Raw genomic sequence first — 144,179 nt, 5'->3', positions numbered from 1 at the left:
CAACGCAGAGTTTGGCTGCAAGCACTGCTTGGCGCATTAATCCACGTGCCACGGTTTCATCCAGGAATCCTCCTTTGCTCATGGCGAATCTGACCAAGGTCTCACACGGATGTGGATACTCCATTGTAAGGACGTACTGTTCCGGCTCATCAAACTAATCTAACATCTGTACGATGTGGGAGCTTTTCGGAGAGGTGCACATCTGCAGATTCACAGCCACTTCCGCAAGCAGAGGTTTGGTGGACCCTGGCTGGAGAAAGATCAGCTTTCACTTTTATATGGAAACAGCAGAGTCTACAAGTCTGAGAACACTTCTATTTGGCCAATTAACTGATTACATGGCTCGCAAAATCGCTAGTTAAATCCTTTCCGAGTTTGAAGTTTTGCGAGCCCTGTATTATCAGCATGGCCATTTTTCAAAATTGGTTTATTTCTAGATTTTCAATGTGGTCACAGACTTCTGGACCCAAATGAGTGTTAAACAAATTGCGTATTGATGGATGCAAGTCTTGCCAACTTACCAATTCAATAAACTTGTTGCAGGTGTTCTTAGGTAGAAATTTGATGGCAACCTGCAAAAAGACCTGATCAAAATCTGCAAAGATCGATGTGTTACATGTCCAAACATCATTTTGTGGTTAAAGCAAGAGTAGATTACCTTCTGGCCATCAAATCTACGCGTCCCTTCATGCACGATGCCAAAGCCTCCCCTTCCAATCTCTCTTTTCGCTTCGTAAAAGGAGGAAATTGATCCTGAAAAAAACAACATGCAAAAAGATTGGCTTATGTTTCCTACATAAGAACTAGACCAATCAGAATTAGACGAATGCCAGTAGCATGAAAATGTACTAACTAGGCAGAAGTGTGAGTTAATGACAGCAGACTCACCTGTAGCTGGACAAAAACCATATCCATCAAGGGCATCTGGGACGGGTTTTGGCTCAGGATCGGCCAGACCCATGTCAGGTGTCAGTTCAAGACTGGATAAACTGGAAACAGACGTTTCCTCACGACTGGATGGTCCCAGGACAGACAACTCTGAAACAAGATCGGATGAACCCGAGTCAAGCGTTGACTGTGAATCGAGGCTGACTGAACTGGACTGGGAATCATCTGGACCCAGACTGGATGGGCCTGAGACAGGGGACAGCTCAGGAATGTCCGGATAAGGGTCAGCTGTCCACTCATAATAAGATGGACCTGGATCAGCTGACAGCCAAGAGAGGACGGACACATGTGGCTGGAGATCTGCTGGATCCCAGTGAGCCATTGGGTTAATGCCGCATAGATCTGGAAATGGAAATGGAAAAGTGTTATGCAGTAAAACGGATTATGCTGTGTTCACACCGAACGAGCGACTGATTTCCATGTTAAGTCAATGTGAAGATGTGTTGACGTGCGTCTGGAGGTCCTGCGGCGCGATTTCATTTCATTCCTGCGTCTTGCTCAAGTGATTTTATTGGGTGGTTTTTGTTTCGCCTCATTCTGTCCAACAAAATACAACGTTATTAAACGTAGACGTATTTTACACCAATATCAGAACCCAGAAAGAACTACAACACACCGAACAAACGTTCTGAGGGCGGCGTAGCAAAGACTCTAGAGCTCCACTTTGTCGTCTACGATCGATTCGATACCATTTTGCTACTGTGTAACGTTAATAACTTTCTGCGGCCAGCGTTTCTGGAAATGAACATAGACCTAACTGACCTTTTTTAGACCTAACTGAATTAAATTTAAGACCTCGGATGAAAATCTAGCCATTTTTAAGACTTTTTAAGACCCCGCGGGAACCCTGATAACTGCAGTTGCAGATTTTGAACAGAGATGGCGACAAAGTGGAAAAACTACGGACTGCAGCTTTAATGAATGCAAGCTAATATAATTTAACCCAAGAAAAGTTTAAACTAGTGTCAAAAATGCTAAGTTATTTTTCGTTATATGCAGGGCTTAAAAACTGAAAAAAATATCAATCGGTTCACTCCGAGCAGAATCGATATTATAGTGTTTCCGTTTTTGCGTTCCTCATTAAACATTAATGTTCCGAAAACGGCTTGATTTGAAAAAATCCCGGTTAATAACGTTATTTTAATTTAGCCTATACTTTAAACAAATATGTATAAATAGACTTATTTTCACTCAATAATAATATAACGCATGGTAATTAAACTTGAATATTTATTTTATAACATTTTTAAAACCACAACAGAAATACATGCATTAATTACAAAGCATAAACAGCGGACCTGTTTTAATGGAGCGTTAGACAATCGAAAGTGGTCCTCTTATGCCTAATTATTTTCAGAAGAGTGATAACATTCTTTGTACATAACTTTTTTCAACACGACTTGTTTTAAAAAATGCATGAATAAAGAATAAATAAACTGGATAACCATTAATGCACCGTCAACTGGTATTTTCAAAGCAAACACTGCGCAACACGTCCTTGCATCACAATCAAATTCAGTCAGCTAATAAAGCTTGATCATTTAATGCAATATAATATACCATTTAATACAAAGCATCAACCGTCTATATAGAAAACATTGACCTGTCCTGTATTGGCAATCTGAAAGACTATAGGAAAAATGTTTGATAGATGCTATAGCCTAACGTTACTTGGATAGGCTTAAACGGAATCCATAAACTAGCCTAAAGGTCCTTTCACACTGGACGCGATTTTGACGCGCGAATAATTCGCGCGATGGTTTTATTTTTTGATCAGCTGTTTGTGTAATGAGAGCTTTCACACCGAACGCGAATGTGCTGCGGCGAAAAAACAATGTTTATTTTTTTCGTTTCGATGTCGATTTTTTTTAACACTCGCAGCGACAGAAAAGGCTTAAACCAATCACATACAAGGAAACAAAGGTGACGAAATGTCCAGTTGATGTCACTAGCCATTCAATCAACATTAACCTTTGCCAGGTATGGCATTTCTCACGAGATTACAGCTGTAGTTGTGTTTACAGCTGTACAGATGCAGCTGAGTTTGCCCACTATAGGCTACAGATATTATAATCAATACATTGATTTTTTTTTTTATCTAATTGCGTCCGTGACTATGGAAAGTGAATGTGTTTCCGTCAGTACGACTGTGGCACTTAAATGTTTACATTGTGACTCAACTGGAAACACAGCAGCTCCGGATCGAGCCGTTCCTTTAGAGTGTGTGTGTGTGTGTCTCGTCAGATGCGCTGATACCGTCTCTGTCTGGAGGAGCTCCTCAAATTGTCCCACGGACATTTGAAAGTAAGTGCAGAACCGGCCATGATAAAATTTGAGCTCCGGTAGAAGATTAGCATACTCCCCTTCAGACTCTGTTCTTTAAGACTGGGTGCACCCAAAGCCTTCTTCTCTGTCTTTTAAAGAAAATTAAAAGCTCGTCTCCACTGAATGATTACCTGTCCGTGTTTCTCAGCTGTCGGCGCGAATGTTTTGGAATGTTGGAGCTCCGAAACATCGCAAACTCGCGTCGCGGCTGGTGTGAATGCTTTTGATGCGAACTATTCGCACACGAAATATTCGCTTTTTCCGCTTCGCTTTTTTGGTAACACGTCCGGTGTGAAAGGGCCTTAAATCAGTCTATTTGAGCTTAAAGTCCGTACTGCTTATTTAAACGTATGAAAAGAATGTCCTTCAATACCTGCGCTTTCATTGTAGACCTCAGTGGGGAAAGAAATGTACTTGAGGCATGAAAATGCGCGCTCACACTGACGGTATATTCATAGATGACTGGTGCGCGGGCATTTCACTCACGCTTGATCCGTCAACGTCACATGCTGTACTACTCAATTCATGATTGGTCACTGCCAAATTAAAATATTAAAGAGAACGATAAAATAACGTTATTAACCGGTTAATGGTCATTTCAAATTAACGTTTCTGTTCAGAACGATTCAAATTGATTTTGATTTCGTTTTCGTTTTTGTTCCTCTTAAAATTTCGTTCGTTTCCGGTTTTCGTTTCGTTCCTTGAACCGGTTCGGAGCCCTGCTTATATGTACAGTCGGCTATATACATATGAACTGATACTGAATCAACATCGAAATCGATACTGAACTGAATCGATACTGATACTGAATCAACATCGAAATCGATATTTGTGCCAATCTAATTCTAATCTGTGGGAAACACTGCAAAGACTCACCAACAGCTGGCCCTAAACCAGATGGACCTGGGATCCCAGAATGCAGTGCGGATGGACCCGGGACAGGGGGCGGCTCTGGATCAGTCTGATCTGCTGGATCCTGGAGAGCCATCGGCTCGTCTGCAAGTGGATCTGGGGTCACTTTGTTGCCCTTTAGAAAGCGGCGGACAGAACGCTTTACAGCCCTCCATCTTCGGTGGAATAGCTCACAGATGGCTTTCATCCTCCTCTTTTTCTTTCCTAAAGAAAGATAAAAACATTACCACAAGATTATAGGCGAGACAACTGGTAAAGAGGAACAAATGAAGCTTAATCATCTGAAAAAGCATAAATGCTTAATAATTAGGCACGAATGTGAAATGGCAGTAGAATAATAATGACCAAAGAAAGCAGTGATTCTGGGCCACAGAATCAACATCGGCCGCCACATATTGCGCGTCGTTATTCATTAACTTTTTTAACGTTATTTAAAACACGCAGCATATCCGTTCATTTCCTTTCCCTGCTCTCCCTCCATCTCTGTCACTCATGCGTCTCTCTCTCTCTCTCTCACACACACACACACACAACATTTATAAAGGGCATTTTTCCATAATCATATTAAATATAGGATATGCTTCAGCTTTCCTTTTATTTATTCAGTACATTTGGTCTATAAATTAAATTAGAATAAGACACTATAGGCTGTTACCAATCAAATTAAATTATTTACACTAAAAAATTACAACTGCATTAAATAATGTTATGAGATTATTTTAAATATTTTTGAATATACAAATAAGAAATGTTGGAAAGATGAAACTAAACCACCAGTAGGTGGCGGCAGGTGACCGTCTGAATGAGCGAGTCATTGAGTCGATTCAGTGAGCCATATTTCATATTTAAAGGTGCAGTGTGTGAATTTTAGCGCGAACACTAAACAGTCGTGAGAAGTGTTCGAGTTCGGCGTAGAGCTCTCCGGTACGAGCGGCACATCTCTCGTGATTTAATTTAGTTTTTATATGAAATGTGTTTATAGACTAAATACCATAAAGCCATTCTAGATATAGAAACAATATTTTAATTGAAGAGCGTGCGCTACAAACAGCACAAAACGCAGCTCACGTCACTAAATGTGTAACGTTACGTGTTCAATTCAAGCGTGCCGCACCGGTGTTGAAAACTGAAGTGTCTCGATCGCCCCCTGGTGGCTTGTCCCAGTACAGCTCATAAGCCCCACCACTCCGTGGATTCTAATGGACGTCAGACAATTGTTGGCTGTTTTTATCCCGCTGATTTCATTTCAATTGTTCATTCTTTAAATAAGTTTAGTTTTAGTTATTTGATGCTATATAAATGGGTGTGGCGTCATCATGATTGACAGCTGTGAGTGAAGTCACTGAAGGAACTAACAGACTGCGCAGACTCCGGTCTATATTAGGGACCATATTTTGTTATGGTCAATGGTTCAATCGGCGCACGCTGGAGTCTATATATCATTTCATATTAAAGCATATTAAAGCACAAAAGAAACTTGAGTGCAATGTCGTAGTTATGTCGTCAATTCAGTCATGAATTACCAAAAAGGCGATTAAAGTCGCCTCAAAACTGTATTTGTTGTGTCACATTTAAGAACAAAACAAAGAGGAAATCAATATTTTTCAAATTTTAAGGATTAATCTATATTTAATTTATAATTTAGTGTTTTAATAACTTTAATACATTTCTGTATATTTCCAAGGCCATGGGTAAATATTACCTTTATTATAAAGGGTTTTTGTGAAGATTGTTTTAAGTTTACTTAAAAATAATAACTTTTAATTTAAGTCTAATAAATATTAAAATTGATATCTCTATTATACTGTAATGTTGAATGTCTATAATTAACAGTTTCATAGCAGAAGTCATAAGAAGATTCCATAAATACTACAAATATACTTTCTTTATGTTGTTTATACATTAATTTGGAGATTCAATGTAAAGTCTTTGCAATATAAAAGAATATTTAAATGTTCAGAAAACAATTAGTTAATTTTTTTTATCGATTTACAGGAATAATAATAATATATATACGTATGTTAGTCCATATCATTAATAACTATTAACATTAAAAAAGATAGGACAGTACAGACAGACAGACATTAAAAATCTGGACTGTTGGTGTGTCTTCTCCATGAATAGGGTTGCTGCACTGAGGACACATAATATGTGCCACAGGTGCAGATTTAAGTTTATTGTCTGGATACAGGCACAATATCTGTGCCTGTTCAAATGGTAATATCTGGTCATGATTTAAAAAACTGGCCACTACTTTAAAAAATAAAAGCAGATGTTCCTATTATATATTTTACACAGGTTGATGCTTCACAGAAATGAACATTAGCACAACAGGCTACTAGATGAAAAAGTCGAAACTTACAACTTACCATTTGTATTCAGTGCTGTAGCGATGCTTCTCCTCACTGAATCCTTTTTCCTGATGTCTTTGTGGAATTCTGGGATTTATCGTAGAGAATTAAATGCTTTTGGACTTCCACAATCAGCTTCTCGTCGTCCATGTTCGATGGTTAATATTCATGACGTGCGAAACTTCCATCCAATGAGATCTGTGTGGGCGGATCTTTCAACCGCGACGTCGCAGAAATAGAAACCGTTTCTAAAATAGAATCATTGAGTGTCGCTGTCGCGGCTGGTTAAAAACTCTAATTAACATGGAAAAGATACCTTTTATCACATGTTAGGACACGGTGTAATGGACGCCAGACAATTGTTGGCTCTTTTTATCACGCTGGTTTCATTTCAAGTGTTCGTTCTTTAAATAAGTTTAGTTTTAGTTATTTGATGCTATATAAACGGGGGTGTGGCGTCATCATGATTGACCGCTGTGAGTGAAGTCACTGATGCACTAACAGACATTTTGGGGATTTTCAGGAGGAGATTAACACTTTAGCTTTAATTTCTACAGTTCGGCATCATGAGTTGTTCTGCATCTGTGAGAGTGTGGGCGGGGTTTTGATATCGCGGCTCTACTTCCTGCTCTCGACTGCACAGACTCCGGTCCCGAATCTGCACAAGATGTCAGCTCCATATTCAGACGTTGGCGGCTTCACTTTTCTTCAGTGGAAGGCAGTGAAGGGACCATATTTTGTTACGTCTATGGTTCAATCGGCGCGCTGGAGTCTATATATCATTTCATATTAAAGCACAAAAGAAACCCGAGTGCAATGTCGTAGTTATGTCGTCAATTCAGTCATGAATTACTGAAAAGGCGATTAAAGTCGCCTCAAAACTGTATTTGTTGTTCAATTCAATTCAAATGTATTTGTATTGCGCTTCTCACAATACACATTGTTTCAAAACCGCTTTACAGAAAGTGCATTTCATAAATGTACATTGAAAAATGTTAGAAAGAGAATGTTAAAGATAAATGTTAGAAAAAGTTAATCAATCATGTATTAATTTAGGCCATAACAACGCTGGCGTCGAGTCCTCTCATCACAGGTGTTGGGGCATCTGAAGTCTCCATGAGAGGCTGGATACAAACTGGAGCTGACGAACTAGTTACCTCAGGACTAGTGTCCCGAGATAACAACAGAAAAGCAGATGGGAAATAATTAGCATAGCTGCTGTTCAGAATATTAATGCTTTTGATCCGATTTAACTGTAGTATAAAAGGTAATTATAATGTGAATGCTTGGCTAAAGAGATGCGTCTTTAATCTAGTTTTAAACTGGGACAGCGAGTCTGAACCTCGAACAATATCAGGAAGACTATTCCAGAGTTTAGGAGCTAAATGTGAAAATGCCCTCCGTCCTTTAGTGGACTTAGATATCCTAGGAATGACCAGAAGCCTCGAGTTTAGTGACCTTAAAGAGCGCGATGGATTGTAGGGCGATAGAAGATCCGTTAAATACACTGGAGCTAAACCATTTAGGGCTTTATAGGTCAGTAGCAATACTTCGTAATTGATACAGAACTTAACAGGTAACCAGTGTAGAGATGATAAAATTGGTGTTATATGATCATATTTTCTTGACCTAGTAAGAACTCTAGCAGCTGCGTTTTGGACTAACTGGAGTTTGTTTATTGATGATGCAGGACAACCAGCTAATAAAGCATTACAGTAATCTAGTCTCGAGGTCATGAATGCATGAACTAACTTTTCTGCATCCGAAATAGATAGCATGTTACGTAGCTTAGCAATGTTTCTAAGGTGGAAAAATGCCGTTCTTGTAACATATGAAATATGATTTTTGAAAAACAAGTTGCGGTCGAATATAACACCCAGGTCTTTTACTGTAGTGGATAAAGTGACAGGACATCCTTCCAAGTTAAAGTTGTATTGTGAGAGGTTTTGTGGGCAGTTTTTTGGACCAATAAGTAATACCTCCGTTTTATCTGAATTTAATAGCAGAAAATTACACGTCATTCAGTATTTAATATCTTCAACACACGCTGTCAGTTTAGATAATTTAGCGTTTTCATCTGGTCGTGATGAAATATATAATTGAGTGTCATCAGCATAACAGTGGAAATTAATTCCATGTTTTCTTATAATATTACCAAGTGGCAGCATATATATTGAGAATAGCAGAGGGCCTAACACGGATCCTTGCGGCACCCCATAGTCTACTGACGTTATCTTTGATTTTTCCCCATTTAGACAGACAAAATGGTAGCGGTCTGATAAGTACTATTTAAACCAGTTTAATGCCTGTGCATGAACACCAGTGTAATTTTGAAGTTGATCTAATGGTGCGTTCACACCGGACGCGATTCGCGCGAGTGATTTACATGTTAAGTCAATGCAGAGACGCGAAATGGCATTCTGCGGCTCGATTCGCGCGATTGAGGCGGCGCGAAGGATGCGAATTGAGCGTTTTGAACATGCGATTCGCGCGAATCGCTCAAGTTGAAAAATCTGAACTTTGGCGGAAATTCGCGCCGCGTTAACCAATCACGAGCTTGCTCTAGTAGTGACGCATTTACAAGCGGAGGCAGAAATCCGATCAACAATGGAGGACAAAATTATCGTGGCCGTGTGTGGATACCCGGAGCTAGGGCTGCTCGATTATGGAAAAAATCATAATCACTATTATTTTGGTCAATATTGAAATCACGATTATGTAACACGATTATTTCACATGACTTTGGGAATGTGTTGCATTTATTAAAAAGACACCTTTCAACAATTCAATTGAAATTGTAACATTTGTTGTACTTTTTGAACTATTAAAATAAATAATATAACATATATTCAAATCAAAGTATAAAAGTATTCAAGTAAAAATGATAATCACAAATAAATAAGATCAACAATATGGTTCGGCTAGATATGCTTTTCAGGTTTTTCAGGTACGTCTAACATTAGTTTTCAGGTACAGAAATGTATCAAATGTAAAATAACATTGCATATTTGAGTGCATAAATTAAAGATTAATCCTATTAAACTTACAAAAGCTATTCAATCAAGGCAGTGAGTGATATCCTTGTCTTTTGTAAAGGCTACTGCCCCTTTAAGACCTAATGCTCGGATATGCGTCGTCTTGGTCATAAAACGACTGGTCATATTCGAACATATGGCAGCACTCGCATGCATTGAACAAAGTTTACAAAGAGAGAATTATTTGAAAAATATGAAGGAAAAAAAAGGACGTTTACACGGCACCCCTGCTCTCGTCAGTTTTTGTTTCTTTATTAGATTGTCATAGGTCACTCTGTGTTTAATTTTCAAGTGGTTAAACAAATTCGTGGTGTTCGTGTTCCCTTGCGTTGCAGCCACTACCATGTAGCAAATCTTGCACGTAGCATGTTTCTGCTCGTCGTCTGATTCCTCGAAGCCAAACTGTTCCCAGACAACGGAGTTGGTTTTGCCTTTTTTGCTCACCAAACGCTGCTGTAACTGCCCTCCTTCTGCCATCTTTACTCGCACCGAGTTTTCAATTCCAGCGGATGATATGCACATGAGTCACGAGACTCACGAACTGAGAGAGATTGTGGCTTCGGGAGGGGCGGATGTGCGCGTGCGCGTTTCATTCAGAACGCAAGACAAAATAAGAGTGTTCTTGCAAAACTGAACATGGCAAAATAATCGTTTTTTCTCGATTGTACTATTTTGGTGATCGTTGGGAGCCGAAATCGAAATCGAAATTCAATTAATTGCACAGCCCTACCCGGAGCTGTACGATACGTCCTCCTATCATTACAGGAACAGGAATAAAAATATATATTTTATATAAGGAACAAAGGTTTTGTGGTGTTATTTTGTGCACAACATAGTAAATCATAATGTATAGTTGTTACATAAATATTATTTCTATGTTTAGACAAGAATACGTATGGCAAACATTTGACATTAATTCTAATTATATCCTATTGCAAATACACTCACAGTAGTATAGTAAAAATGAGTTATTTGTTATTGGAACAGTGGTTGTGGTGTAGTGTAATGAGAATGCAGCAACGAGACAGGTATGCTTTTTGGAGGCTGGCTCCATTTATCATTTGAAAACGAACAACAAACTGATGGGTGATTTACAAGATAAAAGAAAAAAGATAACAATATTTACAAGAGAGGTTGAAAAGATGTGATTTAAAATATAGAACAAAAGAAAAAAGAAATATGTACACAACTATTCAGTCGGTTGCCATGCGACTGCTCCCTCGGCTGAAAAGTGAGCCATGAAGCTGTCCCTGACCCGGATGGCCTCTCTGGCAGAATAGTTTGCGGCAACCCGACCAAGACTCTGCAGCGAGTCCTCCTGACCTTGCACCCCCCCACTCACAGCAGGTGCCTCAGCAGATCGCCGCATGAAATTGTGGAGGACGCACGTCGCCTTCACACAGCGCTCCACATCATCAGGCTGAACCTCTATGAGGCGACGATACATCCTCCACTGAGAGGACAGGATCCTGAAGGCGTTCTCCACCACCAGCCGGGCTCTGGAGAGACGGTAGTTAAAAACCTGTTTCTCTCGGGGAAGGGTGCGCCCAGGGAATGGCCTCATGAGGTTTTTCCTGAGGGGAAAGGCCTCATCTGCCACAAAGACATGGGGCTGGGGTCCTCTGTGGTCCGCTCCTGGAAGAGGATGGTCAGGTGGCAGATGGAGGGTTGCCACCACGGAGTGCCTGGCCAAAGGCTGAGTTGGCCAGAGTTCCACCATCACTCGTCCGCCCATATCCCCCGACATCAATGACCCTGAAACAGTACTTTGAGTCCACAACTGCAAGGAGAACTAAAGAAAAAGTTCCCTTGTAGTTGTGGAACTGGGAGCCGGTGTTGGGGGGGGCCTTGATGAGGACGTGCTTGCCGTCCAGTGCTCCACAGCAGAGGGGGAAGTTCCACCTCTCCTCGAAGCCCTCTGCGATTGACCTCCATTCATCCTTGGAGGGCACAGCCATGAACTCGTCCACCAAGCAGTCCCAGATTGCAGTCACCACATCTGGGACAACCTGGCAGACAGTGGAGACACCAACGCGGAAGCTGCTGGCAATGGTCCGGAAGGAGTCTCCAGTGGCAAGATATCAGAGAGAGAGAAAAAAAATAAAAAAAAAATAAACATTGTTATAAATGAAAATTGCAATTCCATATTAGCAAATATAAATGTATAATACTGGTACAGTACTGGTGTTTTTGAGGGGGTTTTTTACAGTTAAACAAGCTTGATAAATGCCCTTAACTTTGCATTTGCTCTGATTTGCTTGCTACATTGCAAAATCAAACTATTATTCAATATTATAATATAGCAATTACCTGCATAATTCAAAACACACTTTGACTGTTGTATTTCAACATTTCAAAATGTAATAAAATGTCTAACTTCAATAACCATGGAAAAAATACTATAGTATAGTATAGTAAAATTACTCTAGTAAATACTATAGTGTTTTTGAACCATACTATAGTAAAGATACTACCGTATATTGTAGTATATTATAGTATTTACTACACTTTGGTAAATTTACTGTAGTATATTTACTAAAGTACGGTTCAAAAACACTAGTATTTACTAGAGTAATTTTACTATCATATACTATAGTATTTTTTCATAATAATCATAATAATGAAACACCAATTTTCATTAAAGTGCTATATTGAGAACTGTGTGTTCAGAATATATGAGAGACTATATAGTCTGTTCTTTAACATATAACATGTATAACTATATGTTCTCATCAGAATATTAAATGATTTACTGACCGGAGACAGATGGACAGGCGCTCTGCAGGTGGAATGCAGCGCCTGTAGTTGGTATCCTGGAGGGAAATCCTCTCACCGACACGGGACAACAGGTCATCAAACTGGGACCGGCTCAGTCGGAAGTACTGCTGAAAGCGGCCGTCATCCAGGCGCAGCTCCTGGAGGAGTTGATGAAACTCACCGAGCTGGGTGCGCTTCTGGATGATCTGATGGACCCAGACACGGTGCCGAACGAGTCTACGGGCCTCTCTACGCCGCTTTTCAGCCCTCCATAGCAAATAAAGCGCAGCTACCCTCTCAACAAAATCTATGTCAGCCATTTCACAATGAGAAAAAAGGGCCAGTGCCAGCGGCAAATGTGAGAAGGACTGGTGGAACGCCGCTGATCGCCTGGATCTCACAACTCCGAAAACACCAGATAAAATGTTCAAATAGGCACTCTTTTTATAAATATAAATTAAAATAGACGAGCTGGCTGGCAGAAGCCCCTCCCATGACGCAAATTCGCGTCTGTGGTGTAGTGAATGTCACACGCGAATTAAGCAAGTAAACTCAAAATGTTCAAGCGTCCGGTGTGAACGCCACATAAGGAGGATCAACAGTTAATAAATGCAGTGGTTCGCTGAATGTTTGTGAAGGATTTCTAAATGGCTATTAATCATAAATGTGAAAAGTACAATTGTTTGTGTGTTAATAGTTAAGTCAGATTGTGTTTGTCTGTAATTGTCATTAAAATTGAGCTCACACCACATTTTATGAAATATCAATGCAGATTTTCAAGAGGTGGTTTCCTGGACAGGGTTTCAATTATGCCAAGAGTAGGCCTTAATCTAGAATAGTTAATTGTGGGTTAAAAAATTGTCTGGAACAAAGATTAAGCACAGATTACAAACACCTGGACTATGAGTCCTGAACTAAAATAAACTGGATTCATTTACAGTTTTATCTAATTGCTTACACACAATTTCTGAAAATATGGCTCCATTTCTTGTAACTACACACAAAACACACAACATGCAAAACATCAGACATCTCTTGCAAAAGCAACACTTTGTGCAAAACTATTTTAACTCTTCCAAAAATGTTGATTTTGCGTATAACTACACACAAATATGCACAACTGAGGAAATTTACAGTTGAACTGAACTGAATCAACACTTAAGTTGACACTATATTGGCTTGTTAGAGCCGCTTTACAGCAGAATTTGTTTTGAATTTGTTACTGAAGCTGCTATGAAACAATATATATTGTAGCTTGTATGCATATTCTTTCTTTCTCAAACCTGAGTTTTGATTTCTAAGTGACCAATTTATGTATAAGTGTTTTCACACATGATTTAAATGGCAATGAAAAAAACAGGTTTTGTTAGTTTTGAATGACGTAACTAATGTAGAGAACTGTTTAGAGTTTAGCAAAAAGTTTGTTTTTCAATTGCAAACTGAGTGTAAAGCATATAATGTGCTTGTAGTTTTGCAGACTTGGTCTGAAGATTCGGTACATGAGTGAATGGTTTCAGTGAGTGAGCCTCAAGTCACACTTTTAGTGTCTAAGCAATTTGAAAAAACTGTAAAACAAACTGTGACAGAGGTCGCCTATGGAATGAACCAAGAAAATCTTAAAATTGCATGGGACAGAGAAGCATAAATGGCAGCAAAAAAGACTGCCATAAAAAACCCAAAAGACAATTATTTTAATGCAAAAAAAAATAAATAAAAAGAATGCACACATCAGTTTTGTACTAAAAGAAATGACTGAAAATCTGTTTGTTAGTAATCTGTACTTAATCTGTGTTTCTGAAAGCCATTTTTAAAAACACAATTAAGCAGATTAAGGCCTACTCCTGTCTTAATTTAAACCCTGTCTGGGAAACTGCCCCCAAAGGTTTCACAAAGTTATTCTTGGCTCTATAACGTATGGCTTCCTAAAGACACGTTTATGGGTAAATAAAATATTAATAATATAAATATCAAAACATATTTTAAATATAATGAAGTCATTTTATTATAGCACTCATCAGCCTGCAGCAGCCAATATGATGTTCCTGGAAACAAAACAGAGACAGATCAGAATAAACAAACTGTACAACCAACTAAACACCAAATTACAAAAACATTATTATGTGAAAGTGAATATTAGAAATTATATATAGCCTAACTTTAAAAAACAAACATTAACCCATATAGATAAATTATAATAATTGTATAATATTGAGCATTTACTTAATATACATTGTAACATTAGGCTACTTTACTCTAGCACAGTAGTCAGTTAAGCAATTAATTAATATTTTATATTAATATGTATGTAGCCTAGGCTACATCTAAAGGTAAGTCTGCTTTTAAAAAAAAAAAAAAATTACACTTTGACATGTGCGCGTTAAGAAACACGTTCAAATTTGTCGTCTTAACATGGTAAAACTGTGCGTCTTTATACGTACTAAAGTAACGCGACGACAACTGACGCCTTAACACGACCAGAATGTGCGTGTCTACACATACAAAAGAAACACGTAAAAAATTGCCTCGTTGACACGGACAAAGAGTGCGTGTTGACACGGTCAAAAGTCATGCGTTTCGTATTAAGATATTTGGCCCCGGTCGCGTTCCATACTTTGATGACACATGCAGCCTTCAAATGCGACCTCTGGAGGACGCAGCCTGGTCATGTGACGTCACAGGCGGACAGCGTTTATAACGCTGCGCGAGTTCAGTTCGGCGGTTATCAGTTGGTGTTCAGTGTCAGTCACGAAAAGTGTTTTACACACACACAGTTTACAATTACAACAATACAGAGTCCTGTGAATCCCGTAGAGATGTGGATCAGCATCGCCGACCTGTTGGTGAAGGTGTTGGCTCTGACTCTGTGACAGTGACATAGCAATGCATGAATCCACACTAGATGAATGCAGCCGATGTGAATACATATACATTTTCTGTGCCAATTCTGCAGGTTTATATTGGTGAAGCAGTTGATCACCGTGAACACCTTCGTCTGTCCTATCCGTCCATCATGTCCCTCATTGCTGCTCTTCTCTACGGGGAATCATCATATGGAGGTAAGATTAAAAGAAAATGTAATCGAACATTGTGTGATTACATGACGTCAACAAGTGCGGAATTTCCTTGTACGCCGACCTTCAACGCGCTTTGCTTGGCTTTAGGGTTCACGGTCGAGCGGTAGAAGCAGGCGCTGAGTAAAACTGCCTCAAATGTCTTTGTGCTGTTGGCTATCGGCGCATAAGTGCACATCAAGTGAACAACATGATCACGTATAGCTAGTTTATCAATGGAGCATGCAATGTGTAACGTACTGCTCCGAGACAGAGGTTGAGAATCCAAATGCAGCTTTATTCAGAGGGTAATCCACACTTGTAGTCAACAATAAGCAAAAGGTCATACACAGGCAAGCAGTCCACACAGGTAAACAAGGCAGGAGAGACAGGCAAAAGGGTAATCCGAGAGACAGGCAAAAGGGTAATCCGAGAGACAGGCAAAAGGGTAATCCGGGAGACAGGCAAGAAATCCAAAAACAAGAGACAAGAGACATGAAACCAGGGAAACGCTCAGAAATGCAGTAGTAACACAAAACAAGACTTGGCAATGACTGACAGAATGAACAGGCTTATATAGGGTGAGCTAACTAGGTAATGGGGTGCAGGTGGATGTAATCAATGGGTGTTGAAGAGTCCGGGCAAAGGATTATGGGTGATGTAGTCCTTGATGGAGTGACAGTCTGGAGTGGAGTGCCCTCAGGTGGTTCTCATGGGCACTCACACAGGACGAATTGTGACACAATGTATGGTGTGTGTGTGTAAATACATTTGTTTAGCTGACCACTATAAGTTTAATATTATTATTGTTTTTAGTAATTTACACAAGCCGTTAAGCAAATATATACAGTTACAGTACTTAGCACATAAAGACGTCCTGCTGAAGTCGTTGTTGCTGCTGCTGGATCAGATTCTGGATCATATATGTATGGTTGAATCTGATTGATAGCCATGGTTTATTTAAGATAATGATTTTTCCACGTTTTCTGAGGATGTCACAGCTCTCAGACGCTCAACGCAATAGCTGCGCGCCCTCGTGATTCTTTAGCTCCGCCCACACGACACGCCTCCAGCCGCATTTATTCGGAAAGACTTTTCGGAGATGAAGGATGCAGTACTACTCTATAGGTACTCAAGATTGACATGAGATTGACAGTGATACCCCCCAGTCAAATAACAGGGCACAAAAAATATATTTCATGTTTTAGATCAAATATAATAATGTGTACGCTCATGAATTCAATGTATAAGTAAAACATGTTTAGAAATGACAATGCAATTTTTATTGCATTATTACTATGATTTAATAGAGATTTTAAATAAATGTAATAAAATATATTTTTATAAATGTATATACATTTTTTAAAGATACATTTATTCTGTTTTGATCCAGTTGTGTAGTTATATACAGTTATGCCCTTCTCAATCCAAGCTGTTTAGTTTACCAGTCCCAGCACTGATGAAAAGATTAAATCAATCAGGTCTTGCTCTGTCTTGATCAATATTGTTTGCAAGAGCATTTGTTCTGGTTCAGTTTGACTTTCATGAGAGAGGACCAAGCCTGGACTTCATGATTAAAGTATTATGTTTAATGTTTCCCGCCTTCTTCTTTCCTGATCTTTAAACATTGCTGCCGTTTGCCTGAGGCCGGAGCTTGCTGCCGTCCACCATGATGGGGAGCACTCGCTGCCAGCTGTCCGAACCCAGAGACAGCTATTGCTGGTTACCACGTTTGCATGTGTTGTGCAGCCTTCGCTAGAGAGATATGCTGTCGGCTGAAACGGACAACCTTCTCTTGCTCCTGAATCCTCTTCCTCTTCTCTTCCAGAAACTGGGCATGTTTCTGACGCACATGCTGGACTTCCTGTTCCTGCTTTGCCCTCTGTAAGGTGAGCGTTTCCTCCATATCCGCCATTTCATGCTGATGACGCAGAAGCGTGTCTGTCCTCCGAGACTCCAGGAAGTCGTATCTGTAACCTTTGGCTACTTCACGGTCAGTGCGGTGTTCGGCCACCTTCTCTGCAAGGTTTCCCTGCACTCTGGCCTTGTCAGATGAATGATGGGCTCTTTCAGTGACTTTAAAGGGGGTGAGGCTGAAGTTGTCATGGCCATGACCAGTGTTAAGCTCAGATGGCCCATGGTTGCTGTCCTCTTTCTCGGACTGCTCAGCCTTGCGTTGGACAGCACGGATGGCGTATTCAACTAAAGGCGTTGTCTTCCTCTGAGCGGGTGGGTGTGGACACAGTCCTGCATAAAACATCACATTTATTTCATGTTAATATGGTTCTTATGTTAACGTACGTTTACTTCATATTCAAGTGATATGTGTTTGAATTCAATTGTAGCAAACCGGTTTGAGATTGCTGGACTAGCTCACCTCTGCCAATGACAGGAGGAAGCTGGACAGACTGCGGGCGGCTGGAGATCGGGGCCTTTTCTCTGACAGTAATGGTGTTCCGGCGAGCCAGCTCCTGTTGACGATAAATAAGTAAGGGTTAATCCACGGCTAGCTATGCATTAAACTATTTTAGTTTATACCGCTTATACCATGGTCATTCACCAGCATTGACAACTTAAAGCGGTTATTGATGTTTGCGACGCAATATTTGACCGGAAGGGGAACATTTATGTTTATTTTCATCAGGTATGGCTCGTTATATCTAGCATTCTATCCGCTTTGAATCAGACACACAGAAAATTGTGTTCTGTGGGGGTAAATCTGCATTTTTTGGCTGGGTTCCCCTGCTACAAATCACATTCCCAAGGCTAAATATCACTTTATTGGGGTTGCTTCAACCCCCAGGACATGAAAAACAGCGGCAATAGTGTTAAGGGCATCTCAATATGCGGGAAAAGCGCAGGCTTGGCAACACTGAAAACAAGTTTCTTTGCTCTTGAATGTGTGTGTGCACGCAGTGACGAGTGTGTGTGTGCTTCAATGGAAACAGCACATTAATATAAAACCGTGATAAAACTGACTTGAAAGTGCCTGTGCATTAAACGGTTTTATTGCACACCTTCCAGCCAATCAGTGTCTAGTATTCAGACAGACCATGGTATGATAAGAAAACACATAAATACTATGATTTACATATGCATGTAGGCTAAATATTAATTATTTGATAGGCACATTGATGGTCTTCTTACCCTCCTCTGAGGTTGTGGTTGTGTCTTCAGTCTTGGCATGTCTGTGACACACACACTCAGAGCAGGACTGACACATGTCAGGGGCACGAGCTTGCAGAATCTACTGCTGTACATTTTCTGATGCAATGCTACGCTGATCCAAAATCCTACAACCAAGTAAAATTGTTGATCTGAAACCGTACACAGATCAGAAAGCTGTGCAATTCAACGCTCTGGAAATGAACACAGATCAAGACGAATGTAAAAGTTCACAGTGAGCAATGAAAATGCAGGTTGATGCTGATAGGAGACCGTATACTGACACTGAAGTGCATCTGCGAAGGCAATGAGTCAAAGTGAGAAGAACACAGAGGCTCTGGAACCTCCAGTGCTGTGATGTCACCAATAGAATGCATTCCGATGACGTCACACAGCAAACAGCACTTCAGTGCAAGTGAAAGGATTATTGTTTTGATTTAAAAAAAAAAATCTTATAAGTAGTGTAAGCATTGTTTCCAACGTTGATTTGTGCACATTTTATGAAGATATCGATTTAAACTCTTGATAACGAAATACTGCTATTAAAATAGGCTTTATATACTTTTTGTCTACACGAGCTATACACTTACCGTCAGAAGACCTCTAACGTTATTGATCACCCGTGTCTGGGCTTTAGACATCTAATTTATTTTTGACAGCCGATATGCGACAACATGAAGTGCTGTATACATGTTGCTTCTAAGGCAAAAAGCCCAATAACCATATTTTTGCAAACAACTTGGGCATCATTTGTTCAGTGTGCCCAGAAATGGGTTAACCTCAACACTGCTGAGAGTTTAATAGCTGAAAAAGCCATAGCAACATTTAACTTAACAGAAACCTGGAGAGACCAAGATATGCCACTTAATGTGGGCTTCCGTAGGGAATGCTACATGCTCTTCACCAGTTAAGATCACATTGCAAGAACATGTAGGAGAGAAAAGGCAGCCAAAGATACTGCATCAAATCCATCCATTCAACTAATTCTCTATTAAGATAATTGTGTACTGGTGCATCATGTAGGCTATATATGTGTGTATTGTAGTTAGTTTAAAAATGTATGTTAAATAAACCTCTCACTAGCAGTGAATCTTAATTACACAATGTGATTTTTAATTAATATATATTTTTGAAAACTTTGTATCTTAAAATTTGTATTGAAAAACTGGACTTTAACAAGGGCAAAAAGCATAGATTCAAAATAAGATTACAGGAATAGTGTAAAGTTGACAATAAATTGAACACAAAAGTCATTGTTTTTTTTTAGGAATGTTTTATTTGAAACAAAGACGTTGCATGGTATTCATCCAAATCTAATCAGTGAGATTACTAGATTAAAAGTAACCACCTTTGATAAACACATTTTTTGTCCCCTTTGTTCTGTCCCCTACCTGGTGTCCCATAACCATGTAGATAAAGAATAAATGTCTAATTGTGAACACTGTGCTACATTCAGAGAAATGGGCACAGCTTTCACTGTACCACCAGAGTGCTACGAGGCAGTGGAAGCATTCACATGCAAGCTCTATGATCAGATATATAACAGATGTCAACAAGGCAAGGTGGCAAATGTTCAAATCAGGGAAATGTTCAAATCATGTTCAAAAAGTTCAAATCATATTCCTCCAGATAAGGACTCCCTTCACCTTCACATTCAGCGAGCAAACTACCAGGCTGCTATAGAGCTCCAGAGGTTGACGTCACGCAGCCTAAACTCCGCCATTTTGGCAGGCAATCAGGGGAGCGCTAGAGCGGCTGTTGCATTGGCATCTATAACATCATTTAAAACCATACTGTTTAAACCTTACTATTTCAACATGATGGACAGCTGATGTGCGCCAGGACACCAGAACAGGTGGAGGAAAGCAAAGGGAAAATAATTTTATCGTAATAAGTTGTTGAAATGCTTTGAATTTCAGTGTATTCTTCATTCTTAACTACTTTTGCCTCACGTACCTAATGATAAAAAGAAGTTCCCAATAAATACGATACTTAATCATGAATAACATAAGTGCTTTTATATATAAATAACATTCAGAAACTGTAGGCTATTTGAAACGAAATTAAGGATCATTAAATAAATACTGATACAAAAAATACGAAATGACATGGATTGATTATGACTGATTTTATTTGACATGCTCAACACGGACCTATAGAACAGATGCACACAGAGGCGTTTGGACGGGTTCGTGTTAACCGCATATAATATTAATCCATTCACATGTTTTCTCTCTTAAAATGTAAGCGCATGTAGGCCTATATGTCAGCATTATCATATATGTGTAAAGAATTGAAGGGTGCGTCTCAATCAGCTCTAGTTCAGTAGTCAGGCACTGATCAGGACACAAGTCAATGGGCTGACTCCCTGATCAGTGCCCTGACTACTGAACTAGAGCTGATTGAGACACACCAGAAGTCTGTAATGTAAAACAAGAGCGTATTGATGCAGTTCTGCCTGCTATTATTCTATCAGTTAATGTTACTCCTGATCGGAGGCTTCCAGAAATATTTAGTTTATATGTAGATTTAGGCTTCAACTAAGTTTAATGGTGCAACGCAAAAATATTTAGGAGTGCATAAGTTGTAACTTAGTGCCCGTTTACGTCCAAACTAGGCTAGTTGTAACTTGCAACAGGTGTCAGAACCTAGAAACAGAAAAAATAACTAATTAGTACTGTAAGAACAAGCGATACCAAGAATTCCAATGTTACTCAGGGATGGACAAAAAATACATCAAAATGTATTTTGAAATAAGATACAAAATACTCAAGCTGTAAAGGTAAATAAACAGTATTTTGTATTTTAAAAATACTAAAATATGTTTCCAAAGCAACATTTAGTCATAATTGACAGCTCTTCACTGCTTAAAAAGACGTTACAAATCTGCTTTGAGAAGCACTGTATCATAATGGGGATCAGGGACGTCACTAGGACTGGAAGACAGGGGGGGCTTAGCCTCCAGGGTATTTGTAACTTGCGTTTGCAAAATCTTTGCACTCACATCTAGAGCTATGAGTTACTAAGCAATGACTTAAAAGCTGTCTGTCTGCTCATGTAAATGTATGATAAAGTAATAGCATACTATTCCTCTCTATATAAGATAAGTTGTCCACAGAATGCTATTTAATTACACAGAACTGCATGTATTCAACCTATTTTTGAGCTAAAATATAAATATACAGCTAAACCTAAATTGAGCTAAACCTATAGGCTACAAATACCACAGCTGTACAATTTTCACATACTAAATTTACCCTATACAATAGCATAATGACATAACATTATTTAATATTTTAATCACAGCTTCTATAGTGTTTTTACATCGACAACACAAGTGCATTTTACCTCAAACTTGCGACTAGTTAACTTTCTAAAGTAGCAATCGCTTCTCGGGTCGACATTAACACACTGACAAAATTATATTCTGAATTAAAAATATTTTTATACCACTTTTTAATGTGTGATTGTGTAAAGGTGTTCACGAGATACCAACCTTTCGCGAACTTGCTTTCAACGTCGAACACTCGTTTTCATGAAGGCGGTGTGTGTGTGTGTGTGCGCGCGCGCGTGTATGTATGAGAGAGAGAGCGTGAGGGAACGGAAATGCATCTGAACGTTATTTGCTCTATGAAAGACATTGATAAAAACGAAAACTAAGTACATTTAATCTATTTTATTTTAGTTTTGCCAAACACACATTACAGATTTGGTTAGTTGTCGTTTTTTTGTAATGCCTCGTTTTTATTTTTATTTCAGTTAACGACAACCCATCTAGTTTTCGTTAATTTTCGTTAACGGTTATAACCTTGGTAACGACGAGACGAGATGAATCCTCCAGGCAGTTTTGCAGTAGCGCGTCCGGTCTGCAACGCTCTGAAAGCGGCCACAGTTCACACCAATGCAACGAGACGCGGTGCATCATCTTGATAGCACAACGACTCTTTGTTAGGCTACTTCTGTCCAACTTCCGACTTTTCTGCAATTTTTTTGTAGCTGGATATATATCATTTGTTGTGTCTAAATATGAATGAGGATACGGTTATTGATAAATCAAATTGTTATTGTTGTTCTTATTATCATTTAGGGGGGCTTAGGAACATTTTGGGGTAGCTTCAGCCCCCCTAAAATAGGCCTAACGACGTCCCTGATGGGGATTATTTTAGCAAACTATAGATGACTGTAGCCATGTCAAAAAACATACACCACATTTTTTGTTATCCAATCAAAGAGAGCGACAAAAATCTTCAATGCCTGTGTAATCGAATAAATGAGAATTGGTGGTGATTGACAGCTGTGAGCACCTATCAGTGAGGAGCGTCTCCTATTTAAGAGCTGGTTGGCCATAGCTTGTGATGCAGCTCAGAGCAGAGGGCGGAAGGGCAACACTGGGCTGTGACTGGTTCGTTGATGGAAGGAAGTAGCGTTGTATCCGGAAGTGATTTGGATATGGAAGATGAAGCGTGTGGCGTGGAAGGTAGAGGTGGGAGGAATTTGAATTGGTTTGTGGTGGAAAAAAGGAAAAGGAAGAAGAAAAAGAGTTGGAGTGAGATTTCGGGAACAGATAGTGATAAGGAGCAGCATACAACAAAAACAAGGGAGGAAGAATATAAGGTATTGTTGAAGTTTGTGTCTGAAGATGTTGGTATAATCAATCCATTGAAAATTACCAAAGCTATTAGGGAATCGATTGGACAGACTGAACTGACACAACTGAAGATGCATTTTAGATTTGATTTGTCTATTGACCAATTTAGGATCGTTTGTGTTGGATGAAACACAAAATAACAAGTCCGCTATCAAAGTATACACATTAACCTTTTGATATATATTTACTTTTTATCACATAAATGACAGATCTAACATTAAATCTTGTTTGGATGTTACAGGGACTGATGAACACACACACAGCCTCATCCAGTGGAGAGTGGCTAATGAAGCCCTCTTCACTGGAAAGAGAAATGCTGCAATAAAAGGCTTCGAGTAAGTATACCATAGAAAATAATTGAATTTATTTCAGCATTATTTCTTGAGTTATTACAGCACTTTTTGATTCTTGATCTCTCATCACTTGTTGCAGAGCTTTTGTGGTGGAGCAGGGCAAAGTAGCGGCCACATTTGTAAAAAAAAAAAAAAAAAAAATTGGTAAAACCTAAAACAGAAATATAAAGTATAATGTTTTTGTTACTACTAATGCAACATTTAATGACTATTGAAATTGTGTAATTAAAATGAGTGACTTTGTATTGTGTTTGAACCTTTCTGCAGGATCTGAAATGTCCACAGACAGGGGTGAGCACTGAGGATGGGGAGCCCACAGCAGCTCCTGGAAGTGCTACAGTGCCATGGATGAGGCAATTGGGGCAGACCCTCCATGACTCCTCCTGCCCTGATTGCCTCATCTGGCCCGGATGTTGCTGTGGCCTCTTCATCCTCGGTGGAATAAAGGCCCCTGGCTCAGAAACGATAATAAAAGAAAATGCATGCATATATAGAGGAAAGAATATTTATTGACACTTTCCACCTTATAAAACAAAAAAAAACACAAAAAAGCTATAATAAAAATAACACAATGCTTTGCGTAAAAGTATTAACCTGTTAAATGTGTTACAGGTAGTCGTGCTCATGGAGAGCTGGAACACAAATGTTAGGAGCAGATACAGCAGCAGCCAGATTGTCCCGCACATGTTCTCCTGATCTTGTTTCGGGGTTCTGGGCTTCTGAGGGGGCATCATCATTATTCTCCCCAACCTCTGGCTCAACGATGTCCCCATTCTGAAGAGCAATATTGTGGAGAACAGCGCAGCATGCAATGACCTCTGGCACGAAGGTAGGGCTCACTTAGTGCTTGTTGTTAAAGCGAGCCTGTACAGGGTTCTGCACAGGCTCTCTGTACGGGGTGATGAGGCAGATGGGTGCACTCAGGCAAGGATAGCCACCATCCCCAAGGATGCACTTGCCTGCTGGGGATAAAGGATGCCAGTGTAGACTGGGCTGTTCCTCAGCACCCTGGCATCGTGCACAGACCCAGGATATCCCACAAAGATGTCGATAAATTTCCCCTGATGGTCAGTGATGGCCTGGAGCTGGATGGAGTAAAACAGCTTCCTGTTCAGGTAACATTGGGCGGTAGTTGCTGGTGGTTTAACACAGATATGACAGCCGTCAATTGCGCCAACTGCTGAATTGAAAGCTGGTGACCCAAAACCTGGGCAAAACCTTCTCCTACCGCCACCAGGTCATCTCCGGTTGGGAATGCAATCACCCTCAAAATTCCGACGATTGCTTTGCTCACTCTGTGCACAAAGTCATGCACAGAGGACTTGTGGATATCAAAGGTCCGAGACACCACCCTGAAGGATGCTGCATGACCAAGCCAGAAGAGGAACACCAGCAATGTCCCTTTCCCACCCATGGTCGGAATCCAGCCTAATTGCAGCAGTTAGGAACATGATGGACTGGCGAGAAAGACGGAGGTCATCACGGAGGTCAACTGCCTCATCGAAATACAGCTGCAGGATTGGCAGAGCTTGGTTGAGGTGGCAGTAAGACGATGTGGGGGTCGCCATCTGTTGATGTGTACATAGTTTCTTAGAACTGTACATTTGTGCAGTGCAAGTTGATTCATCTTATGTTTAATTAATACTTTTATATAAATGTATTTATTCATTGGAATGTTTTCTTTTATTATTATTTTCATTTTATTCATATTTTTTGTCAGCAAAACAAAAGTCATCTTTATTCATCTTTTCTAGAAAACATTTTTATTTAACTTATACATTTACTCACATTGACTATAGTTGAATATTACAAATTCAATAAATTACCATGATGACATATCTGTCTGTGTAATTATTGTTTAAAACATATATATATATATATATATATATATATATATATATATATATATATATATATATATATATATATATATATTACAATTAAGTATATTATTGTGCCCCCCCCCCCTTACACACACACACACACACACACACACACACACACACACACACACACATATATAATATATATATACACATATACATACACATAGATAGATAGATAGATAGATAGATAGATAGATAGATAGATAGATAGATAGATAGATAGATAGATAGATAGATAGATAGATAGATAGATAGATAGATAGATAGATACTTTTTACTTACATTTTCTGAATATAAAATCAACAAACGTCTCCAAAGGCATGCTTTTCGAGCAGCAGCTCTAAGCCTCCTTTGTGCTGACATTTGGAATGATAGATTAAACATGATAGATGAAAACGTGGTGATCAATTCAGCAGGTAAGTCTCTCATGTAATTTATGCAGGTGTTTGCGCGAATCTAGCTTGGCCTCTTTAAATCTTTGCGCTTGTGATAACGTCGTAGGTCACATGATAACGTCAACATGGCGCATAAAGTGCGGATCGCATTCATACTTAACGGGATCAGGCTATAGAGTTAAGTAAGTACTTATTTAAATTGAGTACCTACTCAAGAGAGTATGCGGTTTCGAACGCAGCCTAATGCTGTGAAGATCCGACTTCCATTTGTTATTACGGCACATTAAATTAGGAAAAATAATTCAGAAATAGCCTTTTATAATTACTTGTGACATTAAACCCAAAATCTACTTATGTATTGAAATCCATTCATTTTTGACACTTAATTATACTATATAACATTATCTAACAAAATCTGTGTTTTGCATAAAGCAAAGCATGAAATGTGACTGATCAGCTTTACATTTGTTGTCTATAAGAGATTATTTCTCATCCCCAAAAGCGTTCTCTGTTTATCTAACATGTTGTACTATAGAAGATTTTGTTCATATTCCACAATGTCATTGGTGACTGAAACGGTCATTGATATGGGGATTATGAGTGTAATCTGGAGAAAACCAGGGGTGTCCAATCCTGCTCCTGGAGGGCCACTGTCCTGCAGAGTTTAGCACCAGCCCTAATCAAACACACCTGAAATAGCTAATCGTAGGCTGCGTCCGAAACCTGAAAAATGCTGCCTTCGGAGGACCAATTTCAAGGCAGGAAGGCACCAAGGCACGTCCAAATCTAATGTTAGCTTCACTTCCTGTCTCCTGAGATTCCTTCATCTGATTGATTTTTGAAGGCAGCATATCGTCTCGGTTACGTATGTAACCCTCGTTCCCTGAAGGAGGGAACGGAGACGTACGTCGGAACTGACCGACGAATTGGGATCTGTTTTCAGAGACCGACCTACTTCGAGTAATTAAAAACGAGCCAATAAACATTGGCATGCGATCACGCGTTCCACGCACCGCCCCGCGTTGCGGGTATAAATAAGGAAGTGGAAGTGCCGCATACCGTTTTCAACTGAGGAGCCGAGATAAGTGGCTCGGGCCTTCAGCTGAAGCACAGCACCTGGCGACGGGACGTACGTCTCCGTTCCCTCCTTCAGGGAACGAGGGTTACATACGTAACCGAGACGTTCCATTTCAGTCGGTCACGTTCGACGTACGTCGGAACTGACCGACGAATTGGGATCCCTACCAACACGCCAGGAGGCTGGCCCTTCCAGCGTCCTGCCTGAGCTCGCTGGACCACTCCTATGTTAGAGTGGGAGTCAGGGCTCCGGGCAGGGAAGGACAGTCACTGCTGTTCCTGCAAGACCCACTCAGCGTGACTATTGGATAACGCTGGGAAAGCGTGCCCGTCTCGGAAGATGGTACGCTGCGGACCACGTCCTTCAATGGAAGGAGAGGTGGAATACACATAAGGACTAACCTAACAGGGTAGTGCAACAAATGGCAGTCTCTAGAGTGGACCCAACCTGGTTCCAGGGGGGGAAGAACACAACTAGAGACGACAGAGGAAGCTCTGTCGAGGGAAAGACACGGGGCTAGCCGAGTAGGGTAGCTGGTACCGTGGAAAAAACACATATGGGGTAGCCTAGAGGGGACCGCAACATATGGAACCCAGCCTACACACACGTTCCACAAGCATACGGGTGCAGGCCTGGCATCAGACGGCCGCCACGTCTGACACCGAAGGGGTGACGGAGGAACTCACAGGGTTAGCCGAATTTCGGGGAACACGACTGGAGCAAAAATAGATGCACGTATCCGGCCCAGAGGGCGGGAGTGGCGTATGCAAGCCGACACTTAGAACGGGCACTTAGCGCTCCTGGCCACTGGGGGCGAGAATGCGGGAAGATACCGGCTCTACACGGAGGCTATAAAATCTAGCGAACGTGTTAGGTGTCGCCCAGCCCGCAGCTCTACATATATCTGTCAGCGAGGCGCCTTGAGCCAACGCCCAGGAAGAAGCAACACTCCTTGTTGAGTGTGCTCGCAACCCGAATGGGCAAGGTACGTCTTGGGACTGGTAGGCCAAGACAATGGCATCCACTATCCAGTGGGCCAACCTCTGCTTGGAGACAGCCTTTCCCTTCTGCTGGCCTCCGTAACAGATGAAGAGCTGCTGTGAGGATCTGAAGCTCTGAGTCCGGTCAACGTAAGCGCGAAGAGCGCGGACGGGACACAACAAAGCTAGGGCTGGGTCTGCCTCCTCCGAAGGCAGCGCTTGCAGGTTCACCACCTGGTCCCGAAAGGGAGTGGTAGGAACCTTGGGCACGTATCCAGGCCGGGGTCTCAGGACAACGTGAGAGTTGGCCGGACCGAATTCTAGGCACGATTCGTCGACCGAGAGTGCATGCAGGTCCCCTACCCTCTTGATTGAAGCCAATGCAATCAGGAGAACTGTCTTAATGGACAGGATTTTTATCTCAACAGACTGCAAAGGCTCAAATGGGGGACCCTGAAGTGCCTGTCTGAGGGACCTGACGATTAAGTCGTGCTTACCTAAGGATTTACCGTCTACTGCATCATGATACGCCGCTATTGCTGCGACGTACACTTTGAGGGTGGAGGGAGACAGCCTTCGATCCAACCCATCCTGCAGGAAGGAAAGCACAACGTTAATCGAACACTTTCGGGGGTCTTCCCGGCGGGAAGAGCACCACTCGACGAACAGGTTCCACTTCAGAGAGTAGAGGCGCCTCGTAGAGGGGGCTCTAGCTGAAGCGATGGTGTCTACCACTGCTTGTGGTAGGCCACCTAGAACCTCCGCGTCCCATCCAGGGACCAGACATGGAGATTCCAGAGGTCTGGACGCGGGTGCCATAGAGTGCCCCGCCCCTGAGAAAGCAGGTCCTTCCTCAGGGGGATCGGCCAGGGAGGGGCTGTCGCGAGGAGTGTAAGTTCTGGGAACCAGGTCCGGTTGGGCCAGTAGGGCGGAACTAACAAGACCTGCTCCTCGTCCTCCCTGACCTTGCACAGTGTCTGTGCGAGAAGGCTCACTGGGGGGAATGCATACTTGCGTAGGTCCCGGGGGCCAGCTGTGCGCCAGTGCATCTATGTCTAAGGTACCTCCGGTCAGGGAGTAGTACCACTGGCAATGGGTCGAGTCCGGAGAAGCGAACAGGTCTACCTGTGCAACTCCGAAGTGGTCCCATATCAGCTGGACGCTCCGGGGGTGGAGTCGCCATTCGCCCGGAGGTGTCGACTGGCGAGAGAGCTCGTCGGCTGTCTTGTTCAGCGCACCTGGGATGTGAATGGCACGAAGTGACCTCACAAACTTCTGACTCCACAGGAGGAGATGGCGGGCGAGCCGGAGCATGCAACGGGAGCGTAGACCACCCTGACGGTTGATGTACGCAACGGCCGCAGTGCTGTCCGAACGGACCAGTACGTGCTTGCCCCGAAGCGGTTTCTTGAACCGGGCCAGGGCAAGACGTACCGCCAGTAACTCTAGGCAATTGATATGCCAACGCAGTTGGGGCCCCGTCCACAGACCCGAAACTGCGTGCCCGTTGTACGTGGCCCCCCAGCCCGTGGATGAGGCATCCGTGAAGACCACAGCATGCCTCGACACCTGTTCTAGGGACACTCCGGCCCGGAGAAACGAGGGGTCTGACCACGGACTGAAGGTTTGGCGACAGTAAGGAGTAACTAGGACCCGGTACTGACCGCTCTGCCACGCCCATCTCGGGACTCGGTCGTGCAACCACCACCTCCCCTGGAGCAGCTCCTCTTCTCCCTGGGCTCCCCGTGTCAGGGCCGCTTGCCCTTGCGCTTGCCTGCCGACTTAGCGGGCCCCGACACGGGTTGGGCGGCACCTTTACGGCCGGCACCCTGCTTCCCCGATGGTGGAGGCTGCTGCTTGGGTTTAGCAGGGGCGGAGGCGGCCGCAGGGGGACGCCCTCGGCGACGAGCAGGCAGAGGTGCAGCCGGCGACTGGGTGGAGGCAGCAGCAGGTCGCCAGGGCAGGATGTTCTTGATGGCCTCCGTCTGCTTCTGTGCCACCGAGAACTGCTGGGCGAAGCTCTCGATGGCGTCGCCGAAGAGGCCGGCCTGGCAGACAGGGGCGTTGAGGAACCGCACTTTGTCGGTCTCACGCATATCTGCCAGGTTCAGCCATAGGTGGCGTTCCTGGACCACCAGAGTGGACATCGCCCAGTTCCTGGCAGTTCCTGCATAACCCCTGGGTCGGAACTACCCTCGTGCAATTCCTTGAGCGCCTTGGCCTGGTAGACCTGCAGGAGCGCCATGGCATGCAGAGAAGACACGGCTTCTCCACAGGCTGTGAAGGTCTTGCCCGTTAGGCTGGACGAGAACCTACACGCCCGGGAGGGGAGACGCGGATGGCCCCGCCAGTCGGAGCCAGTCTTAGGACACAGTTGCATCGCAACCGACCGCTCCACTGGAGGGACCTCCACGTAACCCTTAGCCGCGCCTCCATCGAGGGTAGTGAGGACGGAGGAACTCGCTGATCGTGAACGAGCGCTGTAGGGCGCCGTCCACGACTTCGTGAGCTCCTGATGCACTTCCGGAAAGAAAGGCACTGGGGCGGGGCGCTAAGAACCAGCACGGGCCGTCCCGAGATACCAATCGTCCAGCCGCGAGGGTTCGGGACACGGTGGAGGGTTCCACTCGAGCCCGACACTCGCGGCGGCCCGGGAAAGCATAGCCGTGAGCTCTGGATCAGACTCGGGCAACGGTGCCACACCCGAAGGGGGCAACGCAGCCGAATCCTCATCTCCAGAGTCCATTAGTTCGTCCCCCGATGCAGCTATCGACAACATGTCCTCAGCAGGAGCCCCGAAAGAAACGGGTGGCCCCCCATGGGAAGGACCACCGCGATCTTCCGGGAACTGCGCAAGCGCAGCGGAGGGGGGAGGGGCCCGAGCAGCCTGTTGACTGGGCGGGGGTGCCCTGACCGTCACCCTCAGATCTCCACCAAAGGCATCAGCCAAAGTAGCAGCCCTCTGCTTTGCAGCGGGAGGACCACTAGATCGGGGGATGCGCAATGGGACTCCACCCCTTTTGAGGTATTGGAGCCTAGACCGTAGCACTGCGATGGTCATGTTCGCGCAGTGCGAACGTGACTCATCCACGAAAGCCGCCTCTGCGTGCTGAACGCCCAAACACGAGAGACAGCGATCGTGACCGTCAACTGGGGACAGAAACCGACGGCATCCAGAAACACACGGTTTGAATGACATCTTGAAAAAGACGCAGGGTCAAAGCGTGTTGCTCTTTTAGTGAGAGAAGAGAAGAAAACCGCTCCGTCAGTGCCGAGGCACGCAGGGGAAATGGCCGTGGCTCACAGCAGTTCAAAGGTGCAAGCCTGCTGTGAGCACTCAAGGAAAAAACGCCCAGCGAGCTGTGGAAACAGCTGTTTGTCTTCTCCGGAGCTCGCGACCACCGCTGCAAGGCACCGTCACACCGACACTGGAACCGGAACAGGTAAGACCTTTTCTTCTCGCTCGTTCAGAAAACTCTTCGTAGGAACACGAGGAAATGCTGAAATGCTCGGCTCCGAAGTTGAAAGCGGTATGCGGCACTTCCACTTCCTTATTTATACCCGCAACGCGGGGCGGTGCGTGGAATGCGTGATCGTATGCCAATGTTTATTGGCTCGTTTTTAATTACTCGAAGTAGGTCGGTCTCTGAAAACAGATCCCAATTTGTCGGTCAGTTCCGACGTACGTCGAACGTGACCGACTGAAAGGGAAGTCTTCTTCTCTGCCTTTGATATCCCACAATCCTATGCTTTCCATTCTGTGGGAGTTGAGCTGGGGGAAAAAGATGGCGTCCGAAAGTTTTGTTTGCTGGTCAGTTTGTGTGTAAATGTAAGTTTTTTTACCAACATTTTGTTCTTCTGATGTCATTTCTAGCGAGAAAATACTAATGTAGTAATTAAATATGAGTTTAGTTATCACCAAAGCTCGCTCTATTTTGCTGTAGATCATTAAACTGATACACAGCCTAAGAAGTCTGTCCGAAATCAGTTTCATGAGGTGCCTTCATGCACAAACGCTGCCTTACAAGCCATTTTCTGATAAGGAAACGAGTCAGCTGTCTAGGTTTTCGGACGCAGCCAAAGTCTTACTAGCCATACTAGACACCTCCAGCAGACGTGTTGAGGCAAACTGGAGCTAAACTCGCTAGGACAGTGGCCTTCCAGGACCGAGTTTGGACACCCCTTGTGTAAACATTTGAAGTTATCAAAGTTATGTTTACACCAGGGGTGTCCAAACTTGGTCCTGCAGAGTCACACAAATTATTCTTTTTTTTTTTTTGGTCATCTTTATTTCCTACAAAAACAAAAGCAATAGTTAGTTTTTTTTCCTGTTGGGTCTTAATATCCTTCCACCATATCCTCTTCATCTGTCAGGGGTGCTGGTGTTTTGCGAGCCTCTGAGTAGAATGAGTTGAAATATGGCTATAATTCAGTGGGTACCAGGATGTAAATCCATTTCTTTCAGATCCGTCTCATTTGATCCATCTGTAATGAAGGTGTATTGATTCTCTCTCATCAGCATTTCCAGTGTTTTAGAAAATTGTGGCCACTGCTTGATTTATAATACAGGCGTATTTGTTCTTGCACATTTGTACTCCTGTATGAGTGGCCCGAGATGATCTGCGACATCCAGTGGGTTAAGATCAGGTTGTGTGTGATGGGTTATCTTTGGCTCATCAAAGACCACATGCAACCAAATTAGATGACTAGCAGTTTAGACAAGTCAAGCAGCCACTGGTTAATCTATTGACAGCCCTAGTAAACATATTTGGATCAAGTAAATGATTTGAGGGATTCCTGATGGAATCTGTCTTAAACGTGTGTAGTTTAGTGGGCAAGGCAACAGACTATAGTAGGATAATATTTTCTTGGCCATAAACAATAAAATCATAATACTTATCCAACACAATACTACATAAACTGGCCTACCATAATATGAGAGCAACATGTATGTACATGCTTGTATTTATGAGAGAATCGTGTTTATGTGTGGTTATTGAAAAAAACAAAACAATAAGGCCATAAAATCCATAGTAAATGTGTCCACAAGAATTTTGAATAATGGATGTTTTTGGAGTTTTTGCTTTAAAATGAAAACCATTGTGCAAACATTCACATAAAACAAAATATTTATATAATTTTCGTAAGAAACTGTTAACAAAGCCCATATGCGAAGAGGCATGAACGATCATGAATAATGATGTGATTCACACCTGAGAAGACAAAGAACCGCATAATGAGCTGCATAATGAATGAGCCTTTGAGTCAGGTACAGTGGGGAGAACAAGTATTTGATTTTGCATGTTTTCCTACTTACAAAGCATGTAGAGGTCTGTCATTTTTATCATGGGTACTCATCAACTGTGAGATGCAAAAATCCAGAAAATCACATTGTATGATTTTTAAATAATTAATTAGCATTTTATTGCATGACATGAGTATTTGATCACAGACCTGTTCGTTTTTCTTTAAAGGTCCCATGGCATGAAATTTTCATTTTATGAGGTTTTTCAACATTAATATGAGTTCCCCTAGCCTGAATATTGTCCCCAAGTGGATAGAAATGTTGATCGGTGTAAACCCGAGTTCTGGCTGTATTTCTCTGCCTTTGAGAAAATGACAGGCCAGACGAGCCAATCCTGAAGTCTCCTGGTTTGACGTCCAAGCAGGAACGGTTTCCTCCCTTTCCTCCGCCCAGAGAATCTGTCACGCCCATGCAAACGCTCAAGACATCATTGCATCATTGCTTGTGAACGAGTGAACGCTGGCAGTTTCTCAGTGTTTGGATGTACAAATGAAAACAGAAGTCTTTTTTCAGTTCCTTCTGATCTGTGATCAGTGATTTCTTATGTGTAGCTAATTATTTATTATTCGTGCACACGCTGCAGCTTCTCTCTCTCCCGATAGAACAGTGTTTTCTATCTTGTGAGTCAGTGTTTTTGTACGTCCTCGTCGCGTCTATCGGTTCTACAATGTGCATACAGTCGTTACATCTTTAGAGATAAACCTTACACACGCCGAGGCTCGGGCTGCACTGATCGGTCGGCCTCCAACATCCCCGACCCCCAGTACTGCATCTGGCCCACAGCGGAGGCACCAAACGCGGCGCGAGAATAAGCAGAAGGGGGTAAGCGTGAGGGTATCTGGGCTAGGCTAGCCAGCTTTCCCCACAATAAACTGGATTACATTCGATTACTGCTGTTGTGTCTTTGTTTGCGCTGTGTACTCAATGCTTTCCATATGATAGGAACATTTAAAAATAATGGTATTATCAACACTTACTCATAACTCGTTCATCTCGACAGCTGTAATGGTACTTTGCATGTGTTACAAAGTTGGTAATAATGATGAAGACGAACTCGGTGTGACTGGGACTCGTGTTTATTCAGAACTATCAGATACAAACACAATAAACTCGCGCTGACTGACAGCGCTCTCATAACTCAGTAGTTACTATAAATAACTTTGTTAGCAATCGCTGAGCTCAGTCTCTGGTACATTAGTGATGTCCGGTTCGCGAACGATCTTTCTTTTGAACCGGTTCTTTTTAGTGAACCGAATCAGTTCACCAAATCGGACTGAATCGTTCTAAACGGTTCGCGTCTCCAGTCAGCGCTGATCCATAATTTACTAAAGTTACTAACTTTCTGACATGAGTGACAGCCCCTCCGACTAGAAATAGAATAATAACCTGAAGTATATGCTGTAACTAAAACAGTTCACTGAACTGAGACTGACAGAACCGATGTGAAGTGAACTCCGGTCCATCCGTCTCTCTGGCAGCAGCTCGTGCCTGCTCGTGCCTCGTAGACCTCGTTAAACCACGCCCCCTCCGCTCATATCAAATGCAAAGATGTCAGCCAATCACAACAGTGGGCGTTTTTACCGAAGTCTCACAGCAGACACGCCTCTTGTAACAGGGCCTTCAGCCACAGGGCAAACAGCAGTATAGAAAAAAATGCCTTTTATTTCTAAATTATGATATTTTATGATGTAAAAATCATACTAACAATATAAGTACACCTCAGGAAACATTAAAAAATAATAGAAAAATGCCATGCCATGGGACCTTTAAGAAGCCCTCCTGTTCTCCACTCATTACCTGTATTAAAGGGCGCCTATTATGCCCCTTTTCACCAGATGTAATATAAGTCTCAGGTGTCCCCTCTCAGTGTGTCTGTGAAGTTTCAGATCAAAATTCCTGACAGATCATTTAATATACTATTTTGAAAATGCAAATTTTTGGGTTTGATTAAAATTAGCTGTTTTCTGCGTGTCTCCTTTAATGCAAATGCTCCTCACACCAGAGGGCGGAGCCTTCACAGTGAACAAGTGAAAACTAAAACATGATACATCTGTTTGATTTGATGAAATCTATCACAGACACGTCCATGTAACATTGCAGTTCTTCATCATCATGAAATATTATCATCTACATGTGTTTTAAAGCCTTAACACTCAACTTGAGCACACACACCTGACGCATGCGCACAGAGAGCTGGATGTCGGTCCGTGATTAGGCTGTTCAACTAGACTAGTGCTCTTTCTTGTGTTATTGCAATTAAAATGTCAAATGCACACACTTTTATTTCAAAAACACACAACGTTCACATGAAAACAGTTGGTTATGTCTGCACTTATGCAGCAAATACAGAAATCCCGTTTTCGTATTAGATCCGTGTAACGTTACTAAAGTGAAAGCAGTGTAATATACAGTAATGTTTCCTACTGCTATATCTGCTGTTAATATGAATCAAACAGAAGATAAACAGAAAATCACTCACGACTCTTGACTGAATGAACTTTAGTAGCTTTATTAAGAACACATTTCTTACTTGAATGCTGCTGTTAAATGCTCGGCGAGGAGATAAAAATGGCATACTGTGTACAGCTCTCTGAGGGCGGGGTCTTTGCTAATAGACCCCATCAACACTCGTGGGTGGGGCTTTACCAGGATTCTGCAAATGGCTTGCTCTGAGTCACTGCTTATGATTTATGGGGATTAAAAAAGGAATGAGTGGATTTTTACCATTATAGGGTGATTGTGTACACACACTGCTAAACCACATTTATGTTTCATTTATGTGGCCACATTTATTTATGAATTTTGCATAATAGGTGCCCTTTAACTACACTTGTTACCTGTGTAAAAGACACCTGTCCACACACTTAATCAAACAGACTCCAACCTCTCCACAATGGCCCAGACCAGAGAGCAAGCAGCTTGGTGAGAAGGCAACAACTGTTGGTGCAATTATTAGAAAATGGAAGAAGTTGAAGATGATGGTCAATTTCCCTCGGTCTGGGGCTCCATGCAAAATCTCACCTTGTGGGGCATCAATGATCATGAGGAAGGTGAGGGATCAGCCCAGAACTACACGGCAGGACCTGGTCCATGACGTGAAGAGAGCTGTGACCACAGTCTCAAAGAAAACCATTAGTAACACACTACGCCGTCATGGATTAAAATCCTGCAGCGCACGCAAGGTCCCCCTGCTCAAGCCAGCGCATCTCCAGGCCCGTCTGAAGTTTGCCAATGAATCTGGATGATCCAGAGGAGGAATGGGAGAAGGTCATGTGGTCTGAGTAGACAAAAATAAAGCTTTTTGGTCTAACTTCCTCTCGCCGTGTTTGGAGGAAGAATCATCTTCAACTTCAACTTCTTCCATTTTCTAATAATTGCACCAACAGTTGTTGCCTTCTCACCAAGCTGCTTGCCTATCGTCCTGTAGCCCATCCCAGCATTGTGCAGGTCTACAATTTTATCCCTAATGTAATTACACAGCTCTCTGGTCTGGGCCATTGTGGAGAGGTTGGAGTCTGTTTGATTAAGTGTGTGGACAGGTGTCTTTTACACAGGTGAACCGCCACATCCTCACACTCTTCTACACCAGCACCATAGAGAGCCTGCTGACTGGCTGCATCACCACCTGGTACGGCAACAGTACCGCCCGCAGCCGCAAAGCCCTGCAAAGGGTAGTGCGCACAGCCAGCTGCATCATCGGAGGTGAGCTTCCCTCCCTCCAGGACATTTACGCCAGGCGGTGTGTGAAGAGAGCTCAGAGGATCATCAGAGACTCTAGCCACCCGAGCCATGGGCTGCTCTCACTGCTGCCATCAGGCAGACGGTACCGTAGCATCAGAACATACACCAGCCGACTCCAGAACAGCTTCTTCCCACAAGCAATCAGACTCCTTAACTCCTGATCCATCAGGATCATAACACACACTGGACAGAATATCACTCAGCACAACCCACTGTAGATACACACACATTATATACACATTTATTTATCATTTATTATTTATCATTTATCATATAGCACCTATTGTACATTGGATCACTGTGAATAATAATGTATACTGTACATTGTATATTATTATTATTATAGCTTAATGTATACTGTTTAATGTATGTTTTAGTGTATATTGTTTAAAGTATATGTATATTGTAAGTATGTGTATATTGTTTAAAGCTGTGAGAACTACACTCACACTGTGTAAATTATTTATTGTAGAGTCTACTGTGCTGTGAGTAATTGTGTGCGCATCAGATGTGTAATCTGATGCTGCTTTAAATGTTGTACATGTCATGTCGTGACTACTATGTTGCTCGGAACTGCACCAAGAATTTCACCTGCTGTTGCACTTGTGCATATGGCTGTGTGACAATAAAGTGATTTTATTTGATTTGATTGAAGAAGAAGGATGAGTACAACCCCAAGAACACCATCCCAACCGTGAAGCATGGAGGTGGAAACATCATTCTTTGGGGATGCATTTCTGCCAAGGGGACAGGACGACTGCACCGTATTGAGGGGAGGATGGATGGGGCCATGTATCGCAAGATCTTGGCCAACAACCTCCTTTCCTCGTAAGAGCATTGAAGATGGGTCGTGGCTGGGTCTTCCAGCATAACAATGACCCGAAACACACAGCCAGGGCAACTAAGGAGTGTTTCTGTAAGAAGCATCTCAAGGTCCTGGAGTGGCCTAGCCAGTCTCCAGATCTGAACCCAATAGAAAATCTTTGGAGGGAGCTGAAAGTCCGTATTGCCCAGCGACAGCCCAGAAACCTGAAGGATCTGGAGATGGTCTATATGGATGAACCATAGTGGACCAACATCCCTCCTGCAGTGTGTGCAAACCTGATCAAGAACTACAGGAAACGTATGATCTCTGTAATTGCAAACAAAGGTTTCTGTACCAAATATTAAGTTCTGCTTTTCTGATCAAATACTTGTGTCACGCAATAAAATGCAAATTAATTACTTAAAAATCATACAATGTGATTTTCTGGATTTTTGTTTTAGATTCCGTCTCTCACAGTTGAAGAGTACCTTTGATAAAAATTATAGCCTTCTACATGCTTTGTAAGTGGGCAAACCTGCAAAATCGGCAGTGTGTCAAATACTTGTTCATGAGGGAGATGACGTATGCAGAGCGACGGAGAAACATCTGAGACTCTGGCCGTTTCTCTGCGTTCTTTTCTGTACTTGTGTTCTCAAATAGGAAATGTCCTCGGTTTCCATTTCAGAAATCTGGTCACCTTACCTAAACCACATATTAATGTTTATTATATTATTTTTAAAATGTTAACAAAAAGAGGCAGGGTGTTTTATACTTTGTTTTATTATAAATATATAAGATAATCAATGTAGGCCAACCAGAGAGGCAGCGTCGTCAACCAGAGAGGCAGCATCAATCCGAAAGTCAGGCTCAGACTCTGTAGCAAAAGAAGAAAGCAGAAACTATTATACTTTTAAATTTACTTAATTTTTTATCAGTATAATGGTTACTGTGATGATTAAAGATGTTCATATTTTTTTATTGCACTGTTGGGAAAAGTAATTCAGCTATCTTTAAATCCTCTTTGTAAATTTGCTGTAAAGGCTGTAACTCCAGTCCAGCAGGTGGTGCTGATACCAGCGCAACAGTCATTGACCGCAAGATGAGTGTGGAGGAAAAAAATGATAAAAAGATTTTGCTAAAAACATCTGTCGCTGCGTCCCAATTCGCATATTATCCGTACTAAATAGTATTCGAAAAAAGAATTAGTATGTCCCAAATCGTAGTATGTTGAAAAGAGTATTCCAAAGATCCCCGGATGGTTTACTATTTCCGGTCAGAGTCCGAAGTGCAGATCGATGCGCACTCTAACGGCTTATATTGCCCACAACCCATTGCAAGATGGACAAGGATTCGATTAGAACTAAAAAGGCGGATAAAAAGTGTTACAAACATGACGGTTCCGCGAGTCTGACGGTTAAGTAGAGAGGATAAGATAAAGGGGTTTGAGTGAGCAATTATCAGTATTTAACCTGACAAAAAGACATTTATTCAATGTTAGCAACATTATATTTCACCTGCAGCAGCATTGTGAACTTTTGTAATGATACATTTGGCCATTAACTTTGCAAACACATGATGAAAGTCTCTGCATTAAAGTATGTCCCAAAGCTTGCATACTCTTCTGCTACACACTCAAAAGTATGTACTTTTTCTTCACAAAAAGAGTACATACTTTTAGGACGTAGTATAAGTAGGCGAATTGGGACGCAACACCAGATTCTTATATGTTTCAACAGAAAATTGTAAGGATCATATATGCTGCAAAAAAACATATACAAATTGTTCAATATTAAATTGTTAAATACAACCCCTGCAAATCAGTTAGATTTTGCTTTAGTATATTAATTAGCAAGTAAAATAAATAAAAATGGGTATACCCTTACGCACCCTTATAAGAAAATTTATTTCCTTATATATATATATGAATGATAAATATATAAAATTATTTAACAGTAAGTTATATTGAAAATATACAGGATAAATATATTAAAATATTTAATAATACATGAGGAATTACTGCTTTTCATATATTGAAAAATATGTGACAATATATTTACTAATATATCAATGTATGTAATTTTATATTCAGTAATTCACTTCATAAATACTTCATAGATGTGCATGTAATAAGACACTGCAAAATATATTGAACATATATTTACTCATGCAGATGTAACCCCCCTTTGTAACCGTTAACATTTTCACAAGTAACTGTAATTTAATGACACATTTTTTTCTTAGTAACTGTAACAGTTTACAGTTGTTTATTTTGTAATTCAATTACATAACGCTGTTACATTTAACTAGTTACACACCCAAACACTGTATGTGTGTTTATATACACACTGTACTCACATGGACTGATTTAAATATGTTTTACATTGATGGATCATGAGCATAAATTGCTTTGCTCCCTATGCAGGCCTCACTGAGCCTTCAGATTTCAACAAAAAATATCTTCATTTGTGTTCTGAAGATGAACGGAGGTCTTACGGGTGTGGAACGGCATGAGGGTGAGGAATAAATTACATTATTTTAATTTTTGGGTGAACTAACCCTTTAATTTCTCAATATTTTTTTATGTGTTAATATATAGCCATACAATGTCAATGCATACATTGCAGTATATTGAAAAATATAAGCACTAGTTTCCTATATGGAAATTATGCACTTGTAATGTAATAATTGAAAGGCTATATATATATTTATATATATATTAGTCGGTGTGTGAATGGGTGAATGTGAGGTAGGCATGTGCCGGTATCAAATTTTCATGTTGCGATTAATTGCTGAAGCTTTTATCACGGTATACGGTATTATCACGATATTGAAATAAGTTGCAAAAAAAGTGTTGTCGTACTATAACAGGTTTAATAACTTTCTTATAACAAAAAGAACCAAACATTTAAATACAATAAAGCAATACACAAAAATGTATAAAGTAAACAAATATTTAAAACAGAAGTGCAAAAGTATTACAAAGAACAATAGGTAACACTTTACAATAATGTCTCACCAGTTAATGCATTAACATTAACAAAGAATGAATAGCTACATTTTTACAGAAGATATTTTCTTTGATAATGTTAGTTTAAAAAAGCAACTGTTAGTTCCCTTTCGTTCAGTCACTACGACGTACGTTAGTGACTAACGAATGGGGGGGTTTCGCTTAGAAGCCAATCATCTTCATCGTATTCAACAGCGCCCAATGGCAGTGCCAATGCCATGGGCATGCGGAATTTGCATGCGTAACTCCGCCCCACCTCGTGGGTATATAAGGAAGTACGCTGCGAACATCGCATTATGTTTCTGCTTTGGAGCCAAGAGGATCTCTTCACTCCTACAAGCCTGATCTGAGTCATCGACAGCTTTCGAGACGAGCAGCTTTCCAGAGGCGTTGGTGTTACGGCGCGTTCCAGTGATCATCATACTGCCTGCCTGCTGATCTGCGCAGTGGTCCGCTAGACAGCTGGTGTGTGGTCCCTGGGCGCTTCGGCGTTCTCTGCGAGGCTTCCTCTCATAAAAGAGCTTACACGTGACGCGTCCTTTTCAGGATGTCTCGTCCGTGTACTTCTGGGTGTGGTCGGTTGCTTTCCTCTTCTGATGGGCACGAACACTGTCTGATATGTTTGGGCTTTCAGCATGCTCAGACAGCGTTCGCGGATGAGTCATGTTCTCACTGCGGGAACATGACCATCGCAATGTTGCGGTCAAGACTCCATGACCTTCGTACTGAAGTGAGAGTCCCCTCTACCACACCCCGATCTACTGAGTCCCAGAGACCCAGTACTTCGGCTGGTGGTCAGGGTGACTTGACGGTTACGGTGTGGAACAAAGCCCCGACGCTCATGCCTCGGGCCACACCCCCGTCTTGCACATTGCAACCCGCGAGTGTTCAGATGCAGATCGCGGGGCCGGCTCCGGCCCCCCCGCGCATCTCATTTGGCGCTCCAGAGGAGGATGCGATGTCGATCACCGCATCACAAGGTGGGCTCGAGTCCTCTGGAGATGATGACTCGGCTGTGCTGCCGCCCTCGGGCGTGCCAGCATTGCCCGAGTCAGATCCAGAGCTGACAGCCATGTTGTCTCGGGCAGCCGCGAGTTTAGGGATCGAGTGGAACCCTCCACCCTGTCCCGAACGCTCAAGGCTCGATGATTGGTTTTTGGGGGCTCGCGCTGACACCCGTCAGTCCTTGCCCTCAATACCTTTCTTTCCCGAGCTGCATGAGGAACTCACGCGGTCCTGGAAGTCCCCGTTGTCTTCCCGTGACCGTTCACTGACTTCCTCCGCCTTCTCCGTCCTCGATGGGGCGGCAGCTAAAGGGTACACTGGGGTCCCTCCAGTTGAACGTTCTGTTGCGATGCAACTGTGTCCTCAGAGCGCTTCAACCTGGCGTGGTGATCCTAAGCACCCCTCCAAAGCCTGTCGATTCACATCAACCTTGGTGTCGATATCGCACAGAGCCGCGGGGCAGGCTGCCGCTTCGCTGCATGCCATGGCGATCCTCCAGGTCTACCAGGCCAGGATCCTCAAGGACATGCACGAGGCTGGAGTTGATCCGGGGCTCTTAAATGAGCTGCGTGCCGCCACCGACCTCGCTCTCCGGGCGACGAAGGTGACCGCACGCTCCCTGGGTCAAGTGATGTCCACAAATGTGGTCCAGGAGCGTCACCTGTGGCTGAACCTGGCCGATATGCGGGACACCGAGCGAACCCGGTTCCTCGATGCCCCCATATCCCAGGCCGGCCTCTTCGGCGGGGCGGTTGAGGACTTCGCCCAACAGTTCTCAATCGCCCAGAAGCAGACTGAGGCTATTAAGCACGTACTGCCCCGGCGGCCAGCTGCTGCCTCCACCCCGCCGCCGGCGCAGTCAACTCAGTCTGCTCCACGCCGAGGACGCCCTCCTAAGGCTCCCGCCCCTCCCACCCGGTCCAAGCAGCAGCCTTCACCCGGGCCGGGTCGCGGAGGAAGCCGTAGGAAGGCGTCCAAGTCCCCTCAGGCCGCCCCGCGCCCCGCTAAACGCCAGGCCAAGAGGCGCTCCTGAGACGGACGGCTCAGGGATGGGAAATTCTTTCAAGGAGATGGTAGCAGGACCACTCCTTCCCCCGGTGGAGGGCCGGGGGAGAATCCTTTGTTCAGCTGCTGGCCCCCGGGTCAGCAGCACCCTATGTTGGTCAAAGAAAGAATTAACACTCCCATCCCTGAGCCCACAGAGTCCGGTGATGACGGTGCGCGCCACCCACGGGTCCCGCCACTCGCATCCCACTCTGTCGCCAGCCTCCTGGCAGAGCAGACCCCAGTGGAACGCTGGTCCTTCCCTGGTCTCCTCTGTCAGGACGCAGCTGTCAACCGTGCCCCCGCACCGGGACGCCCCACAGCCTCCCATGTCCGGGCCGGTGACGCTGCATCGCTGCAAGCCCACACCGGGTACGTCTGTACACCGTATGACCCCGCTGGTGCAGTTTCTGGATGTCTGGCTTCAGCTTCCAGGGCTGTCCCGCTGGGTCGAGCGGACCGTCAGGCGCGGCTATGCGATTCAGTTCGCACGGGTTCCTCCCTGCTTCCAGGGAGTCCGTTCCACCATGATCGGGGCCAACGCCCCCGTCATGCGAGCGGAGATTGCCACCCTACTGGCGAAGGGTGCGATCGAACCTGTCCCTCCAGCCGAGATGAATTGCGGGTTTTACAGCCCGTACTTCATTGTACCCAAAAAGACTGGTGGGCTACGGCCAGTCCTGGACCTGCGCATCCTGAACCGTTACCTTCACCGGTTTCCGTTCAAGATGTTGACAGCGAAACGCCTTTTCGAATACGTTCGTCCACACGATTGGTTTGCAGCGATCGACCTGAAGGACGCCTACTTCCATGTCTCCATTTTGCCTCGACACAGACCGTTCCTACGGTTTGCTTTCGAGGGGCGGGCATATCAGTACGCAGTTCTACCATTCGGGCTATCTCTGTCCCCTCGCGTCTTTACGAAGATTGCCGAGGCAGCCCTTGCGCCCCTTCGGCAGCACGGGGTCCGCATCCTGAACTACCTCGACGACTGGCTCATACTGGGTCCCTCTCGAGAGCAGGTTTGCGGACACAGAGATCTGGTGCTCCATCACCTAGCCCGTCTGGGCCTTCGGGTCAACTGGGAGAAGAGCAAACTTTGCCCCGCGCAGAGGATCTCTTTTCTCGGTATGGATATCGACTCGGTCGCCATGTGCGCGCAGCTTTCGAGCGAGCGCGCGCAGTCTCTGCTGACTGCCCTTCGACAAGTCGAGGGCCAGAGTGCGGTTCCACTGAAACATTTTCAGAGGCTCCTGGGGCATATGGCATCTGCAGCCGCGGTAACGCCGCTCGGATTGCTTCATATGAGACCGCTTCAGCACTGGCTACGCGATCGAGTCCCGAGATGGGCATGGCGGTCTGGCACGCTCCGGGTACTAGTGACTCGGGCCTGCTTACAGACACTCACCCCGTGGTCGAACCTCAAGTTTCTACGGACCGGAGTGTCCTTAGAACGAGCTTCCAGGCATGTTGTTGTGACAACAGATGCATCATCCACGGGCTGGGGTGCCATGTGCAATGGACAAGCAGCCGCGGGCTCCTGGACAGGACCCCAGCGCCTTCTGCATGTCAATTGCCTCGAGTTACTGGCTGTACGGTTCGCCCTGCACCGCTTCCGAGCGTTGCTGAAGGGTCAACATGTGCTAGTCAGGACAGACAACACGGCCGTAGTAGCGTACATCAACCACCAGGGCGGTCTACGCTCCCACCGTATGTCTCAACTCGCCCGCCATCTCGTTTTGTGGAGTCAGAAGCGCCTGAGGTCCCTTCGTGCTGTCCACATCCCTGGAGACCTGAACTGTGCAGCCGACGAGCTGTCACGGTTTCAGCCTCTCCCCGGAGAGTGGAGACTCCACCCCCAGACGATCCAGCTGATATGGGAACGGTTCGGCGACGCACAGGTAGATCTGTTTGCCTCCCAGGACTCTTCCCATTGCTCCCTGTATTATTCCCTGACCGAGGGCACCCTCGGCACGGATGCACTGGCGCACAGCTGGCCGTCCGGGCTACGCAAGTATGCGTTTCCCCCAGTGAGCCTTCTTGCACGGGTACTGTGCAAGATCAGGGAGGACAAGGAGCAGGTCGTCTTGGTCGCCCCGCTTTGGCACGGCCAGACCTGGTTCCCAGAACTCTTACTCCTTGCGACAGCCCCTCCCTGGCCTATCCCTCTGAGACCAGACCTTCTGACTCAGAGACGGGGCACCTTTTGGCACCCGCGTCCAGCGTTCTGGAAGCTCCACGTGTGGCTTCTGGACGGGACACGGCAGGTTTGAGTAGCCTTCCACCTGCGGTGGTCGCTACCATCACTTCCGCTAGAGCTGAGTCTACACGACGTCTCTACGCGTTGAAGTGGAACCTCTTCGTCACATGGTGCTCTTCCCGCCAAGAAGACCCCTGGAAATGCCCGATCGGGTCCGTGCTATCATTTCTCCAGGAGGGGGTGGAGCGAAGGCTGTCTCCCTCCACCCTGAAAGTGTACGTGGCCGCAATATCTGCCTACCACGATCTCCTGGGAGACAAAAAGGTAAGTCAGCACGACCTGGTCATCAGGTTCCTGAGGGGAGCGAGGAGATTGAATCCTCCTCGCTCTCCTCTCGTTCCCTCTTGGGACCTCTCAGTAGTCTTAAGTGCTCTGCAGAGGCCTCCCTTTGAGCCTTTGCGGTCGGCCGAGATTAAGTTCTTGTCTATGAAGACGGCTCTGCTGACCGCATTGGCCTCGCTTAAGAGGGTCGGGGACCTGCAAGCATTTTCGGTTGACGAAGCGTGCCTTGAGTTCGGGCCGGCTAACTCTCACGTGATCCTGAGACCCCGGCCCGGATATGTGCCCAAGGTTCCTACCACTCCGTTCCGAGATCAGGTGGTGAACCTGCAAGCGCTGCCTTTGGAGGAGGCAGACCCAGCCTTGGCATTGCTCTGTCCAGTACGCGCTCTCCGCGCCTACGTAGACATGACGCAGTGTTTCAGGACCTCAGACCAGCTCTTTGTCTGTTATGGTGGAGAGCGGAAGGGAAGTGCTCTCTCAAAGCAGAGGTTGTCTCACTGGGTGGTGGACACCATTGTTTTGGCTTACCAGCAGCAAGGTCGACCATGTCCCCTTGGTGTGAGGGCACACTCCACCCGGAGTGTGGCCTCCTCTTGGGCTCTAGCGCATGGCGCCTCGCTAACAGACATCTGCAGAGCTGCAGGCTGGGCGACACCCAACACATTCGCCAGATTCTACAATCTCCGAGTGGAGCCAGTGTCCGACTTTGTACTCGCCCCCCCGAGGGGCCGGTAATGGACCACGCTCAGGTGTCTTCGCTTGCTCGCCATTCCACTCCCATGACTGGATACGTGCGATATTTTCCTCAGGTGAGCTCCCCGAGAGCCCTGAGCTCCTCCAGCACTGTCGACGCCGACATCAGTTCAGTCTGCCCTTTCGAGCCCAGACCCTCATGTCCGGCCAGGTGCTCCGTGTGCATGGTTCCCCTCTGGCGACCCCCACACGAGTATTCCCACCGTAAGCCTCCTCAGTGAGCAGGTGTCTTTCCCTTGGCAAGTCCCTGCCACCCCTAGGGTTAAAAATCCACCTTCGGCTGGTACCCTAGAGATCTTCCATATGCAACCCTCAGCGGGTCATATGTGTATTCTCTAAGTCCTCCCTACGGTAGGCACCTTGGCATTCCCTCACTGGGATATGCTTCCCAGTGTACCTTGGTAATCCTGTGATAAGTGGGAGTCCTAGGGCCTTAAGTGACGGGATCTCACACTTACGCAGGGCACTGGATGACAGCTGAGTGGCGCTGTTTTACAGGTTCCCCCATTCGTTAGTCACTAACGTACGTCGTAGTGACTGAACGAAAGGGAACGTCCGGTTACGTATGTAACCCTCGTTCCCTGAGGAGGGAACGGAGACGTACGTTTCCTTAGCCACGTCAGCTGTGCTGCCTGGAACGCGAGGAGTTCAGTCTTGGCTCCTGCAGCAGTAACATAATGCGATGTTCGCAGCGTACTTCCTTATATACCCACGAGGTGGGGCGGAGTTACGCATGCAAATTCCGCATGCCCATGGCATTGGCACTGCCATTGGGCGCTGTTGAATACGATGAAGATGATTGGCTTCTAAGCGAAACCCCCCCATTCGTTAGTCACTAACGTACGTCTCCGTTCCCTCCTCAGGGAACGAGGGTTACATACGTAACCGGACGTTATTGTTAGCTCAGGTCCATTAAATAATACAGTTACAACTTTTGATTTTAATAACGCGTTGTTAAATGCTGAAATGTATATTTATCTAAGATTAATACATGCTTTAGAAGTATTTCTCATCGTCAGTTTGTTAATGAATGAACTAATGTTAAATAATGGAGCCTTATTGTAAAGTGTGTGACTGAACAACAGTCAGAACATATTCAAACAATATCTAGGGCATGTAATTTAGTCAAGATTAAAATATAAAATGTTTAAGTTTGAAAATGAATAGGCTCAAGTCTTTTCACCGTATCGTTTTGTTTATGAGGGTTACCGTGGAAACGGCTGCATTTCTGCTGTTCCGTCAGCGCCCTCTGCTGTCAGAGAGTGAACGTGCACTGTATATCTCCTGTAATGTCAAGCTGATCAGACCATTGCACACTGATATATGTGTATTCATGTGTTCACACTGATATATGTGTATTCATGTGTTCACACTGATATATGTGTATTCATGTGTTCACACTGATATATGTGTATTCATGTGTTCACACTGTCTACAGATGAAGTGTATCACCTCTCATAGCTGGGCTCGCCCAAAACAAATCTTCCTCCTCATCAAGAAGGGCTTCAAGGCCTAGAGCAGCAAATACAACAAAACTTTTCAATTGTGCACACAAAGCACATTTGATGGAGATCATTTACTGCATAAATAAGAATTTACTTGAATACATGCTCAGATGGAGAGATGGTACAATGACAATGTGCTTACCTTGATGTTTAGCAGAATTGGTGCCTTCCGACTGCATTACCTTAGGGTGTTTGAAGTAGTAACGCAGCAGTACCATACTAACCGTGAAAAGCATGGCTTTCACTTTAAGAGACGGCTAAATTTCCTGGACAACAGTTTAAGTTTAACGCAGAACAGCAAACGGACTGTAGTATTGGGTAAAGCAGTAGCGAGTAATGCGGAGACGAGCAGAGCGAGTGTTATAGAGATACTGAACATTCTAATGCTCTGTGATGTCACAGTGATGGCATTCTATGAAGCTGTGCTGCAGCCCACATTCTGTAACTCAGAGTTAAAGCAGAGACTTCTGGCCCATCTAGGCCTTTGTTTTCTCTAATTCTCTCCTTTAAAGGGATTCCCTGGTGTTAAGACTTGTGTGGCTTAATATAACATAAATGATGTCTCTTCCTGAAACATAGAAAACCTATGAAAGATCCACGTTACTTAAAAAATCCATTACATATTTGGACAATGGGCGGCGCCATTTTGTTTGCGTTCTGTGTCGATGACGTAGAATGGTTGCAGTCGGCAATCAACTGGTGCTACCCGTAGCTATTTCTACCACAACACAACTCGAAAAATGTTTCAGAGTTAAACAAAACCAAATAACTGCTTTGTAATTGCATTTAAAACACACCCTCTCTCTCACACACACACACACACACCAACAGATCAGCGCACGTGCTCACACACACACACACACACACACACACACACACACACACACACACACACACACACACACACACACACACACACACACACACACACCAACAGATCGACTCGGTGTGACTCGCACAACACCAAAACAAATTCCGTGTATGTGTAAAAATGTACTTGGCAATAAAGCTCCTTGATTCCTTGAGATCAGCGCACGTGCTCACACACACACACACACACACCAACAGATCAGCGCACGTGCTCACACACACACACACACACACACACACACACACACACACACACACACACACACACACACACACACACACACACACACACACACACACACACACACACACACACACACACACACACACACACTACCCCTCAACCTACCCATCACAGAAAACATTCTGCATTTTTACATTTTTAATAAAACATTGTTTAGTATGTTTTTAAAAGCTATTTTTATGATGTGGACACATGAAATGTCCTCATAAACCACGTGTATGTTGTAATACCAGTGTAAAACCCATGTCAGTATATATACATTTGTGTCCTCATAAATCACATAAGCACACACACACACACACACACACACACACACACACTGTTGCGGGGTATCACCTCCAGCAACCTTATAGTTAATGTGCAGTTCTGCAGACGGACAATTATGGACAGTGATCGGTAAGAGAATCAGTCACAAGAGAAGGAAATCCTCTTCAAACTTCTCTTTAATAGCATTTGTCAGGCAGTCAGTGACATCAATTTACAATATTAGGATGGTATGAAGTTATGGAAAGTTATGTTGTGGTCTGTAAACAAATAATAATAGGAAAAACAATATGAATACAACAGATCTGTACATGTTCACTACAAAATACCTCACAAAGCATCAATAAATGCTTAAACAGTCATCACACATGAATACTCAACTGTTTGCTGTGAAATACACATTATATAATAAGATAAACACCAATATATTGTGTGACGCCGCCTATAATAACAACAGCACATATTAACTCAACGTGATCATACTAACGGCTAACCAGATTAGTGTCTATTATATAATATATTATATATTATTATAATATTCATGTGATTACTCACATTCGTTGCATGAACGCAGAACACTGAACAATATCAGGAGCACACAGGTGGAGCTGTCATGATCATAGATATCCATAATAAAGGCTAGATGATGTCCCGTCTGCGCTGCTGGCCAATGGAGGTCGACGTCCGCACCTGGCGGCCATCTTGTCACAGGCAGCTCGCTCACTCGTAACATTGTTTTCATGGGTGCTTGCACTTTTTAAATAACCATAACTTGCTCAATTTTCCACCGATTTTCAAACTGTTTGGTTTGTTATAAACGTCAGAGATGTAGTTATGACACTGCATACTTATGAAAAATTATTCATAATTTGTTCAAGCATCCATAATTATAGCCACGTTAATAACGTTTGTCTATAGCTGTGTCTCATTTCGAAAGGTTGCATCTTCCGGAGGTCGTGTTTGAAGGCTGTCTCATTTCAAAAAAGTAAGTAGGATACTCCGAATGCCACCTTCAAATGTGCCCTTCTTTTCAGGAATTCGGAGTGTGCATGAGATGTATCCTTCGTTGCTGCAGATAACCCACAATTCTTTGCGTTGCCATTAACTACCGTCATATGTTTCTTTTTTTGTATTTGAAAAATGGCGGCACCGGCTGATGACAACGTTACACATGCAAGCAAAGATGTGGTGTTTAAATGTAAGTAGTTTCAAGTTTGTTTTTAAATTTGTACTGTTGTTACTTCAAAAGATAGTTGTGGTAAACAGGATTACAAGTGTTTCGTGATTTTTAAACGTTTAGAACAGTACTTTGCTGGCAAGGCAAGAAACATTTCATTTGTTGTTAACTGTAGAAATTGACAATCATCTTATATTTGATAATAAATGGATTTCTCATTTTAGTTTTAAGAAATTAATGTTAATTTAGTTTTTTTGTTCAATTATATTTTTTCTTTAAGATAGACAATATTCACAAACTATGCATCTTTTTCTATATCAAGTAACGTTATAGATCAGAATTAATATAACAACGACCAAACACTACCAGAGGGTAAAATGAAGGTGATGATACATGTACAAATGAGTCATGTTACATTTTGTTTTGAATAGGGAGCAAGGAAAATACAGAGAGATTTATACGTTTGAGACAGGAGCATTCTGATCTCGTCACTGGGGCTAAAAATACAGCCTTATATGGTTGGAGGTAAGATGGGAGAACTAAAGAGTAGGCAGACGGTCTTCTTTTAGAACAGATTTCATTTTTACCTTGAAGGAATTTCACAAGAAAAATGTTTAAGTTTTGCCAACAAGGGCATGTTAGACCCAGGGGTGGCCAACGTCAGTCCTAGAGAGTCAAAGACCTGCAGAGGTTAGCTCCAAACCTGATTAAAAAAACTCTCCTGCCTATAGCTTTCTAACCTAAAGACCTTGATTAGCTTGTTCAGGTTTGTTTGATTAGGGTTGGAGCAAAACTCTGCAGGACTGGCTCTCCAGGACCAAAGCTGGCCACCCCTCTGTTAGACAGGACTATCTTCAAGCAGATTCCTTTAAGTGTTTCCTTGTCACATGAACAGCTTACACACACACACACACACACACACACACACACACACACACACACACACACACACACACACACACACACACACACACACACACACACACACACACACACACACACACACACACACACACACACACCACTGATATTTTTAGGCTGAGGCTATGGTGTAAGGAGTTAATTTAAAAGTTCTTAAGATTTTTTTCCTCTGTCTAAGTTGTCATGTTATGCTTGTTATTTTTAGTAGATTTATTTTGGAGAAAATGGACCTGTCCAGTAAAGTCACACCAGCTGACTTAACATAATGGTTAATAAGCCCTGCCAGTGAAACCAGTCCTTTATCTGTAAAAATCATACAACTGTGATAACTGTAAACTACAGTCTATTCATTATATTAATACAAACTGTGAAGGTTACATTTTGAGATCATCAATCACTCACATGAATCTGAATAATGCCTATATTATTACAAGTGCAATACTAGTTGTGGGTAATGACTGATTACCAGTACTGCCTGTAATTTTGCGAAAATAGTTCGTCTATATCTGTTGGCTAGTGTTTCTTTGTGCTTCAATGAAAGTGCCCTCTCTGGTGGAGTAACACTTTCAATGCTGTAATTTCATGTTGACTATGTATTGTTTCAGCCAGTCTATGATAGTTTAACTTTTAATTAAAGAACCTTAACACACCGTCCATCACTGCTACATTGTTTTCTTTATGTGTTTTTTTTAGATAATCAATTTGGTGCAAAATCGGCGCTGCAGACCAACCATTTGGACTTTCAGACGCTCAAATGAGTGGTGGGATGTGATCGTTCCAGGATTCACAAGCACACAGTGGGTGCACAACTTCAGGATGTCTGAAGAAACATTTCTGTTCCTTTGTGCTACAGAAGTATTGGCCATCTTTTTGGAGTCAGCAAAACAACAGTGCATCGGTGCGTCCAGGAATTCTGCGAGGCCGCTTGCATATGGTTAGTTCCAGAACAGATTTGTTTTCCTGACCGGCAGAAGCTTAAAGAGATGGCAGCCTACTTTGAGAACCGATGGGGACTTCCGCAGTGTGTTGGTGCCATTGATGGGTCACACATACCCATAATAGCCCCAAAGGAGTACCACTGTGATTACTTCAACAGAAAAGGCTGGCATTCCATCATCCTGCAGGGAGTAGTCGATGGAAAAGGACTATTTTGGAGTGTATATGCAGGAATGGCTGGGAGTTTGCATGATGCCCGGGTTCTGAGACTGTCCTCATTGTGGGAGCTAGTTGAGCGTGGAAGCCTTTACCCAGCTTGCACCAGGAACATCTGTGGGGTTAATGCTGGCTATTATGTGCTGGGAGACTCTGCCTATCCTTTGCAGAATTGGCTCCTAAAACCATTCCCTGACAATGGCCGGCTGACAGCAGAACAACTGACCTATAACAAGAAAGTGTGCAGGGCTCGGGTGGTGGTAGAAAATGCTTTTGGGAGACTCAAAGAGAGGTAGCGGTGCCTTATGAAGAGGAATGACAGCGACATTGAACTGGTGAAATCTATGGTGTTGACTTGTTGTGCTCCGCACAATCTTTGTGAAAGTCATGGAGAGGATTACCAGCACAAATGGGACACACCTGTTACTGCAGAGCCTGTGGTGCCACTGGCACAGGGGGCAGAAGAGGAGGGCAGGGACGTACGTGAGGGTCTGATGCGGTATTTGAACAGTTCAACAGTTATACATTTAGCAAAGGCACACTTGTGTAAATGCTAGGTTGTTTTGTTTACCTGTTTTGATTGATATTATGAACATGAATAAATCGCTTTTTCTTTTACCCTGCCTCTTCATATTTGGTAAAAGAGAGGACTTTTTACTCTCTGCAATACCATGTAGAAAGAAATTTAGATTTTACTTGCAATAGGTTACTTTAAAAATCATATTTGAGTACTGAGTAAATAACACATTAACAACTATTTTGTATGTTAAAGTTAAGCATAATCTCCCAAATGGCCATTTTATCAAGGTAGTAAACAAAATGTCCATTCACTCTGGCATCATTGACACCAGATGGCAGGAATGTTAATCAAATAGGAATAGGAAACCTGTGAGACGGCAATTGAACACATGACAAGACACACAAGGTAATAAAAAGTACTTTAATTTGAAAAGGCAAACAAATGCCTAAAAATAAAGTGCTGTGCAACAACAGAAAAAAAAATGTGCAAACAAAAAGTGCAAAAAAAAAATACAAGTGTAAAAGCACTAGTGGCTGGATGGTGGAACAGGGTCACGGCGACTACTCAACACCTGCACCAGCTGACTGAGTGTGCCTAGGAAAGCCTGGTTAAAGCTTGCAGACTGCTCCATGTGTTGCTGAGTTATTTCAGCCTCATGCCGCCTTGCCTCACCAGCATCCTCCAGCATCATTTCAAAGCGCCGGTCACGACGGTCCTCCATCCTCTCCAGCCACTCCTGCTGCCTCTCATCAGCTGCCTGCATCTCGGCCAGGGCCGCAACAACATCCTGTTGCCCCCTTTCCTCTTGCCTAGAAATTCAAAACAGACAGGAATGTTGGCTGGTTAGCGAAACATTTTTATCCTTTGCTTTTGGCAAACCAATATAAGGGGGAGGCATCTAGAGTACTACTGCGTTGTAGAGTACAACGCAATGTCCAGTTTATACTGTATAAAATCTGTATAATACTATAATAATATTAATATTTATGTTCAGTGAGTGACTTTTCACTCTGGTATTCACGTCTTACCGATACGCCGGGGTTCACTCGAAGTAGATGGATCAGTGGTTTCTGGTGGTGTCGGTGTCGATGTCCTGACACTGGCAGGCGCACATCTCATCAAGTCCCTCTGTTTCCTCCTGACAGCTAGGATCCTCAACTGAAAAGTCACAAGTCATGTTATTTACACACACTGCAAAAATACAGTTTAAGATAACAAATAGAGAACATACAACATAGTAGGACTGAGTGGGTAGCCAATTACAGCGGTGGACAGTAAAAAAACATTTTTACTTTGTTACTGTACATAATAATTTTTTTAAGTTTGATATTTTATCAGAGTACTTCTATTTTGAGAAACTTTTTCTTCACTACATTCCAAAGCACAATATTGTCATTTTACCCCGCAACATTGCTGTACTGTTTAAGCCCATTGAATGTGGGCATATTTTCACATCTCTGATATTGCATAATGATTTCAGACTGAGCTCTTATAATAAAGGTGCCCTAGAATGAGTTGAAACAATATTTTTAATTGTTCTATGATATCTACATAGAGGGTATGCAAGTTATTTACGGGTAAAAATTGTCCAGGTATGGTTTTACAGGTCCATTTACAACCCCAGTAATGAGAAAGAGCAAGCGCAAAATGCGGCACTGGCATCTCCGGTGGCATCTCCAGCGGCCATTGACTTTCACCAGCAGATGTCAGTGCAGCGGCATTTCCAGCGGCACTTCTGGCGGCATCTCCAGCGGCCATTGACTTTCACCAGCAGATGTCAGTGCAGCGGCATTTCCAGGGGCACTTCTGGCGGCATCTCCAGCGGCCATTGACTTTCACCAGCAGATGTCAGTGCAGCGGCATTTCCAGCGGCACTTCTGGCGGCATCTCCAGCGGCCATTGACTTTCACCAGCAGATGTCAGTGCAGCGGCATTTCCAGGGGCACTTCTGGCGGCATCTCCAGCGCCCATTGACTTTCACCGGCAGATGTCAGTGCAGCGGCATCTCCAGCGGCACTTCTGGCGGCATCTCCAGCGGCTATTGACTTTCACCGGCAGATGTCGGTACAGCGGCATCTCCAGCGCCCATTGACTTTCACCGGCAGATGTCAGTGCAGCGGCATCTCCAGCGGCACTTCTGGCGGCATCTCCAGCGGCTATTGACTTTCACCGGCAGATGTCGGTACAGCGGCATCTCCAGCGCCCATTGACTTTCACCGGCAGATGTCAGTGCAGCGGCATCTCCAGCGGCACTTCTGGCGGCATCTCCAGCGGCTATTGACTTTCACCGGCAGATGTCGGTACAGCGGCATCTCCAGCGCCCATTGACTTTCACCGGCAGATGTCAGTGCAGCGGCATCTCCAGCGGCACTTCTGGCGGCATCTCCAGCGGCTATTGACTTTCACCGGCAGATGTCGGTACAGCGGCATCTCCAGCGCCCATTGACTTTCACCGGCAGATGTCAGTGCAGCGGCATCTCCAGCGGCACTTCTGGCGGCATCTCCAGCGGCCATTGACTTTCACCGGCAGATGTCGGTACAGCGGCATCTCCAGCGGCCATTGACTTTCACCGGCAGATGTCAGTGCAGCGACATCTCCAGCGGCACTTCTGGCGGCATCTCCAGCGGCCATTGACTTTCACCGGCAGATGTCGGTACAGCGGCATCTCCAGCGCCCATTGACTTTCACCGGCAGATGTCAGTGCAGCGGCATCTCCAGCGGCACTTCTGGCGGCATCTCCAGCGGCTATTGACTTTCACCGGCAGATGTCGGTACAGCGGCATCTCCAGCGGCCATTGACTTTCACCGGCAGATGTCAGTGCAGCGACATCTCCAGCGGCACTTCTGGCGGCATCTCCAGCGGCTATTGACTTTCACCGGCAGATGTCGGTACAGCGGCATCTCCAGCGCCCATTGACTTTCACCGGCAGATGTCAGTGCAGCGGCATCTCCAGCGGCACTTCTGGCGGCATCTCCAGCGGCTATTGACTTTCACCGGCAGATGTCGGTACAGCGGCATCTCCAGCGCCCATTGACTTTCACCGGCAGATGTCAGTGCAGCGGCATCTCCAGCGGCACTTCTGGCGGCATCTCCAGCGGCCATTGACTTTCACCGGCAGATGTCGGTACAGCGGCATCTCCAGCGGCCATTGACTTTCACCGGCAGATGTCAGTGCAGCGACATCTCCAGCGGCACTTCTGGCGGCATCTCCAGCGGCCATTGACTTTCACCGGCAGATGTCGGTACAGCGGCATCTCCAGCGCCCATTGACTTTCACCGGCAGATGTCAGTGCAGCGGCATCTCCAGCGGCACTTCTGGCGGCATCTCCAGCGCCCATTGACTTTCACCGGCAGATGTCAGTGCAGCGGCATCTCCAGCGGCACTTCTGGCGGCATCTCCAGAGGCCATTGACTTTCACCGGCAGATGTCGGTACAGCGGCATCTCCAGCAGCCATTGACTTTCACCAGCAGATGTCAGTGCAGCGGCATCTCCAGCAGCCATTGACTTTCACCAGCAGATGTCAGTGCAGCGGCATCTCCAGCGGCACTTCTGACGGCATCTCCAGAGGCCATTGACTTTCACCGGCAGATGTCAGTACAGCGGCACTTCCGGCGGCATCTCCAGCGGCCGTCAGTGCAGCGGCATCCAACAGCTAATACTTTTTTTTAACACGTCACTGGCCAATTACATTGATTCGAAGTAATATTTGAACAAGATAACATTATACACCATAGGACTACCATTAAAATAACATTATATACCACAAGACAGTCAATTGTGAGCATTTATCATACATTTTGATAATACAGTAGTGAGTTTGGAGCTTCAATGCTTCAGAGAAAACTTAACTTCACACAAAACTTCCTTTGTGTGTGTGTGTGTGTGTGTGTGTGTGTGTGTGTGTGTGTGTGTGTGTGTGTGTGTGTGTGTGTGTGTGTGTGTGTGTGTGTGTGTGTGTGTGTGTGTGTGTGTGTGTGTGTGTGTGTGTGTGTACATATTTTTATTCTCTGATATACTGCACAAAGCTGAAATTGCTTCGCAAAATGCTGCACTGGCATCTCGAAGCGGCATCTCCAGCGGTCATTGACTTCCTCCGGCAGCACATGCCGCTGGACATATATTTTGATATAGCCTAGCCTATTTTTTATTTTATAAACTGCATTTCAACAAAATAACATTATATGCTACCACAGTAGGCCTACTATTAATGTGTAAGCAATTTATATAAATTGTGTTAATAAAGTTGTGAGTTTTTGATTCTGCATTGCATCAGAGAAAGCAGAAATTGTTCTGTGTATGTGTGTACATATATATCCAGAAAGAAGTGTCAATATCACCGTTTCAGTGCCGACACAATTAATGTCATGCCTTCATAAAAAATGCTGTTTATTAAATATTAATTTGAAATATTATTAAATATGAATGTAAACTGTTATTCAGTTAAACGAGTTTCTGATGTGCATCACAATTTTGAAATTAAATCAGATAAGCTGCAAAACTGAAATTGCGGAATCTCCAACAGCCAGCTTCTCCGTTTCTCTGTTTCTACTTTCTCCGGCTGCGGCTGCTGTCAGAGTAAGTGTGATGATACCACTTTCTGATTGTTACAGTTATGTTTCTGCCCAGAGGAAATTATTAAATCACATTTTTCATAAAAAATGTTGGGCAACTGAACATCATGCAGCCTATTACATCAATATGTGAAAAGAAAATAATGATCTAGCCTATTATTTCTTGAAATGTAAGAAAATTATAAATGTAGCATAAGTCATCATCTATAATATATATTTTTTTACATTATGAGAACTGTAGCTAATGCAAACACACCAAAAGCATGGCCATACTGTTATAATTGTTGGCTAGCTTGTCATTTTTTTTACTGTTGTTATTGCTTAAATTAAATAGTTTTTTTACAAACATATACAAATGAGCCAGATCCAATTACTCAATTACAAATATTATTAATATTAATTCAATTCAATTCAATTCAAATTTATTTGTATAGCGCTTTTCACAATACACATTGTTTCAAAGCAGCTTCACAGAAAGTGCATTTCATAAATGTACATTGAAAAATGTTAGAAAGAGAATGTTAAAGAAAAATGTTAGGATAAGTTAATCAATCATGTATTATTTTAGGCCATAACAACGCTGGCGTTGAGTCGTCTCTTCACAGGCGTCGAGTCGTCTCATCACAGGGGCATCTGAAGTCTCCATGAGAGGCTGGATACAAACTGGAGCTGACGAACTAGTTACCTCGGGACTAGTGTCCCGAGATAACAACAGAAAAGCAGATGGGAAATAATTAGCATAGCTGCTGTTCAGAATATTAATGCTGTTGGTGCGATTTAACTGTAGTATAAAACTTATTTATAATGTGAATGCTTGGCTAAAGAGATGCGTCTTTAATCTAGTTTTAAACTGGGACAGCGAGTCTGAACCTCGAACAATATCCGGAAGACTATTCCAGAGTTTAGGAGCTAAATGTGAAAATGCCCTCCCTCCTTTAGTGGACTTAGATATCCTAGGAATGACCAGAAGCCTCGAGTTTAGTGATCTTAAAGAGCGCGATGGATTGTAGGGCGATAAAAGATCAGTTAAATACACTGGAGCTAAACCATTTAGGGCTTTATAGGTCAGTAGCAATACTTTGTAATTGATACGGAACTTAATAGGTAACCAGTGTAGAGATGATAAAATTGGTGTTATATGATCATATTTTCTTGACCTAGTAAGAACTCTAGCAGCTGCGTTTTGGACTAACTGTAGTTTGTTTATTGAGGATGCAGGACAACCAGCTAATAAAGCATTACAGTAATCTAGTCTCGAGGTCATGAATGCATGAACTAACTTTTCTGCATCAGAAATAGATAGCATGTTACGTAGCTTGGCAATGTTTCTAAGGTGGAAAAATGCCGTTCTTGTAACATATGAAATATGACTTTCGAAAGACAAGTTGCGGTCTAATATAACACCCAGGTCTCTTACTGTAGTGGATAAAGCGACAGGACATCCTTCCAAGTTAAAGTTGTATTGTGAGAGGTTTTGTGGGCAGTTTTTTGGACCAATAAGTAATACCTCTGTTTTATCTGAATTTAATAGCAGAAAATTACATGTCATCCAGTGTTTAATATCATCAACACACGCTGTCAGTTTAGATCATTTAGCGTTTTCATCTGGTCGTGATGAAATATATAATTGAGTGTCATCAGCATAACAGTGGAAATTAATTCCATGTTTTCTTATAATATTACCAAGTGGCAGCATATATATTGAGAATAGCAGAGGGCCTAGCACGGATCCTTGCGGCACCCCATAGTCTACTGATGTTATCTTTGATTTTTCCCCATTTAGACAGACAAAATGGTAGCGGTCTGATAAATACGATCTAAACCAGTTTAATGCCTGTCCCTGAACACCAGTGTAATTTTGAAGTCGATCTAATAGTATTTTATGATCTATAGTATCGAACGCAGCACTAAGATCGAGTAGAACTAGTATTGAGATACAGCCTTGATCAGAAGCTAGAAGTAAATCATTTGTGATTTTAACGAGTGCGGTTTCTGTGCTGTGATGCTGCCTGAATCCTGATTGAAATTTTTCATAGATATCATTTTCTTGCAAGAAAGAGGACAATTGAGCGGACACAACTTTTTCTAGTATTTTAGACATAAATGGAAGATTTGAAATTGGTCTGTAATTTGCTAGGTTATTATGATCTAATTGTGGCTTCTTAATGAGAGGTTTTATGACTGCCAACTTGAATATTCTTGGAACATGACCTAAAGATAAAGACGAGTTAATAATATTGAGAAGAGGCTCTTCCACTACAGGTAACAACTCTTTCAGTAGTTTAGTGGGTATTGGATCTAATAAACATGTTGTTGGTTTAGATGCAATGATAAGTTTATTTAGCTCTTCCTGTCCTATAGTTGTAAAGCGGTGTAGAACTTCTTGAGGGGCGATAATTGCGGTTGAATCATAAGACATCATTAATGATTGTACATTTACAATTTTGTTTCTGATGCTTTCTATTTTGTCAGCGAAGAAGTTCATAAAATCATTACTACTAAACTGTGACGGAATATTTTGCTCAGGCGATGCTTGTTTATTTGTTAGTCTAGCCACAGTGTTAAATAAAAACCTTGGATTATTTTGGTTATTTTCTATTAGTTTGCGGAGATGCTCAGCTCTGGCTGCTTTTAGGGCCTTTTTATAACGTGACATACTTTCTTTCCATGCGATTCTAAAGACCTCTAAATTAGTTTGTTTCCATTTACGCTCTAAGTTACGAGTTTCTCTCTTGATAACATGTGTAGCACTGTTGTACCATGGTGCTTTATTTTTCTCTCTAACCTTTTTCAATCTAATTGGTGCTACAATTTCTAATGTACTAGAGAAAATGGTGCTCATACTGCTAGTCATTTCCTCTAGTTCATCTGTTTGTTTGGGTTCACTTAGCAGCTGAGCCAGATCCGGTAAGCTATTTGAGAATCTATCTATAGTGGTTGGAAGGATTGTTCTGCCTGGCCGATAACGTGGCGCAACATGACAGATTTCAGCAGTACGCAGTATGCAAGTTACCATGTAATGGTCAGTGACATCATCACTTTGTGGTATAATATCTATATCGGTTGGGTTGGTTCCATGTGATATAATTAAATCTAGTGTGTGATTAAGACGATGAGTGGGACCAGTGACGTTTTGCTTAACCCCAAAGGAGTTTAATAGATCTGTAAACGCAGCCCCTAACGCGTCATTTGTGTTATCTACGTGTATGTTAAAATCTCCAACAATTAATGCTTTATCGACGTTGACCAATAGATCTGAGAGAAAGTCTGCAAACTCTTTTAGGAAATCAGCATAGGGCCCTGGAGGTCTATATACAGTAGCTAAGGCTAGAGATAATACAGATTTCTTTCTTACATCTAATAGCGTAACATTTAGCACTAGTACTTCAAATGAATTAAACCTGTGACCTGTTTTCTGGGTAACATTTAGAATATCTCTGTAGATTGTTGCAACACCGCCGCCACGACCAATCAGACGGGGCTCATGCTTATAACAGTATCCTGGTGGAGTAGACTCATTAAGACCGAAATAATCATTTGGCTTAAGCCAGGTTTCAGTAAGGCAAAGTACATCGAAACTATTATCTGTGACCATTTCATTTACAATAACCGCCTTAGGTGTGAGCGATCTAATGTTTAGAAGACCTAGTTTTAGAAATTGTTTTTGTTCACTAATATTGCGATTTTCTGGTTTAATCACAATTAGATTTTTCCTAGATCCTACAGTAGATTTAATGTTTGACCTCACTAAACGAGGAATAGACACAGTTTCTATATAATGTTCTACATTGGTACTTATGTCAATTAAGTTAGTACAAAATTGGTTTTGTTCACTAATATTGAGATTTTCTGGTTTAATCACAATTAGATTTTTCCTAGATCCTACAGTAGATTTAATGTTTGACCTCACTAAACGAGGAATAGACACAGTTTCTATATAATGTTCTACATTGGTACTTATGTCAATTAAGTTAGGACAGCAAATACTGTTATTTGGACATTGACTTACTAGTCATATGGTGGTGTTCAACGCCCTGGAGATGTTGTCCGACAGAAGAGCCGCTCCGATTCTGCTGGGGTGAAGGCCATCAGGACGGAAGAGCCTAGGTCGCTCCCAAAACAGATTCCAATTATTTACAAAGAGCAGCTTCTGTTCATTACACCATGACATTAACCATTCATTTAGAGCAAATAATCTACTGAACTTTTCATGTCCTAGTCGGTACGTGGGAAGCGGTCCAGACACGATAATCGTTGCTTCAGGCGATGTTCTGCGCACCGTCTCGATCAGGCTCTTGTAGTCCTTCTTCAGAACCTCTGTCTGCCGCAGCCTGGTGTCGTTCGTCCCCGCGTGCAGCACGACAGCTCCGATGCGCTCGTCACCGTTCAGGATCTCGGGAACCTGCGCAGCGACATCGAGAACTCGAGCACCAGGAAAGCAGTGAGTGATAACCTTGCCTTTACCTGAGGTAGCGTGGACATGCCGGACGATGGAAGTACCGATGACCACAGCGTCGCGTTCCGTCTCGCGAAGAGGGGAGAAACGGTTCCGGGTGGAGATCTCGAAGACTGGGAGGGGTGGAGAGGTCCTCGCTCTGGTCCTGGCTCGCGTCTTCCGCTGTGGAAACACCCAGGGTCCATGGCGCTGTGTCGGTGCCGGAGTGAACGAAGCCAGGGATGATGATCGCGTCCTGGGTGCTTGGGTCCTGTGCAGAGAAACACGCGGAGTAGACGAGGTCGGAGTCAAAATGTTAGTATCCACTGACTTGTGCGCATCGGCGCGTGATGTTTCAAGCGCCGTTCGCCGCTCTCTCAGCACAGCTTGTCTGTCTAGAAGGCCGCGAATCTGCCTCTCCAACGACTGCAACTCCAACTGCACCGAATGCAGCTCGAACGTGTCCTCGCCTGCACTCAAAGGTAACATTAGACACACATCCGAGTTATTCGCCATTGTAGCAGAAGTGCTACGATGGCGAATTGTAGCTATCAGTGTTTACCGGGTGTAACGTTAAACAAGTTACCACGCGTGCAAGGCTAGCGGGCTACGGCTAGTAGCGGAAGTTCGGATATAAGTAGCGATATCAAAGCAATCCGATTGTTTTTTATAGAGAATCGTATCGGAGATATGTTCACACGCTGTAAATAATAGAAAGTATTCTTTTGTAAGCTAGTATTAAGGAGAAAATCAAGGATTATGAATCAATTTGACGGAGCTCAAACACAAACAACGCGCTCACGAAAGCTTTTTTTAGTAGCCTACTATTGAACAACATGTTTTTAATAAAAACACTATATCGTAAAAGTTCGTTATAGGCCTAACGTTGACAGTTCGATTAGTAAACTGGGGTTTGATCAGGAAAATTGTTGTTCTTTGTGTGAAGACCATTCACTTGAATATATCCATTGATATGCTGCTTTCAATCAAGACGAATGTCGACGATAGAAGGTGAGAAAGGGGAAAATATATATTTTTTATTTAATTATAAAAATATTTGAAACTGTAAGACATATTGTAAACAATGTGAATATTGTCTCGCTGATGTAGTACAATATAGGAATCTAACTTAGTGTAAACACCAAGTAGCAGGCCTAGACTAGCTACATCAGAAATATGACAGTTTAGCCTACTATTTATTAACATGGGTCATATTCTGCGTCCAGTGTAGAATAGTTATTCATTGTTATATCAACGTAGCGTAAATTACAAAATCGTTTAATTTTTTCGTGGTGCAGGCCTTGTGGAGGGGATTATAGGATTGGTAAACAACAATTGTTATTATTGTTTTATTTATTTGTTTATTATAACAATTTTGGTTCTTCACAGGTTCACATCAGGCGTTCTCCGATGTAACATCGTTTTTGGCCTGTGCTGGTTCTGAATGTGTGTTTTGTCAACAAAAGGAACTTGCAAATAAGAATCATCTTTACAGAAGACATCTTAGAGATGCAGTATACTTTTCTAAAAACAATCAAGGTATGCACTAAAGCTGAACTACAGAGAGATGTATGATGTGATACATTTTTTTATTTTTTCAATTTTATATTTTAATGCATTTAATCAATTTCATGAACTTGTTTTTACAGAAAAATTTGTGGTGGCTTGCTTGTGCAAGGACAGCAAACAAATATCCAGAAGCCATTACCATTGCCCACTTTGTAGATTTCAAACTTTTTCACGATCATCCAACTTCATAAAGCATTTGAAATGCACATATGGTATGTGTTCTATTGTGGCATTTTGTAACATATTAATCTTTATGTTAATGAAGCACCAAGCACTAAACCCATCCAAAGGATGTTACAATCAAGTATGTGATTTGCAAATATGTAGTTTAAAGTGATTGCAATGCTCATTGTGTGAAATGTAGGTAGCTACATTTTCCGAAAAAAGTAATACGCACACACAGTATGGAGAAGGGTCTGTAAATGATCTCCCTGATGCACTTGTCAAAGGGACAGACAATCATAGGAGGAATTATGCTATAGTGTTTTTATTGACAGTACGTTATGTAATGGTCACACTTTACAATACGGTTTCATTTGTTAACATTAGTTAATGTATTAACTAACATGAACTAACAACAAACTACACATTTGTTACAGTGTTTATTACTCTTTTTTAATGATAGTTTAGAAAAATACAGCTAATATTAACTAAGATTATTAAATGCTTTAGAAGTATTGTTAATTCTTAATTCATGTTAACTAAAGTAGTTAACTAATGTTATTAAATTAAACCTTTTTGTAAAGTGTTACTATGTTTTAAAGGAAAAACATGAAAACAAGACAGATAGATAAGATACGATACAAAAATTAAGAAATACAAAATTTATTGAACAGAATGCATAAATCATTAAAAAAGTAATGTGCATGAACAATGAATTGTCGAAAAAATTTAATTTATTTATTAATGTATGATTAACTCTTTATGTCATCAAAACATCTAGTTGGTTTTCAAATAATAGTACAACAAATGACCCTTGTGCTGTATTGGCAATATCAATGTGTTAAACCAGGCAATGTGATTTTACAAAGGACTGTTACATGTAAGACTTGTAAGATATTGCAACTTAATCTTATGGTCGTTACTTTCTGTGATTGCTTATTGATTAGACAATTGTCAGTTGACACGGTGTTTGGTATTGTTTAACCTATAATGCCCACTTTGTTGAAACTTTCTTTTCCATATAATTTAAAATAGCATGTGCATTTTTATTTTTGAAAAACACTTGATGGCTTAACATATATATCCATGTAATCTGACTGTATCTTATTTTCAAAATATCTATCTCCTGCAGGTATTGCATCTAAGAAAAAGCAAGGTAGTATACAGCATTCATTGTTTCCATTGTTTTTCTTAAATAACTAACAGTAAATAAATAGATAAATACATACATACATAATTTAATTGTAAAATATTTATTTTCAAAAGGCTCATGATGTTAAAGGCTAAACAGAGTCTTGCAGGCAGAGATACTGTAGTTTAAGTATGTTGTTTTAACCTTTTTAAACAGTGTTTTTCTTTATGCAGAGAAGATAAGCTCATTAAAACGAAAAGCTGATGATGTGACTAGTGACTCCACAGAGGTACTGGACTCCAAGCTGGACTTAAAGACTCCAAAACTTTTTCCATGTCCAGATTGCTTGGTCTTCTGGAAATCCTGGAAAAGAGTGTGTACACCTTGAAAGAACCAAGAATGCCAAGTCATATGTAAAGCCTGCAGTACTACAGTGTAACTCACTGAAGGACATGCTGAGCAAAGGGCTAATGTCTTCAGAGTGGGCTGTCAAATGTGAACCACTCAAAAACACTGCAAACAACCATGGAGTTGATAGTGTCTTTCCATTATATTTTGGAGACGAAGGAAACTCTAATCGGTGGTATTTTTTTTTCAGTTTTCACAAATACAACAGACAACTGGTGTCCGTTTGGGAGAACTAGAGTGACATTTGATGCAGTGGTAGGACGGTGGAACTGTCAGTGTAAAGGAACTGGAAGATCACACTGTTGTGTACATCGAATGATGGGGATGTGGTGGATTTTCCAGGAGTCCCCTGGCACCCTAATGTCCACCTCTGATACTCAAGTAGAGGACATTGATGATTTGGAGACTCACATGGTTGAAAGCGGCATCATGTGCAAGCCGCACAATATGAACACACAAAAAAATCTGTTATGACAGAGTACCTCTCAAAACATAAACGCATCCCACCCCTCCAGGAATTACCTTTGACGCTGAGGACTCAGGAGGAAGAACCACCACCATGTTTTGCTCCCTCAGAAAACACCTGCCCCTACTGTCCCGGGCCTACCCCCCCGGCACTCAATCCAACCAAAGTTTTAACCAGCCAAACTGTGGTGTATGGGATAAAATATGTCCGAAAAGGTAAGTCAAAAGGCAAGTTTATACATTTGCATGGATGTATCCATCATATGTCGGGAATATTTGGCTTTAATGACAGCGTTTTCAGTACATGAATCATGAAACATTTACAGTATGTAACGCTTCATTACAACTGTACTATAGGTGTTTCTGTTGCTGTAAAAGAATGCCCAACTTGTGAAAACATTGTGAGATTCCAAGAATATTCTTCTGGATTCCACAACTTTAACATGTGTTTTAACGTGTTTTCTTGACACTGCCTTTGTGTGAGCTTCTGCTATCCGGTTTGGTATCCATAACCAATCCATAAATGCTTATTTAAATACAGCTAACAGTTATATATTTCGAAAAAATTTACTCATTTCTGTGTTTGTACCGAAAAATCTTTGAAAATGATTTAAGACTAATGTATAATAACTTTAGCATGTTGTTTAATAACAGAACAAGACTACCAGTGGACGCATGATGGACATTTTGTCATTCTTCAATGACAACCGGTACCACCACCAGATACTGAGGAGAGCATTCCATCACTTCTTGACATTGACGACATTTAATTTTGAATTCTCTTGCTACAAGTGCGGATACCACCCAGCTGTGGTAATAGCAGATGCCAATTGGAAACTGGCCTTCGGTGTCCCACGTAAGTAATTTGTTTATCTGTTAATCAGAAAATTATCAAATGACAATTATGATGATTTTGATATCTGACATGCATATACAAATGTGTGCCTGTATCAAGAATGATTGGTGGGCAAGGATTAAATATGTAATAACCTACCTCAGAACGTTTAAAGGAAAGTTCTGTAGTTGTAGTTAGTATTTGTTGGTAGTACTGACTCTCTGTTCTTTGTTGTTTGTACAAGGGTTTTAAAAAAGGGAATTATGTTTAACAATTAATAGGAACATCTGTGGCAAACCCATACTGTACATCTTTTCGTCACTCTACTTTGGCACCATGGATGGGACAGCACACCTGAGTTGAACACATTCTACCCAAAACGGAAGTCAAAAAGACTATTAAAAAAAAAAATGACATCAAGCATCACCTGAAAAAGATAAATGAGGACATAATACTTGAAATAATTGAATCAAAAAAGGTATACATTGGGCTAATCTTACTCAGTATACTGTGTATATATATATATATATATATATATATATATATATATATATATATATATATATATATATATATATATATATATATATATATATATATATATACCCCTCCATATGTTTTTCTTAATAGTTATATTGTTATTTTTTTATTATATTTTTGTTATGTGTAATGCACATAGTGTTTCTTTCACATGATTTAAATGTATCTTCTCAATTTACAGCCTCAAAAAAAGGATCTCCAGGATGCTTGCTATGCCTTGGGTGTGTCCTCAGAGGTAACCATCGCTGACATGCTTAACAGGCTTCAGGAACTATTAAACTTTAGCTACAGAAGCTACAGAAAGCTGGTGGTGAGAAATGGCTTGGTATATTTTTCGTATATATATATATATATAAAACTTGTAACAACATGAATGTGCTGTTTTATTTTTTATATATATATTGTTTAGGTGGTGTCCTTCATTTCTCATGTGTACATGGTGTTGTGTACTATCTAAACTTCCTCTTCTGGATGGAGTCAGCAAGAGACCACACAGGCGGGCTGCTAAGTTTCAAGCACTTTCCGACCTGCTACGTTTCTGATGTAGCAGGACAGGTTGCTCGCCACACCAACAACCGCACTAAGCAGCTTTTTTTTCGAACTCATGATGGAAGACTCTGTGCCCCAACTTCAGAAAATATAAAGCTGGCAGCCAACAAAGATTTACAGGTTGATTTGCAGTGGGTAAAGAACCTGAGGACCCCATTACCTTTAGAAGAACAGCAGGATAGCGACAGAATGACAGCAAAGCATCCGATTACAGGGACATCTGAAAGGTACTCCTTATATGACCGTTTTCACCAGAAAAATCAAAAACGTCCAGAAGAGAAGTTGAGAAACCTCAACATCTGCCTCGCCTTAAGAACAGAGGTGAACTCGTCAGTTGCAGAGCAGTTCAATCGTGAAATTTCAGCTGTACGATATTCATTGTGCCAAATGAATGAGGCCCATTTCAAACAGACTCTCAGGGTGTTCTATCAATATACCATATTACAAAAGAATAAGAATGTATAAAATGTTGAAGAACTAAAATAATAAAATGTCCAAATTCTGTTGCGAAAATTGTAATATTATACCGAAGTAAACCTTTTTTTTTTTTTTTTTTTTAAGAGGGAAGGAAACCTCTCCAGCCTACTTGTGCTAGTAAACTGAACATCCCACCTGACAGCACTAAGTCTTCATTTGTAGCACAATTATATGCTATAAATGACAATGACAAGGTAATTACTCAATTACTTGCCCTTTTCATTTTTTTTTTAATTATGCTGCAAAGTAAAGGAGTTAACAGGTTTTTTGTTTTGTTGTGTATATAAAGGAAAAGCTGAAGAACTTATTCACTGGAGATCGTGATGAAAATCAAAGCCTGGCTTATGTCTCCAGGCAATTTCCACTGTTAATAAAGGATATCCGCAGTGTTTGCCCACCGGAGTTGTTGGGAGAGTCTTCATTGATCATGCTGTGGTTGAGAGATGATGTAAGTGTAAATTAGTAATCTTGTTTTGTAATTTAATTTATTTGCTGTCCTTTTAATTAATACAAAATTATGTTTCTATTATTAAGTATTAACAATTATATTGTATTACAGGCAGTTAATTTCCCTATTACCTTTTTACACCAAGATTTACATAAATATTAATGATACTTTTTATGTTATAGTAAGGATCTCTGGGTGATTTTGATTTTATTTTGTGGCACCGAGAATGGTCAGGCAGCGGAGCAGTCAGTGACCAGGTTGTGCAACGCATCCCTGTAGGTCCTTTAGTCATTTTCTTTTTTTTTTTGTGTATAATACAACAACATTTCGAAGAAAGAAAAACAAGGGCTCAAGGGCTGTTTTCCTACCTGATATTATTGTGGTTTTGTAGGTCTCTGAAAAAATATTCCTCCCTAGAATTGTGGGTGGTCACTCTCCTGAGAGGGGGAACCATTTCATTCTTTGGGTAAGCACCATTATTTACTGGTGTACTCTATCGTTTGGCTTGAATAGAAATGCATGGATGTCTGTATGACTTTTTTGGCAGAAGTGATTTTGTTCAACAGCCTATGCTAAATCATGCAAATGTATGTAATTTATGAATGTAAAAAATAAAATAAGGATTGCATGTAAAATTAGTCAGTTGAGCTAAAAATGTGTTAAATGTTTTAGAATGGAATGATGACAGATGTATTTCTTTGCAGGTGTTTGATTTTATTGCTAAGCAGATTAGAATATATGATTCACTTGGAATCTATAGAACTATCAGTGATAGTGACATGGACCTCCTCAGGTAAGGGAGCATCACACTGCATACTACATTTATCATCAATTGGTATTGTACTGAAAGTATATTTGTGCTACAACCTTCTTTTGTAGAAATGTCTTCAGATTTGCTGGAGGCCTTGAAGGTTGGACTGTATCATATCCTATTCAGTGGAAACAGCAGGAATTTTAGTGTGTTCTGTGAGTTGCATGTGAGCTGATTCTTATCCTCTTCTGTGCATGTGTAGTGTGGTTTGTCAGTATATTTTGTTCCCAACTAGGCAGCTGAAAACGAAGTTCTACATCGTGAGGTCACTGCAGAGGCTTCGACCTTAAATCAATGCAGGACTCTCCGTCTGCACCATGCTGCACAAATGCTTAAAAATGGGAATCCTGAGGTCAGACTAATCTCTTTGTCAAAATCGGTACTGGCAATAACAGAAACTCAGTTTTACAGCAAAGGTATTTGTTACACAGGACCTCCCACATACAACTGAAGAAATGCTAAAGATGCAGAAGAAAGAACTTAGACTACAGCAAAAAGAGGCAAAAACGATAGACTCCAGCAGCCATTGCCTGGCATGGAAGATTAAAGCATGTTTGTTCCAGCGAGCAACTGGGAAAACAAGGTATGTGCAGTATACCACTCACAAATCAACTTCAATTTAATTTGACATCAGTTTACACACAACAAAATTGACAAGATTGCTTATACTTATGACTAAAAGTAAAAACAGTGTCAGTGTATAACCAAACTGAGAGACTCAAGATCATTGAATTAAACAGGTATTTACAGAATATTTAAAATGCAGGTGAGTATTAAAGCAGAAGACAAGTCAATGGCGATTGTGAGATGTTTAACATATTTTCACTGACCGGGAATGCGGGAACTGATACTGGATGCAGTTTGTGCTCTCCAGTCCACTCAAACAAACACCACGGAGTAAGGTGAGTAACAGGTAAGTAGCTGTCCAAATAGGTATTTTTGAGAGACCTTATAGGAAATACAGTTGCAGACAATGTGGGGATCAAAAGAGATAAACAAAGAAGTTCATTAGAAATATTAGAAGCTGTGAACTTGAAGAAAGCACAGCAGGCGAGTAGTCTGTATCCATAGATGAAGTCAGACATTGTGTAATTGAAGGTATGTGGTCGTTATACTGGTGTGGTTAACAGGTGACTCAAAGTTGAGTGGTGATAACAATGGAGCCTAGTGTCTCTATGACAATTATGAATATTTTTAAGTACACCAACATGATAGTACTTTAAAAGGCATTGTGGAATATTGGTAAAGTTGTCACACCTCTGTTTTTCAACAGTGTTTTCCATGACCATGTCAAGGAGTACCAATGGGTGCAGTGCACAGTTTGTCAAAACTGGCTGCATTTTCAGTGTGCTGGTGTTGAAGGAGACTGGACGACGAAGGATTTCTTTTGTGGCTGCAACAACTCTTTAAAAAAATCTTTTACATGTGCACATGGCTAAAATTATAATAGCAATAAATTTGTAATTGCTATAGTTATGTTTTTATTAATACTAGTGTAATGGCAAGGGGAGCTATTGACGTTTACAATAGGTAGGCATTTTCCTTGAACATGCAAACAGAGTGTTACGAACTGCTCTGAGACAGAAGGGTTGAGAATCCAAATGCAGCTTTATTTGAGGGCAATCCAGAGGCGTAATCCAATGTACAGGCAAGAGTCATACACAGGCAGGCAGTCCAAACAAAGAAACAAACAAAACAGGCAGGGACCAGAGGCAAGAGAGTAATCCAAGGAACAGGGCAAGATATCCAAAAACCAGAAGACAAGAAAACCAGGGGAATGCTCAGAATTGCAGTTTAACACTTAAACAAGACTTTGCGGTGAGTGAATGAATGACCAAGGTATAAATAGACAGAGACAACAGGATGGTGAGACACAGGTGAATGCAATCAGTGAATGAGGTACAGGTGAATGTGATCAGTGATAAGTGATGATGAGTCCGGGCAGTGAGTTATGGGAAATGTAGTTTGTGAGTGCTAATAGTCTTAAGTGTGGAGTGCCCTCTGGTGGCTCTCAAGGGCACTCCAGCTGGTGATCGTTACACAGAGATTCATTAAAATATGTATAGTATATACAATACAATTCAGTACTATTATTTGGTAATTAGTGGTTTATTTTGTACAATGAAACATGAAATGTAAAGATGTGGTTTAAATTTAGAGAATGTTTGTTTTTGTCTTACACAGAAATTACGTCCTGGAGTGTGTAAAAGCAGAAGACATTCTGACAGATGGAGAGATAAAAGTAACATATTAAAAAAAATATTCAATTACATATAGAAAGTTTTATTACCTAAATGGCATTTGATAATTATACATGCACTTCAGCCTGGTTAAATCTAAAGTAAAATATAAATGTAATACAGGATTTGGAAAGAAAGCTACAGAGTGGACAGATTCTCTCCAACAGAATGTATCTGTGGAAAAATCAAGGATTTGATTGAGCGCTCAGAAAATATTACTGTCAACATTACAGTATATTGAATGAGAAGGAGGTAAGTGGACTGTTTTTTTCCCCTTAAGTCGTGATCTGTGAAGGATGACAAACAATGTTTATGACAAATAAAATCAAGACTTTAAAAAAAATGTATCCCTATCAATGTTCACATGTTTTGCTTATCGATTAATTGTCTTTGTAGCCCAAAATTTGATATTTACCAAACTGTAAAAAAGAATGACATAGAACTGCAGTAATTTCTTAGTTAAGGTAATGTGAATTTGGGGAGGGGAAAACATGCCACTTCCTTATTAGACCTGGCTACTTTAAAACATTACTCCCCACATTATGCCATAGTAAATTTCGTCCATTGGCATTTGGAAAACATTTCAGAAGTTAGTTTGTAAGTAAGAGTTGAAGTATTTGCTTGTAATATAGTACATTCTCCATTTGTTGACACATTCCAACCTCTGAATTCTAAATCTGTTTGTTTTTATAACTGGAGAACTGTTAAATCACCTAAGAAGTACATCTGACATGTAATTTATTAATCATACTATTTCTGACCATCTATAATTGGATTAGATGGTAAATTGAATGATGTACACATGAAAAAAATATCATTAAACAGAGATGAAATATCACATTTTTGTTTCTTTACATTAAATAATACAACGTTTTAAATGACAAGATTATGGAAAGAGGACGGCAAAAGGGCGGAAAGGATGGATGAAATGTCATCTTGCTAGATCGCTCTATGCCAGTTTCACCCACACTCTGTTTCTCCTCCGTTGAACTCTATGACAATATGACAGAGAGAGAATGGTAGTACCCAACCATAATCAGTAGGATTACTACAATGCACACCAATGTCTGTTCAATGTAATATTGAGTATAATGTCTACATGTACTATTTCAAAGGTGTTAATGTTAAGTGTGTTTCTGTTTTTCATTTAATTTCTTCTCAAATTGTAGCTATGGGCAACTTGTTCCAAGATGCCTTGTCGCCTTATACAACTAATACTTGTATCCTATTTTATTAATCTGGTGGTAGACTCTTACAGAAGGACAGCTTGCTGACAAGCCCTTGGTGGAAGAAATCTCCCCTGCAATGACCATCAATGATGAAAAACCTGCAGAGGTATCTTACACTACTATAAATATTTTATAGTATAGTATATTGTATATAATATAGTATGTAGAATTAATAAATATATTTACTTTTAATAATTTTTCAAATGTTGACCAATATAAGAAGTTTGGACATAGTAAGTTGGGTGTAAACTATTGTCAAGTGTAGCTGTTGAATAACACTGATTTAACCCATTTATATTGGTTTTAAAGTAACAATGGATTTATATTACTCAACAGAAATTAGAACGTGAATGCTTATCACAGGAACTGGGGGCTTGCTGCTATCAAAGAGTCGGAAGTAAGTCAAATAGGAGAAAAAAAAAAAAAAAAAAATTGTATATATATATATATATATATATATATATATATATATATATATATACATATACACACACACACACACACACACACAATACCAGTCAAAAGTTTGAGAACGGTAAGATTTTTTTTATGTTTTTAAAGAAGTCTCTTCTGCTCAACAAGGCTGCATTTATGGTATTAAAATACCAAAAAAGCTGTAATATTGTGAAATATTATTAAAATGTAAAATAACTGTTTTATGTGTGAATATATATAGTAAAGTGTACTACATCTTACCGTTCTCAAACTTTTGACTGGTGGTGTATATACAACCTTAAATGAACAACAACAAATGCAGGGCCGGCCCGTGGCATAGGCGGAATAGGCAAATGCTAGGGGCGCCACTCATCCATAGGGGCACCAAAATGTATTACTGATACTATTTTATTCATATTATTTTGAAATATTACCGAATAAAGCGCAAAAAAACCCTGCATCTTCCCGGTCCGCCTCATCAATCTCCCCCGCCGCGCTACTTGAAGTGCGTCAGAAATATAACGTGTGATCAGTTTAGCGTTGGGAATTTGTGTCGCGTCACCTCTCGCCGCATCTAATATAGACAGGATATATTCTAGTCTAAATATCTAAAAATTCTCAAACCAAGATGCATTTACTAGATAAGTAAAATTATATTTTTTCTTAAGTGAGTTTATGCTTAAAACAAGCTAAATTATCTGCCAATGGGGTGAGAAATAATCTTGTTTCTGATTGAAATCTTGTTTCTTGTTTCTGTCCCAAACAGAAATAAGATCATTTTTCTCACCCCATTTGGCAGATAATTGTGCTAGTTTTAAGATAAAACTCACTTCATTTTGATTTTTCCCCCAGAAAACAAGGGAAAAATTATCTAATGTCATTTTACTAGTAAATACATCTTGATTTAAGAATTTTTTGATGTTTGGACTGGACACAAGATAAAATTACTTAATAAGAAGAGCATTTTTGCAGTGTAAAGACAGGTAAAGTGGTGTAATGAATGAACAGTTTCTTTAATTGCATGGTCGTAAAATACTAATGTATGCTAATTAATTCCAGTTTTACCTTAAACTATATGCAAGCAGCTGTTCTGGGTTCTCCAGTGGCCACAGACAGTGGATTTTGTCAAAAAGAATCATATCTGTTTTTTTAAACGCACGTAATATCACTTTTTTAATAGCCTAATGTTTTTACTCTACAGTTGTGCAGTTTTAAAGGGACATATGGACATTTTAAAATGTATTTACCGAAATTAGTAATGATATTTATATACAGGTTTATTTAAAATAGCAACATTTTATGTAAATTTCACATTAAATATCTAAATTTCTCAGTTTAATTCATGGTGAAAACATGAATGTGCATATTAGTGGAAGTTTGCTGCCATCTACTGGAAAACAAACACTTTTGCTAGTTCTCAATAGTTTGTGCATGAATGCTGATGCAATTGCTTGTTATTTGTGTTTAGGCTGTAATGTGGCGTAGGTGCTATTTTTGTATAGTTTAACTATCATCAGCCTTTAAAAAAAAAAAAATAATATCATGAACATAATGACGGGGTAGAATGGACTGGACATCATATAAAACAATAAAAATTAAAAAACATCAATGCATTAAAAAAAATAAAACAGTACCAGTGTTTCCGCAACTAAGACTGAAAACATGTAGTGCTAAACCTTGATACAAGTAAAATCTTGCCTAGGGCAGCAAATTGGTCAGGGCCGGCCCTGCCAACATATACGCCCATTTCTACGCAAGATTGATAAATGAGGGCCAATAACAAGAATTGACTTAAGTGTAAAACAAATCTTGGCTCAAAGCTGTGCATAAAAGTTATCAAGCATGTGAAGCGTAGGACTAAATCTTAAGTGTCAGTCTTAGAGATGATTTAAGACACTTTGCTGTGCCACAAATGGGATTTTTGGATAATGACATAGGCATGGACCAATCACTGAATAGATTTCCTTATTTAAGAATATTCTCAGATAAATTCACATTGCATGGTGGAATTAAGGAGAGTTTGCATTCAACACACAATAAAGAATTTTCAAGAGAATAGGCTACATTATGATATTCACATTGGAAATGAAAGATAAAACACGTTTTCTACCATGTCTTACAAATTACACATTTTAAACCGGTGTGCTGTTAACTGACCTGCCTATATATAGGCTAGATTTTATGATATAATCCAAAAGAATACAGAATTGGTGGGAGGAAGAAGCGCTACTGCTTGGCGAATTATTCAAACAGCGGATTTTTTTTCTTCTAAATAAATGGCAACATTAACCAGCACTGAAAAAGATGCTCAGTCCAATACTCAGATACCGTTTGATTTACCGCTCGTCGTCAAATATTTCAAAAACATTTTCCTTCCTCTCCTGAAAGATTTGCGCACGTCTCTGCCTCGTCAGTGCCATTACAAACCCCTACTGGCAACTCCTAACCACTTGAGAGACCTCTCGAGCTGTCTTAACTGGGAGAGTAAGAGTGATTCTTTAAGAAATTTGATAACTTGCTTTTATACTCAAGTTTGAAAGTAGGAGTACATTTCATGAATTCTCAGCACTTAAGACTAAAATGGCACTTTGAGAAGCTTTGATAAATACGGGCCCTGATCTCCAGCTTAACTAACATTGTAGCCTACGAATGCAAACGTTCGTTAATGCAGGTGGTGAAATAACTTATTTGAATTAATCTGTTTGAGATTAAAATAATGCCAGATTTTTGCTGTATTTTTGTTGCAAATAATAGACATGGCATCTGATGACTAATTCCTCAGTTATCTTATTGATTTGACATTTTTGCTCTTAGTAAACCTGTGCATGTCTACCTTGTTGTGACGGAAACAAGTTGCGCGAAAGCTTTAAAATGAAATGTGTATATTTGTTTAGTTACAACCCCAAACAGAAGTTATTTGTTAAGTTTAAAAGCAATTAATTAAAAACTATAATTACGATAAAGAGATTTAAAAATAAAATATATTTTAACAGGTGTTATTGCGAAGTAAATAAATCTTAACAATGGAGATGAATACGCTTCTGTCTCTCTTTCTCTTCCTCATTTAAAAACTTTCAACACATCGGCCATGAATTCTACAGTTTCCATTCAAACAAACAAAACATTCTTTCAACTGTAAGGGCAAAATTCTAAATAACATTAATTATGATTTTTGTTGTTGTTGTTGTTGTTGTTTGTTATCTAACAGATGAACTACCTTCGATCGCTTGGAGGAACAAATTCAGGGGCAGCCGTGCGCAAAATGTTGCGCAAGGTTGCATCAAACAACGTATTGAGTGCCTACAGTTTAAAAGGGAAGATAGGCAAACTAGCCTTCAAAGGCTTAATTATCTGTGATATATCCCAAGGTTTATTTTTCTCCATTAGGTCACTTGATGGGGTTTAGGTTTCCTTGTTGCCTCTGGCTTGGCTTGCTCAGTTGGGGACACTAAATTTTTCAACTAAATATCCAAATAAATCTGGATGACATCCAAAATGACTATACGGCTGAATAAAATTATGCTGCATTATTTTCCTGTTTAACACTGTAAAGCTGCTTTGAAACAATCTGCATTGTTAACCCTTTAGGCGCCAGAGGTTTTTTCCTAAAACGTTCAATTTTGACATCTTAATTTGAAAAGGCTATATCTTAAAAGTGATAAAAGATAGAGACTTTCTGTAAATTAGAGAAATATTAAGGATGACCCAAAGTTTATGTAGGGATTACATTTTCACATCTAATTTGCATATTATGACGTCATATGGTGGTGGTCACCTTGGATTATAGAATTTTCATGAAAAGTCACATGTTTAAATGATAAAATGCAGCACTTCTTTCCCCCCAAAATGTCTCTCACCTTCTGTATGCTATATTGCACAATACTGAATGCTCAGGTGAATAGTAAATAGTAAACAAACTGTGTAAATCGTTACTAATAAATGGTAGAAACAAACCGAATGCATGTAACGGTTGGCCTTTTGCTGTAGAGATTTTCCATTTACTTCACACAGTAGGCACTCTGATTCCATGTATGGGGCACATATATATAATTCTTATGACACACTAACACAAGTAGACAAGACCTGTTTAGTTCAAATGATCGCTCGCCACGGCAGAGATCATGAGTGAGATGACGAGACAAGACGAGAGACAGACGCACGCGCGCGCCCGCCGAGTATGCACAGTTCGGACTACTGTCATTGTCATTGTGACTCCCCACCCTGCCTCCACATTGCCCACTAACTGTATTTGCAATACAGGAGCCGTGGTTCAGCTGCGTGAGACAAACGCTGCCAGTGTGAATGGCACACAAACGGCCGTGCGCGGCTCGCGCTCTCCATCCGCACCACTGCCCTGCCGACACACTGCTCGCGCGTGCGGTGTGAAGCCGGCGTAACACACCTGCTAACTTCGCAATGAACACTCCGACCCCGTGAAACACCACTGTGTTCCCACCACTGACATTGGGCAAAGAACCATCTACATTGGGCAAAGCATTCACCGTTTGTGCTTGGTGTAGTAGGGCTATACTTTCATTTTCAGAATCACGGCAGATATTCCCCTTCAGAATTATGGTCCGTGAATAGAAGACCAAACACTTCATTGCGGGTAAGCTTTATTGATGCCATTAGAAAATAATAATCTAATGCAAATACTCACTGGCATTGACAATATTGCTCTGATTAAATGGATCACTCCCACACTAGCTCCGCGTTTGTTCCATAGACTGTAAAAAATAGGTTTGTTCGCACTGATTCAATGCGCTCTTGCTCGAAGATTTTGTATAGAAGCATGACTTTTTTTTTGAGTCAGGGATGAAGTATGACATGTCTGACATCTAGTGGAGGGGAGGTCAAACGAAATTTGACACCCTATTTGACAAAATCGGCCGTTTTATTCAGTGCCGCATCTTGTCGAGTAAACTCGACCGTGACGCCTAGAGGGTTAAAAGCGCTATATAAATAAAGTTGACTTGACTATAATTATAGGCAAGTTTTTTTCCACAACTGCTATCAATCATTGTTTTGTATTTTGCACTTTAAAATGAAATAAATATTGTACTGGTAGCTACCATATCTCAAATCTAACACCAATTTTCACATAATCAACCTTCTATGTTATTCTTTCTTCTAGGAGCAACGCAAAAGCTTTTTAAGTTTTTAAAGGCAACTGACGTGGAAGACCTTATTTCAATGGTGCTAAAATTTGCCTCACACAGGCATTTAAAATGGTAAGCAATAATGCTAAACTAAGTCAAAACTAAGAATTGGTGGTAGCCTACACCATTGTTTTGTCATTAATAGGCTCTTTTTTATTACTCAGTAGGCTGAATGTGACATTTAATTTATATTATGGCATGACTCATCAATTCCATCGAGTAGATTTATGACCTAAAAACTAAACTATTTCTAAATATTCGCAAACATAATAAATCTTAAACAAGTAAGATTAACAGATTAAAAAATTGAAAGAAAAAAAGCTGCGACAAGTAATAGACTATATCTCGGTTCATTTTTGAGAAGCTCAAAGGAAAAGGAGACGGCCAAAATTACTTTTGTTTTCTTTATTTTACAAAATTATTATAATTATTTTTATTTTATTATTGTTTATTTTACAAGCAATGTTTTGTTTTTATTGTGAGTGTACAAACAAATAAGCCTAGTTTATGACCATAAATATCTAAGTATTTTATGTTTTTTTCGCCTTTATAAGAAGTGATCGAGCCAGCGCCTCACGCACATGCACAACATAGGCTAATTATTTTTATAACTTGATATTGCAGCCTGTTCATTGTCAAAATAAAATAGTCAACTATATAAAAAGTTACACTGCTCATTTTAAATAGTCCGTGTATAATAACAGAGTTTAAATAGTTCAGCATCCAAATATCGTAATATTACATTTGGATTTGTGGTTATAATGCTGGTTTCTGTTTCAAGCTTTAAATTAATAAATTTTGGCTTGACGTTTATATATTAGATTTTTCATTCTTGTTCTGTTCTGAATGCTACATTAAGTTTTAAAGATTTGTTGTAGAGTGAGGGAAAATAAAATAGCCTACCTATGTAGTAAAATGATTGTATATCAGTACTACCTGAATGATGTATTTTTGCAATGCATATCATAATATCAGCGCATAACATCCACAAGACATCGGCAAAACTGCAATGACACATTTCTCAACAGCACAATGAAATGTTTATAATTTGACTCATGTCCTTTTCGTTTATGTGTTTTTGAATTGCAGATGGTGGGGAATTGAAGATGTGTAGTAAAATATTTTTTTCATATTTCATTATATGATGTGTAAATATGTTGTTTAAATTAACATGTGGCTAGTTTACCATGATGTATTTGATAATAATTAGTATACGATAATATAGCATTACATATACATTTATTAAATTATTATAACTCTAAGTTTTAGAATTTTCATGTTCATGATTATTACGTTAAATTTTGTATTTGTTGTTTAAAATATGTTCATGGTTTATGTAAATGGATTATAGAGATTGTTTATGTAAATACAAGTTATATTTCTTTTAATAATATTACTATTCATATTTACAATTCTTATGTTTTCTGAACAATACGTGATGACTATAGTTTCTTGTGATATATTTGATAATAATTAGCAATGATATATATGACCTGTTTACATTAATTAAATTAAATCTCTTAAATTTTTAGATTTTTCATGTTCATGGTTATTAATGTGTTTTCAATGGAATTATGTAATATGTGTTGTTTAAAAAAATATGTATATGGCTTATTTATAGATTGTTTCTGTAAATTAAATTTATTGTAATAATATATTTGTATGATTTGTTTATTTTTGAGCAATTTTAATAATATATTTGTACGATTTGTTTATTTTTGAGCAATAAACAAAATAGACTATTTTTTGTAGACTCTGTTACTTGTGTAGGCTATGGAATATCTGTATAGGTTAGGAGAATGTTCTGACATTATGGGAACCTTCTAAGAACGTTCTCGGAACGTTGCGGGAACGTTCCCCTAACCTAAAGGGAACGTTCTATTTACGTAAAGAGAACTTTCCTGGAGAACCAATAGGGAACGTTAGAATCTGTGTTCTGGGAACGTTCTGGGAACCAGAAACGAACGTTCTGGGAACCAAAAATTGTTAGTTGGGACGAAGGGAAGGAAGTTGTGCTAGACGATGCGCGAGCATAGTTTATAATAGTTTTACCTCATATCTTATTTTTATAATCCTTGGAAGCGAAAATAAGATTAATATCACAGCCCTAAAGTGTAAGCAGACTACATTTTTGTTTAGTTCTCTGGCCATCGTCAATCTCTCTCTCTTTGAGTGAATGTCGTGATGTACTGATCATGTGAAGCGCCGCTGTGAATACATTGTAGGGGAAACACTGGCACTGCAATTGATGTTGATCCAAGAGCACCATAATCACATCGTGATCTCGAAGTCATCAATGTAGTTTTACTTGGTCATACTGTAATCACTCCCCAGTGAGCATCCTAAAGGAGTGAGATTAAAAAATGGATTCCCGATAATAATAAATACAAATGGGATAACATGCCCCTGTAGAAATGTAAAGACAGTCTTTTAGGATTTGAACCACCTGGTGTTCCAGAGTGACTGTCCAATAGCAAGACATTATCCCAAATGGGTTCTCTCAAAGATTAATATTGCACTGGATGAACTTAAAGTCTAAGCTTTACTGACCTTAAATATCCAAGAACATTTCGTGACCAGGGCTGTAATTTCACCCAGTCATGCTGCAGAAACAATCAGTGTAGTTTCATCCAATCGTACAGAACGGTAGGTTCTTCGGGGAGTCATATTTCAGAATGGGCTTCTTGGCATCCGGAGCTGTTCTGTATGAGAATGGAGGCAGGCCACGGGCTGGATGACTCATGGTCATTGATGAAGAGCTCAGCATTCAGTTCCTGTGCAGGGACCACAGGAAGTACATCTGCCGTGCATGGATGCTCTCTCTCCCAATTAGCCTTTTGCTGGAAACGGCCACTGTCCAATCACACATCATAGCAACCGTTACTATGTGAGCAGGTCGGACAAACATTGCTCAGCATCATTACTAACATTAGGCTACATACTAAGCGCCAGGGCCGTGCAGAGAGTTCGTCAGGGGCAGGGGCTCAAATGTAAAAAAGGGGCAATATGTAAATATATATATATATATATATATATATATATATATATATATATATATATATATATATATATATATATATATATATATATATATATATATATATATATGTAAATATATATATACACTCTAAGAAATATATGTTTATTAACAGTTGTATTACTGTATATTTTTACAGAAATTGTCCATAGAACGTCATTTACGGGTGTATTTCTGTTTATTTACGTTTCGAATTGCATTATGGGATCTTTCATTGCTGCAACTGCCAACTGCTGCGGCCAGAGACGGACATTTTAAGCAGAACGTCAAAAAAGAATTTGCAACAACGGTCTGCCTTTTCAGCAGTAAGTAATTTATTTTTGGAAAAAAATGTACGTTATTCAAGTGACTGTTTTATTTGCAGTAGTTTCAGATGTTCTATTGTCTGGGTTCATGGTGTGTAACGTTACCGTTTTGAATTTCCGTTGGCTATTGCTAACTTTCACGTTAGCTAACTTATTAACGTTTGTGAGCTGCTGTTATTAACCAGTGCTTGGTTAGGGAGATTAAAGAGCGTTTTTTTCTCAGATGATGACCAGGTTTGTGCGAGTTGTTTTTGTAATAGGTCAGAGCAAATTATCATCATTTATTTGGTCATGTCCCGCTTCTCCATTCTTTGTGACAGTTGGTCTGTTAATTTACGGAACAATTGTCAGTATTTTTATTTGGAGCGGGAGATTTTGACTGCGGTTTTTAAAAAAAAAAAAAAAAAAACACAGCGTCTCCTCTGTATGTGAACAAGCTGGCTGTGAACGAGCAAAAGCTTAATTTCCAGCTCCACTTTGCGTGTAAAAGGTAAGTTTGAAATGTCATAGAAGTAACGTTACGTTAGTGCTTTCTTGGTATTGTAATCGCCACGTCTTTAAAATTCGAACACATTAACTTATCTCTATCAGAGCGTCCGTTAACTGAATGAATTGGAATATCACCTGAAAATCCTATAACTTTAGCAATTTTAATTAAAGCAGCTGATTTCTGCAAATGAATGTAAAACTAAATGTATATTCCAGCACAGGGTGAAGTCAGTATACATTAAAGACGATTTATTTAACACAAATAAGTGTACATTTAATATAAAACTATGTACATGGCGCTCTGTGGCGCGGCAGGACTCTAAACATTGTCCTGAGCCGTTGCTGAGCGCCGCGGACGGACGCCGAATGGTGTGTACACTCATAGAGAAATGTCTTTAAAATTCGAACACATTATCCCTTAAGGTTAAGGACTCAAGAATACATTTGTTGATGATTTTGCAGAAAAATATATGTTGGAAGAGTAATGGATTAATATATGACAAGAGTGCGCATCAAAAAAACTATTATTACAGGAGTTTTCACCTTTGTAACAAAAAACACACTTTTAATCATTCAAACTTTGATTTTCATGCTCAAAGTTCATAAAAGAAACATTTATTCTAGTATTTAGCCAATAATATTTAGAAAATAATATTGTACACATAGATAATCTACCTACCCCTATGCTGTAAACATCATTGCAAAACAAAATAGGTTTAGCACGAGACTGCTTCAATTACTGGCATGGTGTCCATAACTTGTAGTTTAGCTCTGATTGTAAATAGTTGTTAACAAGAGGGGAAAAAGTTGTAAATAGGTGAAAATTGTAAATAGTTTAGATTGTAAAAAGTTTTGATAAATGTTTGTTGTTTAGTTTTATTTTTTTATTCATTGTCTTATTTGTTTGTTCCAAATTACATTTTTATAGAAATGTAACATTTATTTGTATAAAAACAATCAAACAAATATATATAATAAAAAAACATCAATGTATGTCTGTGTCTTCACCTCTCACAGGATGCCTTAGCAGAACTGCCATGCAACCCGGGCATCATAGTTGTGGGTAAGGATATCCATGTCTGCTCTTAAATATTTTAAAATGTTGTATATTTGTTTCATTGATTAAAAAAATGTATTGTCGTTATTTACATGTTTTGCAGATGAAGGAAGATACAAAATATCAGTGGATGAAGTCACAGTAAACCACATCATCAGCTGTTCTCTGGTTGCTGTCAGCTATGTGTTCAGCCTCTTCTACGTGCGGAACATCATGTACCCCAAGGGAGCAGCCCTGACTCTGGAATTTATCCAGAGGTAGGCCTATGTTTTGACTAAGTTATTTGTCCATTTTATATAGTATTCTTAGTTTTGCAATGCCATGCCAAAGTGACATGATAAATTTTTTGTGTTGACACAGGAGCCTGCTGGGTATCAATCCAGAACGTGGGTCTAAAGCAGAAAAAAAGGCACAAAACAGTACAACATTCCACCAAAACGGCTTAGATTCCTGTCGGACCTGAGTGACTTCTAGAATCCTTGGAAGATTTAAAGGTCATCATTACACAAACTCCTTTGTTACTCACACTGTCTTATTCTGTTTAAAACTTTTGGCACAGCTCTGTAAACTCAGCTGCTGGCTGAGACAAACCGGCCACTTCTCTCTACCAGGTAACGTTACCTGCAGGCAGGAAATAAGAGCAGAGAGAGAGGAGGAGGAAGGACTGATGCCCGAGGTCTTCATTCTTTTGCAAATGTTGCCCAGTATTGTGATGTCAGATATTGAGTTTGTATAGTGACTTTGCTGTTGTAAACTTTATTGTTGCTGCTTTAGCAAGTTATAATTAAAATATGAAATTCTAGTCCTATTCTGAATTTAAAAACAACCACGGAGCTAATATGCTCACCTTAGTGTCTGTTTATTTATGGCAAGTCATATTGTCATCTCAATATATCAATGTTATTTCACATCGCAGATTTTCCTTCTATCATGCAGGCTGTCCTACACCCTTGCTTGCTTCATTTCTCATTTGGTCAGTTGGTTGTTTGCTAGGATGAATGTGCGATGCAGTGGAAGGCTTGGCTTAATTTCACTAAAGTCAAAGATAAAGAGGATAGGAAATGCCATTTATGTTCCAAGTTAATTTCTTGGGATACATGTTCAATGCTATTTGAAGCACCTCAGCAAGATCCATTTGCTAATTAATATTTTGTTTTTGTTTTACAGCCATAGAAGTAGCATCTGGAACAGTGAGAAAGGATTGTGGTGTGTTTGTGTGTCTCAGTCTCAACAGGCATGCTATTGTACTCACATCACCAACTAGGCACTCAAAACGTTGGAATTATTAAATAATGTTTTGTTCTTAATAGTTAATTCCATTTACTGTGATAAAACAAACTGTTATAGTACAAACATGTTTTTTGGCAGCATATTGATTGTTTTTCACACGGTAGCTGCATGTATCACTTTTTCTCACTTAATTGACACTCTGTTCATGAACTGGGTTGGGTTTGTTTCATTGCTATTCTGGACAACAAGTGTCATTCTTAAAAGAAAATGTTTATGTGCGTTTCAGTTATGTTTAACTATGAAATTGGTCATTTTGACCCAAACTAGTGACTATCTAAAACAATGATTAAAAAATATTTTTTTTTTTAGAGATGTCCCAATGTTGTTGTTTTATCTACACTACTTTACTGTTTAATACAACAGTGGTTTGACAAAATATTGGATATGAATGAATAATAAAAAAATGAATTAATATTTACCATTTTATGTAAGAGCATTTATTTCAGCTTAGAGAACAACATTTTGTTTTACTATAGATACACCATTAAATGACAGAAAGTGTCCTTTTTTTTTTTTTACCATAGATACACCATTAAATGACAGAAAGTGTCCTTTTTTTTACTATAGATACACCATTAAATGACAGAAAGTGTCCTGTTTTTTACTATAGATATACCATTAAATGACAGAAAATGTTCTGGTTTTTTTACTATAGATACACCATTAAATGACAGAAGATTTCTGTTTTATTAACTGTGGGCACACCGTGAATTAACAGAAAATTTCAGTTTTTTAATTACGGGACAAAGTCCGGGTAATGAGCTGCCAGTACTTTTTCTGTTATTTTACGGATTTATTTCTTAGAGTGTATATATATATATATATATGTAAATATATATATAAATATGTAAATATTTATATATATATAATATATAATAATATTTATACATAACATATATATATATATATATATATATATATATATATATATATATATATATATATATATATATATATATATATATATATATATATATATATATATATATATATATATATATATATATATATATATATGTTTATATATCCTTATGCTCATCAAGCCTACATTTATTTAATCAAAAATACAGAAAAAAAACCAGTAGCCTAATATTGTGAAATATTATTACATTGTGTTCTTTTTAACTTTTTATTAATAAAAGAATCTTGAAAATAGTATCACAGTTTCCATCATTGACATTAAATCCTCATATTAGAATGATTTCTGAAAGATCATGTGACACTGAAGAGTGGAGTAATGATGCTGAAAATCCCGCTGTGATCACAGGAATAAATTATATTTTAAATTATTTTAAAATAGAAAACCATTATTTTAATATATTTCGCAATATTGCAGTTTTTTATCAAATAAATGCAGGCTTGATGAACATAAGAGACTTATTTCATAATGCTGCATAATATTCAAAAATAGTATAATAAAGTCCTTTCACGTAACCATTTCGCCAGTCTACACTTCACATAGCCTAATAGGCCTGTAGGTGCCGGTGGCACTTGGGTTTTGTTAACTTTGATAGTTTCATGAAATAGTAAATTATGTATCAATATAGGCTACATAAATACAAGTGAAATTAACACTACTTACCATTAATGCGACTTTTGATGCTGTGGTTTTGTGCAGGAATTTGTTTGTTGTCTGTTAAAATCCATTTTGTCAGTGATGTAATTTATAAAATGAGCCAAACCGCAGGAAATTGTTCCACAAACGTTAGTTTGTCTGTCCATGTAATTTTCAACCGATTTATGAATAAGAACAGAAAATTACCGCTTCACATCGCCCAATGGAATTTGAACTTGCTTTGCCAGATCACGATTGGTTGGTGTATATACATGACAAACGGGCATTGGTGAATTGTGTAATACTTTAAAATATATAGCTAATATATAGCTTTGTAATTAAATCAACACATTAGCTCTGATTATGGATGAAAAAAAAATATTGGTTTACTTTTTTCCCGCGAGGCCACACACTCTCTGAAAGGACCATATTTGGCTCGAGAGCCGCTTCCGAACAGTGGAAAATCAGCTGTCAATCAAAACGCACGCGACCCATAGCAACGCGTTACGGCAACGCCTCAACAGAAATTGTCCGACTTTTGAGCCGTCCGTTACTATTGTATGGATTTTCATGTTATAATAATCACATTTATTTAGTTTTATTGACCACGATATTATCATCGATCAGGCACGTGCAGAGGGGGGGGGCTTTGGGTGCTCGAGCCCCTGCCCTTTTTCAAAATGAATCAAAAGTGCCCCTCTCAGACAAATATCAATGATAATATCGTGGTCAATAAAACGAAATAAATGTAATTATTATAACATGACAATGTAAACAATGGTAACGAACGGCTCAAAAGTCGGACAATTTCTGTTGAGGCGTTGCCGTAACGCGTTGCTATGGGTCGCGTGCGTTTTGATTGACAGCTGATTTTCCTCTGTTCGGAAGCGGCTCTCGAGCCAAATATGGTCCTTTCAGAGAGTGTGTGGCCTTACGGGAAAAAAGTAAACCAATATTTTTTTTTCATCCATAATCAGAGCTAATGTGTTGATTTAATTACAAAGCTATATATTAGCTATATATTTTAAAGTATTACACAATTCACCAATGCCCGTTTGTCATGTATAGGCTATACACCAACCAATCGTGATCTGGCAAAGCAAGTTCAAATTCCATTGGGCGATGTGAAGCGGAGCGGTACTTTTCTGTTCTTATTCAGAAATCGGTTGAAAATGACACGGACAGACGAACTAACGTTTGTGGAACGATTTCCTGCGGTTTGTCTCATTTTATAAATTGCATCACTGACAAAATGGATTTTAACAAACAAATCCCTGCACAAAACCATTGATGAGCCTTGATGAGCATAAGGATATATATATATATATATATATATATATATATATATATATATATATATATATTTACATATTGCCCCTTTTTTACATTTGAGCCCCTGCCCCTGAAGAACTCTCTGCACGGCCCTGTCATTGATATTTGTCTGAGAGGGGCACTTTTGATTCATTTTGAAAAAGGGCAGGGGCTCGAGCACCCAAAGCCCCTCTGCACGTGCCTGCTAAGCGCATACATATTTCAGATGATTAAGGAAAGATGCCATAATCACAGATGTATAAATATTAACAGAAGTAATTAAAGACTGTGGGTAATGTTACTTAACCAATTTGAAGCAGTTGTCGAACTTTTTTTATATATATATATAATGTTAGGCTATATAACTTACAAGAAACAGAGAAATATCGACACGTCCTCTCCAGCAGCTTGAATGTTCCCTGTTGCAATGGCACCTCTCAACGGACACCAGGACTTACACAGTTTTATAAAAGCTATTTATTATTTGTTGTAAAGTGTAAGAATCACCCCAGAAATTGAAGCCTAGGACAAACGCTGTCAAGATGAGATGCTGTAGCCAGGCTATGTCTGTGTCATTATTCCAACATCATATGTTCATAACATCATATGTTCATAATAATAAAAAGTTTAATACCTCAGAAAAATTAACTTTCCTCTCTTGTCAACATTAGCCTGGTGTGAGCGCGGCACACACTCTTCAGTGGTGTAGGCGAGCGCTGTATATCAGTCACAGAAAGACGTGCACTCACAGTAATCGGATCAGGTCGTTTATATGGTGGAATTTTTCGTTTGATCAGTTCATGAAAAGGTTTATTCCACCCCTCTCAAACCGATTACAATTTCATTCGGTTTGGGCATTTTTATTCCGATTGAGGTGTTTATATGGAGCACAGTAATTTTAAACCGATTACAGTGCTCCATGTAAACGCACCTACTGACTCCAAGCAAGATGGTGAAGCGGTGAGCATTAGCCTCGATATTAGTCGTGTCTCCTTCATTGCGTATTTTAATATTTTGAATATATCCCTCCACTGCATACTGTAACCCCTTTTGCCTCGATCTGGAGGTATTGCTCCAAAAAAGGTCACTGACACGCACGGGAGTCGAATTGATAATTGTACATTATTGATAAACCATATTTTGTATATCACACATGTAATTTTTTTTAAACAATTCTGCAATTAATTTTATATATATATATATATATATATATATATATATATATATATATATATATATTACACTCAATAGTTACTCAGTCACAGCCATGATCGTGAAACATATTGGTATTATTCAGTACTGTTTGTGTACACATATATATTTATTAGTAGGCGTGTAACAGTATACAGAAGTTACGGTTCGGTATGTACCTTGGTTTTGGGGTCATGGTTTCATACAAGTTCGGTCCAGCCCAGATTCCTGATTGCTGTTTCAAAATGATTTTCCTTGGCAAAGAAATTACACCTTTATCCAAATTTACTGATTTAGGGTGACAAGTTAAAAAATAGTTGTGAATTATTACCTATATTTTTCAGAAAAAAACTAATTATTGTACAGTGTTTAATAAATAAATGAAACAAGACAGTATTGCTTTTCACTGTGCAATGATATCATCAAAAATGTATATTTATTACATCTTATAGAGAGTAAGACAGATGGTAGAAGTTAAAATGGATTCAGGTCTTCGGGGAGTGACAGTCTCAGAGACAGTGGATGTCTGAGAATCAGTAGCTGTGTCATATCCAGTGGCAGTTGAGAGGCAATGACAGTCTCCAATTCAGTGGAAGTCTCTGATTCAGTGACAGTTTCCAATTCAGTGGCGGTCTCTGATTCAGTGGCAGTCTCTAAGGTAGTGAAAGTCTCCGATGCAGTGTCAGTCTGAGAGTCAGTGTCAATCTGAGAGGCGGTGTCGGTCTGAGAGTCAGTGTCAGTCTGAGAGTCAGTGTCAATCTGAGAGTCAGTGTCAGTCTGAGAGTCAGTGTCAGTCTGAGTGTCAGTGTCAGTCTGAGAGGCAGTGTCAGTCTGAGAGGCAGTGTCGGTCTCAGAGGCAGTCTCGGTCTGAGAGTCAGTGTCAGTCTGATTGTCAGTGTCAGTCTGAGAGTCAGTGTCGGTCTGATTGTCAGTGTCAGTCTGAGAGTCAGTGTCAGTCTGATTGTCAGTGTCAGTCTGAGAGTCAGTGTCGGTCTCAGAGGCAGTCTCAGTCTGAGAGTCAGTCTCAGTCTGAGAGTCAGTGTCAATCTGAGAGTCAGTGTCAGTCTGAGAGGCAGTGTCAGTCTGAGAGTCAGTCTCAGTCTGAGAGTCAGTGTCAGTCTGAGTGTCAGTGTCAATCTGAGAGGCAGTGTCGGTCTCAGAGGCAGTCTCAGTCTGAGAGTCAGTGTCAGTCTGAGAGTCAGTGTCAGTCTGAGAGGCAGTGTCAGTCTGAGAGTCAGTCTCAGTCTGAGAGGCAGTGTCAGTCTGAGTGTCAGTGTCAATCTGAGAGGCAGTGTCGGTCTGATTGTCAGTGTCAGTCTGAGAGGCAGTGTCGGTCTGATTGTCAGTGTCAGTCTGAGAGGCAGTGTCGGTCTCAGAGGCAGTCTCAGTCTGAGAGTCAGTGTCAGTCTGAGAGTCAGTGTCAATCTGAGAGTCAGTGTCAGTCTGAGAGTCAGTGTCAGTCTGAGTGTCAGTGTCAATCTGAGAGTCAGTCTCAGTCTGAGAGTCAGTGTCGTCAACCAGAGAGGCAGCGTCGTCAACCAGAGAGGCAGCGTCATCAATCTGAGAGGCAGCGTGGTCAACCAGAGAGGCAGCGTCGTCAACCTGAGACACAGCTTCGTCAACCTGAGAGGCAGCGTCATCAACCAGAGAGGCAGCGTCGTCAACCAAAGAGGCAGCGTCGTCAACCTGAGAGGCAGCGTCGTCAACCTGAGAGGCAGCTTCATCAACCATATAGCCAGCAACGACAACCAGTGAGGCGGCAGTTTTAACCCGAGAGCGGGCATCTTCAATCAGAGAGGTGGCAGTTCCAACCAGAGGGGCGGCAGCCTCATACTGAGAGGCAGCAGCGTCAAATAGAGAGGCAGCGTCACCCTGAGAGGCAGCGTCAACCAGAGAGCGGGCATCTTCAATCTGAGAGGCAGCATCGCCAACCAGAGAGGCGGCATCGTCAACCAGAAGGGCAGCAGCGTAAAATAGAGAGGCAGTGTCAGCCTGAGAGGCCGTGTCAACCAGAGAGCAGGCAGCTTCAACCAGAGAGGTAGCGTCGTCAACCAGAGAGTGGGCAGTGTAAAATAGAGAGAAAGCGTCACCCTGAGCAGCAGCTTCAACAAGAGAGTGGGCAGCTTCAGCCAGAGAGGCGGCAGCTTTAACCAGAGAGGTGGCGTTGTCAACCAGAGAGGCGGCATCGTCAACTTGAGAGGCAGCATCGTCAACTTGAGAGGCAGCATTGTCAACCTGAGAGGCAGCATCAATCTCGGAGGCAGCGTCGTCAACCAGAGAGGCAGCGTCATCAACCTGAGAGGCAGCGTCGTCAACCTGAGAGGCAGCGTCGTCAACCAGAGAGGCAGCATCAATCTCGGAGGCAGCATCGTCAACCAGAGAGGCAGCGTCGTCAACCTGAGAGGCAGCATCAATCTCGGAGGCAGCGTCGTCAACCAGAGAGGCAGCGTCGTCAACCATAGAGGCAGCATCAATCTCGGAGGGAGTGTCGTCAACCTGAGAGGCAGCATCAATCTCGGAGGCAGCGTCATCAACCAGAGAGGCAGTGTCGTCAACCTGAGAGGCAGCGTCGTCAACCAGAGAGGCAGCGTCATCAACCAGAGAAACAGCAGCTTCATCCTGAGAGGCAGCATCAATCTCGGAGGCAGTGTCGTCAAACAGAGAGGCAGCATCAATCTCGGAGGCAGCGTCGTCAACCAGAGAGGCAGCGTCGTCAACCTGAGAGGCAGCATCAATCTCGGAGGCAGCTTCGTCAACCAGAGAGGCAGTGTCGTCAACCTGAGAGGCAGCATCAATCTCGGAGGCAGCGTCGTCAACCATAGAGGCAGCATCAATCTCGGAGGCAGCGTCGTCAACCTGAGAGACAGCATCAATCTCGGAGGCAGCATCGTCAACCTGAGAGGCAGCGTCGTCAACCAGAGAGGCAGCGTCGTCAACCTGAGAGGCAGCGTCGTCAACCAGAGAGGCAGCGTCGTCAACCTGAGAGGCAGCGTCGTCAACCAGAGAGGCAGCGTCGTCAACCAGAGAGGCAGCGTCGTCAACCAGAGAGGCAGCATCAATCTCGGAGGCAGCGTCGTCAACCTGAGAGGCAGCGTCGTCAACCTGAGAGGCAGCATCAATCTCGGAGGCAGCGTCGTCAACCATAGAGGCAGCATCAATCGCGGAGGCAGTGTCGTCAACCTGAGCGGCAGCATCAATCTCGGAGGCAGCGTCGTCAACCTGAGAGGCAGCGTCAACCAGAGAGGCAGCGTCAACCAGAGAGGCAGCGTCATCAACCAGAGAAACAGCAGCTTCATCCTGAGAGGCAGCATCAATCTCGGAGGCAGTGTCGTCAACCAGAGAGGCAGCATCAATCTCGGAGGCAGCGTCGTCAACCAGAGAGGCAGCATCAATCTCGGAGGCAGCGTCGTCAACCAGAGAGACAGCATCAATCTCGGAGGCAGCGTCGTCAACCTGAGAGGCAGCGTCGTCAACCAGAGAGGCAGCGTCGTCAACCAGAGAAGCAGCGTCGTCAACCTGAGAGGCAGCGTCGTCAACCAGAGAGGCAGCGTCGTCAACGTCGTCAACCAGAGAGGCAGCGTCGTCAACCAGAGAGGCAGCATCAATCTCGGAGGCAGCGTCGTCAACCAGAGAGGCAGCATCAATCTCGGAGGCAGCGTCGTCAACCAGAGAGACAGCATCAATCTCGGAGGCAGCGTCGTCAACCTGAGAGGCAGCGTCGTCAACCAGAGAGGCAGCGTCGTCAACCAGAGAAGCAGCGTCGTCAACCTGAGAGGCAGCGTCGTCAACCAGAGAGGCAGCGTCGTCAACCAAAGAGGCAGCGTCGTCAACCTGAGAGGCAGCGTCGTCAACCTGAGAGGCAGCGTCGTCAACCAGAGAGGCAGCGTCGTCAACCAGAGAGGCAGCGTCGTCAACCAAAGAGGCAGCCTCGTCAACCTGAGAGGCAGCGTCGTCAACCTGAGAGGCAGCTTCGTCAACCTGAGAGGCAGCGTCGTCAACCAGAGAGGCAGCGTCGTCAACCAAAGAGGCAGCCTCGTCAACCTGAGAGGCAGCTTCGTCAACCTGAGAGGCAGCGTCGTCAACCAGAGAGGCAGCGTCGTCAACCAAAGAGGCAGCCTCGTCAACCTGAGAGGCAGCTTCGTCAACCTGAGAGGCAGCGTCGTCAACCAGAGAGGCAGCGTCGTCAACCAGAGAGGCAGCGTCGTCAACCAGAGAGGCAGCGTCGTCAACCTGAGAGGCAGCGTCGTCAACCAGAGAGGCAGCTTCGTCAACCAGAGAGACAGCTTCATCCAGAGAGACAGCAGCTTCATCCTGAGAGGCAGCATCAATCTCGGAGGCAGCGTCGTCAACCTGAGGGCCAGCGTCAATCCGAAAGTCAGTGGTAGGCTCAGACTCTGTAGCAAAAGAAGAAAGCAGAAACTATTATACTTTTAAATGTACTTAATTTTTATCAGTATAATGGTTACTGTGATGATTAAAGATCATATTTTTTTGATTGCACTACTGTGAAAAAGTAATTTAGCTTCATGACACTAAATTTTTACTAAATTTTTAGTAATTTAGTAATTTAAATCCTTAGTAAATTTGCTGTAAAGGCTGTAACTCCAGTCCAGCAGGTGGTGCTGATACCAGTGCAACTGCATTTGATATTAATTGCATTTGCGATAATATCGCGATATGATAAAGCACGATTTCCTAACCGCAAAGGCTGCGATTACAGTCGGGTCACGTGAAATGCGAGAGTAAAGTCTGCAGAAGAAGAAGTAACTTGGCACGCTACACATATCATATGCCTGGCCTAAAAGGGAAAAAAAAAACTGTTTGTGTTTGATCTATCTAATATTGTGTTGTTCATACTATAGGCTACTATCATCTCTCCAATGATTCTGGATCGATTCTGAGCTTAGATTTTAACTGCAGGTGTGTGCGGTGACGCTGCATGTGTTTTAGAAACACCCGTTTTCTGATTGGTTCCATTATCTCTCTCTCTCTCTCACACACTCACACTCACACGAACCATAAAATAATATTTCATAATGTTCCGAAAGGTTGACGGCGCGAATTGCAATGACATTCGCAGGCTTCTTTGCACAAGTTATGCGCTGAGAGAAAATTTGCTTGATGTCACGCTTACAGTGTGTGTTCTCGCCCGCCGGTATTTTCCTTACAAATGCTCAACGAAGGCTTCATTCGTGTCGTTAGGAATGCAGTGTGCTTGTATATTAAAGATAAGAAACTCGCTGACAGAAGGCTTTCCATTTCAAATGCTCACGCGGCGCTTTGTGAAGAGTGCTCGCGAGCACGCGTGTGTGTCTTAATGAATTAAACAGACAGGGCAAAAACATCTTATATTTCAAAAGAGATCTGTGCATTAGTGTGAATGCAGGTCTCCCGCTGTCTATGATGATGTCATCATTAATAATCAAGCTGAGAAAGAGAAAAATCACCCACAGTTCAGACACTCTTAAATACTGAAAGCACTCTTTGTTCATTGCTTGTAATATGTTTTTTTGTTCCTCTTTATGATTTACTAGCTTATGTTTTGCAGCTATATTAGTTTATATATTTAAAATTATTAACATGCAATTGTTTTAATTAAAATGTTATAATGTGTAGTTATTTTAAAAAGCTTATAATTACATATATCATAATAAAAAAGCATTTTAAGTTTTTAATAAATTAATAATATTAATAATTAATAAGGAAAAAGTTCAAGAATTGTTTTGGAATCGGATCGTGACTCCCAGAATCGGAATCGGATCGTGAGGTACCAATTAAAGATTTCCACCATTACTATATAATGATGTATTTTTGAATAATACAGAAGATAAAGAGTTTAAAAAATAATCGCATATTAAATCGCAATCGCAATATTGGTTAAAAAAAAATCGCAATTAGATTTTTTTCCAAAATCGTTCAGCCCTAATATCATATATATGAATGATAAATATATAAATTCCGCCCAGACGGAAATCAATCGCGGGGTTCATCGCCTCCTAGCGGGACCGGGCAGTGTCGAGCTTTGTGTTTGTCATGCCATTCTTAATACAAATGTTAACTTATTTAATGGTAAGATTTTCCAAAATATTAGTAATTTGCTCGCTTCTGTTATATTGTCGGTGCCACAGCCTAAGTGGTAACGTTACGCATAATAAAGCTGCGCACGTGCGAAATTTAAACAATTAAAATATAAATGATGTACAATATTAATATCAGAATATAATAATAAAAAGTACTGTACAATAATTGATTGTTATACTGGAAAACATTATATTGAAAAGTGTTTCTAATATTCTGTCCGTATTCATGTATGTAAATGGAGTGGTCAAGATATTAGAAACACCTCGTCAACCTCGTACTATAATATAATGCAGTCCTGAGTTCTGCACCACTGCACACTAGGGTAAACGTAGGCTACCTATTAAGCTCAAGTAACGTTACCCATTAAGCACACTATTATCTTAGAGTTCAGATTATAAAAATAAATAAATAATAATCATCCTACTTGATGTCTTAACCAATTGATGTGTTTTTTTGTTGTTTTTTTAACTGTATATATCCTGTAATGTCAAGCTGATCAGACCATTGCACACTGATATATGTGTATTCATGTGTTCACACTGATATATGTGTATTCATGTGTTCACACTGATATATGTGTATTCATGTGTTCACACTGATATATGTGTATTCATGTGTTCACACTGATATATGTGTATTCATGTGTTCACACTGATATATGTGTATTCATGTGTTCACACTGATATATGTGTATTCATGTGTTCACACTGATATATGTGTATTCATGTGTTCACACTGATATATGTGTATTCATGTGTTCACACTGATATATGTGTATTCATGTGTTCACACTGATATATGTGTATTCATGTGTTCACACTGATATATGTGTATTCATGTGTTCACACTGATATATGTGTATTCATGTGTTCACACTGATATATGTGTATTCATGTGTTCACACTGGTATATGTGTATTCATGTGTTCACACTGATATATGTGTATTCATGTGTTCACACTGATATATGTGTATTCATGTGTTCACACTGATATATGTGTATTCATGTGTTCACACTGATATATGTGTATTCATGTGTGCACACTGATATATGTGTATTCATGTGTTCACACTGATATATGTGTATTCATGTGTTCACACTGATATATGTGTATTCATGTGTTCACACTGATATATGTGTATTCATGTGTGCACACTGATATATGTGTATTCATGTGTTCACACTGATATATGTGTATTCATGTGTTCACACTGATATATGTGTATTCATGTGTTCACACTGATATATGTGTATTCATGTGTTCACACTGATATATGTGTATTCATGTGTTCACACTGATATATGTGTATTCATGTGTTCACACTGATATGTGTATTCATGTGTTCACACTGATATATGTGTATTCATGTGTTCACACTGATATATGTGTATTCATGTGTTCACACTGATATATGTGTATTCATGTGTTCACACTGTCTACAGATGAAGTGTATCACCTCTCAAAGCTGGGCTCGCCCTGAACAAAGCATCGTCCTCCTCAACAAGAATAGCTTCAAGACCTAGAGCAGCAAATACAACAAAACTTTTCAATTGTGCACACATCAAAGCACATTTGATGGAGATCATTTACTGCATAAATAAAAATGTACTTGATTTACTTGAAGACATGGACAGATGGAACAATGACAATGTGCTTACCTTGATGTTTTGCAGAATGCCACTCCAGTCGTCTCTTCATCGTCTTCTTGGTCATTTGTTGTTGTTTGGTGCCTTCCGACTGCATTATATTAGGTTGTTTGTTCACCTTGCTGAAGAAGTAGCGCATCAGCACCAGACTGATAGTGAACAGCATGGCTTACTGTTTAAGAGCCAGCTCAATCTTCTGGACAACAGTTGAAGTTTAGTTTTGTAGACAATCTTGCAAATTGAATATATCGACTGAAATCAACCGAGCAGAGTGAAACTTGTAGAGTGAATATTATTGTAACGCAGAACGAATCTTGAAATCAAGCAAACGGACTGTAGTATTGGGTAAAGCAGTAGCGAGTAATGCGGAGACGAGCAGAGCGAGTGTTATAGAGATACTGAACATTCTAATGTTCTGAGCTGTGATGTCACAGTGATGCATTCTGGACATTCTATGAAGCTGTGCTGCAGCCCACATTCTGTACACTCAGAGTTAAAGCAGAGACTTCTGGCCCATCTAGGCCTTTGTTTCTAACCAGGGACGTCGTTAGGCCTATTTTAGGGGGGCTGAAGCTACCCCAAAATGTTCCTAAGCCCCCCTAAATGATAATAAGAACCACAATAACAATTCGATTTATCAATAACCGTATCCTCCTCATTCATATTTAGATGCAACAAATTATATATATCCAGCTACAAAAAAATAGCCGAAAAGTAGGTATTTGGACAGAAGTACAAAGAGTCCTTGTGCTATTAAGATGATCGCGTCTCGTTGGTGAACTGTGGCAGCTTTCAGAGCGTTGCAGACCGGAGCGCTCCTGCAAGAAACTGCCAGGAGGATTCATCTCCGTTACCAAGGTTATAATCGTTAACGAAAATGAACGAAAAAACTAGGTGGGTTGTCGTTAACTGAAATAAAAATAAAAACGAGGCATTACAAAAAACCGATAACTAACCAAATCTATAATGTGTTTGGCAAAACTAGCTAAAATAAAATGATGGATTAAATGTCCTAAGTTTTTGTCTTTATCAATGTCTTTCATAGAGCAAATAACGTTCCGCTGCATCTCCTTTCCCTGAGTCTCTCATTCACGCGCGCCCCACACCCACACACACGCACACGCAGGCACGCACGCACACGCACACACACACAGCCCGTGCACACCGCCGTCTTCTTGAGAACGAGTGTTCGACGTTGAAAGCAAGTTCGCGAAAGGTTGGCATCTCGTGAACACCTTTACACAATCACACATTAAAAAGTGGTATAAAATATTTTTAATTCAGAATATAATTTTGTCAGTGAGTTAATGTCGACCCGAGAAGCGATTGCTATTTTAGAAAGTTAACTAGTCGCAAGTTTGAGGTAAAATGCACTTGGGTTGTCGTCTTGTCGATGTCAAAACACTATAGCCTAAGCTGTGATTCAAATATTAAACAATGTTATCGCATTAGGCTATTGTATAAGGTAAATTTAGTATAGGGTGTGAAAACTGAGCAGCTGTGTTATTTGTATAGGTTTAGCTCAATTTTAGGTTTAGCGGTATATTTGTATTTTAGGGTTGAAAAAAAATGGGTTGAATACATGCGGTTCTGTGTAATTAAATAGCATTCTGTGGACAACTTATCTTATATAGAGAGGAATTAGATATAGTATGCTAGTACCTTTTCACACATTTACATGAGCAGACAGACAATATAAGTCATTGCTTATAGTAACTCATCAGGAGCAAAATCTGACCTAAGTAAATTCCCCAATCAGCTTTGATGTGTCTAAAAGCTAACATTACAGTAACTTTTCTTTAACAGAGTAGAAATGGAAGAAGAGGATATGTCTGTCACGTTTTACTTCTTAAAATCTTGGTTTCTTGACTGGTTGTTGACGTCAGTGTAGCTCTAGATATGAGTGCAAAGATTTAGCAAACGCAACCCAGTCAGCAAATTTCCTTTGGCACAGATTTGGCCCAGATAAACAGCTGAGCTGTGGCCCAGATAAGATCGTGTTTGCCGGCCCATATATGGCCCTCATCTTCTTTGCCAGAACTGAACCAAAGGAGTGCCATAACTCCACCAAGCATGAGCCAAATAATACAATTTAATGTGGCCCACGTGTGAACCTTGCATGCAATTTTAGTATGGTTGAGTTCTGTTAAAATCTATGTGGCCCACATGCAGCTGACAGTATGTAAAAGTCTTATTAACTCAAAGGTAAATTAAACACTCCACAACAACGAATGTGCTCAAAACAATTTACTTTAGACAAGTGTTTAAATAATTACAGATAGACGGTTGTATTTAATAATTACCGTAGGATTCAGTTCAAAACATTTCATAAAAATAAATATAATTACAGCAACACAGTTGAATTTAATAATTACAGTAGCATTCAGTTCAAAACATTTCATAAAAATAAATATAATTACAGCAACACAGTTGAATTTAATAATTACAGTAGCATTCAGTTCAAAACATTTCATAAAAACAAATATAATTACAGTAGCATTCAGTTGTACTTAATAATTTAAGTAGAATTCAGTGGAAAACATTTCATAAAAATAAATAATTATAGCAACACAGTTGTACTTAATAATTTAAGTAGAATTCAGTGGAAAACATTTCATAAAAATAAATAATTATAGCAACACAGTTGTACTTAATAATTTAAGTAGAATTCAGTGGAAAACATTTTTTAAGAATAAATATTAAAGGGTTAGTTCACCCAAAAATGAAATTTCTTCCATTAATGACTCACCCTAATGTTGTTCCACACCCGTAAGACCTCCGTTCATCCTCGGAACACAGTTTAAGATATTTTAGATTTAGTCTGAGGGCTTTCAGTCCTTTGAATGTAAGTGTATGCACACTTTGCTGTCCACGTCCAGAAAGGTAATGAAAACATCATCAAAGTAGTCCATATGTGACATCATTTGGTTAGTTAGACTCTTTTGAAGCGTCGACAATACATTTTGGTCCAAAAATAACAAAAACTAAGACTTTATTAAGCATTGTCTTCTCTTCCGGTTTAGTTTGAATCCGCGTTCACGACGCCACAGTGACGCTGCTGACGTAAGACGCTGTGACGTGTTATCTGGTGCGATAGCAGGGGTGCGATAGCAGATACCAGATAACACGTCACAGCGTCTTACGTCAGCAGTGTCACTGCTGGTCTTACGGGTGTGGAACAACATTGGGGTGAGTCATTAATGGAATTTCATTTTTGGGTGAACTAACCCTTTAATATATATATATAAATAACATTCAAAGAGTCTTAGACTTTAATTTTTTACACCAAAATTCATGTTTTTTTAAGCTTGTATCAATGTTATGTTCAACTAGTCAACTAATGTTCAACTAATGAGAGAAATAAAAATAAATCACAGTAACTTGGTAAAGAGAACTTTAAAGAGAAATTGAGAAAGTTAAAGAAAACTTGAAAGATAAAGAGTTGAGAAGATGTGCAGGGAAGTCTCTAATGAGGGTCGGCAATGTGTTGTTAGGCCTCGCGTTTCTTCAATCGCTTTTCCAGTTAGGGGATTCTGCCTGACTGCACCTGCAATAAAAGATTAATTTAAATAATGTTAGCAGCAATACAACCTGGAAGCTAGAGCTGCATATAATGAAATACAATTTTTTTTATTAATGTAAATCATTTCCTTTAATATTTTAATTGCAATTATTAACAGATTAAACACCTCTGATTGACCACTGTATGAAAGTTTTTCGCAGTATAATTTCAAAAAGGAATTTCAAATTGTATTTTTCAATATGTGGGCCATAATAATACCATAATTCCATATGACAAACTATTTAGTTTTTAAAAAAAAATACATTTTAAAATACTTTTCCACCAACCGGTTAAAATTTACAACACTGCATGTATTCTGCTTTACAAAAGACATGCACACTCTAATGTAAAAACACACCAACACAGATAGCATAAATGTCACGTTTTAGTCCAAAGACAGTAAAAGTGAGACTAGCCGATTTCATAGATAGATATTGACTAGGGACTATATTAGGGGGAAGCACAGGCGAAGCACTGCTACTTGGGTGCAGAGATATCACGCAGCAACACATGAAATCCCACAACTTCCGTCAACATACCGGTGTGAATATTAGCTGACTTTTTCCTACAGTAGACATAGTGAATGGCGATGAACATGGCTGATTTTGTGAGAGACGAAGAGGGTGACTTCTCAGACAGTCAAGATCCAGAACCATACCTCTATGAACTTTCAGAAGAGGAGAGTGCTTTGAAAATAGAACGACAGGAGGAGGTTTTATTTTTAAAAACGGTGGCACGTTCCTTTAAGTGCTGTAAGTGGATGTGATCAGCTAATGCCAGAAAAAAGAGGAAAAAACTGAATAGCTAACCCCATCCCCTGTAATTATTATTATTATTAATATTTTAATTAATTTAATAAAGACATATCTTACTATTGCAATAATATACACTGTAAATGAAAAATTAGTATTTATAATGCATTAATAATAATAATACAATAATATTTGGATTGATTCTGATAAACAATTATTATAATAGTAAAAAAAAAATTACTTTACAGAACAACAGTAAAATTACAATACTAACATTTATGGATGTCTTGCCAAAAGTTAAACCACTGAGCTTTTATTTTCTCTTTGTTGACAACAGATTTAATTATTAATAATTCTTATTACGGATGGTTGGTGCACGTTGCATTCCCAAATGCAAATTATAAGCGGCTCAAACAGAGCGCTTGCAGAGAAGCATTTAATGTGATGCAACGCAACTAGAAAAATCTTTAGTCGAGGACAGTCCTACATGGATATAATAAAATGATGCTTGGAAAAGAAACTTTCAGCAGTCTTAAGGCTGATTTATATGCATCGCACCTACGCCGGAGCCTCTACGCAGTAGGCAACGTGTTGGTTTTCATTTATACTTCTGCGTCGTTGTCCACGTTGACGCGCAATTACACATGCAGAGGGAGCATGTGAAACCCGAGGGAGCGGTTCTAGCAGACCAATCACAGCGATTGTGTTCGCGTAGAGTTGACGTGTTGTAACATTTTTGGAGAGGTGTACGTCAGGGTACGCCGAAGGGTACGCGCGCACCAAAAAGCCTACAACGTAGCTACGGCGTAAGTTCGTGCAGAAGTATAAATTGGGCTTTAGGGCCCTATCTTGCACCCAGCGCAATTGACTAAGTACACTGACGCATGTATCATTCCAATTCTCCACCCGACGCAGAGCTGACTTCTCCCTCCACAGACGCACGTCTGTAAATTAGGGAATGAACTTAGTGCAGGAGTGTGTTCCTGCACTAACATTCCCTGGGGATATTCTGCAGTTTCACAAAACAATTCCTCCACAAACTGTCACGGTTCATGAATCAGCTGTCTCATTTCTGTTATGTGTCTGTGTGTGTGTCTGTGTGTGGGTGTGGTTACTCATTGTGTTCGTGATTGTCGCCAGCTGTGTTCAATCCCCGTTTCCTTTATATGTCCAGTAATTCCCATCTCATGTTGTCAGATCGTTGTGGTTTTCCTGGTGTCGTGTCGTGTCCTGGTTCCCGTGTCTACTCTCATCTCCTCGTGTGTCGGATCTCGTTCTCCGTGGACCCGCTTCTATTGTCTTTCACCGCCGTCTGGATTGTTTATTGTTTCCTGGTTCCTGAGCACGCCGAGCACTACGCACCATTCACCGGGTTGCCCACTGAAGTCCCTGCGTCATCGACCATCTGAGTGTTTGTGTCTCCGACCTGTGTTAATTTGTCAGCATCATTAAATAATCTTTTACTTGCAATTGTATCCGTCTCTGAATCACCACAGAACGATCTGACCACATCATGGATGCAGCAAGTGAGATCACTTTGAGTGACTTCCTCACGCATAGCGTCACTAGAATGGATCAACAAGGAGTGGACATCGCTAACACAGGTCTGGCGGTTCAAGCACTCGTGACGCAGGTGTCCGAGCTCACCCAACAGCTCCAACATCTTCATGTTCCCATTGCGCCGCCCACACCGCCCGTTCAGCCCTCCCCGCCGCTACAAGAGAATCAGCCGGAGCCTCGTCTGCCCACGCCTGAGAAATATTCAGGTGAGCCCGAGTATTGTAGGGCTTTTCTCACAGCATGTTCCATGCACTTTGCGTTGCAGCCACGAACCTTTTGCACGGAGCAGTCTAAAGTGGCGTTCGTGTTGACACTTCTGTCTGGGAAGGCGGCTCTCTGGGGAACGGCGGTGTGGGAGAACCAAAACGTCTGCTGCGCCTCGTTCCTGGCACTCTCCACGGAGATGAGAAGAGTGTTTGATCGAGCTGTAGCGGGTAAGGAGGCGGCCAGATTACTCGCTGATCTACGTCAAGGTAATGGCTCGGTGTCGGATTACTCCATCCAGTTCCGCACCCTGGCCGCAGAGTGCCAGTGGAACGAGGAGGCGCAGTGGGACATGTTCCTGCATGGGTTGGCTGACCGCGTTCAAAGGGAGATATACATCCTGGACCTTCCCAAGACCCTGGATGGCCTGGTGGAGCTGGCGCTGAGGGTTGATGCTCGTCTAAATCGTGTGACCGCTCATGAACAGCAGACTCGACTCCAGTACCACACTGAGAATCCACGGGCCAGCGGAGGAGCCAGCGGTGGAAGCGCGGTCAGCCCAGCTTCAGATCATGAACCCATGCAGGTGGGGAGAGCTCGGCTTTCCCGGGAGGAGAGGGAGAGGCGGAGATCCCAAGGACTCTGTCTTTACTGTGGCAAGCCTGGCCACTTTCTCTTTTCCTGCCCGGTAAAAGATCAAGCCCGGTAGTAAGTATGAGGCTACTATCGGGTGGGATCTCCGCCGAGAAGACCTCATCACCATCATCAACCCTCCTCCCGGTAAGACTGAAGTGGGCAGCTTCCATGCACCGCACTCAAGCACTACTGGATTCGGGAGCAGAGGGTAATTTTATGGATTTTGGACTTGCACACAGACTTCAGATTCCCATCACGTCTCTCACTCACAAGATTTCCGTCAACGCACTCAATGGACAAGAACTGCCTAGAATCTCCCACTCTACTGAACCTCTCACACTCATTACTTCTGGCAACCACACGGAAATCATTTCTTTTTTTCTCATGGACTCACCACTAGCACCAGTGGTTTTAGGGCACCCGTGGCTTACTCAACACAACCCCCGTATCGACTGGCACAATCATTCCATTTCTGCTTGGAGTAACCGTTGTCATGAGTCATGTTTGTTGTCTGCTTGTTCGTCTGTGTCTGGTTCTGTGTTTCAGAGTGAGGCAGCAGATTTATCTAACGTGCCCGCGGAGTACCTCGACCTGAAGGAAGTGTTCAGTAAGTCTCGCGCTGCTTCTCTTCCTCCGCATCGTTCCTATGACTGTGCGATAGATCTACTGCCAGGTAAATCTCCGCCTAAGGGCAAACTTTACTCTCTTTCTGTTCCCGAGAGGGAGGCCATGGAGAAATATATTTCTGATTCTCTAGCCTCTGGGTTCATCCAGCCTTCCTCTTCTCCTGCGGGGGCGGGGTTCTTTTTCGTTGGGAAGAAGGATGGATCTCTGCGACCTTGTATTGATTACCGAGAGCTGAACAACATCACGGTAAAGAATTCTTATCCTTTGCCATTGATGTCTTCAGCTTTCGAGAGGTTGCAGGGAGCATCCATTTTCACGAAATTGGACTTACGTAATGCATATCATTTGGTTCGCATCAGGAAGGGGGATGAATGGAAAACCGCTTTTAATACCCCTAGGGGGCACTTTGAATATTTGGTCATGCCCTTCGGGCTCTCCAACTCCCCAGCGGTTTTCCAAGCACTCGTTAATGACGTGTTGAGAGACATGGTCGATCAGTTCATATATGTTTACCTGGATGACATATTGATTTTTTCTTCGTCTCTCCAGGAACACGTTCAACACGTCAGACGAGTGCTCCAGAGACTGTTAGAGAATGGGCTTTTTGCCAAGGCGGAGAAATGCACGTTTCATGCACAGTCTGTTCCTTTCCTAGGGTACATCATCTCTTCTGAGGGAGTGCGCATGGATCCTGACAAGGTTAAGGCTGTGGTAGATTGGCCAAGTCCTGATTCCCGTAAGGCCCTACAGCGGTTTCTGGGGTTCGCCAATTTTTACCGGCGTTTCATTCGCAATTTCAGCCTACTAGTCGCACCTCTGACTGCCTTGACCTCCCCCCGAACGACGTTCAGGTGGGGTGTTCGCCAACCTCAAAGGTCGCTTCGTTTCGGCTCCCATCCTTGTCACCCCTGATTCCACACGTCAGTTCGTGGTGGAGGTCGACGCGTCAGAGGTGGGAGTAGGTGCAGTGCTTTCACAACGCACTTCCTCAGACGACAAGATGCATCCCTGCGCGTTTTTTTCTCATCGACTATCGCCTGCTGAACGTAATTATGACATTGGTAACAGAGAGTTGTTGGCAGTCAAATTAGCGTTGGAGGAGTGGCGTCACTGGTTAGAGGGTTCAGGGGTACCCTTTATCGTTTGGACCGATCACAAGAACCTTGAATATATTAGAACTGCTAAAAGACTCAACTCCAGGCAGGCTCGGTGGGCACTTTTTTTCGGACGTTTTGACTTTGTTCTCTCGTACCGCCCGGGTTCCAAAAACATCAAACCCGACTCTTTATCTCGTATTTTTGATCCATCCGAACGCCCGGTTACTCCCGAGTGCATTTTACCTGAGAAAGTAGTTATCTCCACACTCGTATGGGAGGTCGAGTCGAAGGTCAAGACGGCTTTAGAAGGGGTAACGCCTCCGCCCGGTTGTCCACCGAATCGTTTGTTTGTTCCGGAGGGGTTACGGTCCGACGTTATTCGGTGGGGTCATTGCTCCAACGTGGCTTGTCATCCGGGAGTGACTCGCACCAGTTATTTAGTTAAGCAACGATTCTGGTGGCCGTTAATGGCTCGCGACATTCATGATTTTGTTTTGGCTTGTTCTGTATGTGCCACTGGTAAGACATCTAATCGACCTCCAGATGGGTTACTTCGACCGCTGTCTGTCCCTTCGAGACCCTGGTCCCACATCGCGCTAGATTTTGTCACCGCCCTCCCGCCCTCCAAAGGCATGACGGTTGTTTTAACCGTAGTGGACCGGTTTTCGAAGGCGGCACATTTCATCCCCTTGCCCAAATTACCTTCAGCCAAGGAGACAGCGGTCGCGGTCATTGATCATGTCTTTCGGTTACATGGCCTCCCGACAGATGTGGTTTCTGACAGGGGTTCCCAATTTGTGTCCAAATTTTGGCAGGAGTTCTGTAAATTATTGGGGGCCACGGTTAGTCTGTCTTCGGGTTATCATCCCCAGACCAATGGTCAGTCTGAGCGAGCCAACCAGGATCTTGAGAGATCGTTGCGATGTTTGGTAGCCAAGAATCCTTCGTCCTGGAGCCAACAACTTTCTATGGTGGAGTACGCCCATAACTCGTTACCAGTGTCATCTACGGGCCTCTCTCCGTTTAAGTGTAGTTTAGGGTACCAGCCACCAATTTTTCCGAGTCTGGAATCCGAAGTCGCGGTCCCCTCCGCTCACGCTTTCATCCAGAGGTGTCGCCGCACTTGGACTAGAGCCCGTGAGACTCTACTCCAAGCGGGGGGGCGCATGAAGGCCAAGGCCGATCGCCACCGGTCAAAGCCTCCCGTATACGTCGTGGGTCAAAAGGTGTGGCTTTCTACCAGAAATATTCCTCTCCGTTCCGTTTCTAACAAGTTAGCTCCCAAATTTATCGGCCCGTTTCCTGTCACCAAGATTATTAGTCCGGTGACAGTCCGACTCAAACTTCCTCCAGCGTACAGGAGAATTCATCCCGCCTTTCATGTGTCTAAAGTCAAGCCCGTGTTTTATTCTCACATTAATCCGCCAGCCCCGGTTCCCCCCCGCCGCGACTCGTAGATGGGGAACTCACTTATTCGGTACGTCGTATTCTGGACTCTAGACGGAGGGGACGCGGATTTCAGTACTTGGTGGACTGGGAGGGTTACGGTCCGGAGGAGAGAAGTTGGGTTCCTGCTAGAGACATCTTGGATCACTCCCTTATCGATGATTACAATCGACAGGTAGGGTTGTCTGGGAACGCCAGGAGGCGTTCCTAGGGGAGGGGGTACTGTCACGGTTCATGAATCAGCTGTCTCATTTCTGTTATGTGTCTGTGTGTGTGTCTGTGTGTGGGTGTGGTTACTCATTGTGTTCGTGATTGTCGCCAGCTGTGTTCAATCCCCGTTTCCTTTATATGTCCAGTAATTCCCATCTCATGTTGTCAGATCGTTGTGGTTTTCCTGGTGTCGTGTCGTGTCCTGGTTCCCGTGTCTACTCTCATCTCCTCGTGTGTCGGATCTCGTTCTCCGTGGACCCGCTTCTATTGTCTTTCACCGCCGTCTGGATTGTTTATTGTTTCCTGGTTCCTGAGCACGCCGAGCACTACGCACCATTCACCGGGTTGCCCACTGAAGTCCCTGCGTCATCGACCATCTGAGTGTTTGTGTCTCCGACCTGTGTTAATTTGTCAGCATCATTAAATAATCTTTTACTTGCAATTGTATCCGTCTCTGAATCACCACACAAACCCGGAAAAATATTGTTTAAAGTCAGTGGCGCATAATTCAGACTATTTTAATGGCGCGCGCTTGGCGAGTACATAGCGCGCATTCACTTAGCAGTCCCCATTTTTGCAAACCATTCATAATTACAAGGAACAATATTAGCTACCACACGAGGAAAATAATTGTGGTGAAATTAGATTACTTCTCAGAGGGGACGTGCTTTTAAACGGATGTCTCAGACCGTTTTCAGGAGAAGAGTATTTCTCTTGTGAAAAGATGTGGAAAAAATAGGCATAAATACACATTTACCCAAATTATTCAGGCTAATTGTAGTAATACAGGTGAAACTCGACAAATTTTAATATTGTGCAAAGATTATAATTTTGATGATTATGGCTAACAGTTTATGAAAACCCCAAATTCTAAATCTGAACAGAAATTTCGACCCTCTGAAAAGTACAATAATGCATATAGTTATATATCCTAAATATATTAGTTTGACCTTTTAATTTGAATTACTGAAATACATGAACTTTTGCACGATATTCTAATTTTCAGAGTTTCACCTGTGATGTATTGTGCCGTGCTCTTGGCAAACCCGCCGTTATATAATAGCAATCCGCCATGGAACAAGCGCGCCAGCTCTTAAATGGAATGTGAGATGACGCTCTGATTGGTTTATTTCACGTTACGCCCAAACCACACCTATGAATAATGAAGCTTCTTCAGACCAACACATTTTAGATTTGCGTCGGGCGCAAGAGTCATTTATCCCGAGATCCGCACACACAGTTCCTTGCGTTTCGCGTTTGATACTTGCGTTTCAGATCGTCAAAATAGGGCCCTTAGTGTTGTTAATTAGATGATGGAGATGATTTTACAGTTTCTCCTGCATTATGTTGATTATTAGGGACAAGAAAATTTATATAATGTTTGAACATTTTTCGTGGAAGATTTCATTAACAAAATGAACACTACCATGCACAGGGTTTTCAGAAAACACATGACCGAAAATGAATCAATTTAAGAGAAAAGTTGTTTAGGGGATTTAAGCTCTAAACCATTAATTTGTGACATTACTATTACTGAGATAACAGAAATTACAACACAATGTTCTGTAAAGCGGTTTTGAATAGTTGTGTATTGTGCAAAGTGCTATAAAAATTTTAATTACTTCTAAAAAGTTTCTCACCAATGACAACTTCCTTTACGACCAGGTGTTGGACACCAATCTTCCCATTGACTCCTCTCCAATTCATCACACGTGCCACAGCAGTTGTAAAATTGGCTTTCAGCACTCGCCACACTGTGTCTTTCAGGTCAAAGCCACCAACCAGACCCAGATACGTAATCTAATAGGAAAAAAAACCTTTGTGTAAGAAGTGGTTTAAATATACAGTGCTGGTCAGAATAATTTGCCCCCCTGGTAAATATGATCAAAGATGGCTGTAAAAAATAAATCTGCATTGTTTATCCTTTTGATCTTTAATTAAATTAAATTAATTGGCAAAAATCTAACCTTTTTCATTGAAGTAAAAGAATGGAAAGTGAGGGGGAATCACATTATGAAATAAATGTTTTTCTCCTAAACACGTTGGGAACAATTGTTTGCCCCCTTTTATTAAATACTTTTTGTAACCTCCTTTTTCCAAGATAACAGCTCTGAGTTCTCCTATAATGCCTGATGAGTTTGGAGAACACCTGACCAGAGATCAGAGATCATTCCTCCATACAGAATCTCTCCAGATCCTTCAAATTCCCAGATCCATGTTGGCGCTTCTCTTCAGTTCACTCACTCATCATCAATAGGGTTCAGGTCAGGGACTGGGATGGCCATTGCAGATGCTTGGTTTTGTGCTCAGTGACCCATTTTTGTTTTGATTTTGATGTTTGTTTTTGGATCACTGTCCTGTTAGAAGACCCAAACATGGCCCATTATAAGATTTCTATAAGAGGTTGTCAGGTTTTTTAATCTGTTGGTAGTTGATCGAATCCATGATGCCATGTATCTGAACAAGATAGTATACATTTTGATTTCATTTTACACATGGGGTGCTTTTTTATCCCTGTGTGCACCAAACCCATCTTAAGTGTTTACTATCAAAAAAAAAAATTTTTTTGTTTCATCTGACCATAGAACATTTGAAAAGTAACTGACACTACTGGAACTTCAAACGGGACGGGTTCTATGGTCAGATGAAATAAAAAATTAGCTTTTTGGTAGTAACCACTTAAGACGGGTTTGGTGCACACACCAAAAATTTTTTGACAAAGCAGCTTTGTCATTTACAGACAAAGCTGTAAATGTGCGTACACACAAAATAAAAATACCAGATGTATGAATCTCTGCGTACGAAGGATCCCACGCATGTTCTAACGTAAAATTGAGCGCACAAGCACAACGCCCCACCCAGTCTCCTCTCTTAAATAAAGCAATTTAAATATGTTAATGAGTCCACTTTGGCAAAAGAAAGCAGTAAGAAAATGGCTATAGAAAGCGGCAAGAAACAAAACTTTACAGACAGTGAATTGGAGGTGCTACTATCGGAGGTAGAAATGAGAAAACAATTTTTTTATTTGGAACTTTGTCCTCGGGAATTAATAACAAAAGGAAAAAATATGAGTGGGAGAGTTTGGCAGTCATCATCCTGGGCCAGAAAATCATTGTGGTCCCTAAAAACTCGTTCTCTTCGGATTCTGCCATTAGCAATGTCCTCTAATAAGGCCAAGCTGCCATTGCCATAGACTAAGGGTTGTATCAATTTGCATATGCTTTTATATGTTCTTACTTAATTGCAAAATTGATAGAATATTCCCATAAGGTTCGTGTGACAATATGTCAATTATTTTATAAATTGCAAATTAATAGCAATTCTTCCCACAGGTGGTGGTGCGATAGACTTGTAGAACAATTCGTTGTGTAATGTTTGCAACTTCACTTCATTGCCTGTAAGAGTCGCCAACGGACAAAAACAATGAGAAATGTACGTACGCCAGACATGAAATTGGCGTGGAGGAACGCACATTCTCGCGTTAATTTCACTGTTAGAACATCCGACCGTGAGCGTGAAAGCTGGCGTATGCACAAAAAAGGTTTTGTGTGTATGCAAGATTGATACATGAGGCCCCTGAACCCTATAGATGATGAGTGAGTGAACTGAAGAGAAGCGCCAACATGGATCTGGGAATTTGAAGGATCTGGAGAGATTCTGTATGGAGGAATGATCTCTGATCTCTGGTCAGGTGTTCTCCAAACTCATCAGGCATTATAGGAGAACTCAGAGCTGTTATCTTGGAAAAAGGAGGTTACAAAAAGTATTTAATAAAAGGGGGCAAATAATTGTTCCCAACATGTTTAGGAGAAAAACATTTATTTCATAATGTGATTCCCCCCCACTTTCCATTCTTTTACTTCAATGAAAGGTTAGATTGTTGCCAATTTTTTGAATGAAAGATTAAAAGGATAAACAATGCAGATTTATTTTTTACAGCCATCTTTGATCATATTTACCAGGGGGGCAAACAATTCTGACCAGCACTGTATATTTAAATAGACCACCCTAAAATTAAAATGCTGTTATTTTCAAAAATGAACAATAAACTATCACTAACTCCATCTGAAACCATTTTCTAGGTTTGTAATATGGAAATTCTTGTCATTGCCCCACCCATACTGCCCATTTCGGGCTGGGCGGTATGACAATATATACCATAGCAATGGTATATAATCTGAGATATATCCAGCTGCAGCCCCGCAGCACACCAGTTTCAGAACACCAGTTTGAAACGCATGTACGAGAGAATACGGTGCAGGACATACTTGATGTTAAAGGGATAGTTCACCCAAAAATGAAAATTCTGTCATCATTTACTCACCCTCAAATTGTTTTAAACCTGTATGAATTTCTTTCTTCTGCTGAACACAAAAGATGATATTTTGAATAATGTCGGTAACCAAATGGTTTTGGCGCCACCAAATTTGATGGACCTCATTCACTTCCATAGTATTTCTTTTCCCTACTATGGAAGTCAATGGGGTCCATCAACTGTCTGGTTACCGACATTATTCAAAATATCTTCCCTTGTGTTCAGCAGAAGAAAGAAATTCATACAGGTTTGGCGTCGTGAACGCGGATTCAAACTAAACCGGAAGAGAAGACAATGCTTAATAAAGTCTTAGTTTTTGTTATTTTTTTATTTTACATTCACAGGACTGAAAGCCCTCAGACTAAATCTAAAATATCTTAAACTGTGTTCCGAGGATGAACGGAGGTCTTATGGGTGTGGAACAACATTGGGGTGAGTCATTAATGGAAGAAATTTCATTTTTGGGTGAACTAACCCTTTAATAATGCATGACGTATTGACGAACACGGAAGCGCAGAGGATAGACCAAAACAAAACACCAGTCACGAATTAGAAGTCTAAAACGAGAATTAGTTTGAACCGTGAGAGGCGTCAAACTTTACACTACTCCTACATCTACGTCATACATTGTCAAGTGTTACTCTTGTGGCGTAAGTCGACTTGCGTAGGCTGTCTGCCGGAAGCTAGTTATTTTAGTCAATAAGATATCATTGAGATGATTTACTCAATAAAAAGGCTTAACCCCCCAGAGATGCTCTGGGCAGAATATATGGACAGAAACAGCCATTGACTCTCATTATATAGCTGGGAAGAGCCAGGACATTTTTCAATATAACTTTGATTGTTCGTCTGAAAGAAGAATATCATATACACCTAGGATGACTTGAGGGCGAGTAAATTATGGGCTAATTTTCATTTTTGGGTGAACTATCGCTTTAAGCACAATAAGTCAAGAAAAATAACTTAATGTAGTGCACATGCTGACTTACACAGCTAAAGTGCACAAACAGAAAACCAATTCAGTTGTCTTTCTTTTGTCAAAATGACCATTGTGAAGAGTATTCATGTAAACAGTTGGTTATGTCTCAAGTGAACATAAATAGTTGGGTGTAAACTAGATGTTTATTAGTATAATCAGTATAATTAGCAGCCTAATATACTTATTGCTCTCTGTGCCATTAATGCTAATCAAACATAAGAGACAATTACTTCTGCTCTTGACTAAATACCTATTACAATGCGTTCACACAAAGCGTCGATACTTGATGGAGGGCGTGTCTGAAGCTTGGTGTTGACAATTGTCATAGTGACAACAGCCAATCACATTACTTCCAGCTTGGACTGCAACGTGCTAGGATATTTGCATAAAGGTGATCTGATTGGCTGACGTCTTCGTTGGCGCTTGAAAAGTTGAAAATGCCTGCCGCAAGCAACGCCATTGATGCAACAACCCAAATTCAGTTCGGCAACGCATGACATCAGCCATTCAAAGTAAATGAAAAAATCGTTAGCGCAACGCCCCGTGTGAATGCACCGTTATAGCTTTAATAAGAACAGATTTATATATAAGTCATACAGGGAAGACAGTGAAGTATTTTATTTTTATATTTGATTATTTAATATCTTTACCGTTTCTAACTACTAGGCTACGTTTTGTTTCTTACCAATTCTGATTTAGCATCAGGATTCATCTTCAGCTCAGCCTCCAGGCACTGGAGAGACTCTACATCTTTTACAGGAAGACGATCTTTGAACTTGGCCCCATCATGGACATCAGGCCTTGGGCGATGTGTTGACTGTAGAATTCTCATAATTATATTTTTCTGGTCAAGAAGCATTTCTTGTTTTGTCAATATCTCCCTCAGCAAAACTGAAAGAAATAAACATGCATATTAGCTGACTGACACATCAATCAAGTCAATGTGTTGCATTAGGACTTGATATATTCTCCAGAACAGATTAGACAATTTAATAGATTATTTTCCATATGTCCAAATAACATTATTCTCTACAACCATTCATCGTAGATATTAATCAAGAGTATTACATCTGTGTTAACTTTAAAGTTGCACATTTGTATAACATACTTTGTAGTGGTTGGTTTCTCCTTACGACAGATTCTGAGCCTGCTGGCTGTAAGTAATCCAACTCGGTTATCTAAACCTGGCTGGCTATTTCGCTGGAAGTTTCACTGCCCTTGTGAAGCTCCCCTCTTAGGCATGGCCAGACACATTGGTCACCATCTACCCAACAGCTAGGCACCACTTCCACCTCATTTGTTTCCAAAAAAGAAACAATATGAAACATGCCTATTGAACAAAAAAAAGAAAAGAAAAATAACTTATAACAGAGTCTTATAACATCACATACAGTTCACATACTCGAAGATAGATAAACAAAGATAAACTATATTGTGATCATTCAATTGTATATATATATATATATATATATATATATATATATATATATATATATATATATATATATATATATATATTAAATTACTCAAATAAGAATTCAGTCATAGCACCAATAGGTTATGACAGTTTGGGGTTCATATTTGTGAAAGGTTAGAGAATGTAATTGCAACATAATTGATATGTGATTGTTGCAAAAAATCTCTGACTGCACAATCACACTGTGGCATGTAATTATTTATTTATCTTAAATAAAGGGGAGAGAATGGTCCAAATGCATGCACAAGCAGTCAATTGAAAATTTGTATTATTAATTTACAATTGATAACACTTTACAATAAGGTTTTATTTGTTAACAAACATTAGTTAATGTACTAACTAACATGAACTAACCATGACTGATAGCCTACATTTCTTACTGTATTTGGTAATCTTTAATAACATTAGTTAATAGAAATACAGCAGTTCATTGTTTGTTCATAGTTCACCGTGCATACAGTAACGTTAACAAGTACAATTTCTGATTTGAATGAGTTCAAATTAACATTAACACATGAATACATGCTGTAGAAGTGCAGTTCATGAACAAGGTATCATAATCAGGTATTGTATCTAAAGTCAGAATTTTGGTATTGTGACAAGACAACATTCAACTTTATTTTAAAGAGGGAAAAGTCATGAGAAAAAGTCTTGGTCGAATATCATTTCAGAGTTAAATAAAAAGATACAATAATGCACACGTATTCATTTGTTTATTCTTGATGCCATTTTTATTAATATTATGATTAGTTAAATTATTGTGAACACTTTAGGATTTAGGTTTTATGACGAACAGTAACACCGACGTCGGACCGCGTCGCCTGAATTCACATCATATGATACTATTTTAAGTGTACGACAGTGTACTGTTGATTTAGCAAACACATCTGAATTTAAAACGGCAAACCAGCGGACCGCTGTATTGGTAAATTAAACTGAAGAGAAAACTAACGTAATTCGACCCACTCCTCAATGAAACGAATAACTAAATACTTAATAACATGCAGTATTGACACATAATGCTGCATATTTCAATTATATAACTTTAAAGTGGCAAAACATCACTTACCTGAATGTACACAGTCGTGAGAAGAAAAGCAGAGTAAATGGCGCCCGCTGCCCGGGTTCTCAGTCTAATTCGCGCCGTAGTTTCACTCCACCAATAGGAGGGAGGATGCATAGCAACCTGATGTGTGGAACGGCGGATGTCTGCCGCATTTGATTTCAGGATTCCTGTGTTTTTCCATGTTTAAGCCAAATGTTTACCACAAGTCTGTGTTTCTAACTGTGTGCCATAGCTCAACCACATATGGTTCTCACGTGTTCGTTGTTATCTGGGCCATATACCTCAAAATGATTTGTGAACCAAGAGAGCATTTCCCACAGATTTTAAAGTTATGGCAAAACAAATATGGTCCCAATTTGGCCCATATTTGGTCAGCCATGCCACATCTAGGCCATATGTGCCAGATAATACCCACATGTGGCCCAAACGTAATTGCTATCTGGGGAGTGGCTAGTGTGCAGCCGAAATAACGTTACACTCGCAAATGGCGGTTGTTAATGGCAAACCCTGATTATTATCCCTTAAATGTCACCCTAGTCTTGTCTGAATTTGTTCGTTCGCTTCACGTTATTATTTCCCAGACGTAGGTTTGGTATTGAGGTCAAAGTCCACTTGCCTTGCGTTCGTAGTTTTGAAGTGTTCCCCCTATTACAGCGACTTTCTTCTGGCATGTTTCCAGACAGGGTGACCATCTTAGATTAAGTTTCCCTCAGGACTTTTGTAAAAGCCAAAATATGACCACGCCTCAGATTTGGTCCTTTTAGAAGGCAGAACAATCCCCCGAGTGCTGTCACTGCTTTCTGCCATTTCTCCTCATTCAGAAAACAGCGGTGCGCCAGACTGACGCTGACTGGACAAGATTTACCACGAGTTTTCACAACCGTGATAATCACACGCGGTTTTAATGATAATAAAATTTTATACCATATTACTAACCGTCACTAAATTTTATCGTGGTTTATCGTGAAACCGGTAATTGTTTCATCCCTACTCATATTAAAGAAGAGAAAGCTGCATAAAGAACAAGTCGAGCTCAACCTTGCCTACCATTCCTTAGTTCTGATGAGTTGTGCTAAACATAGATTCTTATTTCTTTAGACATTGTTTTCCAGGTATATAAACACACTCGTCCAAACGCAACTAGTTGAAACTTTGAAAAATGTATTCTACAAAAAATGGGTTGCAAACGATGACAAACGTTTCCATACTTCCTATTAAACTCAAAAGATATTGAAAAAACAACAGTTATATAAATACATTTCATTTTATAAATACATTTTATGATATTTATTATGTTAATAATTAGAATTAAATAATTAAATGTGAAGCGAATATAAAACGAAATTACGAAATGGAAAATCCTGTTAACAACTGGGCAAAACTTATGGAAATGCCTATAAATGCTCTGAATTTCTGCTGCCCATTTACATGATCAAGATAAGATAAGACTATTGATCCCAAGCTGGAGAAATTCGCTTGTTATAGCAGCTCCAGATAGGCCTACAACACAACAGATGGCAAACATACACATTAAATAAGAAATAGAGAAAAAGAGCATAATAAATAGGCTACAAAATACAGATTGATGTGAACATTGCACTCGTCGCGAAAAGGAGGTAATGGCACGGTGTAGAAATAAATACATTTTATTGCATAGGACGAAAGTTGCCAGAAAATCTTACTATATGCGCTATGAGCGTGTATTCAGTGCTGCAAGCAACATTTTCACTCCGTTAAGATCCTCGCAGAAACCAGACAAAGTGAACATGTTGGTTTTCCTGTCACGAAACATGAAGACCTAAAACTCATGTGCGGTTAACCGCCAAACCGCTAGATTAGTTGCTTCTTCACCGCAGTAAGAAAAAAATCCCATACCGTCACAGGAAGAGTACATGGAAGAGTAACTGCTGGAACTTGTGTTTCTTTTTAATCAGATAAAGTATATCGCACATACAGATCTATATTTCGAGCCAATCATTCATCATAGTAGCACAGCTTGTTTTATTAAGTTAGGAGCTATACAGGGAGTGCAGAATTATTAGGCACGTTGATTTTCTGATCATATTTTTTTTCCAGGCACATTTGACCAATTCCAAATCACAGTAATCCTAATAACTACTATTGATTTAGTATTTAATAATGTATAAGTGATATATAATTGTTCATGAAGGCTGGAAATGAAAATCACCTTATATTCAGGTGTGCAGAATTATTAGGCATGTTTTATTTTACAGATAAATTGAGCCAAAAAAGAGATTTAACTCAGACTGAAAAGTCAAAAAGTATTAAATGCCCATGAGAAGGATGCAATACTAATGCAATACTAGACATTGCAGTTAAGGCATGACCATTGGACAGTGAAATGCTCGTTGGGTCAGCAGGATCTGACAAAAACAGGTGGTGAAGAAAAGACACCTGTTAACTGCAAAAGAATTAAGAATTAAGGTGAAGAATTAAGGGTGAAACCATCAGGAACCCTTTAGTCTCCAGCGCCACCATTTTCCAGAGCTGCAACCTACCTGGAGTCTCCAGAAGTGCAAGGTGTCAGGATCTCAGAGACTTCAGTTAGGTAAAGAATCCTAAAAAATGACCCCCACTAAATAAGAATCATAAGCTGAAGTGTTGTAAAATACATGAAGAAGTTTTTTTTGGGAGTTCATTTTTAGTCCATCTCTGCAAAACGGACTTCAGGATGGACTAAAAATGAACTCCCAAAACGTACTGCCAGATTCTGGAAGATGAATTCTTCAAACAGTGGTACTAGAGGATGTGGTGGATCTGTCCATAAAGCCTATAAAAAAACCTTCTTCATGTATTTTACAACACTTCAGCTTGTGATTCTTATTTAGTGGGGGTCATTTTTTAGGATTCTTTACCTAACTGAAGTCTCTGAGATCCTGACACCTTGCACTTCTGGAGACTCCAGGTAGGTTGCAGCTTTGGAAAATGGTGGCGCTGGAGACTAAAGGGTTCCTGATGGTTTCACCCTTAATTCTTCACCTTAATTCTTAATTCTTTTGCAGTTAACAGGTATTGATATTGTTGGGAATATCAAACAAAGGCTAAAGGATGCTTCCAATGCCAGAAGTCAACATAGAACTGTTGAAAGAAAAGAGAGAACATTCAGATGAACATTCAGATGAGTTTTGCATGGTATAGTGAAATATATCTGTCTGCTTCATTTTATGGTTTTATTAACATTTACACAGATGGATCAAAAGACCAAAATGGTCATTGTGGTATAGGAATTTACATTCCTAAATTTAAAAAAGGTCTAATGTATAGACTAAATAATTACATTTCAGTATATTCTATTGAAATGACTGGCATAATAACAGCATTAAGGTGGATAGAAGAGATAAAACCATTAAAATCACTAATATGCTCAGATTCAATGACTGTATTGCAGAGTTTAGAAAGTGGAGTTTCAGTCAGAGAGGATTTAATAGTAGAGGTTAGAAATATATTGTTAAATATTCAAAAACTAGGAATAAAAGTTGTGTTCCAGCAAAAAATGTTGGGTTCCAGCACATATTGGAATTAGAGGGAAAAGGCAGACGATTTAGCCCAAAAAAAATCATTAAAAAATAAAGAAATAGAAATTAATGTTCAAATAGGGAAAGGAGAAGCGAAAGCTAAAATAAAATTAGAAATAACAAAGAAGTGGCAACAGGAATGGGAAACAGAACCTAAGGCTAGGCAATATTACAATATTCAGAAACATAATTCATATGAAAAATAGGAAGGAAGAAATAGTATACTCAAGATTAAGAATGGGACATACAGGATTGAATGCAACACTGAAGCTGGTAGGAAAAGGAAATGGTTTATGCACAGAATGTCAAACACAGGAAGATGTGAAACATGTTTTATTTAGATGTAGGAGAGACAGTGAGCAGAGACAAAGATGGCAAGAAATGGATGATAACATTGAGGATATTCTTGGGGAACAAGGGATGGAAAGTGAAAGAACTAGAAGCTTAATTATTTTCCTTAAACACAACTTTAATAAGAATATAATTTTTATATTTTTTATTTAAATAAACCCCCTTTTTGATTGAATGATCAAAGGTTTATTGCAATACTGTATACACTCCTGTACAGTAGGTGGCGGTATGCAAGAAATGAACGATGCAATCTGCAAAGAAACTAAAAGAAGCAGAAGGGACTTTTATTTTGCTCTTATTGTATGACGTCATAAGGCTGCGCCGCGCTCCTGCGTATGTTGTGATTCTGCTGAAGAAAGGTTTATGTTTTACGCTTTTAATGTGTTTTAAGCTTTTAAAGTGTTTAAGGCGACACAGAATGAATTATGTATTATTAAATGTAACACTTCATTGCTTTATCTAATATTTATCAGCGTTGTGTGAGTAAAGTAACAGAATAAACTCACGAGTAACAGAAGGAGCGGCTCATTTCGCTCTTTATCGTGAATCAGTTCAAACATGAGTTCAGTCTCTGAGTGACGAGAGAACCGGAGCTTTAGACTCTCCGAGTCAATTGAACCGATTGATTCACAACCAGTGATTTGAAGCGCTCTGTCTATCTCGATTTCTATAAATCATTAAATAGCTAAACTAATATATTAAGTGTCTGTATAATTTTATAATTTGCTTTCTTTTATTAATTTGTGTTAGTTTTGTGTTTTTGTCTCATCAGGTGATTTAAAGGGATAGTTAACCCAAAAATGAAAATTCTGTCATCATTTGTGACCCTGTCTGTGAAAACCCAGCTAAAGTCATTTTTTTTTGTGATTCACTGTTTTATACATAAAATCATCCTACATAATGTAAAGAACATTCTGTGAAAATATAACCTTGATATCTTTAATATTGACTTAAATATTGACCATGTCAAAAATTAGCTGAATTTCGGCCTCAGAAAATCATGATTTTGAGAAATTCCAATTTTAAAATCAGCTTATTTTTAAAATGGCAAAACATTTTAACCATTATTATATTATATTGGACACATTTATGGGGAAATTCTTAAGAGTTTTGTAAAACAAGTCTATTTATTATGATGTGCATGTCCAAAAAGCGTGAAACATTGAAATGAATGGGTGGACCACAAGAGCTTGATTTACCGAGTCAGTTCACTCTAATGATTTGTAGGCTATAACTTAATTAGTAAAATGAAATATTAGTAGAAAATGTCATTAATAGGCCTATATATATCCATTAATATATAAAACATCCATCTAAAATCTCACTGTGTAACATTTGGAGTAAATCCAGGACTAGGCCTAATGCCCTAACAAGTTAACAGGTCAGTCTCAAACTTTGTGCAGATAGTTAGTCATAACTGTGAATCTTCACTTGTCTCACAATTCGATTAGATTATGATTCATTAGGATTTTTTCATGGCTCATAAAGCACGTCCTGCACTTTGTTCTCATTCATGCAGGTTCTATTCGTATAGGCTACAAACCGAAACCAAAACATCAGACGCAAGAGCTTTGCTTCCGAAGGACACACGCAACTTTTTTTATATTAATATATAATACGGGTTCTTTATTTAGCCTACAAAAAACAGTAGCCCTATATTAATCATTATTAGTTAAACTATCAGCTGTTCTGTTCCTTGCGCTTCACTTGCCGCGGCCGCCCTGTCAGAGAGCGAATTCTATATATAAATATCTATTATAAAAATATTATGGTAGTCAATGGTTGCTCTATCTGCTTGGTTACAAACATTCTTTAAAATATCTTCCTTTGTGTTCAGCAGAACAGAGAAACTCATATAGGGTTGGAACAACTTGACGGTGAGTAAATAATGACAGAATTTTCATTTTTGGGCTAACTATCCCTTTAAGTCCATTAACTGAACTACTGAACTAGAGCTGATTGAGACACTCAGAGATTTTGTGTGGATTTGTTTGTTAATTATTCTCATCTTAAACAGGACAGAGTTTTCAAACACACAGAAAAACTCCTGGAGAAGCGACTGAGATCCACATGAGAAACTATTATAAAGATGCAGTTTATTAAAGAGGAGAGTGAAGACCTGAAGATTGAAGAAACATTGAGAGTGAAACATGAAGAAACTGAAGAACAAACAGAGAAAGAGGAGAGAGAAGACGTGAAGATTGAAGAAACATTGAGAGTGAAACATGAAGAAACTGAGGAACAAACAGAGAAAGAGGAGAGTGAAGGGATGAAGATTGAAGAAACATTGAGAGTGAAAGATGAAGAAACTGAGGAACAAACAGAGAAAGAGGAGAGTGAAGAGATGAAGATTGAAGAAACATTGAGAATGAAACATGAAGAAACTGAAGAACAAACAGAGAAAGAGGAGAGAGAAGACGTGAAGATTGAAGAAACATTGAGAGTGAAAGATGAAGAAACTGAAGAACAAACAGAGAAAGAGGAGAGTGAAGGGATGAAGATTGAAGAAACATTGAGAGTGAAAGATGAAGAAACTGAGGAACAAACAGAGAAAGAGGAGAGTGAAGAGATGAAGATTGAAGAAACATTGAGAATGAAACATGAAGAAACTGAAGAACAAACAGAGAAAGAGGAGAGAGAAGACGTGAAGATTGAAGAAACATTGAGAGTGAAAGATGAAGAAACTGAAGAACAAAAAGGTTGGTTTCATTCTCAAAGCTGAACTCATTTGATCATTATTAAAATGTGGACAGACATGTTTAGATCACATGACCAGATAAACACTAATGCTGCTTCAAGTGAACCTGTGAAGATCTGATGTCCATTTGTTACGACACATTAAATTAGAAAAAAAGATTTCCGTAATAGCCTTTTATAATTACTTGTGACATTAAACCCAAAATCTACTTCTGATTTGAAAACCATTAATTTGACACTTAATTATACTAGATAACAGTATCTAACACAATCTGTGTTTAACATAAAGCAAAGCATGAAATGTGACTGATCAGCTTTACATTGGTTGTCTATAAGGAATTTATTCCCTCATCCTCAAAAACGCTCTCTGTTTAGCTAACATGTACTATAGAAGATTTTGTCGTTGATATGGTCATTGATTTGGGGATTATGTGTGTAATCTGGAGGAAAGTGAGCAAGGGAAGTGTGTAAACATTTGATGTAAAACACTGAGTCCTGCAAGTGGGAGAGCGAAGCGCTAGTATTTCATGAAATGAGTGGAAATATTGAGCAGAGCTTGTCATTTGTAGTACGGGACAAATAGGGTTGACGACTTGACAGCTCAACAATAAACCTTAAGAAAACATTAGATCAAGTGTGAACTTGCAACAGAACGCATTTGATATTGTTTTACATTTGATTATTTTATTTATATCCAAAGAACTCTTTAGTAGCATATTTAGTGCACTTTAAAGGGATAGTTCTCCCAAAAAACAAAATGTCTGTCATCATTTACTCACCCTCATGATGTTCCAAACCTGTATGAGTTTCTTTGTTCTGCTGAACACAAAAGAGGATATTTTGAAGAAAGTTTGTACCCAGGCTGCTCTGGGGGCACCATTGACTTCCATAGTAGGAATTAATCTTCCTGTGTTCAACATAACAAAGAAATGTATGCATGTTTGGAACAACTTGAGGGTGAGTAAATGATGACAGAATTTTCATTTTTGGGTGAACTGTCCCTTTAAGCAGTCATTCTGAACCAGTAATCACTTTTTTGACAATATTTTTAAAAAATTAATTTACTTAAATTATGACTATATTATTATGTAATTATTTGTCCCAGTTTTATTTTTTTTAAATGTCATAAACTTTATACGACAGGATTATTTATGTATGATTAATGGCCTAGCTAAATGATAAATTAATAATAACATTAATTAGGCTATATTCTATTAATTAACTTGTCTAATGTCTAAAAAATATAATAATTCTGTCTGCCAAGCTTTGATAATGTATGGAATATTATATTAATATTACCTTTAGAAGCACGGATGTGTCTGTCAGCGCTGCTGCTTTAAGTCAGACAGTCTGAGACACTGAAATGCTGCTTCAAAGTGTGAAGTTCATCATGAGTTACTAATACTTTTTTTCTATTCAGCTCTATATCTGGAGATCCTCTGGCGTTCAAACGGTAGACACGAAGTGAGCTTGACATGTTTTTTTTTTTTTTTTAAACGTGCCTACAGCGCATGTTCTTGAGAGAGAATGTTCTTAAAAGCCGCTAAAAACGCAATCACGCGCAAATGAGCTTCTCTACTACTTATTGTGATATTGATTTCTTTATATTTGCTATCAGTATTCTCCACACTGCAAAATCCTTATGTGTTTATTGATCTATGTGTGGACCTATGTAAAATACGGGACAGGTCGCGTCCCGTATTGGTTTGATACGGGACTCGTCATTTTGCTTGTAAATACGGGACGATTATGTATTTCACGGGATGGGTGGCAACCCTTGGTACAAATGTACAAAAGGCAGACTAACAAGTCTGAGGGTCAGAATTCTAGCTGATAGACAGGTGTTCAAATACTTATTTGCAGCTGTATCATACAAATATATAGTTTAAAAAATCATACATTGTGATTTCTGGATTTTTTTTTTTTTCTGATTATGTCTCTCACAGTGGACATGCACTTACGATGACAATTTCAGACCCCTCCATGATTTCTAAGTGGGAGAACTTGCAAAATAGCGGGGTGTTCAAATACTTATTTTCCTCACTGTATAAGCCTTTCTGTGTCTGCAAAAGAGAGAAATGGTCTAAGACGGGCTATGTTTCTCAGGTGGAAAAATGCAGTTTTAGAGATGTGTTTTATGTGTGCTTCAAATGTTAACTGTGGATCTAAAATGACACCAAGATTTCGCACCTGATTACCGTGCTGGAATCAACAATCAAACTGATCTGCTTGGCCTTACGAGTAGCCGCCACTGTACCAATCTGCATCAATTCAGTGTTGGAGCCGTTCAGCTTCAGTAAGTTATTCTGCATCCAGATACTGATCTCTGCTAGACAACTACGCAAAGCTATTAATGACCAATGGACATCAGGACTAGTGGTGATGTAAATCGTCCGCATAGCAGTGATACCCAAGACCATATTTCCTGATGATCTACCCAAACGGAAGCATATAAATGTTAAATAAAATTGGACCCAATACTGAGCCCTGAGGAACTCCCTGTTGAACAAGCACGGTATCAGATTTGTAGTTACCCAGGCTAACAAACTGGGCACGATTCATTAAGTAAGACCGAAACCAACAGAGTACAGCTCCAGAAAGACCCAACCAATTTTCCAGCCTGTCAAGCAGAAGAGTGTGACATATAGTGTCAAAAGCAGCACTGAGGTCTAATAAGACCAAGATACTGCAGGCACCGGAATCTGCCGCAATAAGATAATTTACTACCCTAATTAAAGCGGTTTCAGTACTATGCACTCTTCTGAACCCTGATTGAAAAGGTTCAAAGAGACTGTTCAGTGCTAGGTGATTATTTAACTGAATGGCCACAACACACTCCAGAACTTTACCCAAGAATGGGAGGTTAGAAATGGGAGGTTAGATTGGCCGAAATTCTCTGCTCTCTGAACAGGGCCTGTCGCTGCCTCACAGATGCACAAATCACTTTTGCTCCACATTTCACGTAGTATATGGTGCATAAGTGAAAGCGCGTGGAACTTGTCATTTGAAGGCGAAAAGACTGCGTTTGAGACTCGTGGCAGCTGATTCAAGCAGTTGTAGTGATTGGACTTGTGATTGTATTAAAAAATATCCAAGAAAAGATGTATTTGTGACTAAATATTGTGTGCAACTCTCATTGCATGGATTCACATATTAATTTGCGGATTTTGCACCATATTCACTGTAGCAAAAATGTGAGCATATGAGTTTCTTGATGTGTGATTCGTAGAATAGGATTTGTGCACCTGCAGTGAAGAATGTGTGAAGGTGTAACTGTTGTGCTGTGTTTGTAGGTGAGAAAAAAAATCTACAAGTTTACAACTCCTAGAATATTTTTCTCTCTGACTTCAAATGTATTGATACACATGTGTGGACATGCTCTACAGCTACAAATTCCACTCTCACATGTGTTTAGTTTTTTTGCACCAAAAATACCTTCAGTTACAGGAAATTTTCTGAAGAGTATCAGAATGGACTTTATTAAGAGGCGGCAGATTGCACATTATTTGTTTGTTTTCTTTGTTTTGCAAATGGCACAACATTTAGTTTTTATTGTGAGTGCACAAAAATAGAAGTAGAAACGTAACAGATTATAATGATGTATAGCACTTGCCTGAATGACTAAAAGTAGTTTGAGTCCCTTTTGCACTGATAAGAAAAAAAGCGAATTGGTCATGCCAGACCTCTATAGGTTAATGCTTTACATGTGTCAATGGTTTTTATGCCTGTTGTGTTGTGCTATTGGTTAATTTTTGTATTTTTTCATAGACCTGATGCAGTTGAAAGAGGAGTGTGAAGTACTAAAGGAAATGGAAGAAAAAGATCAATATGAGAATGATCATGATTTCATAACTGAAGAAACATATTTTAGTTGCTCACAGACTGAAAAGACTTTTAAAAAAAGCAGAGAAAAAGCTGAAAAGAAAGAAACTATAAGTTCTTTCACCACCTTTCAGGGTAGAAAGAGTTTCAATCAACAAGGAAATCTTACAGACCACATGAGAACGCACACTAGAGAGAAACCCTACACGTGCCCTCATTGTGAAAAGAGTTTCAAACATAATGGAAAATTTCAAGACCACTTAAGAACTCACACTGGAGAGAAGCCGTTCACCTGCAAACAGTGTGGAAAAAGTTTCAATAGAAAAGGAACCCTTAATATACACATGAGAGTTCACTCTGGAGAGAAGCCTTACACCTGCCAACAATGTGGAAAGTGTTTCAGACAGAAAAGGACCCTTGACAGTCACATAAGGATTCACTCTGGAGAGAAGCCTTACACCTGCCAACAGTATGGAAAGAGTTTCAATCAAAAAGGAAACTTTCAAGACCACTTAAGAATTCACACCGGAGAGAAGCCTTTCACCTGCCAACAGTGTGGAAAAAGTTTCAGCCGAAAAGGACATCTTAAAGTCCACATGAGAGTTCACACTGGAGAGAAGCCTTACACCTGCCAACAGTGTGGAAAGAGTTTTGAACAACATGGAAACCTTAATGTCCACATGCAAGTTCACACTAGAGAGAAGCTCTACACCTGCCAACAGTGTGGAACGAGTTTCAACCGAAAGGGAACTCTTGATCGTCACATGAGAATTCACACTGGAGAGAAGCCTTACATGTGCCCTCAGTGTGGAAAACGTTTCAGCCGAAAGGGACACCTTAAAGTCCACATGAGAGTTCACACTGGAGAGAAGCCGTTCATTTGTGATCTCTGTGGAGAGAGTTTCAGATATAAAGTCACCTTTAAGCACCACATGAGGATTCACTTGTGAGAGAATGGTTTTATATTTTCATCAGTCTGGAATGAGTTTCGGGACAGAAAAACCTTAAGCCGAAAGTATAGTTGTATGTCGTATGCTCAGTCAAACGCACAGCATTGCAAAGTATACTTATTTTAACTTGTATGTGTGCATAGTAGGGTTGTGCCGATAGAAGATAGTATCGTGTATCGACTATAGGCAGAGAGATCGCCGAAAGCTGAAGCTGTTGGCGATTTCAAGACGATACTTGGCTCGCTCCCCATGAATGTAATTTTAAAAAATTATTTTTCATTATTAAATAAAAATATTATGATCGTAGTTATTATTATTATTATTATTATTATTATTATTATCATCATCATTACATTAATTGTACTTATTCTGCTTAGCCTTATTCACATCAACATCAAAGTTTTTAACATTTAAAAATGAGTTACTCTTCAGTGAATTTTTTTTTTAAAGAATACAAAAAAACTACAAAGAATACTGCAAAACTACATGTAGTTTCAGAATTTAATTGCAAGGTGATCAACCTAGCCCTACATTCACAAATTCCATGGCGAAAACAGCATCATCATCATCAGGCTAAAGCATTTTTTTTTCTTTTCATAAATGTAAATTTATTTTATACTTATAATAATACAATAACAAATTGCTATATTATAATTATAGGCTATACAGATCCGAACAGAACAATTAGTCAAAAAGTAAAAGCAACTTTATTTCAAACGACTTAACAACTGAACAACAATGAACAAAAAATATTGCACATAGGCCGTTAAGATAAGATTTCTTGTTAAAGTGCAGTGAAATACTTAAATGTCAGCAGACAATGTATTTTTAGAGTAAAAAAAAGTGGTAATTTGAACTACTCGAACGAACGTTTAAAAAACTATATGAAAAATCAAAATGGAATAGCTCCATAATGGATTGAGAAAAGTGCACGCAATGAGTAATTAGCTGGGTTAGAAAAATAACAAAATGATAGTTTTTTTAAAAGTAGAAAATAGTATTTATGTAAAGAGATATATATTAAAATAAAAAGTGCTTAAAGGAACACAACTCTTCTTAAGTGGAAGGAAGCTTTTTTCCCTCGCGTGGAATATAGAAAGCGCGGATGCATTAGTTGAGTTAGTAAAATAACGAAATTATAGTGTTTATATCGAGTCGATAAAACACGAAAGAACAACAAATGTATCGGTGAGAACACTCGTTTAAACAGAGTAGGTACACACCGGGACATTTGACTGCAAATCACATTTTTCACAAAATTGATTCTTCTTGCAATCGTAATGCAATGGACTGTGGCCTACATTAAATCTTTAAATAAAAGGTTTACACAGTCATTTACAATAAACGAGCTTGCATAGCGTCAGGAAATAAAAAATTAACGCAAAAAACCTGCCTACCATGAGCTTCACTCATGAACTGCTCACCGGTAAAATGACGTGCGCTCAAATCCCGCTCCGACATGACATGACATTTCATAGCCTACTATAGCCTACTTGTAGCCATTAAAACACGTAATTAGTTTCAGTTTAAATATGATAATGTTATTTTTTTTTTTTTTCATTTACGTTGAAAAGTGATGTCAGAAATGTCAGAAGACAGGGGTCTTCAATAAGTTCAATAACACTTTAAAGCCTTTCTTTAAAGTGAATTTCGTTTTGTATAAATTGTATCTTAATTTGAATCTATGTTTTATCAACCAAATTGCCCGGATTTAATAAATAATAAGCAAATAGCCTATGACAGACAATTACATGGAGGCGAAGGCGGCCGCGCAGCGTGATCAATGGCTTAAATGAACAACTACTAGAAAAGAAAAAAAACTTTAGTCAGGGGCAGCCCTAACTATTTATTTCAGATAGGCCTATATTTGATCCAGCATGTCACAAAGGGAGTTCTGGGTTGAGCAATTTGTTATTATTAAAAACATAATTCAACTTATAATGGGCCACTTAAAATGTTTATTACAAATAAATTATTACATTCTAAAAAGGAATAAAATGAACAGAAATTTGCATTACATTTGCAATCCTTTGAAACCACCCACTTCCCGCACCCCTGAAGATATCTGTCCTCTGGAATGCTATCGCTTTTCATTTAAAATGGTTTATTTAAAACAATAATTTTTTTCAAATAGATGGAATTCGAAATACAGGCCTGCCCCTAATAAAAGCCTGCTTCAAATAAAACCCGGTGACCTTCTGCAGTTCAGGGAAATAAAGGCCCCGACTTTTATCTTAGGGAAATACGGTAATTGCTCCGCCCGAAGCGATAAGATTGTGTATCGGCGATCTCACAGGCTGATATGGCGATTGGAAAATTAGGCATATCGCCCAACACTAGTGCATAGGCATTCTGTGCAGTTTTGATCAATCTCTCGGCATGAGTTACAACCCAAGCAAATATTTGTATTCTTTCATGCTAGAGTTGTAAAAATGAGGGACTTTCAAACCTCTTTGCACAATCTCTCATCTGTGTAGCCCTTAGGGATGGAACGATTACCGGTTTCATGATAAACCACGATCAAATGTACAGACGTTTAGTAATATCGTTTAAAATGTAATTAGCATTAAAACAGTGTGTGATTTATCACGATTTTGAAAACTCACAGTAAATCCTGTCCAGTCAGCGACCATGGTGAAGGCGCAGCGCCCTATGCAGTTTTTTGAATGAGAAGAAATGGCAGAAGGCAGTGACAGCGGCGAGAGATTTCCCAGCCTTCTTACAGGACCAAATCTGAGGTGTGGCTCGCTGTAATAGGGGGAAACAATTACAGTTACAACAATTACTTCAAATCTGTGAATGCATGGCAAGTGGGCTTTGGCTCAAGCGTTAATATTTCCCAGACATAGTCTTGGTATTGAGTTCAAAGATGGACAAACAAGTTCAGACAAGACTAAGGTGACATTTAAGTGAGAATAATGTATATTCATTGTACACTTAGTACACAGATTTTCTTAACCACATAAATAATTACGGGGACATATTGAATTGAGATTAATGTTTTAAATCTTACCTGATTTGAAATCTGATCTATTTTGTACGGTGTACAAAACAATCATCCAGACAATGATCACAAGAAGTTGATAGTAATAATTATAGTAGTGTTAATATTAAAGTCCTCGGAGTTCATTTTCAATATAATCAAAAACAGAGACTCAAGTTGCAGAGCGTCTGTTGTGATATGTGGATGTGCGCTGTGATAATGCGTTGCTATTGACGACGGACATTAAGGAAATCCCACAGAACAGAATCTAGCTTAAAAAAGTGCATAGAGCTGCTTGTTTTATTTGTTGCTTGTTGATTTTCAAATATACAAGTTGTTGAAATGTTTTGTGTGTGCATGAGTTCTTTTTGAACACTTTCATCGCATTTGAACAAAACCATGAAAATATTGATAATCGTGATCATTTGGGTCACTATAATCGTAATATGAAATTTTCATACCGTTTCATACCTCCATTGTAGCTTGCATACATTCTGGTCTGTTTTATTTTGACTTCTTGTGAATCGACACCCCTAGAGCACGGTTGCTACCTTGTGGATACACTAATTACTGTAAAGAAAACAATACAATACGTGCATACTGTTGTAAATTTGCCCATTTGTTTCCTTTTTTCCCCTTTATTTTTCTTTGTACTACGTTTCTCATAAATCCTGGCAACTTGCATTACCATATGATGTACTACATTACCCATAATCCCCTGATCAAGGTCTATAAATAGACCTCACTTCCATCCTTTGTTCTTTTGCATTGGTGAGATGTGGGTGTTTGAACCCAACCATGTCCTTTGAGTCCTTTCCTTAGGATGCGTTAAGTAAGTTTGTTTTTACAATTGTATGGTTTGAATTTGTTTATATAATTATTTGGATTGAATATGTAAGGAATAATTGACGACGGGCCGTTGAATTATTAGAATAATAATGCACACCCAAGGCACCACCTCGGGTGTGCATTATTTTTCTAATAATTCAACGCCCCGGAGTCAATTATTCCGCTTATACTACGGTTACCACACCTCAAGACATCGATCCGATGATATTTTTAAAGGTTTTCGTCCGGTTTTTGTACTTAAATCGCTATTGTGAGTAGGACTATTTCTTCCGCGTCTCATCCAACGGCTCTTTTGCTAGTTCCAAAACGTCATTTTAAAGCTGTTAACGGAGGCTTGAGCTGTTGATAGCATTCTGCTGCAGTTATTAATGAAGTTATTAGAGAGAGAGAGAGAGAGAGAGAGAGAGAGAGCTAGTGCTTGTGTGAAGGCTACCTCTGTGCGTCTCTAAACTGCGCTGTTATTACCTCGCGAGTGAAAAAATGTCATGTGTAGCCTTTAAGTTGCTACACTATATAGGTTAACTGATAAAATCATCAGGGCAGCACTGACACACCTTTTTGTGCAAACTGTAGTGCGTGTGCGAGCACGTGTGATGATAGTGAGACAGAAAAGCGTTTGTTGGTTTTCATCTGGACTGTCTAATACTCAGGGCCGGCCCTGACCAATTTGCTGCCCTAGGCAAGATTTTACTTGGTGCCCCTTGTGTCAAGGTTTAGCACTACACGTTATCAGTCTTTGGAAACACTCGTACTGTTTTATTTTTGTAATGCATTGATGTTTTATTTTTATATTTATTGTTGTTGTTTTATATGATGTCCAGTCCATTCTACCCCGTCATTATGTTCATGATATTATTATTATTATTTTTTATTTTTTAAAGGCTGATGATAGTCAAACTATACAAAAATTGCACCTATGCCACATTACAGCCTAAACACAAAGAGCAGGAGTTCATCTAGCATTCATTTATATTTATGCATTTGACAGACGCTTTTATCCAAAGCGACTTACAGTGCACTTATTAAAGGGACAATCCCCCTGGAGCAACATGGAGTAAAGTGCCTTGCTCAAGGACACACTGGTGGTGACCGCTGGGATCAAACCAGCAACCTTCTGTGTGTCAGTTCCACCATCTCAGCATTCATGCACAAACTATTCATTGAGAACTAGCAAAAGTGTTTGTTTTCCAGTTGATGGCAGCAATATTCCACTAAGCTATGAGCATTCATGTTTTCACCAGGAATTAAACAGAAATTTAGATATTTAATGTGAATTTTACATAAAATGTTGCTATTTTAAATAAACCTGTATATAAATATCATTACTAATTTGGGCAAATACATTTTAAAATTGATACACCCCCTTAAAACTGCACAACTGCAGAGTTAAAACATTAGGCTATTAAAAAAGTGATATTACATGCGTTTAATATTTTTATATTATTTATTTTGTACAAAATCACACTGGCTGTGGCCTCTGGAGAACCCAGAACAGCTGCTTGCATAAAGTTTAAGGAAAAAATAACTGAATTAATTAGCAAACATTAGTATTTTACTACTATGCAATTAAATAAACTGTTCATTAATTTGCCTACATCACTTTACTTCTGTCTTTACACTGCAAAAAATGCTCTTCTTATTTAAACACAAATCTTTTTCTTGTTTACAGTCCAAATATCTACAAATTCTTAAATCAAGGTGCTTTTATAGATAAGTAAAATGACATAAGACATTTTTCTTGTTTACTTGAAAATAAAATCAAAATGAAGTGAGTTTTTGCTTAAAACAAGCAAAATTATCTGCCAATGGGGTGAGAAAAATAATCTTATTTCTGTTTGGGACAGAAACAAGATTTCAATCAGGAACAAGATTATTTCTCTCACTCCATTGGCAGATAATTTTGCTTGTTTTAAGCAAAAACTCTTTTTTTATTTTCAAGTAAACAAGAAAAATATATTCTGTCATTTTACTTATCTAGTAAATGCACCTTGATTTAATAATTTTTAGATAAACAAAACACAAATACTATGTAAGAAGAGCAGTGTATCCCTTATCTTCCCTGCATCAGAGGGCTTCTGTCTTTTTTGACACTACAATTCGGCCATCCATCATAAATAATCAGGCAACTTACACCGTGTCAACACCTGGAGCGAGCGGCAAAGCACCCTAAAAAATGAAAGCAATCCTGTCTGCGTTGGATGCGGCGAGAGGCGACGCAACACAACAAATTTCCAACGTTAAACTGATCGCGCGTTGTATTTCTGACGCACTTCAAGTAGATCGGCGGGGGAGATTGATGAGGCGGACCGGGAAGAGGCGGGGGACTTAGTTAAGTTTTTTTTGCGCTTTATTTGGTAATATTTCAAATTAATATTAATAAAATAGTATCAGTAATACATTTTGGCGCCCCTATGGATGAGTGGCGCCCCTAGCATTTGCCTATTCCGCCTATGCCACGGGCCGGCCCTGCTAATACTGGAGTCATTCCACGAAACCGGTACGATTTGGACTTACACATTTTGAAATTATTTACCAAAATGTATTACTTTTCTGAACACCCCACAATATAATGACATGTTTAACTTGCAGAAAAATATATTTTCCCATCTCAGGCATCAAATCCCTATTATTATTGGTTACTTTTTCAAGATATGGGCGCTATTAATCCTCAACCCCGTTATGGACACTATGGGAGCTCTCTGAATGCAATTATAAAATGTATTTGTAATGAAATCAACATTTTCCTATTAATCAAATGTCCCTCACACTAATTCAGTAATTGAAAATATAAAAGTTGCATAAAATGTCATACTTTTGCTATACTAAAGCCTGAAATGGGCCCTTTTTGTGACAGGAACCTCATCATTTTTTATCAAAGATGCATCTTAACTTCAGAATTTTAACTAAAATCAGTATTGTTATGATTACTCTGAACATTTCCGATTGAGTTCAACAAAAATGTATTTACTTTTTTATACACTTAAAGAAAAAAAGAAAGAAAATGTAGGTGTGACGGGGTTGAGACTGGGGTAACGGGGTTGAATATGGTAACGGAGTTGAAGAGACAAATACAGTTTGACATATAAATAGTTACTCAGTTACTCAAATTCAATTAGATATTTTCTTCAAACACTATTTCATTATGTAACCAAGAAAGATAACACAACAGATATAAACTGCAATTGAACTGAGTTTTATTAACCCAACTGCAGGAAAACAATAAATGTACACAATAACATAGAATAAAATCACAATGTATGATTTTTTAACTATTTATTTGTATGATACAGCTGCAAATAAGTATTTGAACACCTGAGAAAATCAATGTTAATATTTGGTACAGTAACCTTTGTTTGCGATTCCAGAGGTCAAAGGTCTCCTGTAGTTGTTCAGCAGGTTTGCACTGCAGGAGGGATTTTGGCCCACTCCTCCACACAGATCTTCTCTAGATCAGTCAGGTTTCTGGCCTGTCGCTGAGAAACACGGAGTTTGAGCTCCTCCAAAGATTCTCTATTGGGTTTAGGTCTGGAGACTGGCTAGGCCATGCCAGAACCTTGATATGCTTCTTACAGAGCCACTCCTTGGTTATCCTGGCTGTGTGCTACGGGTCATTGACCCAGCCTCGACCCATCTTCAGGGCCGGCCCTGCCCATCTTCAATGCTCTAACTGAGGGAAGGAGGTTGTTCCCCAAAATCTGGCAACACATGGCCCCGGTCATCCTCTCCTTAATACAGTGCAGTCGCCCTGTCCCATGTGCAGAAAAACACCCCCAAAGCATGATGCTACCCCCCCCCCCATGCTTGACAGTAGGGATGGTGTTCTTGGGATGGTACTCATCATTCTTCTTACTCCAAACACGTTTAGTGGAATTATGACCAAAAAGTTCTATTTTGGTCTCCTCTGACCACATGACTTTCTCCCATGAATCCTCTGGATCATCCAAATGGTCATTGGCAAACTTAAGACGGGCCTGGACATGTGCTGGTTTAAGCAGGGGAACCTTCCGTGCCATGCATGATTTCAAACCATGACCTCTTAGTGTATTACCAACAGTAACCTTGGAAACGGTGGTCCCAGCTCTTTTCAGGTCATTGACCAGCTCCTCCTGTAGTTCTGGGCTGATTTCTCACCTTTCTTAGGATCATTGAGACCCCACGAGCTGAGATCTTGCATGGAGCCCCAGTCTGAGGGAGATTGACAGTCATGTTTAGCTTCTTCCATTTTCTAATGATTGCTCCAACAGTGGACCTTTTTTCACCAAGCTGCTTGGTAATTTCCCCGGAGCCCTTTCCAGCCTTGTGGAGGTGTACAATTTTGTATCTAGTGTCTTTGGACAGCTCTTTGGTCTTGGCCATGTTAGTAGTCTCTTACTGATTGTATGGGGTGGACAGGTGTCTTTATGCAGCTAACGACCTCAAACAGGTGCATCTAATTTAGGATAATAAATGGAGTGGAGGTGGACATTTTAAAGGCAGACTAACAGGTCTTTGAGGGGCAGAATTCTAGTTGATAGACCAGTGTTCAAATACTTATTTGCGGCTGTATCATACAAATAAATAGTTAAAAAATCATATTGTGATTTCTGGATTTTTTTTTTTAGATTATGTCTCTCACAGTGGACATGCACCTACGATGACAATTTCAGACCCCTCCATGATTTCTAAGTGGGAGAACTTGCAAAATAGCAGGGCGTTCAAATACTTATTTTCCTCACTGTATGCATGTGGTAAAATACTTTTGATCAATATAAATTACTGGATAACTTCAGAACCAAAGTGTTAAACACAACCCCATCACAATCTCACAACCCCGTTATTATCGAAGAAGTAACGGGGTTGAGTGTAACAGGGTTGTGATTTTTTGCTCAACATTGCCACTGCTCTACATGTAGTGAATATCAGGAGAGCACATGGCATGCATGATATTAAGAAATCATGTATATTGTTAAAATAACAAAGTTCATTTTCACAAGTAATAGTTTTCCATCTTTATTTGATGTAACGGGGTTGAGTCGTTAAGCTTGACAACCACAATATCACAATATAAATAAGTTATAATTATAAGAGAAGGTGGTAATTTACCTGTGTCTGCACACAGTGTTGTTCAGAAGACTTCTATGATGTCACTTCCAGTTGTTGATGTCACTTAAGGATCAATTCATTATTTTTATGGGGGGAGAATGATGTGTGTAACGGGGTTGAGGGGTTACTGAGGTACGGAACTAAAAAATTTAATTTTAATGAATAATCATATATTTGCTTAGAAAAAAAACCTTACCAGCTAAAAAGCTAAGATAGATATTTATGGCACTGGCAAAATGTATGGACTTTTTTCTAATTTTATTATTCATATCCCAAGTACACTTTCATAGAAGGCCATGAGGGACGTGACAAAATAGGTGGTGTCAACTGAAAAAACAAGATAATTTCTTATGTAAAGATAAAATTTATGTCATGTTTTTTAAACTTTATTAAAGGAGACATTTCAATTTATACAAAAAGCTTTTAAAAATAGATTTTGGTGACCCAATAGATAAAATACACTTAAAAAGGTCAGAGGGACTCAAATTCTACTGGTTTCGTGGAATGACTCACTGCTGCCGCCCAGTTATTGAACGTTTTATATTCACCGTAAATATTAAGATTTACTTTAGGAAAATCGTCCGTCGTGTTGTTGTTTTTTTTTAGTCCTGTAATTTCCGTTATTACAGTTAACTACGCGAAGTGATATGGAACTGTAATGCGGTCAAGAGAGCGGCCTGGAACTACGTTCGCTGTGCGTTTCCCAGAAAATAATTGCACACCTCAGAATGTTCATCAGCCAATCAAATTCAAGCATTCAACGGCCCCATAGTATAAATATTGTTAATGTTTATTTATGAATTGTTTGTATGAGTCTGATTATCTTTTTGTATGGTTTGTAGTGACTAAAGATCATCCTGTACATCTTGTTCATCCTATCCATCCCATCCTGACAATCCTTTCCTTTTATTAACATCTTTCATGTGAATTTTCCCCTGGTATCCCCATGTGCTTTGGGTTGTTCAAAGAATTCAAGACTTAAGCATCCGAAACTCAATAAATTAAAGACTGCAAGGACTAGAACTTTTCCCAGTGTTTTAATCAGACACACCACCAAGTTTCTACAATTCTGACGAACTCTGGGTATTTAACATCTGATATCCAACACATACTCTTCTGATGTCACATGCACTGTACTGACCCTCGCGTACTCATTAAAAAGTGAAGTATACTTTGGCGCTTAGGGTTGATGTAATAACTCATACCGGAGAGAATAATTTCATGTGGCATCACTAAAAAGACTGAAAAGACAGAAACAAAGCCAACCTTGCAGTTCACATGAGAGTTAGAGTTATAAAGTTAAGAGAAAGTTATACAGAGGCCTTTCACCTCAAGGCTTTTTTGCCTATGGGCAGGTGAACATCCCAAGTGCCATTTAAATGAACGTATATGTGCTGTGTAGGGCTGGGATAAACGATTATTATTATTTTAACGATTAATCTAGCGATTCTTTTTTCAATGTCTCGATTAATCTAACAATTAATTTTTCCAGTCTGATTTGATTATCTCCACATTAATTGCCTAATAGCAATTTGTACATGTTGATTTACATATCTAAATGAAAAAAAACATGAATTCCTTAACATTGCAATATATGTGTATTGCTCTTTAAATTCCAAAATAAAAGACTATACAAGTGCAAACTAATGCATTCTTAGTCAGAGGTAGCGTTCAATAAAACCTTGAAGCCTTGAAAACACACAGGCCTAGCTTACTGAAAAAAAGTGGGAGCCAGCAGCCTGTCATGGCGTCCTTCTTGAACCAACAGAATTGAACATTTATGTTGAAAACAGTCCTAGCTTACTTCATTCACATAAAAATAACAACAACGTGTAGTAATACACTCTGCCACTCACCTTTTTCTTAAACTCAAAATTCAAAAATAAAATTCAAGTAAGAGTGTACTAGAGCAAAATAATGCATTTTGATGTCTAGCATTCAATAAATGCTTAGAGCTATGAAAAGAATACAGTAACTATTTTAAACTTGGGGACTTTAAGCTAATACAGAAAGTGTTTTTCCAATAAAAAATAAATAATGAAAATAAACATTCAGAATTCAACATTTATGTTGAACATAGCTTACTGAAAAATAGCATCTTTATTCACATGCAAATAACAACTTACACTCTGGCACTTTCCTTTCACTTTAAGAAGTGTGTGTGTGTGTGTGTGTGTGTGTGTGTGTGTGTGTGTGTGTGTGTGTGTGTGTGTGTGTGTGTGTGTGTGTGTGTGTGTGTGTGTGTGTGTGTGTGTGTGTGTGTGTGTGTGTGTGTGTGTGTGTGTGTGTGTGTGTGTGTGTGTGTGTGTGTGTGTGTGTGTGTGTGTGTGTGTGAAGACAAAATACAGTCATATTGGAGTGGAGGAATGTGAGCATTTCAACATGCTCAGGAGTCAGGCTTGCCCTTTTAAAGTAACAATGTTCCCAGCAACTGAAAAAAGCTTCTTCAGTTGCTGGTGCATTGCCGTGGTGCTAGAATGGAAGGCCATCTTCATATTGCAAAGACGACATATCACAGAATTGTTTCCTTTTAAATTAAAGAATTCCCATACTTTAGAGGAACGAGTGCGTGCCGCCTTGCACTTCTGAAAGTCTGAGGAGCAACTTGTGTTGCTACTACTCTCCGGCGCCGCCATCTTTGTTTTGGTCTGACGAATTTACGCGTATATTTTACGTCGATGTCACACGTTGTCCCAGCCCTAATACGATGAGAACTGCAGTTGTGAAAGCGTCAGATCATAGTGATATGGATAAGTTTTCACCAGATCTGCAATTCGGCTCCCCATACAGGGAAGTTTAATATGACTAAAGTTAAATACATCCATAAAATCAGTCCAGACAACACAATATCTAGAAGACTTGAATGTAGTGTAGAGTGTGGATGGTTTTAATGGTGCCTTTCTAGTGGTTGTAGTATCTGTCCTTTCAGTATCTTAACATTTCCTGTCATGTTTAAATTCTTACGCTTATGAAAAATACAGCATATTAGAATGATTTCTGAAGGATCATGGTACACTGAGGACTGGAGAAATTATGCTGAAAAATCACCGGAATAAACTGCATTTTACAAACATCCGTTTCTTTTCTAAGTGTATCAATATTTTATGTTTTTATCAAATAAATTCTGCCTTCTTTCAAAATCAATCTTTGAATCATTTGAAATTTAAAGAAGAAAAAAAACATTCTCAAACTTACAATAAAACTTGGCATCAGGCATTACAAAGTACTGTTTCTGTGGACAGTAAATCTCGCCTCCTTCGATTTGATTTGATTGGATATCTAAAACATTTGACCACTGCTGCACTGAGATTGAGAGTTTTTGCCTCAAATGGGCCATTTGTTGGGGATGATGGATAGGCTAAATGTACTGTAATTCACTCTTTATATATATTCACCTAGCAATGTCCGGCCCACATTTTCCAGTGGCCCATCAGGAAAACTCCCAGTGCTCTAGATGGCCAGTCAGCCCTGGTTCTCGACAATGTACCTTTCTAAAAGTGAGTTTTAGCACTTACTAAAATGGAGAACAAATATAGACAGACTGTGCATAGTAGGGCTGTAATCAACCAAAGAAAATCTTAGTCGACTGAAGTCCTGAAATTTTCGACTAAAAATGACGTTAGGAAAAAAAAACGTTAAATGAATTAGCTGCGCAGTAGGCCTACCAACTTGGTAGCCTTGTTGTCTGCCTAAATGAATTATAAATAAACATAAAAACTAGTAGGCTATTTGCAGTATATTCAATAGTTTTTGACCTAATTATTTTGCACTGAAATGAGTCTGACACGCGAGTCTGTCGGCTCTGACAGCGGTGCATCACGTGCACCTGCGCAATATCAATCGATCAAAATAGGGCTGTAATCTCCCAGACGATTATTAGTCGATACGTTCTGGCTCGACCAAAATTCTGATTGGTCGATTTTTTGCCGCGTTCATTTCATTATTTTTGCCGCGTTCATTTCATCAGTTTTGCTGCGCCGCGTTCATTTTCATCAGGTGGAAAGCACTATTTGCTAATGGGGGTGTTTTCAGAGCACCCCTGTTTCACAGGTAACAGTCTGTCTTCAGAACACCCCCATTGTTTCCACTTCTTTTGGATTAGTCCAACCCACTGGAGAAGAGAGACAGATTGAAGAAGGCTAGTTTTCTTGTATATTATTTATTTAATTGTGAGAGCGTTTTTTCTGCTCTTGATCTGGCTTGTTTAATAAATGTTCATTTTTTATTAAAGTGCCTTTTGTGTTTAAGAGTAAAAGCTTTAAGTTAATAGTCTATTCGTGTCTCAGGCGCGAAGCTGAGCTGATCCTATGTTCGAGCTGCACAGAGCGGCTGAAATGATACTGTCTGTCAGTTATTATAATACATATGACAAAAACAATTGTCTAAATTATGTTGCATATTCCTCAAAAGTTCTTGTGATGATATCTAGTTGACAACATATAGTACTCTATTTTCGGAAATCATAGGCTATGATATTGTGCAGGTGATGCACCGCTGTCAGAGTCGACAGACTCGTGTGTCAGAGACTCATTTCAGTGCAAAATAATCAGGTCAAAAACTATTTAATATACTGCAAATAGCCTACTAGTTTTTTATAATTCATTTAGGCAGACAACAAGGCTACCAAGTACTTCGCACAGTGCGCAGCTAATTCATTTAACGTTTTTTTTTCCTAACGTCATTTTAGTCGATTTTTAGTCGAAAATTTCAGGACTTCAGTCGACCAAGATTTTCTTTGGTTGATTACAGCCCTAGATCAAAAATGTATTTATACAGCACATTTAAAACAACACAAGTTGACCAAAGTGCTTTACAGATTCCACAGTTCAGTAGTATTAAACAGACATCCATAGACACAAATCATTCAAAACCACATATAACTAAGGACAGTTGAAAGTATCATAGCCTATGACTTCGAAAATATAGAAGGCTACTATGTTGTCAACTAGTGATATCATCACAAGAACTTTTGAGGAATATGCAACATAATTTAGACAATTGTTTTTGTCATGTATTATAACTGACGGACACTATCATTTCAGCCGCTCTGTGCAGCTCGAACAGGATCAGCTCAGCTTCGCGGCTGAGACACAAATAGACTATTAACTTAAAGCTTTTACTCTTAAACACAAAAGGCACATCCACTTTAATAAAAAAGGAATATTTATTAAACAAGCCAGATCAAGAGCAGAAATGAAATAAAGTGCATAACTGGAAAATAAAGCATAGGTTTAAAACGAATACAAACAGCGCTCCAGGCTCCAAATAAAAAATAAAATAATAAAGTGCCCAAATAAATAATACTAGAAATAAATTTGCAGTTTGCACAATAATAAAAGGGACGGGGCAATTCAAAACAGTCGGGGCAACCTAACGCAGACAAGTTAGCTTACAGTTTTTAGCTGATATGACATGTTTGTTGTCGAGCTGTGATATGCAAACTGTTGCTTGCAAAATTTGCATTCGACTTTTTTCTAGTAGTGGGAAGTTCGGATCATTTTACTGACTCGGATCTTTGAGTCTCGTTCAGCAAAATGAACTAATATTTTTTCGAGTCATTTCGTTCATTTCAGAAAAATATAATTAAAATGACATGTTAAATAGCCCAACCCATCTAGTACTTATGAAAATGTTGATTACATTTGTAAAACTAAATAAAAATAAACTATAGGGTACTGCAACCAAAGCCAAATGATAAGAAACTGAAACGTTTAATTAATTGATTAGTTGTTGGGTCAGGCTATTGCAGTCTAACTCTGTTAGTTCACCTCACCTCCTGATCCAAGACATTCTTTCTTTTGCAACTTCATATTTATCACGTTTGTTCTCCGCCTCTCGTGTCTTCGAACTCCTCGAGACGCCGGGCTGGGCCATGTGACACAGATTCGGGAACAGAATGATTAGTTCATCTTTTGAGTCTCGAGTCTCGAGTTCGGGTTTGAGTCTTTCATTCTTCCTGTCAGTCCCATAGAGTCTATGCTGTCAGTAACGGAAACAGAAAAGATTTGTTTTTTCGAGTCTCGGGTTTGAGTCTTTCGTTCTTCCTGTCAGTCCCATAGAGTCTATGCTGTCAGTAACGGAAACAGAAAAGATTAGTTCTTACGAATCTTTCGGGTTTGACGTTTGAGTCATTCGTTCTTTTCCCACGTGACTTGTCACTGTGTCTGTATTGAACACTAGTTCACAAACTTTTTACTAACAAGCACGTAGTTATTTTTTTATTTTATTTTTATTTTTTTGATATATAATTCTCAGTTAATATCAGACATAAACAAATATGGGAAATATATTGACTATTCAAGTCTAACATCACAAATTCAAGTCAATTAGACTATTGTCTAAGTCAATTAGTACTAGTCTCAAGACCGGTATGGTTCAGAATCACCAGGGTTTTTTATAATATTATGTCTATCTTTTCAAGAATAAAGGTGATGAGGTTATATTTATGTGGATCCCAGCACATATGGGTATTATAGGAAATGAAAAGGTAGGCAAAATATTTAAGAAAGCACTTCAAAAAGAGAGTATAGAAGCAGGTATCCAGCCTTTCAAGATCAGAAGAAAAGAGTAAAGTGTGGGGAAAACTATTGAAGAATGGCAACAAAGGTGGGACCAGGAACTAAAAGGAAGACATTTATACTCAATTAAAAAAAGAGTTGGTACTGTGGAGAATTAGGCAGGAAACAGGAGAGAAGAGACTATTGTTTCCAGATTAAGAATAGGGCATAATAAATTAAATAGCACTCTTCATATAATGGGGAAACATCCTACTGGGTTTTGTGACCAGTGCCAAATACCTGAGACTGTAGAACATGTGCTTATTAATTGTTCAAAATATAGATTACAGAGGATCGATATGATAAAAGACATGGGAAAAATAGGACTAACAGGACTAAAGAGTATAATGGACTGGAGTAGGAGTGAATAAGGAATGAAATATTTGATTTGCTTTCTGACTAAAACAGGACTAATGACAAGAATATGATGACTAAAGTATATGTGAAATAACTAGAACCAGAAGATTGCAGTAATGCAAAGAACACAACGATTCACAAGAACTCAAGTACAGAACATATTTAGGAACGGCCAGAGTCTCTGGTGACAGTGAGGGATGAGGCTGCATCTGCTGGGACATAATGGCATCCGCAGCTCACAGGTGTAACAGGAATCATGGGAGTGTTGTCCTCCTCAGCCGATGGGAAGGAGTCAGATGATCTGTTCATGGATGAGCGAATGCATTAAAGTTTTATTAAATATATACAAATAATAAAAGATGAGAGTTGCATGTAGTGGTGAAATACATATTTAAATATATGTTGTCCAATGATTAAAATATTAGGAAAATACTAAAGACTGAGAGACTTTGTCTAAAAGGTCAAACTTTGGATAAAGAAACTATTTATACCAGATATACATTCATTTGAAAGGCTAATAGTGACAAATGTGATCAAAATAAACTTCATATGTGTCAGTGTATAAAGTTAATCTAAGTCTAAAAATTCCTGAAAATAGGTATAACTAATAAAAAATGATTGTCCTTGAATCAGTAGATTTATTTTAATGAAATCTTCATAATCTTTCAACAGTTATTGACTTTATTTGTATCACTTTTCCCATCTTAAACGAATAAATGATGATAAACATGATAAAGTCGACATAAACCATGAAAAAAGGCTTTACTTTGAGGATTGAATCTAAACTGCTCGGTTTCTCTCTGGTTATACAGCCACAAATTCAAGGCCTGTTAAAGTGATAATTTAAGTTTGTTATACTATTTGTGGCTTTTTATGGCCTTAAATTTGAACAAAAGTTTTAAGGACCCACAGGAAGCCAGTTATTTGCTTGTGAAGTTACGGTATTCCCTCATTCATTTAATTTATAATGTTTGTTTTCTATATTGTGTATATACAAACAGTAAAAATTAAAGTCGGGTACTGTGTCTTGATTTAGAGTAATTTAAGATTTTTTTAATCTCTCAATGTGAACTGTATTATTAAATTGCCATTGTGCCATTAAATGTATTTCAATAATACATTTAACTCTTAATTTTGTCATCTTTTCTTATTTTTATTAATATATATTTTTTATTTAAATTTCTGTGCACTTTTGTGATTTTAGACTCAGCAGTGAACAGGACTTTTATTTTGGTGTGGTGATGTGACGTCATAACGCCGCGCCGCGCTCGTGCATCTGTTGTGATTCTGCTGAAGAGAGGTTTGTGTTTAAAGAAACGCAGAATGAATGATTTATTATTAGATGTAACACTGCATTGCTTTATCTAACATTTATCAGCGTTGTGTGAGTAAAGTAACAGAATAAACTCATGAGTAACAGAAGGAGCGGCTCATTTCTCTCTTTATCGTGAATCAGTTCAAACATGAGTTCAGTCTCTGGCGAGTGACGAGAGAACCGGAGCTTTAGACTCTCCGAGTCAATTGAACTGATTGATTCACAACAAATGATTCAGTGATTCAAAGCGCCGCATTTCTATCTCTATCTCGATTGCTACAAATCATTAAATAGCTAAACTGACTAATATATCAAGGGTCTGTATAATTTGCATTCTTTTGTTAATTTGTTGTGTTAGTTTTGAGTGTTTTTGTCTCATCAGGTGATTTAAGTCCATTAACTGAACTACTGAACTAGAGCAGATTGAGACTCAAAGATTTAGTGTGGATTTGTTTCTGTTAATTATTCTCATCTTAAACAGGACAGAGTTTTCAAACACACAGAAAAACTCCTGGTGAAGCGACTGAGATCCACGTCTACATAAAGATGGAGTTTATTAAAGAGGAGAGTGAAGACGTGAAGATTGAAGAAACATTGAGAGTGAAAGATGAAGAAACTGAGGAACACACAGAGAAAGAGGAGAGAGAAGACGTGAAGATTGAAGAAACATTGAGAGTGAAAGATGAAGAAACTGAAGAACAAACAGGTTGGTTTCATTGAAATTCATTCTCAAAGCTGAACTCAGTCTTTTGACCCTTATTCAAATCTCCAGCTCTACAGAAATGAAGGATATTTTTGAAGAATGTCATATAAGTGTCATAATTTAAAGCGCTATTATTTAACATGGATTGAGTCGCCTCATGTGGGCAGACATGTTGAGATCAGATGACCAGACACTAATGCTGCCTTCAAGTGAACCTGTGAAGATCCGACTTCCATTACAACACATTCACTTAGGAAAATAATACAGTAATAGTCTTTTATAAATTCTTGTGTGACATTAAACCCAAAATCTACTTATTATCTACTTGAACGTATTTGAAAACCATTAATTTATGTCACTTAATTACACTAGATTACAGTATCTAACAAAATCTGTGTTTTGCATAAAGCAAAGCATGAAATGTGACTGATCAGCTTTACATTTGTTGTCTATAAGGGATTTTTTCTCATCCTCAGAAGCGCTCTCTCTGTATAGTTAACATGTTGTACTGTAGAAGATTTAGCTCATATTCCACAATGTCATTGGAGATTGAAATGGGCATTGATATATGGATTATGGGCCCTATCTTGCACCCAGCGCAATTGACTTTGTACACCGACGCATGTGTCATTCCTATTTTGCACCCGCGCAAAGCGCGCTTTTCCCTCCACAGAAGCACGTCGCTAAACTAGTGAATGAACTTGCGCTCCCTGGGCGGTTCAGCGCAAAAAAGGAGGCGTGTTCCGGCGCAAACAATCCCTGGTGCTATTTTGCTGTTCCATTAAACAATTGCGCCACTGACCAGAAAAAACCTAGTCTAAAGTCAGTGGCGCGTTGTTCATTATGCTATTTTAAGGGCGCATGCTTGACCATAAT

Source organism: Gobio gobio, assembly GCF_949357685.1.
Source record: "Gobio gobio genome assembly, chromosome: 1".
Taxonomy (NCBI): domain Eukaryota; kingdom Metazoa; phylum Chordata; class Actinopteri; order Cypriniformes; family Gobionidae; genus Gobio; species Gobio gobio.
The sequence above is the reverse complement of the archived record's forward strand: the minus strand, read 5'-3'. Positions refer to the sequence as shown.